Source organism: Thermobia domestica, chromosome 5 (assembly GCF_964235325.1).
Source record: "Thermobia domestica chromosome 5, izTheDome1.hap1.1, whole genome shotgun sequence".
NCBI lineage: Eukaryota > Metazoa > Arthropoda > Insecta > Zygentoma > Lepismatidae > Thermobia > Thermobia domestica.
Genome location: NC_137458.1, coordinates 33,825,602 through 33,969,780, shown reverse-complemented (window position 1 = coordinate 33,969,780; position 144,179 = coordinate 33,825,602). Strand labels below are relative to the sequence as shown.

Sequence of the window (144,179 nt, the reverse complement as noted above, 5' to 3'; positions counted from 1 at the left end):
TAACACTGGCTGAATCTGACATGACATTTCCAATTTTAATTTGGTATGTTCTACCAGTGAAATAGCTTTCAAAAAATTTTAGATACAAGGGTGTTACACCTGTATTTGACAGTTTTTTTTAATAGTAATTTATGGTCAACTGAATCAAAAGCTTTACTCATGTCAATGTATATGACATCAGTTTGTGATCTACTTTTCATTGCATAGTAGATAAAATCCGTTATTTCACGGAGATTGGTTACAACTGATTTCCCTTTATAAAAGCCATGCTGTGATTTTTGCAATATATTTTTTACATTAAAAAACAAGTGTTTGTGAATGATGGTTTCAAAAATATTAGAAAATATGTTCAATAAGGTTATCGGCCTGTAGTTGTTCGGATTTAACTTGTCATTATTCTTGTAAACCGGTACCACATGTACATGTTTCCATTTAGATGGGAATGACCCTGTTCTTAATGAGGTATTGTAAATTTTTGACAAGACTGGAGCTATTTGTTTCGAACATGCTTTAAGGATATAATTTGGAAAGCTTCCAGGTCCTGAAGATGCTAATGGCCGAAGTTTAACTATTACTTCAGTAACATCATTTTCACATATTACTGGAATCGTTATATTATTGCTGTTCAGATTACTAACTACAGCACAATCTAGGGTATTAACTTTTAAATTAAAATTATTGTAAAATACATCTTTAAAAACTTCAGCAATTTGCTTTACCCCTGTAATGGTGGTACCATTGAACAAAATTGTGTTTGGTATACTTTTGTCTTCAGACTTTTTAAAGTTATTCCAAAAATACACTTTGTTGGTACAAATACTACTTTTCAACTGCTCAAACTAACATTTTTTAAGTTTATTGTACATTCTTTTAACATTTTTTCTTAAAACCGAAAATTTTTCATAAATGACTAAATTACCAGTTTCCCTAAATTTTACAAAATATTTTGTTTTTTTTATTAATTAATGCTTTTAACTCTTTAATAATCCAAGAAGCTTTGTATTTCTTCTTTTGTATAACATGCTTTTTCGGTACATTTGCTTCCAATATATTTTCCAAACAATCTTGCAATAATACCGTATTGTTATTTACATTTCCTGAAACCCTATCTACTTTCATCTCATTTTTAATGTCCTCGTATAATTGATAGAAGTCTGCTCTTACATAGTCATATAACTCACCTTGAGCTCGAGCTGTATCTGCATTTAAGAAATTTAACTTTTCGTCAACCTGCCATTCGAATACGAAAGGTGGGTGAAACCTATCTACCTTGACTAATGGACTCACATCAAACCATATTGAGCATTCAGTAATATCAGTTAGAACAAAATCCAATATATTATACGGCAACTGAGAGTCGTATGGTTGATTATACTGCTTTAAGCTAAATATAGACGCTAACTCTAACATCTTCTCAGCTTTTGTTTTTAGATAAGAATGCTTATAATAATAATAATAATAATAATAATAATAATAATAATAATAATAATAATAATAATAATAATAATAATAATAATAATAATAATAATAATTATTATTATTATTATTATTATTATTATTATTATTATTATTATTTTGTTGTAGAACGAAGAACTATAGATAACTGCAAGTTGATTCCTGTCGTTCTACGCATTCTATGCTAGACCTAAGAGCCTAACCATGGCATTAGGGGCATGGGTGACTACGCCTTGTCTGCTCCCGCCGAATAGGAAATGGAAAATTGAAATATTATGTTATTCTTCAGAGCTTCATGCAGAGTTAATTCGGCAAGTTTTGTTTCATGACGTTTTATGTGTGAAGTATGCTCTTTGTATATGTAAATCATCATCATCATCATCATTATAGGTATTCTGCCCTTATTGACAGGTCACTTGCCACAGCTGAGAAACTTCCATGCTCCACGGTCCTCCGCTAACTTCTTCGTCTTCGCGTATGATCTTTCTGTTTTTATATAATCCATTAATTGTAGTCTCCTTCGCCCCCTCCCTCTCTTCCCGCTTCCATACCCTCTAGGGCGTCCCTCATGATACAATCTCTTCTTAGGCAATGTCCCAACCAGTTTCTCTTCCTCTTCCTAATAATATCTAAAAGTGTTATTTTCTGACCCACCATTTCTAACACTCTCTCATTCGTTTTCCGCTCGACCCAACTAATTCTTTCCATTCTTCTACACACCCACATTTCGAAGGCTTCCCGTCGATTTTCAACACTTTTACGTAATATCCACCTTTCCGCCCCTTACAGTACAACACTCCACACGAAGCATTTTATGAGTCTTTTCTCAACTCTTTATTCAATGTCCCACAAAACAGACTTTCCTTCCTCTTAAAGGCTGCTTTCGCCATTCTTATCCTTGCTTTTATTTCACGTTCGCACTTCATGTCATGAGTAAGAATACTACCCAGATATCGAAAACTATTCATTTGTTCTATTTTCTCTCTTCCCACTTTTATATTTGACACATACCTAGTGTTGTAAAAAAACGGTTTTTTTTCTGTGAAGTTTTTTTTTCAATAAAAAACATCGTTCTTTTTCATGTTTTTTTTTTAAATGTCTGTTTTTTTTCTGGCGACTATTATTTATTGATTTACGTTGCAGATTATTGAAATAATCAACAGAACTTGAGTTGAAGCCCTCGTAACTTACAAATCTTTTGTTTCTTTGTACCTATATACTAGCAAAATTGTGTGATTATTCCTTTCGGCCCCAGGTCATTTTTGGCGTTTTCCTACATTTCCAGTTAGTGACTTATTGCTCAAAAACCATTTATTCGATTGATATGGTTAAGGCCTTGTTTTTTAGAAAATGGATGTGGCTATTTTTTGGTGTAAGTTGCATTGCAGTGTTGCCAATGGATGGGAAATTATTGAGGGAAATGTAGGGGTGAAAATTTACAAAAAATTCCCTAACCGAATTTCAAAATTTTTTGTATCTAGTACCACTGCTGCTATATACGTTCAAGTCACCTAAAAAAATCTTTGGCGTGTTGGCAAGGTACAGTGAAATCCTGAAGTCGCTGGCTTCCATTCAAAGAGGGAAAGAAAAAATTCTGTCACACACATGAAATTTTGAAACTTTTTACGCCTCACAAGTAAAAATCAAATATGCCGGAGCTACAGCATCTCTAATTATCCTATTGAAACATTTTATGGTGCGTTCTGTAGGGCAAAGAGAAAGATTTCAGGTAGTGGTACGTTTGTTTCAATGTAGCCAGTAAGAGGGTAATTATAGAGGGGAAAAGGGAAATTTTCCGAATTTTTTACATAAAATGGGGAATTAATTGTTTTGGCTGGAAACACTGCCATCAGACGGACGAAAACTATCTGATAATATACCTTAGTACTCCAAGAATATATCCTACAAGTATCATGGCGATATATAACAAAGTAAGCATGAAATTGAAAAAAAAAATCTCATTCTAGCTCAGAAATTCACCATTTCCAGAACATGGTTTATTATAAATCTCAACTGTACTTTCCCTAATTATACTAGTGAAACTTTTTATGGTGCGTTGTGTAGGCTAAAGATGAGGCTGTTAGACACTGGTACGTTTGTTCGAATGTAGCCAACAAGAAGGAAATAATTGAAATAAAAAAGGGATTTTTTTCCAAAATTTGCCCCTAAAATCTGGAATTAAAATTTTCTGTAGCTGGCAATACTACTATCAGACACACACAAATTATCTTAAAATAAGCTTTGGTATCCCTCTAATATATCCTACAAGTATTGTGACGATATCTAATAAAGAAGCATGTCAATAAAAATATATCATTCTACCTTATCTTCCCACAGTTATCTTCCCAATTAGAGAACAAGGTCTACTGTAAACCTCAACTGTACTTCCCCTAATTATCCTATTGGAACTTTCTATAGTGCGTTGTGTAGGGCAAAGAGGAGAATTCCAGATACTGGTACGTTTGGTCTGATATAGCCAACAAGAGGAAAATAATAGAGACAAAACAGATAATTTTTTCAAAATTTCCCCCTAAAATCTGGAATTAAAATTTTCTGTAGCTGGTAACATTGCTACCAGACAGAAGCAAACTATCTTAAATTAAACATTGGTACACCACTAATATACCCTACAATTATTATGACGATATTTAAGGAACAAAACTTCTAATTACCAAAAATATATTACGATAAACATAAAAGTAGGGAAAAACTAGAAAAATCAAGGGTTAGAACCTAAATACGAATTTTTCGTGCGTTCCCTAATTACCCCATTGTAACGATCTGTACCTAAGTTTGTTAAATAAGGACAATTGTTCGATTGGCGTAAGTTGACTTGCACTCGTACGTATAGGTACGGATTTATAAACAAAAATTTCTGATTTTTTGCTTAAATTTAGGAAAATTTTAATTTCCCTAATTGACAACACTGCGTGCAGGCCCGTCCGATTGATGTCAACAGTTAGGTATCCATCCGAGGTATCTACCTGGTAAGTCTTAAGGATGTCTTTCTACAATGAAGGAAGCTACCGGGAACAAAGAAGTAAAGGAAATTCGAAATTAGAAAATTCTCGAATTTTTGACTGGGGTGAAATTTGAGAAGGAAATTCGACACCAGAAGAAAAAAATTAATATGATAAACTATAGTCCAACCATATTTTGCAAGAATAATATCCCGATATCTTAATTTGTGTCCACACAGGAGCGGATTAAACAAATGACACACCCGTGTGTGACACTTTGGCCACCTGGGCCACCGAGTATACATTTGATTACATTTTTTTTGACTACTAACTCGTGTTGTTGTTGTGAGTATAGTCTCGACTAATAATAATATCGTTGTTGTAAACAATAACTTTATAAGGAAAATTTTCTCTCCTTTTTACATCTTAGTTCTAACACTGTTGGTGAGAAATGCAGGGCGTTTCCAAATGAATTTTGGGGTTTTAAGTCTTCGTAGTACTTATTACATTTTACGTACAATTATAAGCAATGCATCAAGTACAAGAGCACCACAGTCTTTGCTACAAGTGTTCAATGTGAGATTCATTGGTCACACGGCACACATCTAGTCGATAGGCGAGAAAGGCCCATAAACTTTCCGCCATATGGCACAAAACACATTCAATTTAGGGGAATCTCTTTTCAAGTGTGCAATCTCCTGAGGATTTGCTGACGGTCAGATACAAACATTATGAGTGTTCACATTAACTCTTAGGTCAAATGTCGATTTATCACTGAATACGACACGATCCAGAAAATCTTCATTGTTATGCAGCAATATTTCACTTGCGAAATTGGCACGTAAACCGTAGTCTGTAGGCTTTAGACCTGTAGCAACTGCAAACGATAAGGACGTAGTTGCAACCGTCTCCTTAATATTCTTCACACAGACCGTTGCACTGTACAGATTCTGTCTTTATTAAAACACAAAAAAACTTCCTGCTCTCTAGTCTCCATCTTTGCTGATTGCTCTTTCTAACGGCAGACAGAAGAAGCAATGCATGTACATGCGTGCGTACAAAACTGTGTGAGTTGCTCTTTCATTTGATATAATATTTATAACGTACGTTAATTGTAATAGATACTACAAAGTTTCAAGACCCTAATATTAATTTTAAAACACCCTGCATTACTTCAAATTGTGTCATCCTATATTCATGTCTTTTATATATATATATATATATATATATATATATATATATATATATATCATCAGGGCCGGTCCTAGTCAATTTGTCGCCCCATGCAATGGCATAATTTGCCGCCTTCCCTTTTCTACAGAAAGAACAAATCTTAAAAGTCGTGATTTTAAGTATGCTACTCCAGCATGAACAACAATGGTGAGGGTAAGTGTAGTTGCACTCAGGAAGGCTTAAATACTTACTAAAAATGCAATCCCGTTGTGTTTTTTTTAAATATTAATCTATTATGTTAGTGAAAGATAAAGCAAACACACCTGCAGGAAAGATGGTAATCCTTTTTATAGAATTCACTATCGAGCTTCAATCTCAATGTATCAGTTTGTAATTTCAGTGCAACTAGCTCTTTTATCTTTATTTCTTGATTTCTCTTCTATATCTGTTAAATTTTTTTTAAAAACTTGTTTCCATCTTCAATGATAAGGAACTTGTTTGTGACAAAAACAAGACTAGTTTCATATCAAAACTGTGATAACTTGCTAAATGGAACAGATATTCACTACTATTCGAGAATTGAATTCTTGCATTTGGCAACAATCAAGCAATTAGTGCTCGGATTTATTCGACCATTTGCTTTAGCATTGTCCATGTGGCCTTAAACTAATGCAACCTAAACATAATTTATGAATGTAGTATTCAAATAGAAGGTCAGCTTAGTAAATGTAACTACCATCATCATGAAGTCTGTTTCCAACAAGAAATATTTAATTTAAATAATATACTTATGACAGATTTTGCTGAGCCATCCAAATTGCCGCTCCACGCAAATGCACGTGTTGCATATATGGTAGAGCCGGCTCTGCATATCATATATATCTAGTCGACAAATTATTTATATATGACATTTAGAAAAATACTATTAATCAAATTAGTATTAGTTTTTACCTTTAGACAAGTTATTTGAATTTTATACTGTTCGTGATATTATTTTCGTACTTATTTAAAGGCCTGCTTTCGCGAAGAAACAAAATTTCAATTCTACTTTTATTTCTTAGTTGATATGGATGAAAACTGCTGAAACCCGAATTGTTAATAGGTATGGTATTCATGTAAATTGTAAAATATTTGTAGCGTATCAGTATCTAGCGTTTAATTTATGTTGCATTTTACGGTGATTATACCTACATAAAAATATTTAATACTTAAATAGACGTAAGATGCATTACAAATGACTATTTGAAAAAAAACGAAATTTAGAAAAAAACGAGAGGCAATGTTTTTTCTTAAAAAAAGTACATTTCTGAAAAAATACGAACGGTTTTTTTCTATTTACACACTACACATACCCCTTTGTTCCAATCACCATTGCTTTTGTTTTTCTATTATTTATTTTCATCCTATATTCTTCAAAGCCCTTCCTAATTTTTCCTAACATTTTATTGATTTTCTTTTCAGATTCGGAAACAAGCGCCATATCGTCTGCAAATTTTATGCATCTAATCACTCTACCTCCTGCCGAAATGCCGTCATCGTCATATTTGCTCTTTTTCACTATCTCTTCTAGATAGGCATTAAATAGTGTTGGCGAGAGGCAGCATCCTTGTCAAACTCCCCTTCCAATTGCACTCTCTTCCGTCAGTTCTTCCCCCATCCTAACACTTACTTGTTGGTTCATGTATAAGTTTCTTATGAGTCTTCGATCTTTCCATTCCAACCCAATCTTCTTTAGAAGTCCCAATAACAATTCCCAATTCACGCGGTCAAAAGCCTTTTCTAGATCAATAAATACAACATACACTTCTTTTCCTTTTTTCTATAAATCTTTCACCGATCACCCTTAATAATCCAATAGCACCTCTTGTGTCCTTGCCTCTTCTGAATCCGAACTGCTCCTCCTCAACTTCTTCATTTGTTCTTCCATATAACCTTCTGGTTCAGTATTCGGATCAGAATATTAGATGCATGAGATATGAGACTAATAGTTCTATTGTCCTCACATCTGTTTGGGTTCGATTTCTTAGCCATCGGAACCATAATTGTCTTCAGAAAGTCTTTCGGTCACTCTCCTGTTTTATATATTTCATTGCAGAGTCGGAACAATTCTTTCTTCCACTTGCCTCCCATATTTTCAATGAGTTCGATTGGTATGTTATCTATTACGGTTGCCTTTCCATTCTTAATCTCGGATATAGCCTTTTCAAACTCATCCCGAAGAATACTAAATCCTTTATCATCCTCACCTACTTCATTTTCTACTTCAACATTTAGGCTACACAGTCTATCCCTACTCACATATAAGTCTTCAACGTATTCTTTCCACCTTCCTATGACCTCATTTCTCTCGCTGCTCATTCTCGCTCCTCACTTCTCTCATTTCTCTACCTTCCCATGCTTATTTTCCACTGCCATCGTAATACCCCGTTGTTTCCTCCGAAATTCCATAGAATTCACCTCCTTGTACATTTCTTCATATTTCCCAACTCTTTCTAATTCTTAAACGCCCTCGCATTTTCTTCTGTAAAACTGCTCCCTCGCTCTGTCTGTTTGTCTTCGTAATTCATTATTTAACTTTCTGTGCATCTTTCTACCCTTTTCTGTATCAGCCTGTTTCCACGTCTTCCTCTCCCCCATTTTCTGCAACATCTGCTCTGTAACCCATGGTTTCTTAGCTGTTCTGTGTGCGGTAACCTACTGCTTCTTTTGCAGCCTGCTGTAAGCAACGTTTAATATGTTCCCACCGTGCGTTATTACCTGCACTTATCCTTTACTCGTTTGAACATTTTTCTTCGAAAAATATTTCAACGAAAATATTTCTTATTTCCTCGTTTTGCAACTTCCCAGTATTCAACACTTTGTTGTCTACTTTTCTTCGGCCTAGATTTTTCAGTTGAATATCTACTTCGGCCAGGACAAGATTATGATCAGAGAACACATCAGCCCCGGGAAGGGTATTCACGTTCTTCAAGCTATTCCGATACCTGTTCTGAATCATAACATAGTCTATCTGATATCTTCCACCGTCTGTTGGTGATTTCCATGTATATCTTCTTCTCTTGTGCTGATTGAACCAAGTGTTCCCAATTATTAGTGAATTCTGTCTACAAAAATTCACCAGTCCCTCTCCCCTTTCATTTCTTTCGCCTAAACTATATTTGCCTACGATACTACCTTCCTGTTTTTCTCCCACAACTGCATTGAAGTCTCCCATTACAATTACGCATGCACCCCTCTTCTCCCCATCTATAATTTCTTCTATTTTCTCATAATTTTCCTCTTCATCTTCAGTTGCATGCGAAGTCGTCGGTGCATATGTCTGTACCATCACTACATCCTTCGTTTTCCCTTCAAGTCTTAACATCATATCTCTATCATCAATAAATTCTAGTTTCACTACCTTCTCCTTTAAGCGCTTTCCAAGAATTATTCCTACGCCATTATGACCGCCCTTTTCATTACCTAAGTAAAACATTCTCCTTCGCTGTTCAACACTCCATTACCTTCCCATCTAAATTCACAAACTCCTACCAAATCTAGATTATTTTGTTTCATTTCTTCTTTAAGATTTTATAATTTTCCTCCCTGTAATATAGTACGTACGTTCCATGTCTGTATCGTAAACCTTTTGCTCTTTCTTGTCATTTTTTGTCTGTCTGTTCTTCCCCCCCATTGTTACTTTCTCGTCCAATAGTCCTTCCCAAGCCATCCACCTCCCGAGACCCGAATGGGGGATATTTTACCTCTGGAGCAATGTTTTGACATGCGAAATACCATTGTACATAAGTTCTCTTTTTGCTGCCAACAAACTAGGGAAAATAGAGTACCCCGAGTCTGACCATGCCTGGAACTAATGTCCAAGTTGCCGTACCAAGCACTATGATTTCCGCCAACTTGGCTACTGGAGAACTGCTGCCTTCTCCCAGAACACTCTTCGTCTTGCTACTCATTTAGACCAATTCAGTATGGGTGGTGAACTACCACCGACATAGCTCTAAATTTCACTGTAGCACGCAATCCTCCGCACCCTACATATAAATGTCTTCGTAAAAGTGGTGTTTATCGGGGAGGGTGTATGTAAATAGATGAGTTTATATCTTTGCTTTTTAATCGAAGACCAGAGAGCTATGGATACTGCAAGTTTGGCTCCAATCGTCCCTGTCCTTCAAGGCTAGACCCAAAAGCTGAAAACCTAACCACAACTATTTTCGCGCTAATAGTTAGGTTTGGGGATGCTGGTGTCCAAATTAGATACGCCAAAATTTCACACACTCTTTCATATACAAACGAGAAATTTTTGTGCAGAAACGTTTACAATGCACAAAATTTTGAGACTATTTCATTGAAATTCTGAAGAAGTGGTGGAACGGGTCTGTTAAACCGGACGTGAAATAAGCTTATCGAAAGCGAATGCATGCGTTTTAGTCAGTCAATGGGAAATGTAACACCACACGTTTCAATTTCACACCATCCAGGCACGTAGCCAAGAGGAGGATCCGGGATGTCCCGACCTTCTCTTCCAAACCAGAAATGAACAAAATATTAAGGAAAGATAAAACAAAAAGAAACGGGAAAAAGGAGAATCAGCTTTAAAAATATAAAGCTACAGCAAGCGGTTGGTTACTCTTCCTTATAAAAAGGTTTGTGTGAAGGAAACGGGGATAGGGATAAAGTTAAAAGTGGATATTATTGGAATGGAGCATTCCGAATTCTACTTAGCTCCATTGTAGTTCTATGGACTACAAATGACGATTGATAAACCGGTTCGATCAGATAGACTCTCAGATAGAACTTAAGAAATGTCCACAATCACCAATAATATGAGCCTGACAACATGGATTCCGGTTACAATTGTTAAATAAATTTTTAATTTTGCAGCAACATTAACTCATTTTATAAAATGTCTACTGCCGAAAGAGATCTCGTTGCTATCCTTAGCGGTATTAAACGAAGATATGAAAAAGAAAAGAAAAGACAAGAAGAACCGAGTTCGAATGACCTCGGAAGATTTTTTCTGTACTCTTTTTATATTCTTTTACTCGAGATTTATTCATACTTTGTTATCAAAACACTAACATATCCTCATTTTATTTCCCTAACAAACCAATATATGTTGCCAGTAAAGTTGTTTAAAATGGTTGAGCCCATGGCGTGTAACCACCAGTGTTCGAAGTGGAAAAAAGCAGAGGCGGTGTGTTTTATTATGATTTTGACTCAACATACCGGCCACTTAAATATTGTCTTCATCACTAAAAAAAACAGAGACGGTATGTCCTCATTACTGAAAAACCAGAGGCGGTATTGCATACCATCGCATATCGTCTCACTTCGACCACTGGGAACCACACAATTTCATGTCACACACCCCCATTACGAAATCCTGACTATAGACCGTTATATCGTTATATATTTTTGAAACAACACTCGTATACAGAAGAGGACTTCTTAGAATCAGTGCGCGCCAGGACAGAATTCTTGGAATTGGAATGCTGCGACGTTTCTCACTCACAAGTTTCTATGTGTGTGTGTGTGGTTGCTTGCCCATTTCTCTCATCGTATTGCTTAATACGGATGAAAAATTCAACTCAGCTTAACCCTCTTCTCCCTCCTCACCAAAAAGCTGAAAGATAGCAGTGGACCATACGTCATAACGTGCGTTTTTAGATAATCATTGATTATTTACATTACTATGTGTTTAAATGTGGTTAATGTATTCCCAATAAGACAATAATCAGTTAATTAACTTTCATCAGTGAAGGAACTACCTAAAAACTAAGTGTTTTTGGGAACTATTTTTTATCCCCATAATGTATCCATGCGCATTCATTGCGAGAGAAAAGAATAGCAATGACTGGACGCGGAAAGTGGAACTTTGGCAACGAAAGATATTAGAGCATACCACCATCCACTCCAATGTTTTATACAATAATAAATGCAATCTCAAAAGTATCAATGAATTTCTTTGCGTTAATTTCATTACTAATGTTTCAACTAGAAAAGTAATTTAAAAAGAAGATTCCAATATGAAAATGCATCTAAGTTTTAATTATCTACAAAAACTACAAAATGATGTAATGGAGTAGGCTGTGCTAGCTAGGAGGAAATCAGCATGTAGAAGGAGTGAACATTCTAACTAATGATGCATTAAATTCTCAACTCCAGTGAACAGTGACCACGCCAACGTCTTCAATGATTCGACTTTCGTTACTGTAAATATGTGCGCGAAAATATTGGTATTCGGTATTCAGCGCTATGCGGGGCCACATTATTACAATTTGAAAAGTATTTTAGTTCTTGTAAAATGTGAAGTGCCACAATAATTAAACAGTTTGAAATATACCGTAGAACGGGGCTACTGCCCCACTCTGGAATCGTCAAAAAAGTGCAGGAGACTTGCATCAATGTTTTTCTTGACCTGTATGCTATCAGGCTCTTTGGGTAACTTTGAGAGGGGAGATTCAACGTTTAGGGAAACCAGATCTGTCGCACGGAATCCTGCCTTCAGGTTTTCGCCTACGGTGGGAGTTAGGGAATCCATGAGTCCGGATAGTAGATCAGGGAATTGTTCCTTGGGGATCGATCCGCTTTGTCGGGTCTCCTTCCGCCATAATTCAGCACGGCTCTCCACTTCTTTAGTTTGTTATACACACGTCCAGAGGCTGGAGCAGATTCGTCAAGATGCAACGACGCTCACAGGAAAGAAGAATCACTCATGTCAAAGTAGCCCCGCTCTATGTCAAAGTAGCCCCATTTTACGGTACGTATCAAATATGTTTTGTGTGTGTTAATTGATATGCAAGTGACGTAAAAGTGTGCATGCTATATAATAATATTTTTTTGTTAGAGATAAGTATTGTGCATGTATTTTATTTATTATATTTATAGTTTTAGCAGCGCAAGAGGTTGGTATTGTTTTTAGCGGAATACATGGAGAAGGAATACATATCGTACCCAACGTTTCCCGAACACTGACCGTACACTGGGTAACCACGAATGGAACAATCAGCTGATTCAGCTTAGGTGGAAACAGGGAATAATCACGAACACGGTATATACCAAAAGTCTATGGTTCGAATCCTGAATTTCACCAGTTTTGTTCTCAGTTGGTTAATGTTTACTTGTGGGTTGGTATCACTTAGTCCAAGAGTCTGTTTTCTTTCATGAATCAGTACAAGGACATTCAGGGATTAAACCCGATGCCATTAAATCTGTTTATACAAACGGTAGCCCACAGGAAACGAACCCAAATACCCTCTAATATATGGCTTATCCCAAACAGGGACACACGGTAATCGAAGCCTCATACTCTAATAACTAAAGGAACTAATATGTGTTGCCAATAAAATTGTTTTGAATGATTGAGCCCCTGGTGTGATAACCACAGTATTTCGTCACGGACCGACCTCCCCTATTACGAAATCCTGGCTACGTGTCTGGACCATCACAAAGTAAGTTAATTTGCATGACAAATTGTCTTCTGTATATAGTTCGAACACAGTTCAGAATTACATGAAAAATGACTATGTTCCTTTGGAAGATAAAGAGCACCCTTCAGTTTTGATAATTAACAAATGAGAGTGATTTTTTCTGTTATTGTCATGCTACAACTAACATTATTCATTTTAAAACAATTTTAATAATGCTCTTTTATTTTCTCATCCATAATTTCAAAGTAAAAAAATAAATATTCTATGTATTCATAAACAAAAAGAGAAAAAGTCATGTGTGTTTAAGAAGAAACGCGCCTTCGTACTGCTATATGGTCCTGTGGAGGATGAAACGTTTCATACTTTTCTTGCGTATGGTTATCGCGGTTAGTGAGTCTGGCAACGCTGCTTGCTATGTACTTATGTGGAAGATTAAGATGAATTGGTTGCGATATCTGACAGTGTGTGATAAGATTTGCAAAGACCATCAGGAGAGTAAATATAATTATCGTTATAATGATAATTATGAACACTTTTGAGATTGAACGGCAAGTATTCTTGTCCTGCTGTTACAAAGCGTTGACTCCGGAAGTCATGTATTCTTGTTGAGGAGGTTTCTACCCCAGTTCCCGGAGTTCTACACGCAGTTGAGGAAAGAAAACCATATAGCAGCATAAAGGTACGCAATACTTTCTGTTTACTTTTCAGGAAATGTTACCACCTTCGTGCAGAAAGATTAGGTACTGAATAGTTTAAAATTAGATGCAGTGTCAAGTTTATTTTCCCTAAAAAGATATGGAGATAAAAAGAAACTCCAGTTTGTGTATGGCAGTGGAAGTGCGTGGTTATTACATTTCCAAATTATGTTGGAAGTCTTAGAGAACGGCTTTGTCCAACCGTCCGTCAACAAGTATCAGGGCAAAAACAGTAAAAGAGATCAAAAAGAGGTTTTTTGCAATCGATTCAGCATTCCAACAATAGATTGTATATCTTTCGTTACCTCTCTATTTGAAACGAAAAGTGGTCCAAATTATCAGTTTCAAGCTTTTATTTCTATACAACGAAAACGGTAACAGATAGGGGTGAGGATATTTTTTTGGCTACAATTCAGAGTTTAAAGAAGACACACTATAAAACAAAAACAGGAAGTGCTTCAAATTAACTATTACTTCCGGTTTCAACAATTTTCGCTATAGAACCTAATATTTTAGCGAAAAGCGATTTTTCGCAAACTATTCAGCGTCTCAAGACATATCGTGACTATCCACAACATTCTACCTAAACCGGAAATTTTTCAAATTTATTATTCCAGTCTCAATACTGATTTCCAGAGATCCAAAACAGTAAATCTTATAAAGACGAGGTGATAGCCAATCGATTCACGGTTCCAAAAATAGATTGCATTCCCTCTGGTTAACACTTTATTCCAACCTAAGTGGTTTATTTCCAGTTCAGCGTTTATCTCCATAGAACGGAAACGGTAGCAGCAACAAGCGGTTTCTATCCGCCTGCGATCCAGTAGCTCAAAACAACATATCATGTCTATCGACAATACTCTGCTAAAATCGGGAGTGCTTTACATTTACTGTTATTTTAGGTTCTAATATGATTTCCGTAGAACAAAAACGGTAAATGCTATCAAGATGCCCTTTTCTACAATCGATTGAAGGTTTGAAGAATGTGTTCTGTTTCCTCCGTTGAAGCTGTATTCAAACCGAAAGTGGGTAAAATTAGCGATTTCCGGTTCCAAGGTTTATCGTCACAGAAAGAACATAGTAATAGTGAGAAGCGTTTGTTTTTTCAAACATTTTAGTGTCCGAAGACATCATGATTATTTACAGCACTACTAAACCGGAAGTGGTTTATATTTTCTATTACTTCCAGTTTCAATGCTGATATGTATAGAGCAAAAATTGTAAAACAAATCAAGAAGTAATCGATTCAGTGTCCCAAGGATAAGTCTCACATTTTCCTTTGAAGCTCTATTTAAAGTGGAAACGGTTAAAAGTAGACATTTCCGTAGTTGTTTTCGCCACCGAGTGAAAACGGTAACAGACAGCGAAAAGCATTTTTTTTAACAAACGATACAGCGTCTCAACACAAGACGACTTATAGACAACATTCCGACAAAATAGGAGATGATTGAAATTTACTAATACTTCCGGTTTCAATACACCTAATGAGCAAATACATTAGGAGATATCAAGATGTAATATTTGCAATCGATTCAGCTTGAGAAGAAAAGGCTCCATCTTCTCCATTAACCTTCTCTTTAAACCAGAAGTGGGTAAAACTAACGATTTCTGGTTTCAAAATTTGTCAACATGGAACAGAAATGATATAGTAGATAGCGATAAACGTTTTCAAATCGATAATCTTCCAATTTTCTGTAACTTGCCTGTTACGGTTTTTAAAAGTACTAGGTTAAAAATAAAATACCACTTCTGCCTTCTCTTCATTTGAGGATGTTAAGAGGGAAGTAAGTGGTAACAATAAATGTCATCAATGTTATTAGGAGAAACATATTTAAGGCACGTAAAGTTCTTTAAATTTGACACTACTTGTTTGGAAAATAGCGAATTTGCAAATATACGGGTGGAAACGCATTAACAAACTCAATATGAAGTCACAGCACAAGACGTGACATGTGTAACTTCATGCTACCATACCAAAATGTCTACGTGTGAGTCCCTTCTATGGTTATTGTGAAAGCATGCTGGAGTTTAGTTCTCACTTGCAGGTAAATTGATATTCACGTGTCCGGCACTGCTCTGCAATAGAAACAAGTTCATAAATATTACAGTTTCTCCCGATACCAAAAAAAAAAAAAAAAAAAAAAACTCTCGGTGGCCGGTATGCTTGGACTTCCAAACTAATATACGAGTAAACTATTATTTTACAAAACGTATTCTAAACGTATTCTTGAATGTCGTTCGAATTTAATAATAAACGGGTTGTTCTAAAATGAGCTCTCACCAGTGACTATCATTTGAAACAATTCAAGGATTAATAAGAAACCTCTCCAGTAGTAAGATTATTCATAAGTGAGTAATTCTAAAGTTTGGTGCAAGTTACATTTTCGAATTCCTGTAATCGAAAACCATTGTAATCTCTCCTTCCTGTATATTACATCACTCTTAGGAAGAATGTAGAAAAATATTATTAATATTTTCCCAATAGGGGAAAAATTTAAGAAAAGAAAAAAGGAATAGAACCAGCTATAATTTCTAAACTTAAACTGAAATATTTGAAGAATATTTTATTTTGTAGTCAGGGCTGCCAACTTTTCAAACCTGCTCAACTGTACATTCACAGCTTGAGTCCTCCAAATTTAATTTCATTAAATTAGAACCTTATTTCAGTTAAACAAATCAATGTATGTTTCTTTTTTTAAAAAAATCGGTTTAGCAATATTTGTTAGATAAACAAATTAAGGTTGATTTGAAACTGTAACTAACAGTTCTTTCTGAATAGACTTACACTTGTTTTCATCTCTAGCACTTTTCAATACAGCAGGATTCTTTATTACATAAAAGTAAAATTCTTTGCCGGTCATGTGAAAGTTACTTTGTACAACTAAGTCCGACTGTAGTAAATTTTCAGACGTATACCGCCTTATTCAGAGTCGTTCTGACGGGTTATTAGTGCCATACTAGAGTTCGATCAACATATTTCGTGCAGTGGTCAGGATTTTAGTATGACGCTAATCATACGTCGAAACAACTCTGCATAAGGCCCATAGTTTCTTGCATCAGTCCAAGCATTTCCGATCATACTAAACACTCTTTCATAAAATGCACTGCTTTCAGGTATTGGTAATACAAATGCAGCTAAATTAAACAACTCTGTTAAGTCAGGTATAGCTTGAAAAACTTTTAACCATTCACAAGTAACAGATGACTGATCAATTTCGTTTTGCACATTTTTAAGGTAGTGAATTTTGAATACAGCTGTCAATGTTTACGTTAACTTCAACATGATTCAAATTATCAGTAAATCAGACCAATTGAGAGGTTCTTCCGAATTCAATGGTTTACAATATTTGTATACGGAATTTTCTTAATCATACCATTCCTTTAAGTACGACAATACCTTAACAAAGAAAGCGTCAAAACCAATGTCAAAATTATTATTTCACCCGTACATTTTGAGTAGAAACCCGTACACCCGTATCTGAGCTTTAAACCCGTACAATACAGGTAATACCCGTACAGTTGGCAGCCCTGATGGAGTGTTGCTTTTGATTTGTAACAATACCTAGTGCTTCTGATGAAACGTCTAGTGGTTTATACACCAAAAGCAGACTCAAATAACAAAGTTGAAACAAATATTTTAAATGGTATGGCATGTATGTATTACATATCTGACGAGTTTATGGGTTTATTTTGTAAAGTCGCTTTTTTGTGTTTAAATGCTGTTATTGATTGAAGTAGTTGTCAAGAGGTAAGGTATGTGTTAGGAACAGAATTAAACTACCCGTTTAATCTTCCTCTAAAAGCTGTTACATTTTTGCCTCCTTTATTCTCTACTAAAACCACAGACTACTACACAGACAAGTTTTTCACCTGTTGCTACAACAGTTTCTCACCTCTTGCTACAAACTTAACATTCTCCCACCTTTGATTAATACATTAATCAAACAAAAAATATATATTACACAAGGTACAGTCTTAATCTAAAAATTTCTTAGGGAATTTCACTTGCCTACCACTCCTTGTGGTTACAGTCTTTTCAACTTTAGGTACACTTGCAATCCTTTTAACTTTCTCTGCAGGTAATTTCTCACCGGAAGTTATTTCCAAAGGAAACACACGTTGAATGGGTCGAATCATCTCACCTGATGAAGTTTTCAAACGAACAACTCTGTACGGTCCGTCTCTACCAGGATACACATCAATGACTCTAGCCAAGGGCCAAGCCACTCTCTTCTTATCGTCTAGCTCCAACAGAACTACATCACCTTTCTTGATGTTTTGATAAGTATCTGTCTTCCCAGGCCGTTGTATTAATTGGCTTAAATATTCATTCCGGAAGCGTTTCCTTAAAGTATCTCTCAAATTCTGTTGATGTCGAAATTTCTTGTCAAAAAAGAAACGATCCAAATTATCTAAATCTGGTACACCTACATTAGAAATATCTTGCAAGAACATTGCAGGTGTAATAGGAATGGGATCATGTGGATCATGAGAAACATAAGTCAGAAGACTTGAATTTACTGTAGCCTCACAATCACATACAATAGTCAGTAACTCCTCATACTGTAGAGATGCACGTCCCAATACTCTCCTTAGAAGCCTTTTGACAATCTGTATAAGTCTCTCCCAGAAACCACCCCACCATACCGCTGTAGACGGATTGAATTTCCATTCGATTCTTCTTACTGAGGCTTCTCTTTGTATTTCATTCCAATCCACTTCATTGAGCAAATTACTTGCGCCTACGAAATTTGTCCCATTGTCACTAAACATAATTTTCGGACGTCCTCGCCGAGCAATGAACCTTCTAAATCCAAGCAGAAAACTCTTAGTGGACAAAGATGTGGTGAGTTCAAGGTGGACAGCTCTTATCACAGCACACGTAAATAGGATAATCCAAGCCTTTGTACCATCTTTCAAAATAAGAGGGCCACTTAAATCAACACCGGTCACTTCAAATGGAGAAGCATCTCGTATTCGGCTTCAGGTAGCGGAGCGGGCATGCACTGAATCCCTTTTGTTCCATGTCGTTTACATCTAACACACTGAGCAAGAATCCTTTTTACCGTTCTTCTACCTTTGAGAATCCAAAATCTTTCTCTGAGAGAAGTCAATACTACACTTACACCAGCATGATTCACACTGACATGTTGCTCAAAAATCAGCAATTCCACCAATTTATGTTTACTAGGTAGAATCATAGGGAACTTAAAATCTTCTTCATCCTGACGTTCTATTAACTTCGTCTTTACTCGGTAAATACCTTCCTTATCCTGGAAAATATCAAGAGACTTCAAGTCGGACTTCCTGTCAGTTGAAAAACTTTCGTCTTGTACGTTCCTGATTAAAATACGTTCTGCTGAATTAAGCTCAATAGCTGTCAGCTCTCCGCAAACTCGCTCGTTTGATTTCTTTGCATTGTGACAAAATCGAATAATCCAAGCAACCATTCTTACTATCTTTGAATACTTCGAAAAATAGGTACAGTACCACGGATCTACTTTACTCTCAACGTACATGCTCATCACCAATCCTTTTTTCTTTCAGCACTTACTTCTTCTTTATTTGTCATGACAGTAGATCGAAGCCAATCTGTTTCTTCTTGCTTGAGCCACTGGGGACCCTCCCACCATTGCGATTCTAAAAGTTTACTAACTGAATATCCTCGTGAAGGCAGGTCAGCCGGGTTGTGCTGCCCTGAAATATGACGCCAATCTTCTACATTTGTTAAATTGCGTATTTCCTTCACTCTATTATTAACAAATGTTGCCCATGGTCCTTCACTCTGTATCCAACACAAAGCTGTAGATGAATCCGTCCAAAAATATTCTTTGATCTTTTCAAAACCCATTGCTATTTTCACAAAATTCGCTAAACGAGCTCCTATGAAACATGCCAGTAATTCTAATCTAGGTATAGTGATACCCTTCAGTGGCGCGATTCTCGATTTAGCTTGCAATAATTGTACTGAAACAGTGCCATTAATCTCAGTTCTCAAAAACACTACTGCAGCATAGGGCATTTTAGATGAATGACAGAATATGTGTAAACTAGAAGATTCTATGTCTACAAACGAAACACACCTGGGTATTTTCACAGTCTAATATATATATTGTGTAATATATATATTACACAGTTCTTCTAACCATTTAAGAAACTGTTTGCTTGTTTCTTCCGGTAATTCAGTATCCCAACTCAACTTTTCTTTCCACGTTTCCTGTAACCAGAGTTTTGGAAAAAGAGTAACAGGACAACTGAAACCAATTGGATCAAACACTCGTTGCGCAAAGGACAAAACAACTCTTCTCGTTACTTGTTCAGGAGGTTTCTCACTTAATTTTAGATCACAAAATAAAACATCATCTTTCTTGTCCCACAATAAACCTAGAACAGATATTGGTACACATTTCTGTTCTTCCTTGCACAACGTAGTATGCTTTCACCCTCTTAACTCAAATTTCCTTTAGCCATAATGTTCGTTGCTTGTTCAATAAACTCTTTCAATTCATTTCAAAATCAACGGATGCTACACAATTATCAACATACATGGAAGTTTTAAGCTTTTCAGTTACAGTACTATAAGGATAATTGTATTGTTTCATATGGTGGTCTATTACAGCATGTAAAAGAAAGGGACTACAGTTAACTCCAAAAACTACCCGACGGTGTCGAAACACTTTAATCACCTGTTCATTATAATCTTGCCACCACAAAAAATATAAGTGATCGCGATCTGCTGGATTAATAGAGATTTGTAAAAAAAAGCTCTTCTTATGTCCGAAACAACACCTATTCCTTTCTTTCTGAAATTCATGAGAATGGCAGGAATAAGTTCCAACATGTTAAGTCCCTTTGCTAGACAATCATTTAAGGAACGAGATCCCTTTTCTTTACACGAAGCGTCAAAAACAGGTCTAACATTTGTCGTGGAATTTGCTTTAAAGACTCCCCGATGAGGTCAATAATGCCCTCGATTACCTAACTCTTCTTCTGGAACTTCTTCTATAATTCCCTCATTTTTCCAGTCTTCGAAAATTGCGCTATACTCATCAAACTTTCCATCCGCTATTAATTTCTTAGTTGCTTTTCTTAGTCGTTTATCCGATAGATCTCGGTTATCGGGAATATCACTGTTGCCATCTAGCCAAGGTAAACAAGTCTCATATCTTCCCTCTTCGTTAACAGTTACAGTTTTCTCAAAATGATCTAAAACCGCTGCGTCTATTTCACTTTTTCTCAAGGTTTCACAGGAGTCAGAAATTCCTATGGCTTCTAAATTCCACAAATCTGCTAAACGTGTATTTTGATTCAAAAGAGTAAGAGCCACCAAAGAATGAACATTTTCACTCATATGCTCGACCAATTTTCCGACTACTACCCAACCTAGCACAGTTTGAATAGCAGTTAGACCACAATCTAAGTGATGCAAAGTTCCGGTATAAAGTTTACCCATAACATCAGCACCTAGCAATATTTCGATTTTTGGAGAACCGACACCAATATCTGAGACAATTATATTATTTGCCTTCAACTCTTCAAGCCAAGGACCTGGTTTTAGTTTTGGTATGAGATTACAAATAACAGTTTGATCCAAAACTTGTATTTCAACTGCACCATTACCTACCTTACTTTTCAACATTATATTGTAACATTTATGTTCTGTTTTCTTCGAAGAACCACCTCCGAATAACGCATGTATTACTTGTTTAGTTTTCACTGGTGTGTAACACATCTCTTTAGCAGTACTAGACAAAATGTAGGACCGTTGAGAACTTGAATCAATGAGCGCCCTTACAATGCGTCTTTTACCGTTAGCTTCCAACACTACACGTAAAGTTTGTAACACAACATCTTGGGTGCAACACTGATTAGACAGGGTAGCTTTAGGTTTCTCTCCCTCCTTTTCCGATTCGCTAGTATCCTTACGTTCGGACGGTAACTCCGCGCAAATAATCACCCAATGTTTTTGTTTACAAATAACACACTGCACTTTTGCTTTGCACGCCTTTGAAAAATGCCCAACTTTTAAGCAAACAAAACACGCTTTTTTCTTTTTTACGAGTTCTTGCTTCTTGTTTAAAGAAAGCTTTGAAGCATGAAAACATTCCTTACTTTCATGATGCTTATCACAAAAAATACAACTAACAGAATTTTTATTTCGTTCACCCACAAACAATTCACTCGCGGTCATAACGTGCTCCTCTTCTCTCTTCTTTTTCTCCCTCTTATTAGAAGCTTCCATTAACTTGAATCCCGTTTTTGCAAGTGATATTCTTTCCTTACCTTCAACTTCCGCTCTCAAGAACGCCAACAACTGGTTTAACTTGGCACCATATGTTCTTTCTTGCCCATCCTCGCTACTTATTGTGACACTAGCATTTCTCAACCACACTCTTAAAATGTCCTCTGGCATGCACGATTCAACCAATGGAAATAACATCGCAGCATACTTATCAGTAGTCATTCCTATGGATTCTAGTGCTCTCAAGTACGATTCAAGTTTATCATACAACTGTGACCAGTAGCGTACCCAGGAATTTATTTCGGGGGGGGGGTTCAAACTAAATATGAAGCTATTTTATATTAAAATTGCTAAAATTGCCCCTAAAATTAGGCTAAATTTTTAAAAAGTCGAAATTTCGGGGGGGGGGTCCGGACCCCCGTGTCCCCCCCCCCTTCCGTACGTCCCTGACTGTGACGTATCAACCTTGCACTTTGTACTTGTAGCGTTTTTAATAACTAATCCAAGCAGTTCCCTCACATAAAATTCTATTAATAACTCTTCCCTACCAAACCTATTTTTCAAACATTCAATGGCCTTAGAATAATTCTCTGCTGTAGGCGGGAAACTATCCACTATTTCACGAGCTCTGGATCCTTCCACCGTGGCTTGGATCAAGTACTGAAACTTGTCTTCTTCTTCCATCTCTCTATCCTCATGAATTCTTTTAAACTGGCTCCAGAAACTCAACCAGTTTTTAACTTCACCACCGTATTTTATTAGTTCAATTTTTGGCAGCTTCAACTTCGTCCTTGAAGTAGGCGAAGACACAACTGACACTTCACTCCCTTTGTTTGACACTGCACGAGCACTAAAAAACATTTCAACCTCGATACGAGCAGCGTTCATCTTTTCTCTATACTCTTCTGCCTTACCGAATTCCTGTTCAAAGTCTTCCTCTGTTTTCGTAGAATCTTGCAAAATCAATTCAGTCACTTTCCCGGTTAACTCTTCTAGTTCACCGGATAATCTTTCTAACGTAGCGAACTTTGTCCTTACAGATTTTTCTGAAACAGTTTCTTCTTTGAGCACTACTAACAAGGCATTGTGTGCACGGGATAAAGACGCCCGTACTACTTTTCGTTTTTGTACCAAGGATTCCATACTTTCTTTCTTTGTATTCACACAAAATTACTGAGACAATAATTTGTACTTTCTTGCAAGTTTCTATCACCTCGAGGTCACCAAAATGTTAGGAACAGAATTAAACTACCCGTTTAATCTTCCTCTAAAACCTGTTACATTTTTGCCTCCTTTATTCTCTACTAAAACCACAGACTACTACACAGACAAGTTTTTCACCTCTTGCTACAAACTTAACAGTATGAGTACTTTTCTGTTCTACTTCACACTGTGGCCAGAATATACGAGCACTAAAAGTCAATACCCACTGTCCATTTCTTGGTTTGTTGTGTTATGGTATTGTTAAATAGATTGTTGTGATTTGAAGTGGAAAATGGAAACGAAAAGGAAAAATCTCCACTCGAAGTAACGCATTTCGATATTAAAGGTACTATATATACCATAAAGTGTTATAGTACCTTTGTAGAAAAGAATGGAAAAACCGGACTATATTGCAATTAGTAAAACAACAGAAAGAGCTGTCTTTACGGTAGATACAAGGTCTTTTATTAAAATTGGTACGTTTTATTTAACCATACTATTTAAAGTAGATTATATGCTTAAAGCCATACTAGACCAGTGGCGTAGAGAAGAGTCAGACGCGCTGAAGATTACTCCCTGTTAGTATAGTGATATAAATTGATAGTGCTAATATGCAGCACATTCTATTTGTGATCACCGATTAATACGACTTCTCTTATAATTTGTCATAAGTATTGTGCAGCCAGTGATGAAAATTTTCCGATTCATAAAAACATACCCCACTTATTCTTACATCGTTGTTTAGCCGTGATGTGTGGTGGAAAATTTTCTTCTATATCTTTCCGGAAAATTTTCCGTTCTTAACAAACATCAGTGATCAAGTAACAATTCCTCAGTATTCATAAAATTGATTGAATTCATGTGTAGAAATGTTAAAAAGTGAAAGATCGTTTAAAGAATCGGAAAATTTTCATGGCTCAGACAATTTTCAGTACTATGTAGGAACAAGTGAAACAATTTTTCATGAATCGAAAAATTGTCTGTCTTGTACAGTGATGAAAATTTTCCGGAAAATTTTGAAACGGAAAATTTTCCGATTCATAAAAAAACACCACTTATTCCTACATTGTTGTTTAGCTAAGATGTGAGTTGGTAAATTTTCTTTTACATTTTCCCGAAAAAAATTCCGTTCTTAGCAAATATCAGTGATCAAGAAACAGTTCCTCAGTATTCATAAAATTGATTGAAATCATGTATAGAAATTTTAAAAAGTGAATGATCGGTTAAAGAATCTGAAACTTTTGATGGCTCAGACAATTTTCAGTACTATGTAGGAACAAGTGAAACAATTTTTCATGAATCGAAATATTTTCTGTCTTGCATGGAAAAATTGAAGAACTTTTTATGAGTTGGAAAATTTTCATCATTTTGAAGCAAAAAGTAAAACAACTTTTTGTGAATCGGAAAGTTTTATTGCTCTGTAGAAACAAGTGAAAGGAATTTTCATGAATCGGAAAATTTTCATCAGGATGAAGAAACAAGTTAAAAAAAAAAAAACTTTTCATAAGCCGGACATTTTGGATATTATGTATAGTGATGTTAGGTGGAAAATTTTCCTCTATATTTAACTGCACATTCACCTATAAAATTCAATTCCTGTAGAGAAAAGTTAGACAGCAACAAATTATCATTTTCCAATTAGCTTCCGGAAAGCGGAAAATTTTCTAATATTTCAAGTTGGGAAGTAAAAATATATAGTCTCTCTCTCTCTCTCTCTCTCTCTCTCTGTGTGTGTGTGTGTGGGGGTGGGGTGTGTGTGTGTGTGTGTGTGTGTGTGTGTGTGTGTGTGTGTGTGTGTGTGTGTGTGTAAAGTGCAGAGAACATACATCGATTTCGTAGAGAACAAATATCCCATTCCAATATTTAAAATGTAACAAGAAATTGAAAAGAAACCTTTATGAATTTATCAATTTCAGAAACAGGAAATTCCACTATTTCTTCACTTGTAGGTCTGCCTATGTAATGAAATAACTACATAAAAGTTCCTTATGAAGATTATTTTTGTAATAGAAAATAAGAAAAAAATGATTTTATTGTGTTTAATACTGGTAAAGCATAATTTCAATATTGGAATTTTGTATAATCAACATCTTAGAGCAGATATTTGTATTGTAAAACTACCATTATTATGTATAAAAATGTATTAGAAATATTGACGATTCTAAAGAACAAAAAAAATATGAAATAAAATTTTTGAGTTTTACGTCCCACGCTTATGCTGGTTAGGCTAAAGGAGACGGTGATGATGAGAAATGAATGAAATGGTGGAATGAAGAAAGTGGGAGGAAACGGGAGAACCCCGAGAAAACCCACGCACACGGTGTTTGCCACCACAAAGTTCACTTGGCGGGAGCAGGGTTTGAACCCGAGACCCCTAGCACCAGAGGTGAACGCTCTACCACTGAGCCACCGCGGCCCCTCTAAAGAACAAATATATATTATGTTTCTTATTTTGTAAATTAAGATGAAATTACTTGTTGCTTTTAGAACGCAGCGCTAATGGTGCGGCTTTTTATGTTTCTTTTATTGGAAGAAGAACTACACAAATCAGCTTCCTTATTAGTTATATTTCACTTTCTCTTCTGAATGAATATATGAATAAATAAATGCTTATTTCCAAAAATGGTCAGTATTTGCTTTCATGAGTTACTTAAACTCGAATTTTTGATAGTCACAAATTTACAGTAGGCACTTTATATTATATCTACTTATTTATAAATGTTGCAGTAGATCTCTGTAAATTTATAAAAGTAGTAAAGCTATGCGAAAACCGTCTTATGCTTATTAACCTGACGAAATCTAATATTGTAAGATCAAAAGTGGATTCTGCGGGAAGAACGCATTGAAGTTTTTGAAACATTTTTTAAATGAAAATTCGTTAGATTTTAACTTCATGAAACTTTTTTAAGACAATATTTATTACCAATAAATTTTACGGTTAAACAACGATGTAGGAATAACTGGAGTATGTTTTTATGAATCGGAAAATATTCATGAATTTTAATAAATTGAAATTTTAAATAATAGAATTGGATATTTGTACTCTAAGAACTGGATGTATGTTCTCTGCACTTTGCATACACAGAGAGAGAGAGAGGGGGGGGAGAGAGGGAAGAGTTGAATTGGGTTTATTGTGAGTTTAATGTCCCTTTCAGCAGTGAGACTATATAAGACGGGACCAACTGATTAACGTGGAATCCGAACTACATGAGCTTTCGCTGGGAATCGAAGCCAGGTTTTCTATGCCAAAGGCTCGTATGCTAACCGCTTAGCAACGTAGGAGCTCGTAGAGGAAGAGAGAGAGAGAAACACTGTGTAAAATTTTACTTCCCAACTTGAAATATTAGAAAATTTTCCGGTTCCCGAGAACTAATTGGAAAATTAGGCCCTATAATTTGTTGTTGACTAACTTTCTTCTACAGAAATTCAATTTTGTAGCTCTATGTGCAGTTAAATATAGTGGAAAATTTTCCACTTAATATCACTATACATAATACCCAAAATTGTCCGGATTATGAAAAGTTTTTTCCACTTGTTTCTACATCGTGATGAAAATTTTCCAATCTATGAAAATTCCTTTCACTTGTTTCTACAGAGCAATAGGGGAGACCGGGGCTATTTGAGTATAGTAAGGGAAAACTCAACATTTCCAAAAAATGACGCACTTTAGACTTTAGATAATTAGACCATAATCAACATACTTTACTATAGTACATCATATTAAAGAATAAAGAACCTGTTAAATCATGGAAATTCAGGAAACGAAATTAAAATAAAAATGGCAGAATTCGAGATTAGCAAAAATCACGAGGCTATTTGGGTTTCTCAGGGGGCTATTTGGGTATTTCACTGTATCAACATTGTTTACATTAATCACATTAGCATTCATATATATTATTAAATTATACCCTTTTATATATAACTTGTAAAAACATGTCAAAAGGAAAAGAAAATAAGTAGAGCAAATGTTTAAGAAAGGGTGTTAAGAATAAGTTAAGAATAAACTTATTCAGCGTCCTAATAATATAAGGCTATTTATTTTCTTATCTGTTACATAATACCGTACACGTACAGGTTCGTCTGCGAGTAGTTTGACTTATCCTTTTTGAAATAAACATTTGTAAAAGCAAAGAAAGAAAAAAGGCAACTCTGAGAAAATAACATAAAAAGAAACTTCGCATACTTCTACATTTTCTGCATTAAGTTTCAGTAAATAAAAATAACACACATTAATAATGAAAACTTTAGTTCAAATTTAACTTTTAAAATAAAAACTGAACTGACAATAACACATGTGTTCCCGTTTAACTAGTAGTCCTATACATTAAAATCAAATGTATAGTACGAGAAATCCAAACCTTGTGCTAGAGAAACCTAAGAGAATTATAATTATTTTTTATACGAACATCAGAGAAATCACTGTTTCTCAAACTTCTGAAATACGCGACAATGAAAGTTATCGCGAAATGTGAAACTCAGAGACATTTGCCACATACAAACTGTTTTCTCCCATAAGCTCCAACACATATCTCATGGCACCATTGTTTACAATATTGGCAGCGAATCCACTCCCCTTTACCGACTGATTCTTTAGAGTAACATTTCACATTGCAGAATCCGCATGGTAGGCCTACATTGTCCTCGGATTTATTCTGATCACTGCCATTATCACGTGCAGCATACGTAACACTTGAGGTCATAGGTCTGTTTAATATTTTCTTCTTAATGCTTATCGTTTTCGAGCCAGTTTTGCCAAATCCCTTCACTGATAACTTCCGTTTCATACGAAGTTGTTGGACATTTTCGGAAGAAGTGAGTAGGCGAGTAGTTCGCTTCTTTTTCGTGGAGATACTTTTGACATTTTTTTGTAGGAGTGCGAAGAATTTGGAAGAACGTCGATGTTGAGCATGATGGTGTTGCTGATGGACGTTCTTCAGATTCTGATGCTGAGGTTGAAGAGGGAATCTCTGCTGTTGTTTTAACTTCTGTAGTTGAACTTAAACTTGTATCTTCCGGTGAGGTGAGAGTTGTACAAGTGATATCGGTTCTTTTGCTTGCAAATTCAGTAGTGTTGAATAAACTGGCGGGAAGAAACTTATCTTCAGGAATGGATCTGGGTTGTATGTATATATGCCTGTAGAGCTGAAATGAAATGAAATGAAATCTTTGAGTTTTACGTCCCACGGTTATGCCGGTTAGGCTAAAGGAGACGGTGATTATGAGAAATGAGTAAACCTGTAGAGCTGAATCCATGTATATGATGGAATTGCTGCTCTATCCCATGTATTCTTAAATATATTTCCAAAACTGGCTTTCGTAATTCGATTATTACCTGAACTTTCGGGCTGTGATGGACTGATGTTATAAAAGTACTTCGTAGCTTCTTGATGGTAAAAAGTCTTCATAGGTTTAAATAGTGCTTTATTTAGAGGCTGTAATACATGAGGTGGCAAGCGCAAAAGTTCAATGTCATGTTGCTCACAAAATTCCAGAGCTTGTAGCGAACAATGAGAAATATGTAAATCCAAAATTAATAAACATTTTCCTCAACCCTGTTTGAAAAAAAACTCCAGCCACCTAACAAACAGTTCTTCATTAACGTAACCACTATCTGATAATGAAACATGAGAACCAGGTGGTAGATTGTTTATGAATTCTTCTCTCATGCGCTGACCTTTAAAAATAAAAAATGGTGAGATGTATTGTCCAACTGCGTTGCAAGCAACTATTACAGTGACATTCTCGCCTCTTTCGACGTCAGTGAGAGCAACCACCTCTTTCTTTCCCCTTCTTGGCAATGACCTTGTTTGGGTTGTTGTTAAGAGGAAAACCTGTTTCATCCACGTTGTATATACGTTGTGGCTTAGTGTTGACGCCAATCGTCGAATAAACAGATTTCAACAGTTGAAAAAAGGCACTCACTGCTTCCTTATTAACGCCCTCAGCATGGGCTCTTGAAAGTCCCTCAGTCTTTCGTAATAAGTTCTGATGTCTTTTCATGAAACTTGAAAACCAATCCTCACCAGCTAATCCTTTGTATTTCCAGGGATGCGGAATTTGATTTATCGTTACATATCGATGCACAGCTTTTCGAATCGTTTCAGGGGTGCAACCTAGTCCCTTTTCCGCAAGAGTCATAATTCGCAACACCAACTCTTCCTCCTGTTCGTTTGTCAGTACTGCGTGGTGTCCTATGACTTTTGGTTTTACATTTTGAACTATTTCGTTATTATCACCCAAAGTTAGTCTCAACTTTTCGATCTGCACTTTTCTTCGCAAAGTTTCAAAAGGAACATTGCAGAGCTGTAAAGCTCCACGCAAACTCAAATCACCTTTTGTTACACTTTGCACTGCCTTTTCCATGTCTTCATTACTCCACTTGTTGTATTTATGTTTTGATTTGTATGTCCGTACCATCTAAAAAGAAAATAAAGTGTTTTGTTTTACATACATGACCATATAGGAGGCTGAATCATAATACAAAATTAAAATTCATAAATTAAATATATTCACATAAGTTTACACCTGACTCAAATAGCCCCCATTGACTCAAATAGCCCCATTTTTTCGACTCAAATAACTCCATTTTGCTAAAGTTTACGTAGGAACGTATTACTTTCACACGAAACACAGGAGAGCACCAAAACTTGCAGTTATAACATATGGACGTTCTGTTTTACGCGTACGGTAATAACTTTACAAATATTTGCATTTACACATATTCAGCACCTTATGTCATAGAAACACAATTTTATATCAGAGCAAAATATGAAGTATTGCAACTCACCTTGCTCAGAATAGTCGCACATTCACAGCAAGCGATAAGAAACTAGAAGATCAAAGATATATACAACCTTCCCTTAGCCAACGAACTTACAATTGAACGTAGGTTCAGCGTACTGGTGCGCATATTAAATGCGCAGTGACCTTTTTTCTTAAGTTTGACCCAAATAGCCCCTTGACTCAAATAGCCCCGGTCTCCCCTAAAACTTTCCAATTCACAAAAAGTTGTTTTACTGTTTGCTTCAAAATGATGAAAATTTTCCGACTGATAAAAAGTTCTTCAATTTTTCCATATAAGAAAGAAAATATTTCGATTCATGAAAAATTGTTTACCTTGTTTCTACATAGTACTGAAAATTGTCTGAGCCATGAAAATTTTCAGGTTCTTTAAACGATCTTTCACTCTTTAACATTTCTATATATGAATTCAATCAGTTTTATGATTGCTGAGGAATTGTTACTTGATTACTGATATTTTTTTTTAGAACAGAAAATTTTCCGGAAAAATATAGCGGAAAATTTTCCACCTCACATCAGTATGTGCAGCCATGTTAAAAACAGGACCTACTTTCTAAATGTTCCCGATAACCCTACATAAGATTTTAACAAATTGGTTATGTACTGAATTCTACTCTTAGAGAAATATGCTCTGTCTCGTCAGCATAAGCATAAAATTGTAACGTCTGCAGCTGCGAGTAAGAGCGTGAAAAAAGAAACAATTTGCTTTATTATTTAATGTACCGGTATTGATTTGCTTAGTAGAATTATTAGTGCATGTGACTTCGTAGTACGTAGTCCTGGTTCTACTCTCAATTGGACCACTAACATTTTGTGGTGTTAGCTCATCATAATAAAGGGCCGCGCTAGGTCAGTGGTAGAGTATTTCTCTCTGGTGCGTGAAATTCCTGGTTTAATTCCAGCTCATGCCAAGTAGGCGTTTTGCTGAACAAACACTATTTCGAAGGTTTTCTCACGTTCTTCTGTTTCCTTCCGCTTTCTTCATTCCACCATCTCGGTCATTATCATCACCTTCCTTAGCCTCAAAGGCATAACTCTGAGTCGTAAAACTAAAAGATTTTATTTTTTCATATCATAAGGCAATTCGGGGATTACGTGAATTAAGAAGTAAGGAACTCATATCCAGAAACTTAGAAATCGGTTGCACTAAGATCTGTTGCACTAACCAGGCATCATCACGTTGAACGTGCTACATCTGGGTAGCCATAACCGTTCATGAAGTGTAATGGCAGCTAATTGGGTACCTGTTCATTATGTCTGTTAACTAATTTCATCAGTACCGTATATCAAGCTCATATGACTATAAAGAAAACTTTGAGACTTGTTTGTTATTTCTCTCTACTGCAATTCGACTTGCCTCTGATACTTAACGTAGTAAATAAAATATTTAACGTGGTATCTAAAGAGCATATTGACAGGGCGGCCTAAAAGCAAAATGCTGTGTGTGTGTGGAAGAATGAGTTTTGGTGGATCTTACACTGAAAATGGATATAGAAGACACTCTAAAACTTGTGTGGGTGATCTATAACTGAAAATTTCTAGAAACTTAATACCTAAAGTCATTTTAAAGGAATTAGAAACCAAAAACTGAAACTAATAAATACACAATAGTAAATATGTATATAATAAATAGTAAATATGAAAGCATTTAGTACTTTTTCGTTATTTTTGTTTTTTTAAGATATCTCCTAATGCTTATTCCTTTAACTGGCTTTCTCAAACTTGAGAGCCGTGTTTACTGTAGTGCAAAGAGCAAACTCCTAACAAATGCTTTTATTTAGTTCATTGTTTTGTCAGGTGGAAAATAACAGACACATTTTTTAACAAAAGTTTTATTTGATTTAATATTCATGAAAAGTGCATTTCAGTCTAAATATATTAATATTAGAAAAAGTTACGTCACTGCATTAGAAAAAATACGGAAAAATTCAGAAATATAAACCTTGATATCCACTTTTCTAGAAAAGGTACATCAATATAACTGTAAATTGACGGTAGTAGTGCAAAAAACCAAGAAAAAATATTACAGAAAATTGATTAAAATAATCTGTATTATATACTTAGCAGTGGATCTTGCTAGCTTAGTAGCCAAAGATGTTTTATTAGTCATCACAATCTAATGACAATGAAATATCATTTTGAATGGAAAAATTGCAACCCCGTAGAGCTTTTCTTGCGAAAGAGTAGACCTTAGGTAGATTTTTTATTAATTTTAATTTAAAGAGCTTCGCTCCGCCTACGCTACAGACATTGGTATTAGTAGAATCGACTGTAATACTAAACAAGTCCCATTAGATAAGATGATATGTTGTTTTTGGTTTCTAAATAACTTTCACTTGTAGGTACATGATGTCCTGTTAGGAGAGGGGGTGAGGATATGGGAATGAGTTTCAGCAAGTTGTTTAAGTGAATGATCTTTCTTGCTTTAAGAAGTACATATGTTATGTGATATTTTTTTATTTTTATACCTTTGATCATCACATACATGTACTATTACTAAAATTGGATTATTAGAGGAATCTATGATTCTGAAAGATTAAAAATAAAAGTTGTGAGCTGAGAAATTTAATTGGCGGGAATTTCTTTTTACCTTGCTACGTACACATACATGTGTCGTCATTTCTTGTTAGTACGTATATTATACGATATACTATTACTATTGTTATTATTATGGTGAAAGTGGTTTTTGCAGAAGAAGAAGGATGGTCCACAATGTCCTTGGAATTTTATTATTACGGTTAAATATAGTCCCTATAGAATTTTTATTATTAAGTACATTAGGCTGTATAATATTTTTAATACTACCCGTCAGAAAGACAATTTTAAAATTTAAAATTTGTCTGAAAACGGTAAAACTGTTATAAGTAAATCTCATTAGCCATTTTAAATATGTATTGTTTTTCTAAAGGTTGGCATTGCAAGATAATGATGCAGCAGTAATCATATTATATGGCTAGATCCACTCTTTCCACAACATAATGCCGTTACATACGAATGTCCTAATCATCTAAGGCGCTTTACTGCCTTCTAAATTTTGATTTTTCAAATTTCGGTATTCTTATGGATCTTTTCCGATTGCTCCAGATATACATATTTAATTAAGAAGGAAGCATAGTGTTACAGAAGTGATAACTGGTTTAATCAGCATATAGGTATAAGCATCACTGGTAATTTTGTGTCTTGATAACTGCATAAATATTCTACAATTGCATATTGTTGCTGCTTATCCTCAATTTAAGAAATATCATACAATGTTTATGTTACCTCTCCTCCTCCATATCAAAATTATTTTTAATAATACATTAATTATCCTAGGTGGCGATTGCAACTAGTGATTATGGAGATTCTGTAATAATTATAATTATAATTAATATTTATGTGCTGCACATCGCAGTATTTGTGATCGTTGTGAAGAATAAGACGATGCTATTGGTAGAGTATTTACAACATGGTTGATGGAGTCAAATCAGCTACAATTTGTATTAGGAAACTGTAAAGAAAAGGCAAATACATCACTTAGCAAGTTTCTAAAAAGAATCAATATGCAAATACAAAATACGTATCCTTTCTATATTCAGTACTGCTTTATAAAGGTTATCAAGCACCTCTTTCTTTTCTCTGAAACCTAGCCTAACTTTGCAAAGAACATTATTTGAATACTGATTAATATTCTTAACGTTATATTATTATTTTTACTTCCTACTGTATGGGAATATAAATGAAATACAAGACCCTGCCTTCTGGAGAAAGGAAAATAACCTGTCCTAAACCTATTTTCAAATTGCCATTTAATGTTTAATTTACAATATAACTCTATGTCAATCTAATTTATCATTACTACTATTATTGTCGACACTACTAAGTTTAAGCTATTCTAATCTATTAACTACATTCTACTAAAAAACTATTTGAGGAAATAGCTGTTTGGAATACTTTGGAATGCTTACCAAAATTGATGAATCGCTAGACATGGAATCTCTATGTAAAGGAAAAAGAATGTGATTAATTTGTTGTATCAATGTGCTATTTCTAAATTGTATTCTTAGAATATATATATATATATATATATATATATATATATATATATATATATATATATATATATACCTAATTCTATTGTAGTAATTGATATATAGTAAATTATTTATGTCATCTACTGAAGTACGTAATATACAATATGCTATAGGCCCTATATTATGTTAAATTGCTACCTACCTGAAGTGTATAACTCAATTCTTCTTTCGGGGATTTGTCATTCGAATGTATACTTGAGAACAACTTCTGACATTTTCCTTAAGTAGAATCGATATCAAAAAAATCTATGTTCATCATCTTTTTCGCGAACGATATCACGAAAGGTGGTACTATGTCTTACTTAAATTTTTTCCGATAGGCCATGTTGCGCGTCAATGAAGGGAACTGACACCATAGTTACGAATCCTTGAAAACTAATATCCGCATAACACTGCTCACAGAGAAGGTTGTGAAATATGTATGTCAGAAAGCTATCAAACCCATACAAGTACTTTACGCGAGTTCCCAGACAACATAACAGATTTTATCCGTTCTAAATGTGAATTCAAATAGCATTTCTGTCTATGCTGACTAGATATCATGTCTGAAATTAACAATGATACCATCAAAATGCTCTCTGTACAACTATACTCATCGTACCGAGAGTCGTTAACAAAAATAATTTCCAGTCATTTCCTCTATCCGAGTTCACGACCTGTGTGTTTTCAACCTTGCTTATCCCATTTCTGTCGCTCTGCTTGGGTTCACGACCTCTCTGTATACGTTTTCGCCCTCATCCAGTGGGCGCTGTACAAACTCTCGCTTCTGATTCGCAGAACGTTAAGGGAGAAAGTCACACCTCCCCAACTTTCTTACGGGGTTTGCACACATCTCTAATTCTTTAGCCAGATTCTAACGTGAACATTTCGAAGCGTGATTGGAAAAGTCCGTTCTTCCACCATATAGTATGGAACTACAAAACTAAACCAGTTGAGAATGCTCCAAGAGCATTGCCAGAACGAACATGAAAATAATGAAGAGATGTAGTGGGAAGGATAACTGTCATTGCTCCTGGATGTAAAACTAAATCATTTTATTCGCACCTTCTTCAATTTCTCACAAAAATTAGCAAATTATCATCTCTCTATGAATTACAGTTCTCGAGATATGGCTACCTAAATATCTAGAGATTCGAACTTTTTTGCCCAATATCTGGGGAACGGTGGTCAGTTGGCCAGTAGACACTTAATCAGTGGTCACCAGTTACCATTTGGTACGAAATGTTTACCAGCCTCGTAGGTATTGATCGGCACCAATCTGATCTCTGTGTGATTTATGGTCCCCGAGATTTGGCTCCTTAACCCTTTCGGAATCCTATGGTACAATTTGTACCATATGCACTTTTCATGGTACATTGCGTTATTTCTCTTCTATTTGAGCTTTTTCGTCCGGGTTTTTTTGTTTTCCAAGTCCAGAGGCCTTGTAGAAGACATTACGTATGGTTTCAGACCGTCCTGCATCCAGACATAGGAAGTGATGACGTCATAAGTCAAAAATTTCTCTTCAAGCTTATGTTCAATATTTTTTGGCGGGCTTATTTTTCTACGTAGAAGATTGAAATTTTGCACAAACATTCAGTCCACCGAGTAGTATTTACCAGATTTTTTGTTCCGATGTCAGTGCTAAAACAGGGGGGGAACCAGAGGGGAAAAGGGGTAAAAAAAAGGGATTTTTTACCCCCAAAATCCCGTTTCTCGTCATTTTCCCGCCTCACATACATGATAGGACCACGTGAGTCATACCGCCTAAAAGGCCGTTCCATTCTGAAGAGAATGACGGTCGAATTATTATTCTAGGGTAATTAGGGAAGTCTCAGGGATTTTTTGAAAAATATACTTCTATATAGGGAAATATGGGGCATTGTCGGTATATATATATATATATTTTGGCGGGCTTATTTTTGAACGTAGAAGATTGAAATTTTGCACAAACATTCAGTCCACCGAGTACTATTTACCAGATTTTTTGTTCCGATGTCATTGCTAAAACAGGGGGGGGGGGAACCAGAGGGGCAAAGGGGTAAAAATAGGGATTTTTTACCCCAAAAATTCCGTATTTCGTTATTTTCCTGCCAAAATAAACATGATAGGACCACGTGAGTCATACCGTCTGAAAGGCCGTTCCATTCTGAAGAGAACGACGTCGAATTATTATTCTAGAGTAATTAGGGCCATCTCAGTGAATTTTTATCCAAATATACTTCTGTATAGGGTAAAAGTGGGGCATGGTAGGGAAATTTTTTCTGGCGGGCCTATTTCTTCACGTAGAAGATTGAAATTTTGCACAAACATTCAGTCCACCGAGTAGTATTTACCAGAAGTTTTTTTTTCGATTTCTGCGTAAAAACAGGGGGGTCCAGAGGGGCAAAAGTTGAAAAAAAGGAAATTTTGCCCCAAAAAATCCCGTATTTCGTCATTTTCCCGCCTTACATACATGATGGAGACATATGAATGGTACCGCCTGAAAGACAGTTCTATTCTGAAGAGAATGATTGGCGGATTATAGTCCTAGGGTAATTAGGGATGTCTCAGGATTTTTTCCCTGAGATCATAGTGTTTTATGGTACTTTGGGGCACTGTGGGAATTTTTGATAAAAATTCTCCCGCCCTTACTATTCAAGATAGAAACTTGAAATTTGGCACACACATTCAGTATACCAAGTACTATTTATCAGATTTTTTTAGATGGCTACGATCACACAGGGGGGCCAGGGGGGCCAAAGTTCGAGAAAAATTTTTTCCCTCCGAAATTTTCACTTTGACATTTTTCCCCGCTGCTGGTATACGGTATGAGCACGCAAGTGGTACCATTTGAAAGCCAACTCTATTCTGAAGAGAATGAAGTATGAACCATGATCCTAGGATAAATAGTGACGATACAGTAGCTGCTTGACTGAAAATCTAAAAAAATAGCCCCAAAAGCCAGGATCCGGAAAAGGTTAAATCTGCCGAAATCGGAACTATCTTATGGCCAATATCGCGGAAAGAGAAGTCATAGAGAGAGATGATATCGGTGTTAAACAATCTCTAATAGAATGTTAAACATTCTCGTACCGATATTAATTGATGGCAACTTTACAACTGGCGAGTGGCAAACTAGTGGCCAGTTGGACAGTGGCGACCGGTTATTATTTGGTACCAAAATATTTACCATCCTCTTAGGTATTGATCAACATCAATATGATCTCTCTACAGCTTATGGTTCTCGAGCTATGACTCCTTAAATATCAAGAAATTGGCCATTTTTGGCCAATATAACGGGAACGGTAGGTCACAGAGAGATTATATTAGTGGTAATCAATCCCTAAGAGAACGTTAAACATTTTCGTACCGATATTAAGACATGACTACTATACAATTGGCTAGTAACCAGTGGACAGTTGGACAGTGGCCACCTGTTACTATTTGGTACTAAAATTTTTACCATCGACTTAGGTATTGATCAACATCAATATCATCTCTCTACAATTTATGGTTCCAGAGGTATGGCTCTTTAAACATCTAGAAATTGGCCATTTTTTGGCCAATATCACTTGAACGGTAACTCATAGGGATATGATATTGGTGTTGCTCAATACCTAAGAGAATATTAAACATTTTGGTACCAATATTCATTGGTGGCCACTGGCCAACTGGACATTGGCCAAACCAGTGGCCACCGGTCACTATTTGGTACAAAAATATTTACCATCCTTTTAGATATTGATCAACACCAAAATGACTTACGGTTCCCGAGATATGGCTCCTTGACTCTCTGGGAGTCGGTCATTTTTTGGCCAATATCTCGGGAACGGTAAAAGTGACGCGAAAAAATTTAATCACTTTCTCTGATAGTTTTGATGCTTTATCGAATGCAGTGTTCAAAATTGAACAAATCGCAAATAACAGACAGACAGACATAGAGAATTCAGTAACGAACTTTCTAAGTTCGTTGAATATGTGAATAAATAATAATACCTTTATTCCTCACATTTTTCTCCTACTATAAAATTAATCAGTATTAAGCAATCGTTTTTATACTGTTCTTTTATATAGTTAGGTTTCTCCGTTAAGTGTACAATCCAACTGCTCGCGGAAGTTTTAACAATTATTTTATTAGCTCACAGTCAATTTTAGTACTTCCAAATGAAGTTTGAAATTTTAAACAATGAACTTCTGCAATAAACATTTATCATTTCGTAACAAGGTTGTTCATTTTTAAATCATGTAATTACCAGAGAAATAATTTTCACGAATATCGAATCTAACCTCGTGAAAACAATCTTTGTGAATATTTTCCATCCAATTACGAACGTTCTGAGTTTGAAACGTACAAACCAAAAATAATTAAACTACCTAAGTATATATGTAATAATTTTTTTAAATCTTGGGGACCCATCCAATAGTCAAAACCTCTTTTTAATATGTGTAGTGGTGCATTTTTAAACCCTGGAACGCATCCAATAGTCAAAACCTCATTTTAATGTGCGTAATAATAATAACGTTAAGCTCTTCAGGACCATAATAATATCAATGACCCCTGAGGGTGCATCGCATGATCCATACAATGATCCAATCCTCTTATTAATATGTGTAATAACTTTAAAACTGTTCAAAAGTCGCAATGGTCCAAACAAATACCTTCCGCGCTGAGCAAACAAAGCTTTCATGGTCCCTTGCCCATGTGGCCTCCCAAGGGTCGTTCCTACGATGAACGGCACGATTCAAAAGACCACGATACAAGTGTCATTTACCTCAAGAAAGGTCATTCAAGCTTGCCAACAAGCTATAAAATTTTCAACATCCGTCAAAGAGCATTAACGCCGTGAGATGTAGGCTCTAATGGGAGGGAGCAATACACACCCATTAAGAAGCCAAAAACTACTCATCATCTCACATAACGGGACTTATTTGCAGAAGCGCCTGCAGATCCAGTTTCCAATAGAAAGTTCATCAGGTTTAGAGGTGTTTTTCCGCCTAAAATCAAACAAAAAGGAATTAAAATAATGCTCTTTAATTTTGAAAATTAAAAAATGAAAAATAATAACATTGTTTAAATCCATAAAAATTTTGAATTAACTGACCAAACAATGAATCTGGATGATAAATTTTGAATAGATAAACCTAAAAGTAAAACATACCTTTATTTGGTATGAGGTGCTTGATAGAGATCGGCTTCTCGAATAACTGAGCTAATTTTATGTCACTGTCGTCCCTAGCTGAAAGGAGGTCTTCTGGGTCGTTGTATTTAGCAAACGAGTCCTCTCCGTTGAGCAATTCGTCCAATTTAGAAAGAAACTCAACTTTTGATATTTTGACCTTAAGCTGTTCTAACCTCTCTTGTACAGCCATTTAGACAGTTTCAACAAATGGTATAAAAATCAACTCTAAAACGTTTTTGGGGACCAATCAGTGTTTCATCATTAGCCTTATAATCAAACTCCATCTTCTTTGTTTCAATCCGTTGTGTTCCGAATTTTCCTTCGACTTCTAAATCTTCAGTTCACTCTTTGGCTTTCACTAAAAACTAACAAATCCATTTTCGCGAAAGCCCGTCAAAAAGTGCCCAATGGCCTTCAAAATAGCTACAGCTTGAAGTAAGTTGACGATCTTTGATTCCAATATCTCACTAGCAATGTTTATTTGAAACAGGACATCATATCATGAAGTCAAAGACACTAAGAAACCAAAATCTTGAATTGTTTCGAACAAGGAATTTGCCTCACTTCTAACCTCGTCTTCAAGTGATGCATCTTCGTGCAAGTTTCAAACTGCTTGTCGGATTTGCAAATCTGGTGTCTTACTGTTTTCAGTGATTCAATACGTGTTTTCCAGCGAGATACACACAGTTCTTTTAATATGAAAGAAAGTCCAAATACTGATGATACCTCATGTGATTGTGACAGACTCTCTAACAATTTTCTCCAACATTTTGTTGTTGAGCTAACTAACACAAACAATCGCTAAAGGATAACTGTTGACACTGAGGGTTTTGGGGCATCCTTAGTTTGAAGTTTAGGCTGTGACAGCCACATGGTACAAAATAAGCTCTTGTTTTTCCTAAATTTCCTTTTGTAGCCCTTATCCCCTGGCTCTCCAATTAGGAATGTTCCAATAGTATTTTTGCATTTTTTAAAGAGTGTTTCTGACATCCCCTTCCTGAAGTGTCTGTTATTTCAAAGAAATATAGGAAACTTCTTTAAATTTCAACTTTTTTACCTTTTGTTTCATAAACATACGGTACCTCAAAATAACAGAGAGCTCTTCTTTCGTACTTAAATCGCGTGTTCATTCGAGGATCAAAGCATAGTATTTGTCTTCTTTAGTTCTACTTAGTATATATCCTCTTACTTTGTCTTTCATCAGAGTCAATAATTTGTTTTGTATGTTTTTCTCCGAGTATGACAGACATCTTTGCTTTTCATTTGCCAATACTGTATGTATATGCTCTTTCATTGCAGGATCAAATTGGGCTATTAGTTCAACAAGCCTTAAATAATTTTCACTGTCCCTTTTGTGTAGGATTTGTTCCTCTGAAAGTCATCTGGTGTTGGTCGAGAAGTCATTTAAGAACATTTTGTTATCGTTCTTTTTGTTGGGAAATTATTTTCTAGTTTTCATCATCAATTATTTTACCTGTCCTCAGTCTCAGATATCAACATAGCCATTAAAAGGCCCATTAGTTCGCAACACGAATAATCAAAAAAGAAAAAGAGTGAAGATTATCTCTGCTACCGTATTACTTTTCATCGGCAGCTTGTATGGCAAATTCAGCAGAACACTTGCTAGACATGGTATAAAAGTTATTCATAAATCTCAGCCCATATCAAATCATTACTCAAAACTGTGAAAAATGACCTTCACCTGCGCGTTCCTGGTGTATACCATATACGATGTGAATGTTGCAGAGCACACAGGGCAAACTGGCCGTACAATAGAACAACGATGCAAAACACAACTGCTACACAAGCCTTCAGCAACACGAAAAGTCAGGACCAGCAGAACACAGCGTAGAGATTGGACACAAAATTGAGTTTTCAAATATCGCCATAATAGTCAAGTGCAACGACTTTTGATACAGAACAATAAACAAAGCCACCATAGCTATCTCACGAGAAAGGAAGAGTCTCAACAAGGACAATGGGTTTCAACTTAGCCCTTTATGATCGGCCCTTTTCAAAAACAAAAAAGAAGACATTCAACAAAGCCGTTTCTCGTAGCCACAAAAACAGGCAATCAGGAGCTAGCATCCCTTGGTCAATCAGAAGCCAACTTTTCTCTCAGCCAATCACAAGCCCTCATTCAAAGTTCTGCCCCTAAATAGTCACCATATATACATACCCATATCTCCTGTCTCTTCAATACAATCCCTGAATATGAATGCAAAATTTGCATTCGAAACATCGGATATCAATACCTTCATCTGACTGATAACCCGAGAAGTCTTATAAAAATCACGTCGCTAGGAAAAATTAATTTTTTTCGACAATTGTCATGTTTCGTGTTTGTTTCACATTTGAAAATATACTTCTCGTCTCGATTTTGAGACGAGAATAGAGATATGAAAAATTTCTCGTCTTGCAGGGATCAGTACACAGAACCATTGAGAAAGTCTTCACGTATGTATTGCTATTGAGGATGACGTAACAGAAATTAGAGATGTAGCATTATGGATCTTAGGGGCAGGTGAATGAGCACTCTTGATATAATCATCCGTTTTTATTAAACGTACATTCCCTTTAACCTACACGATATATTTAGAAACTCTGAATTAAATATTTCACTGCGTAACCTTAAAGATTTCTCCATATTTAAATCATTCTAATTTTTTTTTAAAGTTTCGCATACTAGAAGTAATTGAGAAGTTACGTTCGCTGCATTATATTTATTATTATAATTCCCATCCATCGTTTTTATAGGCTATAAGATGCAGAAAGATATTTAGTATTAACAATATGACAACGCTTTTTTTTAACATGTGATTGTTTTGCATTCCCTCCTTTGAAGTAAACTTAAATTTTCTTATATTTTATAACTTTGCCGAATTTACTTTCCCTACAAACTTGCTTCAGACGTACAGTCGTCACAACCCACCTCTCCTTGAAAAGCTTCGTATTCTTGCGCACAATTGGAATTAAATCAAACAAACGTATGTGTACTTTGATTAATTTGAGGTATATATTTAGAGTTAAAGTATTAGAATGTCCCACATATAGTTGTCTGAATATGGCCATCTCAAGAAACGTGAGTAGGTAAGATGTTTTAAACTAAAATTTATGGTAATATTATAAATGTGTGTTCATGACAAACTTATATATTTATCAAGAAATTTGCTATACTTTCCTACCATTTGTAGCGTAAGGAAATACTGTAAAATAATAAAAAAAATGTCAAGATATTTTAACCATACATCACACAAAATGGGTCAAAGCATCTAAATGCGTCGTAGAAGATAAATTACATAGCGTGTATTTATACTTAAGCAGAGTAACATATCACTGCAGTAAATAAGTGTGCGTAAGATAAACAATACATTCATCTTTTAAAGTAGATAGCATTCCCCTCATTTCCGTTGGCTTTGAAAATTCAAATAAGGCAGTGCGAAGGTGTGCAATTCCACTATTGTATGTTTTGTTTAAACAGTTAGCAACATGCTACGAAAGTGTTAATAATTCTAAATATTTTTACGAGATTATAACGAGATCAAGAAAATTATGTTGTTTATTTTTATTTCGAATGTAACTACGGATAAACGCTCTAAGTTAAGTTGTGAATTGCGTTCCAAGGCTACTACTCCCACTGAAAAACACGCTCATTCTAGTCCAAATAATTGTAGTACAAACTTCGGAGTCTAATATAAAGATAAATGACAGATTTAGATGTATACTCATATATTTGTCCTTGCGACCGAATTTTCAAAACAAGAATTATTTTGTGAATTTATAAGAAAAATCATTGATATACTTTTTTTTTTTTTTTTTTTTTTGCAGCATTTGGTTATCTAACTACTTCCTTGACTATTCATCGTGACTTGCAAGTTTTCGTTTTGTAATGCTACGAACAACTACTAAAATGTTTCCTTATTCTTTCATCTAGAGCGCAACAGCGTTCCAAAGTTGTAGGAAAATCAAATAAAATTAAAACCTGTATTCGAAGTTTATGAAATACTTATCATTAGCTGCAATGCCCACGTACAAGCTTTGCCACAATTGCCAAAAGTATATCGAAGGAGACCTAGAAAACCACCAATTATATTGTATACGTGGCGAAACTCAATCACAGCAAACTGATACGACTGTCAATACTGATAACAACTACACTGGCGAGATATTGAAATGTGAATTCTGTTCACAAGAATTTAACACTCAGCAACTACATAGTAATCATATTGAACAATGTAAAGCAGAACTTATACAATGTACAAAATGTTCTTTGAAAACACAACGTTTCGACATGTCTAAACATGAAAAGAAACATTCTCAAGAAGCTTATTCTAATTGTAATTATTGTGGAAAGAAAACGTCAGAAGTGAATTTAGAACTACACATCCAAATCTGCGAATTTGCTTTAATTAGATGTGAGAAATGTGCTGTAATGGTCCAAAAGTTATATAAGAAACATCATATGGAGAATGTTTGCAGTAAGAGAATTGTGAAGTGTGAATATTGTGTTTCTGAAATAGTGGCTGATATACTTCAAGATCATTTCAATGTATGTGATCTAATTCATGTTTACTGCGAAAATAAATGTGGAAGAGAAATGCCGCGTAAAGATATGAAGAAACATTTGTTGGAGGAATGTCCTAAAAGACTGGTCATTTGTGAATATTGTAGTGAGGAAATGGAGGCCAAAAATTTGGAAGATCATCATTCGAAGTGCGTGAAATTCCTAGTAGATTGTCCAGAGAATTGTGGCATAAGTGTTGAAAGAGGGGCTATGGCTACACATCTTGATGAAGAGTGTATTAAACTCTTTACGAAATGTAGCTTTGAAAGTGTTGGTTGCAGTTACGAAGGTTTTCCCATTGCATTACGTAACCACATGCAAACATTTATTATTCGCCATTCAGAACTTACGAAAGGTATGGTAGAGCAACATTCAAAAAAGTTGGAAGCCAAAGATATTGCAATCGTAAACTTAGAAGAGAAGCTTAAAGAAATGAAAATGAAATTGATTGAAGCAAGAGCTAGGAGTGATTGCACATTTTTGTGGAGAATTTCAAATATTTCGGAGAAGTTTAAATTACATGGAATATTTAATCCTTTATACAGTGACTACTTTTATGACTCTCAGTACGGGTATAAGTTAAGAGTAATGTTGTACTCTTGTAAATATTTGCTTTCTACTACTAGTATTTTTTGGTTGTGTATTGTAATATGTTCTGGAGAATACGACGCTCTTTTGGAGTGGCCTTTCAGGAAGAAAGTAACTTTTAAACTGATTAATTTAAAAGACAGAAGTAAGGATTTCGTTCGTCGTCGTGTAGGTGATTACAGTGAATACTTTCGAAAACCTTTGAATGGTGAAGATAATAAAGGAGTGGAAATCATGTCAGTGGCATTTCAAAAACTAGAAGATAAATGTCATGTTTCCGATAATGATGAAATATTTTTGGAAGTAACTGTAAGTCGAAACATTTTGTAAAGTGTGTTCAAGATAGTAAAACCACAATGTTATTTTTATTTAAAAAAGCAGGTTAAACATTTTTATGAATGTAAATAAATGCTAGTCTTTAAGTATATAGCAGTATAATAATGGTACTAGTAATTTCACATTTTACTTGTCCATCCACTATTAATTTTTTACTTCAAGAATTAGTTTAACTTAGTTTTTCTTACATCATTATTATTATTATTTCATAACCAAAATTAGTACAATGCTGTGTTGAAAATCCATTTTGTAGTGACACACCGAGTATGTGTTTTCATCTAAGGGTTTCGCTTAGTACATAACTTGAAGATTTTCCTTTATATGTGATGTTAACCCTTGCTTCAAAAATGTCAGTGTCACAGACTGAAATTTCAGATGTACAAAGACAAATTCAACGGGCATAGCTGCAGGAAGTGTATAATTTTAATGAGTAAAAGAGGATTTCGATTATTGTCATCGAATTGTGAAGTGAGAAACCTCAGAGGATTCATATAGTCTAAAAATGGAATAAAAGTAACACTGCTTAAACAACGAAAAAAGCGAAACTATAAAGTGCTGTACGTTGTACCTTTTCAATCCAATAGATAACGTACAGTAAAAAACTCTAAAAATCTTATTTGTCATTTAATGAACGGTGACACATACAATCAATGCAGAATATAAGTTTGGGCTTCTTTTTAAATAAATTAGTACTAAATGTCCTCTGACCGCATAGATGCACTTTTGGAGTTCACTTGAGAATGAACTTGTGAAGGGGGCTTCTTCCTGTAAAATCGTGTGCACTTCACGAGAAATTAAGATTTTCAATTCCTCGAGGTTTTTTCTAATTAAGGGGAGTCTCGGCTTCAAGAACAACCAATGAAATCAGTGCGAGTCTGATAAATCTGGAGATGAGGTGGTCAATTCAAATACCGAAACAGAAGATTATATAACTTAGAAATGAAGTCAAACGTATGCATGTATGTTTGTGCCTACGTCGCCTTGTTGAAACTCAATGAGTTACCTTTGTTTTGTTACAATGAGAAAATTTCGTACTTCCCCTTGGCGCGTCTCAAAGAAAACGAACTTGGCGATCATCTCCATACGATCTCGAAATTAAAGAAATTTATTTGTTGTAAGATACGCGCTATTACACGAAATTTAGTGCCGGTCCTTATTAATCACTTCCCTCACGATTTTTATCCAACATCACTACCGACTCATATGGGCCCAAGACACTTAAAAGACGTCATTTTGGTCGAAGCTGGTTCATGTTTCCTGTATTAAATACGATTGTAACGTTTCACGCCTTTGTCTGACAAACTCGTTTTCACTAGCCTTTAACGATAATATATAGAAGGTGGCAGAAAAGACAGTTTCCTCTAGAGAGAACAATATTATATTTTTAATAAATAAATATTTTCTGCTGAAGAAAGGCCAGAGAAGCACAATATATACCATGCATGCATCTTATGTTTCCTAACATTTGAATTACATTCTAAATAACGATGATAGGACTTATATATCTTTGGTAACATTTTTGTGATAAATTTAATCAGAAAGGTTTTCAATGCTATGTCGTAAATCCTTCAAATTTTGTAATTTCTCAGCATAGATGGTATCCTTAATTAAAGCCATAAACCGGTCCCACAGTATAAGATAACATGAGCAAGGAGGTCAGTCAAGTATCCTACGGTGCGCATTCCATTCAAGTAAGAGTTCATTCAAGAAATAAGAAACAGGAACCGCGTAGTGCTATATGGCATCTTCTTGCTACGAGATGATGGATTGGACGTATCGGTACATAGGATTGTTTTCACAATATAGCAGTTTGTACAGACGGCTTTACTACTTAGCTTAGTTTTCCCGAAGACGTTCTTAACACCATTTTATTTTTGAGTTACATATGCAGTTTTTCGGTGTGGAAACTGACTTTTGAGTCACGTGAATATAATGATCGAATGCGAATATGCTAGTGACCTTTTACTGATTTGTTGTTAAGGCGACTGATTTAAAAATTTTTGCTTAATGCTTGCATTTTAAAATTCTAAATGGATTATGCGAACAAGTGTATTTATAGTTGTAATGCTCAATTGCTGATAATCAATAGTGTATTTAATGAAAATAACAACCATAGAGTTTTCTGACTATTTTGTTAATTGGATTTATGGATGCTTGTAATATTTCAAGGTACAGTCTTGGTTGTATTTTATATTAAGATTTATTTTATTCAGTTCATGGGAAACTCTAATTTATTCATTTAAACGATAAGATGTTTACCACCCGTTTCACTCATTTGCTAGATAGATTAAAGACTTTAACTAATAAGTCTTAAAATTTCAAGACTTGTTTAGCTAAATGAATGATTCGATTATGTTTGATGGTAACAGATGTTGATGCTAATTTTACAGGAGCTTGTTGAAATAAATACTTATGGTTTAAGATAGTACTTTTCTTAGATTAATGGTGTGCTTTGGTTTAAAAAATAATAATAAAATAAAATAAAACAAAATAAAAAGTAATAATAAGGTCATTCATTAGCATTGCACACATGAAGAAGAAATAAGAATAATAAAAATGAAAGCAATTATTTGCTGTGAAAAAGTTGTTAGAAATACAGAACCGTTGAGAATATTGATAATTGTATGTTTATTCATTATGTATTTATCTCTTCAGATAAGTGAAAAACAGATAAATTGATACACATTATAACTTGCTCATCGTATATATTTCAGTGTACAAACGAAATGGCAAGATTATAGCTGTTTCATCTATTAGGTCTGGAAGAAATGAAGAAATGGGGAACAATACAAAATAGTCTCCAAGCAACATTTTATAAAAGCAACTCAAAATACATTTAATAAAATTAATATTAGCGTTTACCATATATATATATATATATATATATATATATATATATATATATATATATAGATAGATAGATAGATAGATAGATAGATAGATATGGCAAACCCTAATATTAATTTTATTTTTATTGAATTAATAGAAGGAAACTGAAGCAGAGAGAAAAAAGAATTCTTTTACACGTAAATATATAATTATCTACGAAATCACTCGACCTACTAAGGCGAAACTGATATTAAAGTAAACTCTATTCAATCTTGTTTTTATGATAAGATTATAAGTACACAGTATGGTTAATAAAATATGTGCGAAAATTAAAATTGATCAATTGAGATCAAAAACAGTACCTGGAATGACTTAATTAACTATAAATGTATTGCAAATAATAAGTGACGTATCCTTATAACGCTGTGGTACATAATTAGTCTAGTACGTGTAAATATAGAAACCGGAACGTTCCCAGAAGGTAATCATGTAATTTTTGTGTTTATGGAATAAGGTGCACCTCATGGAGAAATTATAAGTAATAAAATAATTATTGATAATTAACTTAATTGGAAAGTTTAAAGTTCAGTAAAAAAATATATCGTCAGGGATTTGTCAAGAATCAATGTGTAAATTACAAAGTAGCTGTCACCAAAGGACACTATTAAAGTACATTTAGTTAGTATCTGCTTCAGGAAGCAAGCATATTCATTCCGAAAAATTACAGTAAAGTAATACTGACAGGACCGCTTTGTATTTGTGTAATTATGTTGTGTAGTTAAAAAATAATAAACAGCGCGGACGACGTAGGTTCAAAGACAGATACTACGAATGACTAAAAAATATTACTTATATTGATCTTTGAATTATGTGTTTAACATGTCCGCTACATTATTTGTATTTTGTAGTTTAATATACTTATTTATTGTTTCTGTATGAATTTAATTATTGCTCAAAGTATGTCTATTTTTATAAATAACTTTATAATAGTCGAGAAAGTGCAAAATAACTGTAGTTTTAAGACATTTTTCGAAATATAGTATTTTAAATTGTAAAATAGCATTAAATTATGACGAAATCATGGTTTAGTTCCAATTCAGAGTGAGAAATTAGGTCGCGATACGTATTTCCTAGGGGAAATCGTGGGTTGTTACTCACGCTGAAACGAAAAAAAAAAGATATGTAAACGGGTTATCATCACAATAACTGTAGGTCCAATCGTGACTCGTTCCTAACAGTCATTATTCAAATTTTCCTAAGTTTCAATAATTATTCGGAATGCATGATACATTATCGTAGTGCGAGAGGTGATTGGGAGTACTCGGTTAATTTTTTCTCTCGTTATAAGATTGCAATTTGTTCGAGGTACTATTACGTTGGTAGGAAATGGATGGAATTTTAAAACTAAAATTCAAAGATATCATTCTTCTCGAACCAGCGGTCACAGACTCATTTTTCACAATATTGGTTTTATTTTAAGAAATACAAACCACTAATGCAGCAGAGGAGATTCTAGTTTTGAGTTTAATGTGTTTTATCCTTATGCAGCGCCAAATATTCGAACTTCATTTAGAAAATATAATTAAAATAAAGAACCAAGAATTACATTCTCACAAAATGCAATTGCGTATGCAAGATAAAACACAGAAAGGATAATATAGAAGATAGATTAGGTACCTGTTTTAACAAGAGAAAAAAATGAAGAAAAAACATTAAGGTATTGATCGATATTTCTGTATTTCACTGTGGTTCGGTATTTCGGTATGCTTCGATATTTTTTACTGTCCTAATTTATATTAGCAAGCAAACCGGCGGTAGATAGCTAGCGGACCTCAAGCGATAAAATAATAATTGATAAACGCAACGCGAATATGGCTGACCAAAAGTTTAGGAACAATTCGGCCAACCAAGTTACAGTCTAGTCGTAGTACCCCCTCCTAGTTGGAATAGGTAATGACTCGATCCGGCTTCGGTCCAAATACGACATCGAGCCACATCAGCGCCAACAACCGCTTGAAATATCCGGACTGATCCAAGTGTGCTTAAACATTCGAGCCGTTCTGCCGCCGTTGTGGATGAAGAACTGTAAGCACGTAGAGCATTTGCTAATGGGGTATATACAGGGTATTTCAAAACAACACAGAGAACGTTTGGAAGGTGATTCCTGACACAAAAATAAGACAAACAGTATAGACCATCCTGGGTGCACAAATGCTTCCTTTCAGAGTTATGTGCTGCCAAAAGCATGAAAGAAATGAACTTTTAAGGTCTATAGGTCCAAAACTATGGGACCAACCGTAGTAGGGTCAAGACTTCACTTAGGAACTAATATGTGCGGTATCCAAAAATACATGTTTCAGAATCTTAAGGTACTCACACAACACTTTTTACAGAGGGGTTTGGCTACGGAGATATAATTTGAAGTACTCACCAAATATTGACTTACTCTAGACACATAAATATTGACTTTCAACGGGAAACAGAAAGGGAACGTGTCACTAATTTCACTAACGTGTCCATCAGTGATTGGTTTCAATCACTTCGTTATGTCATCTTTGCATAAATTTGACCAATCTTTAACCATTTACGGACTCTCTTTGCACTCTCCCATACCTCCTGCATATGCCACAACAACGTTTCCCGAATACGTTCGTGTATTGGCTCCCAATCACAAATCATTAACAACCACACATTTGTATGGGATTTAAGTCTGGAGGCTAGAAGGAAACGGTTAACAATATTTGTGGATGTTGTTCAATCAAACTACGAAGTGGTATGATGTGCTTTAGACACTGCTGTTGTATTCTAGTAGTGTTATTTTTTCTCTTTTATCTTAAGACGAACTGATTAGAGAAAAACGTCTTCCAAAAATTCAACAAATTCATCTGCGTTCATTCTAGACATGCTTTCTAATACCGACATGACTCATTCATCTCTAAATATAATTCATTGCACCAGCCCTTACCAGGCGCAATCGGTGATCATGCATTGTTTGGTAGCAACACAGTTATCATACCACTTTCTGACGAAAATATTTTCCTCTTTGTCCACATTACTGTATCCTAGAACTCTTGTGTATTATTTAAATATTGGCTTTTGAACATAAGACAATGGGTTTCTTTACATTTAGCAGCATTTTAAAAGATGATTTGTTCGTTTTACAACTCACTTTTACTAGACAAATTAAATGTTATTTTATAATTTTAGTTATATAAACAATACAATGTTTGGTTTAAAATGAGCATTAAGATGCATATGTTGAGATCCTTACCAGTTTTGATCATAGAATTTGCTTGTCAAATGACTTGGAAACTTCCAAGTTGCAGATTGAAACATTTATGATAATGATATTTGCAATTAGTCTCTGAGACAATGTAGAGTACAGATTTATTTTTGCTTTTATGTATTTTCTCTTTGTTACTAGTTATATTAAGTCTCGTTCCTGTAATCCTGACACCTTCTACATTGGGAGTATACTGCCTGAATGAAGATACTGTACCTTGCAATTTGTCTGTCGGATTTTCGAAACTCAGTCATAACTGCATATTGTAATATTTTTAACATTTCATTTAATAAAGGCCATTCATACAAAATTACTTTGTATGTCTTCTCTTATGGTAATTAAAAATGTATATTTGATTTAGGGTTATGCTCATTTCAAGTTTAATCCATCTCTTTTCAGTTCTTGAAGTTCCGATACTTCATCTGCCAATATTTTAATATTTGGTAGAAGAAACTGTACTCGGGTGTTTTGTTTCTCACCATTTATTATGAAAACTATGAAAATATTTTGTACATTATATAACACAATGGGTCAGAAATAAGTGATTTCTATAAGTCTCTCAGAATTCCTAAAGGTAAAGTACAAGAAAACCTTCTACCCATTTCACCATGGAGGATGAGATAGAAGATTAAGAATGACTGCGTGTAGCAACTGGGTCTAGGATTTGTCCTGCCCATTGCAGCACAGAGGTACGGTTAAGAGTCTCCCACCCGTTGCAGCTTGGAGAGAAAGGAGTATCTCTTGCCCGTTGCTGCTAGAAATATTGGGTGGGAAATACCCAGTTGAAAACTGATGTATTCTGCCTTTGAACGTCCTCTTATATAGCTAGTCTTCAGAGGCGGAGCTCGTGGAAGAGTGTCGAATGGAGTCCTCTTCGTGTTCCGTTGATGTCGATGATATTCGTCGTCTGTTTGCTGGCAATGGTATTGAGGTACGTGGCTTTATCAATATGAGTCATGTAGTACTCACTGTCAATATTTAATAGGAGTCAATGAGGAGATATTCCATCCCAGATGGGGAAAAATAATGTTGGGAATTATTTTCTGGATGGAGTCGAGAACACATAATAATGCACTGGCAACACCGATCACTAGTCACTAATCACTGAAAACACTAATAATTCTGAATATTAAACGGAGACTTGGAGGACCCATTGTATAACACTATATAATCAACACAGTATCAATGTTTTGAGGAACGTATGTAGTTAATTAACCCTAGGAACACCAAGGTATTTTTGGGTTACATGGAACATCAACGAAGAAGGAGGGGGGCTTTGAGGCCCACAGCATTAGGTCACTATTCCTCACGGAAAATAAGATATCCCAAGTTCATATCAGACGATAAATAAGAAATCATATATTTTTATTCTTTATTATTACTAGGTTCCTAAGTACAGTGTTGCCAAATATATGTGTGTGTAATTGTTTAAGTTACATTTTTTGTATTTATGTCAGTAATTATGACGTATTTATTTTATTTGTTTCTGTAGAAAAACTATCAAACAGGTCAATCGCAACTTAGCACAGTGTAGTATGTGTACAAAGGCTGATTCTAAAAGCATTTTGGTGGTGCTGCAGTAAACTGGGGTAGAATGGGGAAGACTGGGGTATACTTCCGTACTTCAATGACTTCAGGAGTAATCTTTTATAATTCCATCCCGATTGTCCTTGGAATGGGGAAATTCTTTCAGATTTTGTTTCCACAAAAAGATAAATAGTATGAGGGACGTTCATTGGACACTATAGGGGATGTCACCAGAGAAGCAGTGTTGCCAACACAAGAGAAGTTATAATTTTTCTAGTAGCACAACGTCAGGTTTTTGCACCTATGGATTGAACATGTAAAACGTAAGCAAACAAGCTACGACTTGTCTGTCAGTTTTGTAAACTAGCACTACTACAACATCTTGAATATTACAAGGGGTTAATTCCAAGAAACGTACCATTGCTTCCATTTGTTCCATTATCAATATCAAATAAAATGTTGAAATCACTGTCTTTTGTATCAAAATCTGACAGAGTTATTTCCACCTTGCTATATTCGAGTTATGTCAGATTCATTCAAAAGCTCTTTAAGTTCTTTCTCTATTGAACTCTGGCGAATAGCATTTGCCATCGTTCCCATGTTGCTGCAGATTCCCACATACAGTCACAGTCACAGAATAACGAACTTACAATTTCCTACGAAATATTCGTTTTCAGTCAGTGTTAAAGACTGCTGCTTGTAGATTCTATGATTAAAAATACTTGATAACAAAAGAGGTGGAGCAGCATAGTTCTTTCCAATCACTAATAGAAAATAAAATATTTAGGTACCCAAAAAAATATTTAAAAAAGTATATTCTAAATTTTGTAATATGCAGTTGGCAACACTGCATCAGAATAACAGCTGAGTGCCACTGCATGTTGTAATACCAAATTTGTATCAAAGGAAAATGAAATAAATAGGCAAAACACTGGAATATAACAGTTAGTGTATGCGGTGAATAGCCCCTTAGTACTACCAGGGGGGGGGGCTCTGAGGCCCACAACACTTTCTTTATTTATAAATAAAAAAAAACACTAAAAACTAAGCAAGTACGTTTTATGATAAATGGGGTCAAGCTTGACAATATCAATTTTTTTCAGATTTTTTATGCAATTAGAAATGTTATAAAATGTAACAGAAATAATTTGTGGGCCCCGAGCTCCCCCTCCCTTGGTGTTCCTAGAGTTAATATGTGGTAATACATTTTGTCCCCATTAACTAAGCAGGATCAACGCTAGGAATCACTTGCATCAAAGATAGGGTTTTGTTGTTACTCATGCTATTTAATAGATATATTAAAATTTCCATTTATTGTTGGAATTTCATTAAAATGTTCAGTTTCTAATTAAAGGCGGTTGAATCTAATACTGTGCTTTTGAGGAACATTGATATCTTGATTTTGGAGTGCTATTTATTTTGTTGAGGGTGTATTCTATATATAAGGCACATATGTATTAAAAGAGTGATTGTTTCAATGGCTATGATAATAGGCCTACTCAATATCACTATTACAATCATGCTGGAAAGAAGAAAATGTCACTGTCGTGTTCACGCACTACGCGTTAAGCGTTTGTATAGAAAATGTAGGGAAATGCTAATTTACAATAAGGAGTAGAAAGATTAAAACGCTTATGGTTATGACGGTCCGGTTATAAGTGATCTGGTAAGTTGTATTGTTCTCGTTTCAAGAGAGACTGCATTGAATTTGTAGATAGCCTGATGTTTTGAAGACCGAGGATAAAGTTGAAATCAAAATTCTCAGGCAGAGTTTTGTGCTCTATCGTAAAATTCATTGAGTGACTGGTTGGGAAAAATCTTTGAGTTTTACGTCCCACAATTATGCCAGCTACACTAAAGGAGACGGTGATAATGAGAAATGAATGAAATGGTGGAATGAAGAAAGTGGGAGGAAACGGGAGAACCCACGCACACTGTATTTCTCCATCACAAAGTTCACTTGGCAGGGGTCGAGATCAAACCCGGGACCCCAAGCACCAGAGATGAACGTGCTACCACTGAGCCACCGCGGCCCCTGACTGGCTGGAAGTTTTAAAGCATCAGTGTAAGGAGTACCAGCAAATTAAGGAAAATGGTGAGGTGAACGTTAAATACATGAAGTGGATTCTTGAAATTAGCGAGCGTGATGATATTTTCAGCATTTGTTACTGGTAAGTATCCTGTTATTTTCCTTCTTGTTTGCTAAGTAATTAAAATGTTTGATTTCTTTCCCTCCCCCTTCTTGCGTAGCGTCTGTGAGGTTATAATTATCCTATAGTTTCTCGTTTTTTCTCTTTATTCTTGAAAGAATGATTTAATTCGATCGGCAGAGATATCTTGAAGTCATGTTTTACATTTTTTAAGGCATTGGACCTTGTTTAAGTTAGAATTCAGTTTTCAAATAACCTTCGTTGATCCGTGGAAGGACTTGAAACATACTTTGCGTGGCCTTTTGTTTTCTAATTGGGAAGTAAATAAGGACCTCTTCACCTGGGGAAAATGTTTGTTTATGGCTCCTATCGTAATTTTTCTTCTGCTGTTCGGAGGACACTCTAGCTTCCTTGTCAAAACTTGAAATGACGTCACTATCTTAGAGTTTTATCTAATGCTGTTAATTTATAGTTTATCATTTGTTGCATCAAACGAAATAGAATTGAATTCCGAATTTAACGTCCCATAGTTAGCCTTAGGTTAGAGGAGACGGATGGTTAATGGAAGTGAATGGTTTGGAAACATTGGTAGAATGAGAATGTGGGAGAAAATGGACGACGTAGAGAAAACCACGGACACGATGTAGTCCACCTCAAACCCATATATTCTAAGATGACGCCACTAGGGATGGGCACGAGGGAGCTCGAGCGAATTTTCTTTGAAACTCGACTCGATTCGGAACAGAGATCTTTGAGTTCGACTCGAGAATTGGACTCGAAAAATTTCCTGCAACTCGACTCGAATTTGGCTCGAGTTTCGAGTCAAGTCAAGTATAAACGAGCCAAATCGAGCTAAAATCCTATGTATAGTTCCAAGTACTCTCTTCAAGTGTCCTATATACACAATATAATTATCAATGATACTACTACAACTCTATTATTATTATTATTATTATTATTATTATTATTATTATTATTATTATTATTATTATTATTATTATTATAACAACACCGTGTATAATCGTGAAAGATAGGCGGTTTGTACCTGAATACTAAAATCTAGTTGACTCTCTATCTCGTTCGTGGAGAAGTCTTTAGGAGGCAAGGACATCGGTTACGAGGTTCTGGGTTTAAATTCCGGAGGAGCAAGTATTCGGACTCAAGCGAAAAATTGTTAAAAGTTATAGGGCTCCGGCCAAACATGTTCAAAACAGCTCGGGCCGGGTTTGCGGTTGTCAACGGCTCGAACGGCTCTGCTCACAGCTCACTCAGTATCGAGATGAACCGAGAAGTGAGCCGAGCCAACAGCTCACCCAATCGAGCCGGCTCTAGCCGATGGCTCACCCTAGCAGAACCGAACCGAGCTGATTGCTCTTTCCAGCCGACTCGGTTAGAGCCATCGGCTCATTGAGCTGAGCCGAATCGAGCCGATAGACTCGTTTCAACGAAGTTGGCTTGAACCGATGGCTCACATGAGCCGAGTCGGTGGCTAATTCCAACGAACCAGTTTGAGTCCAGCTGAATTGAGCCGAGTCAATGGCTCGTCCCAACCGAGCCGGCTCAAATCATCGACTCAATTGACGGAGTCGATGGCTCATCCCAAGCAAACCGGCTCGAGCCATTCGCTCAATTGAACATAGCCGAGCCGGTTGACATCACTACCGAGTTGGGCTTCTGCTTGGGTTCAAAAATTCGACTGCAGATCTCAGCTATAGTGGTAAAACTATAGCCTATATACTTGATGTTACCAGCCTTGATGGTTCTTATATTGGTGTTCACGACATTTGAGGCTGTCTCGTAATAAAAATCTATTGTCGTCTCGTTATCGAGATGAGACGAGTTGCACTAAAAGTACGAGACGAGATGGATCCCTGCCGTGAGCAACACTAAAACTATTCCACATTACTGTTAACCTTTCTCATGACTTTCACTTTTCAGTCTAGTCAGGTCATGTTTTCAAAACGAGTTAAAACAAGCTGAACGAGCGAGCCATTTATTAAACTCGACTTGACTCGAAACTCGACCTCAAACACAGTGACTCGGCTCGGATCTCGACTCAAGAAAATTATCTTTGACTCGACACGTGCCCGTCCGTAGACGCCACTGATTCTTCTCACCAGAGGCGACAGCTTTACCATTGAGCTACCGTCCCCTATTTGTTGGTTCAAATCAATTTCCTTTCGTTTTATCTATTTCTACTTAATTTCAGTGGCGGTTTTAGGGGGTAGACCGGGTAGGCATGGGCCTACCCAAAAATATATAAACGCTAGTAGATACAATAAAGAGTAAATATTTTTTTTAACTATTTACGTTAAGTTTTTCGTCACACGCTTATGCTGGTTAGGCTACAGAAGACGGTGATTATGAGAAATGATTGAAATGGTGCAATGAAGAAAGTAAGAGGAAACGGGAGAACCCCGAGAAAACCCACGAGCACGGTCTTTGTCCACCATAAAGTCCACACGGCGCGAGCTGGGATCGAATCAGGGACCCCAAGCACTGCAGGTGAACGCTCAACCACTGAGCCACCGAGCCCGATATTAATGGTAGATAATTATTTAACAAATAGCATCAACCACTACTGTAAAAGTAATTTCCCACTGTCATTAAATAATCAAATGCGTATATATATGCATAACCGAGGGAGCGGGCCTACCCAAGATTAAAATCTTAAAACCGCCCCTGCTTAATTTATTCGATTGAAGCTTGATTTGGGCCAATTTTACACAGATTGTTCATGTCATATTTTCATTTCTCTCGAGCCCCTTTGCCAGTCTCACATACTATATGTGAATCAACGTTGTGACCAGCGCCCTCAATTCTGATCAAAGGAAGGACCTCAGATGCTGATGTCTAAGGCCCGGATTATTATGGAAAAACATATTTTTTTCCTCAAACACATACCTGCCCAAAAAGTTTATTATCCCAATTAAGAGTCTGCAAATGTAAATTACAAATTTATTTCGCATAAAAATACATATTTTCTGAAAAAAAGTTATGTAAATAAATATTTTGAATATTTTTGTTATAAATACATATTTTTAATAATTTTCCGTTATTGTTTTCTAAATTACACAACGATTTTTTTTATTTCGCTCGAAAGAAATTAACATAGAGAAAAGAATAAGCTACATAAATCGTATTTACAAGCAATTTCTCACCTGTAGAATCGGCGTCGGCATAAATACTGCTTATCGGCGCTGTGGTAACTTGTGCCAAACAACGAGCTTCTAAAGGAGCGCTTTGTTCTGTGAAGCCAAATTTCGGGGGAGGACGAGTGACCGTAGCTGAAGGGGAAGTAATCGTAGACACAGCACTACTAGCCTTTAAAGAACTTTCAGTTACGAATCACGTAGAAATTGCCAGGCTGTTCGATGAATCTTTGCACATTTTGTGGCCGAATGGTGTGAAATACGACAATGGTTTGCTTTTTCTGACTGATGGTGCTTCTTATATGAGGAAAGCTGGTGAAGCCCTTTTTATATGCTACCCTAATATGATTCACGTGACATATATCGATTGTTTGAGAAAAATCCGAACCCTTTATCCTCAAGTGGCCAAGTTAATGTCAAATGGGAAAACATTTTCATAAAAACACGTGCTACAGTTGAGCTTTTCAAAGAAACAAATCTCGATCTTTCACTTCCTCCAACACTCGTGATCACGTGGTGGGATACCTGGCTTAATGCAGTACTATACAGGGTGAGTCAAAAGTCTTTGGACACCTGCATAAGTTTGAAAATCGACGGGAAAAGTAAAAAGTGATGATGGGAACAGAGGTCGCAACTTTTGATGAGAGGCCGCTACTTTTGGAGTGTATGTCATTCATGACCGCCATCTTGAAATCCGCCATTTTGGATTCAAGTCATTTTTTTTAATGAGATGGGAGTGTATGACACATCAAATAACACTAGCTTGAGCTCAGGAATCTTGTACAGTTTAGAAGTTATTAATGTTCAAAGGTCGGAAATTACCTTGATACTGAATGCTACAACACATGTTATACGTGTTGTCCATCCCGTGCAATGCACAACTGTAGTCGCCACAACCACTCTGACTGCACTCGGACGAGAATGTTTCCTGAAATTTGGTCACAGACTTGTTGGATGCGTTCCTCCAGGTGTCTCAAATCACGGATTGTCTCAGCATACACTATCTGCTTAAGATTTCCCCATAGATAAAAATCAAGGGGCGTTAAGTCAGGGGATCTGGGCAGCCACTCCACGGGACCACGGAGACCAATCCACTTCACTGGCAGTTGTTCATCCAACCATTCACGCACACCAAGTCCATAGTGTGGAGGGGCTCCATCGTGCTGAAAATAAGATGGGAAAATGCCGTCAGCGTTCATTGTGGCAGGGAACACAAGGTCCTGCAGCAGCATCAGATACTCTGGTGCAGTTAAGGTGTTGTAAATGAAAAATGGCCCAATGATGCGGGTGTCCCATATGCCACACCACACCATCACCTTCGCTGGAATATGTTCTCGACTCGGGTCAACCCAGTTCGGATTTGCGTCACACCAGTATCGACAATTTTGTCGATTAACCTCCCCGTTGAAAGTGAAATACGCCTCGTCGCTGAACAGTATGCCCTTGGCAAACGCAGGATCCAGTTCGTGTTGTTCAGTAGCCCACATGCAGAACTCCAAACGGCGATCAGGGTCATCCTCGTTCAGTTTATGTTGCAAGTGCAGCTTGTAAGGATGCCACTGATTGGCGTGCAATATCCGGACAACGGAGAATTGGCTTATTGCACAGGCTAGGGACACACGACGGGTATTTCGTTTAGGACTTTTCACAAACGACGCAACAACCGCTGTTGCAGTTTCCTCATTGGTGGCAGTCTTTCCCGCCCACTACGTGCGCTATCTTGAACAGAGCCCGTCTCCCGGAATTTGGTGATCACGTGAGCCACCGTGCGGTGCGATACCGGTTCTCTGTCTGGCTGTCGTCTGTTGTGGTCAGCTGCTATTGTTCGGTAGCTGCGTTCCCCTGATATAAGAATGATTTCGATCTTCTGTTCACGTGCCAGACCCAATTTTAGATCACATGGAACAAAGAGAGAACTGGGTCAGTATCAAGGTAATTTCCCACATTTGAATATTAATAACTTGTAAACGGTACAAGATAAAAAAAATACATCACTAAATTCCAGAGCTAAAGCTAGTGCTATTTGATGTGTCATACACCCGCTTCTTATTTAAAAAATTGACTTGAATCCAAAATGGCGGATTTCAAGATGCCAGCCATGAATGACATACACTCCAAAAGTTGCGGCCCTTCATCAAACCTCTGTTCCCATCATCCCTTTTTAATTTTCCCATCGATTTTCAAACTTATTCAGGTGTCCAAGGACTTTTGACTCACCCTGTATTATGGGGATCATTTTGAAGCATTTGTATCTGTAGTAACTAAACTAAACCCAAACGATAGTTCATCCTTTTAGTAAGAGACAATAGCTTGAAATGTGACTTGGCTTTCATATCTCCCAATTTCGGTTTCTTTTGACTCAGTCCAGTGGCGGCGGTTGGACGTTATAAGTGGGGGGGCAAGACATGATCTTAACAATTGTATATCAATGTTAGATTTCCTGATTGTTTCTAACATTGTTTGAAGAAAGGTTGTATAACTAATATAGGATATTATCTTTTTTTACTTAAAATGCCGTATATCGTATTTCTATTTTATAAAGTAAATTCGTAAGAGCAATACAGGAAGGTACTAGCCCTTTATACTCTTAAACAACGAAAGTGTAAGAAGAGGTTTGAGTTCTTGCTCATGAACATCTTAAAATTCTGTCTGGAAAATTGTGTGATCAGATTATTTAATAAATTTGCTAAACAAATAAATAGAAGGGACAATATTAATCATAGTAATGAATAATGACGCTTGTTTTGCAGAAGTTATATTGAAACTAGGAATTAATGAACAACTTATACTTTTAATTCCACGCATGCCATTAAATGAATGTTTTTACTCTTAGAAAATGAAATACAGTAAGTACTGCAAGCATATGCTATGGCATTTAAGGAAATATGCAATTGCAATATTAATTGCTTTGAATTGCAATTAAAACGAAATTCCTGTAGCTTTCTTAACTCCACGGAAAGACAAATACCCAATACGTACTCACGCAACGGCAAATGTCATATGACAACATTTTTTCTATGAAACAGTAATACATACAAAACCTTCACCAGGGTGTCCACATTCTGGAAAATAAGTAAAAGTCAGGGAAAGGTCAGGGAAGTAAAAATGTATCAGGCGAAGTCAGGGAAATGGCAGATTGGTCAGAGAAAAATCGATTTTGGTCCATTGTTCAATTACTGAATTTATGAAATAGGGTTGATTTCTTTACTGTTACTGGATGCAAAATGTAGTGTCCTCAATGATGAGATTGAGAGAGACAGTGTTCTTTGATATAGTTGTTGAAACTAATTTTCTGCGAAAAACACATATCTAATTGCATCCTGGCATATTTGCTCAAAAGAGTAGATGCTGTTCTAGAAGAATTACATGGTGCCAAGAGAATATCTGGACAAGTGGTTGAGAACGCGAAGAAATAGTATCTCCAGCTCACAGTGAAAGCTCAGACTGAAGAATTTAAAGAACACTCGAATGAATTCATAGCCAATAATAGAGATGGTATTGGACTTGATGAGTTTTTCTTTTTTTTTTACTTGTCTTAGGAAATGGGAAGAACTTCGTTCACTTATGGTCAGTTATGAAATTGTGTTTTATCTTCTTTCACGGAAACGAATTTTTTGAAAGTGGTTTCACAATAAATAAAATTCTCATTGTTGATAACTTACAAGAATCTCTGATGGCTCAACGGATCATATATGATTATGTGATGCATAGGCGTGCTAACCAAAAATTTTCTGGGGGGGGGGGACAGTACTCTTCACTCAACATTGTGGGCCAAATTTAAAGAAAGGCTGATGTCATTGCACTCCCCCCAATTTTCAAAATGTCACATAACATGAATTAAAGTGCTGCAATTTAGGATAAATAAATCCTATCAATGGTGATAACAGAATCTATTCCAGAGACACGAAAAATCCTATTCATGGTACTATTGACAATATTTATTAAAATTAATTGGTTTCCCGGAGCAATGATTTATTTGTAGGTTTCATGAGAGTACAATGAACTTATGATCAGTGACTAAGCATCAAGTTCATGTTTTCATTTAAGTTCATGTTTTCATTTAAGATTTGTATTGTTTCCCATTTTGACACTGAAATTGGGTCTTTAAGAAGCTTCAACCTCTGATAATAGGGTCTATCTCTAGCCATATAAGCCCAAGAAACGTAGATCCTTTTTCAAAAAGCCGCAAAAGCCCAGCTGCTGATCCTAAAAATGTGTTGACAATTCCGTCAGTCTTCATCTTTTCCATCGTAAAGAGAATTTCTTCATAATGTTCAACAACTCCCATTATTAGACTGAGTCAACAAATTCACCTAATGGGACACAAGGGTTTAATGTTTACAATGTTTGAGACGAGACCACCAGCATTAGCCTCGATCAGGGCAGAAAATCTTGACCTTACTGAAAGTGACTGTGAAAACAGTACTCCTAGTTCATGCACCCATTGCAAAGAGTTTCTCACTACTTCTGACGCACTACAGGCACCCTCAATCGCAAGATTAGTATTGTGAGCTCCACAATGTACGTACAAGGCAAGAAGTTGCTGTTTAAATATAGATGGAACACTAATGTTTGCACCACTCGTATTTCCAGAGCCATAAACTTGTCCTCTGAGTTGAGCAATGGGAAGCTGGAGTCTCACCATCTCATCCAGAATAACTGAAGCTATAAACTCACCAGTAGTTTTTTTTTTTTTTTTTTAATACTGTAGAACACAAGAAAACTTTCATGAGGACAGAGATCTTCATCAACTCACCTGGCACAAATACTTAATTGTTCTCCACCATTCACATCACGGGAACCATCATACACGATAGAGAACATAGGATGGTTTTGAGATTTGATTTTGTTACATATATGAAAAGTAATTTCTTGGCCCATGGTTTCGAGATTTCGTTCTGGATTTTAACATACATGAAACTACAAATCTCTTCGTGTTTTCCTTTATCCAGCTCTTCAATTGTGGAAAATCTTCAGAGCGAAGGCTCATCAACTTGAAGAAATTTGTGAACTGGGAATCATGTCCTCTAAATGCAAGTCCTTGTCTTGCAAGATAACGTATACTTGAGATTACATTTTTTTCCAGGAATTTCCTGGCTTTCAGCTGTACATCTAAAATTTGTCTGTTTAGTTGGTTTTCTATTGGATTTTTTCTCTGCATGTAGCGCAGTACAGCCAGTTTGTTGCCTTCTGAAGTTTTGTGTATACGGAATTTCCCTTTATCCTTCTTCCAGTCGCAAAATCCTACAGTATAGAAAGCATATTCCATGGTTTTAGTAAGAACTTTTTTAATTTTTTTTTTTTCAAGATGTCCATACAGTAGAAACAGAAAATGACGTTAATTTTGTTTTGATCGACGTGCAACCACGGAAGGAATCAAGTTGGCACAAATTTCAATGTTCGATCTTTCAAAGACTGTTATGGAAAATTTGTATGTAACACTAAAGTTTAATTGGGCTTTGAAAATTTAGAATGGTGGGGAGAATCTGAACCACTTGCTAGACGTGGAGATAAGAGAGGTTTCTTCAATAGATATTGATGGTGACCGATACGAGATTTGAATTTCCATTGTCACTTTCAGGTTGTAATTCATGAGCAAAACTATCATTTGAATTAATTTTTATCTTCTTATCTTCAATAATGGCACTGCTTTGACCCACGTACTGTCTTTTCATTTTCTTATTACAGATTAATCCATTTCCAAAAATAAAACAACACTAAACAGAAACAAGAGATGAAAAACTTCATATCAACGTTATATTCACAGTAACACACATAAACACAGCTGTCTAAATAACGTTACTGTTGGAGAAAACACGCTGCAAAACATGTCCTTTCAAAAACAGTGGCGCACTTGCGCACAGCCCAGTTGACGAAGTTCAACAGTACATTAGAAAGAACGCAAAGAGATCTACGTTACCCGCACACGAAGAAAAAGGTCCTTTTCAGGCAGGTTTTGAGTTATATTTCCGAAACTAAACACAGTGTTGTAAGTCTTCCATCGATTGTCAAGGTTGACGCAATAATGGTGGTATTTTTACACGAAGCCGATACATCAAGTGTCGGTATATTAAATAAATAAATAAATAAATAAAAACTCCACGTTTTCTCTTTTCGCTTTGTAATGCTATAAGTGTAGAGGGAAAGGAATCTTTTTAGATACTTAGAAAGCGACATTCTTTTCTACCAGCTACCCCTTTCGTGGAAGACTAAAGATAAAATCTCAAGGTAGAAATATTTGAAACTGAGCATGAAACTTTTGATAAGTACTAATTCAAATTCGAAATATTTTTGCCTTGGAAGCAAGTTGTAAATCTTTCACAAAGCGGTAGCTGTTCAAAATAAAAAGAGACACTAAGAACTGTGTATTTTCAATTAGAATCTACTATTTTCATAAAGATACTAGCTCAGCCTGCGCTCACTACACAGAGCATCATTCACATATGAGCATGAATCTCCTTGTCATTCCTCACAACATTTGTACTTGTCCCTCTACAGACACAAGTGAAGGACGTCTTGATAAAAATCGGCAAGTGGTATATTAAAGGGGAGAGTCTTTCGATTATTTTTTTCAATATCTTGTACCGTTTGCAAGATTTGAGCCTGGTGTTTCTAATTCATGTATGATCAGTGTTTTCTTTCTTCTTGCATGCAGTATACAATGAGCAATCACATTACACACACAATGAATTATATTCTAATGTCAGTGATAAGCTATATGGTATTCACTGGGCCAAACACTCTAAACAATAAAGATTCATCTTATACTGGAGAAATAGTTATGCTTCGTTTTTCATTATCATTTGACCATGAAACAAATGCCGGAGATATATACTAACCTCGTATAAAAATGTGCGGTGTTGGAATGTATAACTCGTAGGATATGATGCTTTACTTTTTAAATTTTCAATACTTCCGTGTACTCCTAAAAATGCAATAAAGAAATAACGTCAATTTAAAAAGAATATTAAATTAGAACTCAATCTTCACAAAATTTGCAATCGATCAGTGAAAACGGCATCTTTCCAGAGTTTGTAGTTTCCGACATACCATTGTTAAAACAATTTGCCACAAACATATAAACTTTTCTTGATTATAAACGTAAACGTAGCATTTCAATATATAGATATTTCAAAATTTTCTTTTTGCTGCAAATGAATGTGTGCACGTTTTATGGTAGTTTTCGACGTAGCCAATACAGTGTCCCTATGTTCTGTACTTCATTTGTACCCTGGTAATTGTTACAGAACTTCCTTCAATGAAACTGTAATTCCTTTCAATTCCAGAAATTATTAATTGACAATCGACGTTCCCATTCCAGTATTTCATCATTTTTGCCGAGATATTTGGGGAAGAATTCCTGCTATACAATTTTCTGGGGGAGACAATCCCCTCCTAGAAAATTTCGGGGGGGGCGCGTCCCCCTCATCCCCCTCGGCTGGCACGCTCATGTGTGATGAGAATAGGTGGATCATCAGGATTTATAATTACTAGAGGTATGATAAATTCAGTGAGAAATTCAATGAGACAATATCAGGTGTATTTGGAAAAGAAAAGAGAAATAAATGCTGGAGACGAGAAGAGGAGAGAGAAACGGAAGATTCAGCAACAACTAAAGGAGCTGGAGGAAGAAGAGAAGAAAATTAAACTGCGGAGACAACAAGAAGGATATTCAGATCAATGAGAAGAAAACTATGCGAGAAAGGATGAAAACACATTTCCAAATGGGTTGCATTTAACAACTGCACCAGCAAAAGTATGTGTTACAGAATGTGTGTGTGTGTTATTTCTTTAATTTTTTTTAATAATCAGTAAAATCATGTATGAACTGTTTATTACTATAGGCAATATTATAATGCTGTGTAATTGGTATTATAATGTGTATTTTTTCATATCTTAAGTACTCTGTATACTGCACTGTCGCGCCCACGAACGGTCTTAAGGGGCGCTAGACCTTCGTTGTCGACTGGTAGGATTTTCAGTGTTAGAAAATTGTAAAAAAAACACCGCTTCTATCATTTGCATTCAAAGAACAACGAATAGTTTGTTCACGCTCCCAAGTAAGCTCTGGTAGAATTCAAAATATTGGTTTTATATACACGAGCGCTTAACTAATTTATGGGCGTACTGACAGGGTGTGAAGACACCGACAGAGAACGATAGCCAAGAACAACAAGTATTTATATACCGCCAGAGGATAATTATAGCACAACAAGAATAATTCACATCAGGGCCACCATTTATGTGGGCCAGGGTTCGAATCTCAATGTAGCCACCAAATTATGTAAGCTGGTACATATCCCAACGATTCAGTCATCAAATTATGTGTGTGACGCGGGGTATCGCATGTCACAGGCCGACAACAATTATGTCGCGCGTGCACATTCCACCAATCTGTCACCAAAGTATGTCTTGGTGAAGGAGGTTGTTATTAGCACAATAATAATGAATAATAGCAAGAGGTAGCCTTGAAAAAGGCTGTTTATATTGGGACTTTAAATTAGTCCGTGTCAAAGAGAAGCTATGCAGCTCGGATAATAGATGGTTAAATAACATACAATTTCAATTAACAACCGAGTGAGGGCGCAAAGGCGCAGATGTCCATCTCAAGCAAATAGGCTATCGAATGACCACTCGTCAAGGGGACAGCTTTAGGGTCCCGTAACAATACAAATAACAAAAGCAAGGCGGTTTTCGTCAGAATGCGGACGAGAGGTGGTCAGTACGCAAGAGAACAATGATTACGAGTATTAGGATATTAGTGAGTAGGCGTCAGCGAGTTGGAATACCACTGCTATCAGCCAGTTCGGAATACTTAGCAAGTTAGCATATCAAAACATATTATATCATTACAATTAAACACGAGATTACTGCTCGAATTAAAAGAGATCTTGGAAATCAAAAGCAATTAGCAATTCATACAAACGATATTAAGCAACAAAAGGTTTCAAAGTAATTTTGAAACTACTTGGGAGGTGATCCCCTTTACAGTTAAGCGACTTGATGAAAAGATAATGCAAATGACAGGTACATGAAAATATTAAATAAACAGTGGTAACCCACCTGAGGTCCGTGGTCCTATCTCCAGGCACTCCAAGTCGAGATGGGAAGACTCTGGGTTACCTCGACGTTGCTGTAGCCATTTCGTACGCACCAGGTAGCACAATCACTTAAAAGCACTAAAAACACTATTACGATAAACTTACTCACTTGTACTTCGAGCGGCTGAAATACAAGAGCAGGATAGACGGACGATGGTCAGGACTTCATGTAAGACGATGTCGTCACTGAGCTTCGTACGGGATTAGAAGTCTTCGGAAAATTGGGACTTCGCACAAGCTGGTCTTCTCCTGGATGGATGATGGAATAGAGGTGAGTCGAATGGAAAATGCAGTTCCCAGGTTAGAACGAGGTCCAACAGGATTTCATTCCAAAGGTCATCTGCTGTCTCCAGTAGACTACAACATGGGCACGTCGATACGAGGCGTTAATATAGATATTGAGAAAAATTATGAAACGTTCACCAAAAGGAAGTATTGAGAATGTTTTTGAATGACGTAAACAACGCAAGTTCGAGTTAGGAAGAATTTTATTAGCTGGCTCGAATAAGTCCGTGGACTTGATACATTAAAGGTGACTTCCTACATGAGGTCTTCTATAGATACGTAACTCAGCGTTAGCACAGGTTAACTAATATTGTTTTAGGAAGCATTTAGGTACACAAGAGTTAAGGTTAATGAGAGATCTTGAGGAGATCCGTGTAGAGCCAGTGCTCAGATTAGGTAAGCAGAATCTGAGTAGTAGTAACTAAGTTTGTAGGTTGACTGTATCTCACAGTGAGAACAGAGGTACTGTCCAGTTGAGCACTTAGGATTGAATTAGTGATAACACACACTGCTCGTCTCCAATGATGAATCTTTATGAATCGACCGTGGTGAAAGGAATACCGTCCACGCCGTATGATGGAAGTTAACAGTCACTGCCGACACAATAGCACAAGTCGGTGAGGGATGTAACAAAGTTTCTCCCGACCGAAGAACGGGCTAGAATAAGAGTGTCAACGTTCCGGCGTAGTTCAAAGTTAGACTGTGGACGATAAGTCCATGTCTTGAAGTTATCGGAATTCCCCCGAAGGGGGCAACGGGCGGAAGCCCGCGCCTCTTCGAAAAACTGTGTAGTTATTCCCGATTAGAATCCCCCAATCTTCTCTAAAAGAGAGATGTACTCACTTTTTGTTTGCCCTTATCATTTTCACACGGCACTAGGGTAGGGACGTGTGAATGCAGGGGTACGCCAGGGTTTTACCTGATTGGATTTCTAATTATTTATGAAACGAATTTGAGTATTTGCGGCTGCGCAAGCAGTCGGAGGGCCTATCCTAAAAGCTTCCTTTACATGGGAAAATTTCTTGATACAAAAACCCTGATAACCTGAGGAGGTTGACATTTGACCTGATGTGTACAAAGAGTCACTTTTGGTTACAGATAGTACAATTTACTAAGACAAATTTAATTATACCATGACTCTACGCACACATTATATTTCCAATAAAATTTCAAGAGTTCAAAAGTTCAAACTTTGCAAGTGTGCTGTAAAAATAATAACTTAGGTCTGTGACAATTTATATTACTAAAACGTCCAAAAACAGAGTGAATAATCAAATTTATAATCGAACACTTGTGTCTGTATTACGGGAAAATGAGACTCTGTGTCAGAGTTATTGAATATATTACTGGCTAGCAAAATAACCTTTTTAACCTTTAAGTTAACTAAATGAAATTCGGATTAATTCTGTCGTCTCTATTTATTTAAGATTGTGATAACCGAAAGTAGGAATCTATTACTTTCCTTTAGGAGGAAATATTATCTTCTCCAGACGAGAAAGGTTATGGTTTAACTGCTTCTTGAGGCAGATAGTCAGCTGGCTGGGAGGGGATGAAGCAGACAGAATATTTCATCCAAAAAAAATAAAGACAGCTGGAGGGGACCGAATGAGCGCGAAGAGAATGAGTAACATTTCCCTGTTCTCTCGCTTTTCCTTCTTTTAAGATTAAAAAAAAATAAACTTGTCTATGCAATTAGAAAAATAATTGTCGTTAATTGTTTGAGTAATTGTGGAGTGTGGCAAAAATTTTGGCGCCAATTGAGATGGCGCGTGTGGCACACTACAGCACACTTTCGTTTGTAACTTTACATTTTGTGTAATATGTAGGCCTAATCAATATCGGCCTAATGCATATGTTTGTAAATTTGCATTCCTTTAGAAAGAAAACTAAAAAAAAGAAAGAAACAGAAGCGGAAGAGAACAAGGCCAATTATGGGGAGTGTGGAGGCTGGAGCTTCTTTCTTTTTTCTATATTTTTAAGTTGTTCAGGGGTCAGGGAAATCTGGAACTTTCGTCATGCAATGTCAGGGAAAAGTCAGAGATCTTTTCTCCAAATAGTGTGGACACCCTGTTTACATTTCCAAATGAAATTATATAAGTTGGGGCGTCACTTCAAAAAAGTGAGGGGGCAACTGCCCCCTCTTGCTCCCCCTAATCGCCGCCCATGACTCAGTCTATAATGAAACTAGAAACTACGGGAGATTTATTGAGTACTTCGTTTAAAGAAGTAGAGTGTGTTGAAAGAAAGCTAAATGTTTTTTCAGCTTCGAAAGCTGAAATCGTAAGAAAAATAATTTAAGGGTTTGTTTAAGAAAAACATTGGCTATATAACCCTATGTATAATATCTAAAGTATGGGAAGGCCAAAGCACAAGGAAAGTTGTTGGCATGAATATTCGTGATATGTCCCTTTTCAAATACGCTAGGTTATCATCATGTGATGTAGAACGTTCCTTTTCTCAATATAAGCTATTATTCTGTGACAATAGACACGGCTTTACGATGGACATTTTGGAAAAGACGTTAGTTATTCACACTGGCTTCTCTGGCGTGTAGAATTTGGGGAGGGGACATCAAAAAAAGTTATTTAAATTGTAATACCCAGCCCCAGTAATCTATTTACTATCTTCGATTCCATTTGTTTCTTTTCTGCTTACCTTCACGGACCCCTGAGACATATCAAGAACTCGGTTATACACAGCCTGAATATTATATTCCGAATAATTATAATTATTATTATTTATATGTTATTCTGTCGTTAGTAAATAAATTAGAATACAATATTGAATATTTCGTACTTCAAAATATTGGGGGGACGCGTCCCCCTCGTCCCCTGCCAGAGACGCCCGTGGTTATTCACTGCAATGCCCATTGAATTTTGACATCTGGTAAATAGGAGCTATTGGTGAGTACCAGTATTTATTTTTTTATGTTGGGCGTTTTTCCATACTTTTCCTTATTTTTTGTTAAATATTTTTTAATTTTTGGCATTTTTTTTATTTTTAGTATATAAAAAATAAATATTTTACAGTTTATAGCAAATAAAAATCCCGGCCCTACTGATGTCTTAATCTTTTCTTTTTCTTTTTTTTTCTTTTTTCTTTCTTTTTCTTTCTTTCCACTGCATATAGTAACTTTCCATCTGCCTTGAATACTTCGGGAATTTCCCGAACGTAAAAACTGGTCAGCTTATTTACGTGGGCTGTTATATCCCTCTCCCCTCGCTGCGTGTGTTGATTTAATCCGGCGTTGCCACATATTGCAACACGCGTTCCACAACGTGACTGCGAAGTAGCAAACAGGAAAGACGGAATAAAAAATAAGTAGACTGCAATACAATTGAAAGAACAGGAAAGTGCAATCAAACCGTGCCCCGCCTTGTTAGGCAAAGTGCTACAGCGTTTTTTTACTACAATATTTCTAGACCGTGAAAATTTATATAATATCTTCATAAGAATAACAACGAATCTGCATATGATTTTTATTAGTGCAGAGGTTCTCAATCGGTGTCGCGCAGTCCTATAGGGTGTTTCGCTAAATTTAAAAATTTCAAAATTATGAAGCACTTAATAATTAGTTAAAAATCAACATTGAGACATAGTGTAACAGTCAACACCTCCAGCGGCATCAGCAATGCTCAGTACTATATACAGGCATTACTTTATAGAAACCTATAGTCTTACACAATTATAATAATAATAATAATAATAATAAATAATTATTATTATTATTATTATTATTATTATTATTATTATTATTAATATTATTATTATTATTATTATTATTATTATTATTATTATTATTATTATTATTATTATTATTATTAAAAATTAACCTTTAGATGCCCGCCGGGATTTTAACAAAATCGTAGACTGTCACGTTGGGGACTCTGGTGACCCCCCTAATTATCATAGAGTCACGATTTATACACCGTTGGAAAGCTTACAAGACAAAGATTCCAACGAGATTCCCGCCATATTCGTAGAAGAAGAAGAAGCAACAAAAATCATTTAAAAATTAAGAAAAATTATTTTGTGGGGTTCTGGCAACTCGAGCAATCACCTTACACTGACAAAATGATGCTAATGTGTAGGCCAGACACTAGTGACAATAATGTAAAGAAAAACACCTGTAGCCGTTGCTGCAATACAATACCAATATTTATGGGTGCTGGCATAGCTATGTGCATGAAATTACTATGTAAGATAGGGACACACATAATTTAATTATAGCAAAAATATTAATTTTTTATTTACATTTTATGACTACTTATTTTAGTGGAATATTTACAGAGTCGGGTAACTCATGTTACAGTAACTCACGTTACATTTGTCAACGATCTTTTATCATTAAGTATAAGCAACGTACATTTATAATAACTTGAAATAAGCACAGTTTAATTAAGTTGAACATTGAACTTTACTTTAAGAAAAGGTTTCATCAGTTATATGAAATTTTACTTGGGATACCGACAGAAAAAAATAAGACCTATGTATTAATAAATAAAGCTTGTATATCATAATCAACATTAAAACTTAGTAGATTAAAGGTAATCTACGGAAAAAATAAGAAACTAGTTATTCTCTGAAAAACAATTAATGATGCCAGCTACATACAACTATATTTTTATCAAAAGAACAACTTGACTAAAAATTATGACTATATTTCTCTCATGAATTTTTGTCCCTGTTTCCGTGGACATGCCCAAAATTGTTGCTTTAGAATTAGAGGACAGATCGACGGAAAGAGGAATATTTTTGTTCTGAGAGGATATCCTAGCGGTTTTGAAGGTCGATGCCTGTAATATTTCAATTGCTTAAGACCTTGTTCTCTGCTGAAGAGAACCAAACTTATTATATACATTTAAACTAAGGTATGAATATTTTCAAGGTCATGCTAATGTTAAAACGTAACTGAGCAATACAGATCCTCTTAATTGAAAAAAAAAACCTCTTAATGATTTTATTGAATTATATTTGGATTTTTGTTTTATTTCTTTTTTAACTTTTGACACGTCGTGCGCGATTTTTTCTGTCCCTACTCGGAGTGAAGAGGTTCCTTATCCATACTTACACCCATTGATGTTTCTAATGAAGTGATTTAAATAAAGAATGTCATCAAGAAAATATCATGAAGTGCTTTTAGACTACAGAACAGAAGTATATATAGGCCTAATTAATACATGCGTTGTACATTGTTCATTAAAAATGCCTTTTATGTCTTTTAGGACAATCATAGATGATCACAGAACAGCGTGTACTCTCTGAAAATTTTAGGACTACAGCACTGAATACAAATGATAAACTTATTCTTAACAGTGAATGCATATGCTTTAGCCAGACAGTATGCATTGTAATGCACGGGCGTCTCTGGCGGGAGGACAGGGGGGACGTGTCCCTCTAATATTTTGTTGAGAAGAAATTAACCAATGCTGATCTATATGGAGCAAGTTAATCAAAACAAACGAATTTGTATATGTTATTAAAAATTAGGTTGACATTTTAGCCACTTTCAAGGAAATAAAGCTACATTTCTTTGTTAGTCAAAGTAGTCTCGGATTCAGTCATACACTTTTGTCATTACGCTACTTAAGAGGCCTTACCACTACGAAATTAAAATACCGCTAATTTTACAGTCATTATGTGATATCTTCAAATAGATAAAAGATTATCGAAATGTGGAATAAGCCCGCTGTAGACAATATTATTTTGCATGAGGTACCGCTATCACGAGTCTCTTAGTAGCAGTACGTTTAGAAATGAAATGAAATGAAATATTTTTGAGTTTTACGTCCCACGTTTATGTCCGTTAGGCTAAAGGAGACGGTAATGATGAGGAATGAATGAAATGGTGGAATGAAGAAAGTGGAAGGAAACCGGAGAACCCCGAGAAAACCCACGAGACGGTGTTTGTCCACCACAAAGTTCACACGGTGCGAGCTGGGATCGAACCAGTTACGGCAAGGACCGGAGGTGAACACTCTACCACTGAGCCCTCGCGTCCCCGCAGCCATTTAGAAACGCGAAAATAAATACCGATTTTCTAAATGGCTGGAAATCGAAAGCAGATTGAGTCGTGATAACGGTATCTCATGTAAAATACTGTAATGTAATATTGTCTATTGTCTAAGGCAAGGGCGCCCATCAGGAGGAGCAAGGAAGGGCGCTCGCTCCTCTCTATAGGAAATTGTACTTCGGAAGATCGAAAACCCAATAGAATTTTTAGAATAGTTACCGCAAAATTTGAGACTACATTTGAAATGTCGCTTATACTTGCCCCCCTCTGGAAACCACAACATGGGCGCCCTTGGTCTAGGGCGCTCTTGTTCCACACTTCGATCATCTTTTATCTATTCGAAGATATCACATAATTACTGTAAAATTAGCGGTATTTTAATTTCGCCATGATGGGGCCTCTTAACCAGCAACAATTGAATTTCATGACGAAAGAAGACCAGAGAAGGGAGAAAATGTATAGAAAGTTCATCTGCGAATTAAAAAAGGAAATCTACAAAGATAGAGGAATCTGCAATAGAAGTAAAAATGACAAGAAGAATTAGAAAGGCTAGAGAAATTATAATAACGTATATGAAGGTTAATTTCATGGGAATAGAAGATAGCAAGGGAAAATGACAATATAGAAACTAAAGATAGAAATGCACTTTTAATGAAAGAATTGCAGCTTAACAAAGATGGAAAGAACACACTGTGAAAGCGGATGATAGCAACAATAAATTTTATATCTTAGGCATTAAAACGGAAAGTGAAGTAAATGATGGTAGCAAAGGAATTGGATGCTAAGGGATAAGTTCAAAAAAATATAACAAAATTAAGGATGAAAAGATCGACAATATACACCACTTCATTAAGAATACAGGAGAAGAAGGAAAAAGAAATACTGTATTCGAAATGTGTAAACAAATCAAGAATGTGATTGCAAGACTTCTTTCAGGGAGTCAAAATTTTGTAGATTACCATTTACTCATAATTTTGACGTAAATTCAGTTGGGTCTAGTAGCATTCTAGTGCCCCCCCCCCCCCCGATTTTAACTTACCAGAGACGCCTATTTTGTAATGGAACCAAATGTGGCAATATCACATCACCTAACAATACAGCAGTGGCCCCGAGTAGCGTAGTCGCTAACGCTCTCGCCTTCGGCGCGAGCATTCCCGGGTTCAATTACCGGTGGGGACACATGGTCGAAGAAGTACTAAAAAGCTTTTTCAGGCCATGCACCCTGAATGAGGTTTTCCTCATTCACACCAGGCAAATGCCGGGGTGGTACCTAGCTTATAGGTCCCAGACCGCTTCCTTCCTTCCCCAATCCTTTCTTCCTTCCCTTTCCCGGATAGCGTGCTCGCCGAGGGACGTCATCCTTCAAACGTGACGGGCTATATGTCCTTAGATGCCGAAATCCCACAAATCTAAATTTTATTGTCAAAAAGTATTGCATTACAAGCTGCCGTCTGTACACACCCAAGAACTGAGTCACGACTTTACATGACTGAGTATGTCCTCTTTGGTCACGCCAAGTAGAAAAATCAAAAAATGAAGTATTATGTTAGTTTTCAGAGCTTTATGGAGAGCAAGTTCGGCAATAGTATTTCTAAACTAGACCCAAAGGCCGAAAACCTAACCGAAACCATTTTCGTGCGAATCGGTTAATTTTGTGAAGCTGATGCCCAAATTGAGATACGCCAAACTTCCGCACACCCTTTCCTACATTCAGTAAAACATTTTTTTTTGTGGACAAACGTTTACAAACAATGCATTAACGATTGAGAACTTTTTGGTGCCAATCAGAGTAGATGTTGAACCCGGTGCCTAAACTAGTGTTTCAACTCTTAGTCAGTCTAGAGAGTTATGTGTTGATTAGTAGAAATATTAGATTCTCAATTATAATGACCTCAAATGAGCGATTGAATATTTAAGCTTAAACTCTAGTTTGACTTCAGTAGTAATGATAGTGCTAGTATCTTTTCATATTTAATGCAAACTGAGGTTAATTATTGTCAAAGAATTAAATTCCAATCAATATGTATTTATTACATTATAAATATTTCTTAATCTAACAATAGCTTACAAATTACAGCAAACATATTCTAAATGAATATGTATGAAGTGCACCTTTAAAACGCCTATTTGTGAATATTAAATTTGACGGTTTAAATTACTTTATGAAGTATTAAAGGTAATAATTAATTGATTATAGATAGGCCTGCCATAAGACCTCCATGGGAAGTATACAAAATTCATTTTCATTTACAAGACAAATTCAATTAAAACAAAAGGTAAACTTACATGAAAAGTTCGAAGCTGAGATACTCTCATTTCTCGAAAGTTCTGTATAGTCTGCTTCGACCTGTATTCGTAGGTTTCCTTAAGAAAATTTCCCTCAACTAACTCAAACTTGTCCCTATTCCTATCAAACTTTCCCTAGTTTCTTGAGTACCCAATTCCTATGACAGAAGATAATGTGATAAGATTAATGTAGCTATATTAAAAGAAGTACCAAAGACATTTGTGTTATTAATTTGCTTTTGGCTCCTAACCTTTATACTTTCTCGTTCACTTTTTTTTTTTTTTTTTTTTTTTTACAAAATAATACAGCCAGCGAACAATGGGTGCAAATTATGTTACTTTGAACACACACACACACACACACACACACAAACTATTGCTATTGATTGGTTTATTTCTGAAGAACAAAGAAAAATCTAAGCATTTATGTTGGTCAGTCAGTCAGAGCAAGAATTTCCCTGGATTTTTCACGTTTTATCAAAAAGTTCCCTTTTCATTTTTTTGGTAACTTTACCTCCGAAATTTCCCTAGATTAGGGAAAAATCCCTCAAACTACGAACACTGGCTTCGACGTGAGTACTGTAATTTGTCTCTTAGTGAATAGTCTTTACCTTCTTCTACTTACTGACATTTTTGGAAAGTATTTATATGCAATTTTTAAACTCTTTTACTGACATGAAATTCATAAACAACTAATACGTCATACAACCTTATAGACTATTTTGAAATTGTTTACTTTGCTAGTTCCTATATCATTTTAAAATAAATACTGTTTGTAGGTCTTGAAAGTACCTTGAATTAGAGTACAATCATGAACAAAAGTTTATAATATTTCAAAGTTGCAATAAAAGATTTTAATATTTCAAAGATATGGTAAACGATGTTAACAATAGTTAATACACTAGCTACACCATTATCTTACATTTCCTGTTCTACATAAATATTTTGCATGCGCAGATGTGCACAAACGATGCACACTAATGATTGAGATCATATTTGTGCCAATCGGCGTTGATGGAGGACTGTTGCCTATACTAGATACGCCAATATCTCACAACTTCCTTTTGTACACAAACGAAAATTCTACGTAGACAAATGATGAAATAATGATTAAGAACATTTCAGCGCCAATTGGCATTGATGGAGCCCTAGGACCAGGGCCGGATTAATCCATCTGGAAGCCCGGGGCTAGAAAAAATATGTGGCCCCTGCTGACTTCGCCTAATGAATTTCTGTGAAAGTATACAGTAGGAACATTAAGGGACTATGTTTCATTTTTTTTTTTTTTTTTTTTTGCATATTTATGATTGCAATCTTATGATGATGATTGTATCTTGTATGATTCTTTTTAGATTGCCAGGTGAGATTTTGATTAGAGTGAAGGTCGCCATCTACCTGGAGGCCCGGGGCCATAGTTCCCTTAAGACCCTGCCTTAATCCCGCACTGCCTGGGACCTATAGTAGATACGCCAATATCTCACACTTCCTGTTGTATATAAACGAAATTTTTGCTTGCACAACTACAAACATGCACTAATGATTGAGAGAATGTGTGCGTGTGGAGGGTAGATGGTCTGTTTAACTCCATATGAAATAAACTTATCGATAGCGAATGCATGCGTTTTAGTCAGTCAGTGCGAAACATAATGTCATAACACTTCACTCGAATCAATTTCACACCATCACAAAATATAAGTTAAACTGCATGACTGTGGCGGTTTTAGCGGGTAGACCGGGTAGGCCTCCCCAAAAATTTTGAAAAAATTATAAACATTAAAAGATACAATAAAGAGTATATTTTCCAGATTTATATTAATGGTAAACAATTATTTGATACACAGCATCAACCACTATTATAAAAGTAATTTCCTATTGTCATTAATCAATCAAATATGCGTATGTACGCGATTGAGCGGGCCTACCCAAAATTAAAATCGTAAAGCCGCCCCTGCTGCGACAAGTTGTCTTCTGAATAGTTCAAACACAAAACAGAGTTTCATGGGAAATGACGACGATAATCCTTTGGGTGATAAAGAAAATCGGTGATTTTATTGTGTTATTGACATGCTGCAAATAGCATTATTAATTTTAAAATAATTGTCATAATGCTCGATTACTTTATTTTATTTTTGTTCATAATTTCAAAGCAAAACATTAAACATGTATGCATAAGAAAAAAGAGGGAAAAAAAGAAAAGAAAAGGAAAATAAATATGCATACTTAAGAAAGTAACTGTATCTCTTGACGAAGCCATGAACGCTAAGTTCTTACGGCGGAACATGAAATAAATAAAAAGAAGTGCTTTTTTGTTGCTGTACTTTCCTCTGGAGAATAAAACGATCCGTTCTTTTCTTGGTTACGGTTTTCACAGTTTCTTAGTCTGGCAACGCTGCTTGCATTGGCTGTCCATGGAGGATTGCAGACGGTGGAGGACGAAGTTCTGGAAGCATTTGGATGATAACATATTAGTGGATGACATGTGATAATCGTGCGATATCTATTGATGTGTGATGAGATTTGTAATGACGTAGCAGGTGAGTTAATATAATTATCTTTATAATGATGCTAATCAACACTTCAAGATTAAACGACAAGTATTCTTGTCCTGTTGTTACAAAGCGTTGAGCTCCGAAGACATGACTTCCTCTCGCGCACCTTCCATCTATCGAAGGTCAGTTCCCAGAGTTCAACACTCAGAAAACAACTGCAGCAGTCATATCTGTTTACTTTTAAGCAATTATTATGGGTATCTTGCTAAAAGATGAGATAAGCCTATTGGGTAGCAGGATAAAAGTGAGGGGGATCGCGGGAGGACGTCGTACCTCCGCTTCCAGAAAATATCCGTGACGTCCTCACTTTCTAAAAAGTTACAATGGACAAAAATAGTCATGGGGACAGTGTAACGTCATGCGTCCCCATACCTTGTCAGAACCACTTTTAACCCTGCTGAGTAGTTTCAAATGAAATGCTGTATCATGTTAATATTTCCTAAAAGATATGAGCACTCTCACACACACACACACAAATTTGTGCTCCAGTTTGTGTAAGTCATCGTAGCTGTTCAATTTCTAAACGATGCACAGTGGTCCAGAAACCCTCAAAACCTGGCCAAAATTACCTTTTCGTGCTAAAAGTTGAAATCTTGTGTTTTTCGTTGCAGAAATGTTATATTATGCTAAAAATAAGACAAAATGATGGAAGAACATGTATAATAATGTATTTGCACATATTTGTACAGCGAGAATAATATTTTTTCCACATGAAATAAAGCATAACAGCTTATTATTTTTACACATAAAGGCTATTCTGATTCATCCTGAGATGAAAGCTGTTAATGAATGCGAAACAAGAAAACAAAATGTTTTACTAACAATTTTAATAATATATTTGCACATATTTGCACAATGAGAATAATATTTTTGCACGTGAAATAAAGAATAACTGAACAGTTTATGATTTGTACACATTAAGCCTATTCTGATTCATCATCAGATGACAGCTGCTCTGGAGTCTCCATCTCTTTCAAAAGGTTCAGTACGGCTGAAGATAAGTTTGTTTTCTTGTGCTTCTGTGCCATGGGATTCCAAAGCGTGGGTATCTTTGGATCGCTTGTTACGAGGAGCCGCACAACACATCCTTCATTGTTTCACTGCGTAAGCACTTTCAGGAATGATGCTCCCGATAATGTTTAATATGCTTATGTCGGGTTTCTTGGGCCTCCTCCGACATTTCCCAATGGGTAATAGGCCGTGCGAGATTATTGAGGACCCATAAGCGAGAATTATGTGAATGGAGGCTGGCATGTAGAACCACGAATAATGCTTGATGTAGAGATCCCTGATATCGTTTGCCCAAGCTTCAAATTTGTTTGGATCGATAGCCAGTCTACAAGCAAGGCCTGCAGTAAGACGCCACACTGCTCAACAAGCTTTTCATTCAGACCTGTTATTGCTGCCACTTGTTGATAATTTCCAAAAAATCGTCTGGCTGTATTGCCGTCGTTGGAAGTACCACTGCCGTCTTGCCTCGGTTCGTCAATATTGAGGCCTAACTCAGCTTTCATGGCCTCTTGAATCTCTTTTTTCTTCTTCGTCATGGTCAGCTGGTCGCCTTTCCGCACCTACCATTTCTTAATATCCAAACGGTATGCCACATGCAGCAACCACTCCATAAATCTAATCCAGGCATGTAGCGTGGACAATCCGAATCGGAAAGTTTCCGGTTTTTCAGCCTGGATCCCTTCTAGAAGGAATTCATTTCTTTTGGATTAGTGCCGCATACGTAGCAAGTTTGTGCCGATTTTGTTTGTGTCACGGCGTTACATACTTTGCCATCCACCACTGTGAACTGCAGATTGTGTGTAACCTCGAATTCAATTGTTTCTATACTACGATCTCGTAACAGCGGAATACTGATGCAGTTTGAAGTCAGGCACCTAATTTGCTTTTCCATTAGGCTAGCTTCTTGCCTTGCAAGTTCTTCAGTTTCTTTCCTGAATTGTAACTTTATCGGCCGACAATATCTTGTGGATGAGGGACGTTGATTTTGCCACACTACATCTCTAACCCCTTTTTTTCTCATAATAAAGTTGCAGAGGCATAGCTGACGTGAAAAAAATGTCGCTGTCTTGAAAGCCCTCCTCCCGAGCTGTCTGTTTGTATTGGGCTTGCTCGGAGGTTCCGTCGCATCCCCATTTGGTAATCAGCTGCATAGATTTCTGATACTTTTCTGGGGTGGTTTCGAGCACAGGTTCCTGTACTTGCAGAATTCTTGCAGTTGTATAGTCGAGGAGAGATTGTAGAGACTTCAGCTACAGATTCTGTGACGTTAATGACTTCAAGATAGCAGTCTTTCTCTGCGTCCAGAACATGGTTGTAGGCAGGATATATATTGTGATCCAAGTCCTTCGCCCAGTTTCTTAGCAGCTGGTACTAGTGACGTGTCAGATCCCCCTCGAGTATCAGTGCTAAAACCTCCTCTGGGTTGCAACATTTGGGATTCTATTTTTGGGTATGTGCCCATGACTTTCGAATCTCGCCAGCCCTAGTAGGCGATTCTTCCATTTCCTGAAGAAGTTTCGCTGTTTTCAATTCTCTCTCCTCTCTATATTTCATTTGAGTAACATAAGCAAGAGTAGTACCGCTGAATGAGGAGCTCAATGTTTTTGTTTTTCTCTTCTTCGAGCGCTCGCTGCTCACAGAGAAAGGTACCTGTGGTCGTCCAGGTCCAGCTACACCTGCTGAAGTCGATAGCCCCCATTCGTCTTCACTGACAGGTTCAGTCATCGTTAATAACACCGTCCAGCCAATCCGCATTCTCCTCTTCCAATTTTTGGTAATTCCTGTTGCACTTGTCAAGCATGTGAAACAATTTCGAGCAAAACACGTGCACACACTGCTTGGCTTTCTTTGACAATTCAGCAGATGCTTTATCTTTGAGGTACGTGAACAGGTGCTTCTTTTTCACATCTCTGTCTCCTTTTGCCCTCCGAAGAACCTCCAATAGCTGTCTTCTTGTCGTTTGATAGGACATGGTTGAAAATTAAAAAAAAAAAAAAAAAACAGCACAAAATAATTTTGCACTTTGTACAATGAGTCTTATCTTCAACAAAAATATTTCACAGATGAGCAAAAATGAGCAAGTTTGGTTTAAGGTTTCTGAAAGAGGAAGAGTTGAACTACTTCCAGAGTGCGATACCAAAGTGGAAGTACGTGGAAGTCAAAAGATAACTCTACGAGAACAAAAAAATACACATAACATTTCTTGCTTCAACTTACTTGCATTTCATCCCCTGTAAATCGATAAATTTAATAGCTACACACTAATTTAAGCTCATCAACATAAATAATAATCTTTATAGATGTGACAAAAGTACTTCATTCCATCTGGCTACAGGAAGGCTAGGTAGAAAACATTCTCACACTTTGTTGGCGCTCACTTGGAAATCTTCAGTAATTAATGCACAAGGTCAACCTCTAACTTCCGAAGTCAATTTCTGATTAAGGGGTGACAATTTCTTTAAGACTCAGGTAGGTTTGAGTACCCCAAGTCATTGACTTTCAAACAAATTTGGTTGTTTGCTATTTTTAAAGAGTTGGTTTTTGGCCAGGTTTTGGGGGTTTCTGGACCACTGTGCGATGCCATGGATAAGTTTCGGAATAGAACGGCTTTGTCCGTCCATCCGTCCGGTCATAGTATGAGAGCAAAAATAGTAAGAAATCGAGAAGCAGTTTTTTAAAAATCGATTCAGCATTTGAAGCAAGGGCGTCGATTAGGGGGGGCAAAGGGGGGCAGTTGCCCCCACTTTTTTGAAGTAACCCCTTAATGTATATAGTTTCATTTGGAAATGTGAAGTTTTTGTATTTATTACTGTTTCATAGAAAAAAGCGGTACCATATATTTGCCGTTGCATGAGTACATACTGGTTGTCTTCCCGTGGAGTTAAGGAAGCTACAGGAAAAAATGAAATGAAATTTTTAAGTTTTACGTCCCACGGTTATGCCGGTTAGGCTAAAGGAGATGGTGATAATGAGAGATGAGTGAAATGGTGGAATGAAGAAAGTGGGAGGAAACGGAAAACCCCGAGAAAACCCACGAGCACGGTGTTTGTCCACCACAAAGTTCACTTGGCGGAGGCTGGGATCGAACCCGGGACCCCAAGCACCAGAGGTGAACGCTCTACCACTGAGCCACCGCGCCCCCAGGAAGCTACAGGAATTGCGTTTTAATTGCCACGGAGGGACCGCGATGGCTCAGTGGTAGAGCGTTCACCTCTGGTGCTAGGGGTCCCGAGTTCGATCCTAGGCCCCGCTAAGTGAGTTTTGTGGTGGACAAACACCATGTGCTTGGGTTTCCTCGGGGTTCTCCCGTTTCCTCCCACTTTCTTCATTCCACCATTTCATTCATTACTCATCATCACCGTCTCCTTTAGCCTAACCAGCATAACCTTGGGACGTAAAACTCAAAGATTTCATTTCATTTTTTAATTGCCACGGAAAAGAACCCAAAAATTAACCTATTGGAGCATAACAATTCCAGCATACTTTCACTTCTTCTTACAAGGGGTTGATATGTAAGTCAGCCGCTTTGAAACTAATTGAGAGAACGTTTCGAAGAAAAAAAAGTCTTTCACAAATTATTCTTTAATTGCACAAAAATTGACAGTTCCTAAAATATATTTTCTTCTATCTAGTAATAAAGAATATTGATTAAAAAAAGAGTAATAAGAAACAACTTCTACTTTTTTCATTGTTTTGCACTGTAATATTCGTTGAAGTGATGTGTTTAGGGGTGTGCGAGCACGGGCGTCTCTGGTGGGGGGACGAGGGGGACGCGTCCCCCCAAATATTTTGAAGTACAAAATATCCAATATTTTATTCTAATTTAATTAGAATATCCCCCTCAAATTTTACATGCCAGAGACGCCAGTGTGTGCGAATGTATATACAATTAAATTTAGTGAATTCAACATAACTCTAGGTTTTGGGATTATTTTGTATAACTTGAATGTGGAGTGATTCTAAGTATTGTTGTGTTTTGAGTGTTCCAAAAAAGGGAAAACTGCGCCTAATGGGAATGAACATGTTTCGGGAAGCTGCAAAAGCAAATATTGCTTTAAAGTCGTAGCATATGCTTGTCGTATTTACTGTCTTTCATTTTCTAAGAGTAATAACATGCATTTAATAGCATGTATGGAATTAAAAATATGAGTTATTCATTAATCCCTAGTTTCAATATAACTTGTACAAAACAAGCCTCATTATTCATTAGTATGATTAATAATATCCTTTCTATTTATTTGTTTTGCAAATTTGTTATCAAATAATCTGGTCACACAATTTTCCAGACAGAATTTTAAGATGTTCAAGAGCAAGGAATCAAATCTTTCTTACATCTTCGTTGTTTAAGAGTAGGCCCTACAAAGGGCTTACTTACGTTGCTCTTGTCAATTTACTTAATAGAATATGAAATACGATATACGGCATTTTAACCGAAAAAGATAGTATCCTATTAGTTATACAACCTTTCGTCAAACAAAGTGTTAGAAATAACCAGAGAAACTAAGATTGAAATACAAATATTCAGATCATGTCTTGCCCCCCCCACTTTTAACGTCCAATCGCCGCCACTGATTTGAAGAATAGGTTTCATTGACTCTCTATTCAAACCGGAAGTGATTCAAATTAGCAATTTTCGGTTTCAAGGTTTATCTTCATACAACGAAAAGGGTAACAGCGAGAAGCGGTTTTCTGCCTGCGATTCAGTCTGTAGATAGCATACCATGACTATCTATAACACTCTACCAAAACCGGAAGTGGTGAAAATATACTATTACTTCCGGTTTTAGTACCAGTGTCAACACTTATTGGCAGAGAACGAAAATGATAACACAACGGGAAACATTCAGAGTCTCATGACAATATGTCACGACTATCCACAGTGTTCTACCAAAACCGGAAGTTGTTCAAACTTATTATCAGGGTTAGCTGGTTTAAACCAAGGTGGTTTAAACCAAGGTTTAAACCAGCTGTTTTTTTCACAAAAAAAGAAAAGAAAAGAAAACAACTGGTTTAAACCAAAAAACTAAAAATGTTCGTAAAAGTGTAAGTGTTTGTAAAATCTTGATGAACACACATTTGTGGGTTATCACGTTTCACTCCCGTATATTATTCGTGTTATATTCAGACCTAAATTCCCCATTCATTACTCAAAAAGATTATACTACAAAAGCAACTTTTCTTTTAAGTTTATAAATGTTTGTTTTGTGATTCTTTTGTAGTTGTTATTATTGTTATGTAATTGCAATCAAAGAAAAATTCTAAATATTGTTTCGTTTCAATGTTTACTATTGATAAAATACTTCGAAATGCCGTACTTTGTGTGTGTGTGTGGGGGGGGGAGTATTTCGCTTGCTGTAAGCTTGAATTGAAAATCGGCAAAGCTTTCATCTAGTTTGATTCGAAATCGTGCAAGCATGCCGCAATCTGGATTCCAGTAACGAAGTTACATGGGGCCAACATTGCATTGAGTGTTCCATTCGAACTTGACGCCAACTGTTTTACAAGTTAAGTCAATAACCAATGAACGGCCAGTGATGCTATGACGCTCTTCGAAGGGTCTAAAGCATCGCTTGCAAGTACAACAAAAGGCAGATTATATGAAAGCATGCGTTTCAAGTGCAAGTGTAGAAAGCCTAAAGCCAAGCACGCGCCAATTGGCCGAAAGCATCCTTGTTATTGGGGGAGTAATTCTTATAATGTGATGTGATTTAGATTTTTCTTTTCATATCTAAACCATAAAAGAATAAAATTTACGTACCTATTAACACAAAAGTCATACTACGGTACTGTAGCTAGAAACATACAATTTGAACATGAAATTTTGTTGCCACGAAAACAAATGATAAGAAAGCCTTTTTAAGAATGTGTATCCCAACGATTCCATGTCAGAAGGGCCCGGCCAAAAGGGCGAGGACAGAAAGGCCCGAGTCAAAACGGCCCTGCGTCAAAAGGGCCCGAGTGAAAAGGGCCCGGTCAAAAGGGCCCCGCGTCAAAAGGGCCCGGTCAAAACGACCCCGCGTCAAAAGGGCCCCGGTCAAAACGGCCCCGCGACAAAAGGGCCCGAGTCAAAAGGGCCCCGCGTCAAAAGGGCCCGATCAAAAGGGTCCGGCGTCAAAAGGGCCCGAGTCAAAAGGGGCCCGGTCAAAAGGGCCCGGCGTCAAAACGGCCCGGGTCAAAAGGGCCTGGTTAAAAGGGCCCGGCGTCAAAAGGGCCCCGCGAGAAAGGGTCCGAGTCAAAAGAGCCCTGCGAAAAAGGGGTTGAGTGGAAAGAGCCCGGGTAGAAATAGTCCCACGGTCAGAAAGCCTGAAATCAAAACAGAAGTGGAAATCAAACATGCACGAGGGGATAGTGCCACCTTAGTAAGTAGAAGTGATTGTCCAATAGAAGGAAGAATATCAGTGGTTATTAGAGACAAAAAGGAAACTTGAATGGTGATCTTAATTTTGTTTGGTTGCTGTTTGTTCTGGAACAATCCCTATCGCTTAAGTTGGTTCTCGATGAAAGTTTGCTTTCAACCGCGTCTCTCTGAGTTTGTAGACGTAGGAGACCCGGGTTCGATTCCCTGCGGGATTTCATGTGGTTCGAATTCCACGTTAATCAGTAGGTCCACATCTCATATTGCCTCGCTGCTGAAAGGGACGCTAAAGTGAAAATTATATATCATATCTATGAGTTTGTATTCTCGAGACACAGCCCAGTCAGACTTTATCTATTAATGACTGTTCCCTTAGTTCTAAAATTCCATTTCTGCCCCTGAATCAAAGTACAAAAGCACGTATTATATGAATAATATTATCTTGAAAACGTTTCTTTAATTTTGGTGTAAGAACATACATGTGGATTTCCATACAGGGTTAGTCAAAAGTATTGGGACAGAACAATAATAACGACACGCGTGACCGGAGAGATATCAAATGTTGCAATTGGTATTACTGCAAAAGCTGCATTGGTTTGGAGTGTGGTCACCGTGAAAGCCATTTTGAATTACACTATATTGCGGATGCACATTTTTAATGGAAAAGGCTATGATTTTACATTTCAGTTTAGGCATTATATTTCCGCAAATGAGAATGTGAATTCATTTTTGACACATTACCATTTGTTTTTAAGACAGGGTGTTTGACATGTGTATCTAATAGAAAGAAGTATCATGACAGGGTCGTAACAAAGAGACAAATGGACAAAGGAAAAGTAAATGTTACAGGTTGGTATTGATGTTCAAACTGCGTTAAATGATCATGGCACCCAACTTGAATTCCGCATATTATATACCATAAAATATTTTCAAATAGACAGGGGTACTTTGTTCACATAAATTTAGGCTAGAATCTTGCTACAAACGATAATCTGAATTAGAGATACGCACGAGACAAGATTTGAGGCTGTCTCGTCTCCAAAATGTACTGTAAAATTGATGTCTCGACTAGAAAAATGTATATTTTTCTATTGGAAGAGCTGTGTCTGGAATCGAATTTTCTCAGAAAAATTCAGTCTCGACTCGTCTCGTGCGCATTGCTAACTGAATCGACTTTTGACCGACCTCTATTCATTTACGCGATAGTGTGTGCTACGTTTGATATTTGTTTCTGGTAGAAGAAAGTATATAGACAGGCAACTAATAAATAGTACTTCATTGTGTTCTTAACGTTTCTGTTCGTTTGCTTGCGTTTGTAAAATATTGTGAAGTTACCACATATGTTAATAGTAAGTATAGGAAATTACAAAACATGTGAGCCTCCTCTCACACCACTACTAAAGGGCAATCCACCCCTTGTTAAGACGGTGGTTGGTGGTTGTTGCCAGATGTCCGATGTCATTAGGTAGAAGAAACAAGAAAGAAAAAAGGAACGAAAACGAGTGAAAAGTAGACATAATGTTATTACTTTTTGTGATAGATTTAATATAGCATTATTATTGTAATTATTATTATTATTATTCAGGAGTGTCCACAGGCGGGTTTTAGGTGCTGGTTGTATCCATAAGATTATTTATTTATTTACTTATTTATTTATTTTCTTTTTTTGAAAGACAAAATATTTCATTGAAAGTAGCACAGTCGGTTTAATTATACCTTAACCCTTTGGGGATCTTGGCGTTTTGGGCTATTTTTGAGACTTTCAGTCAAGCAGCTACTGTATCGTCACTATTTATCCTAGGATCATGGCTCATACCTTGTTCTCTTCAGAATAGAGCTGGCTTTCAAATGGTACCACTTGCGTGCTCATACCATATACCAGAAGCGGGAAAAATGTCAAAGTGAAAATTTCGGAGGGAAAATTTTTTTGTCCAACTTTGCCCCCCCCCCCTGTGTGATCGTAGCCATCTAAAAAAAATCTGAGAAATAGTACTTGGTATACTGAATGTGCGTGCCAAATTTCAAGTTTCTATCTTGAATAGTAAGGGCAGGAGAATTTTTATCAAAAATTCCCACAGTGCCCCAAAGTACCATAAAACACTATGATCTCAGGGAAAAAAAATCCTGAGACATCCCTAATAACCCTAAGACTATAATCCGCCAATCATTCTCTTCAGAATAGAACTGTCTTTCAGGCGGTACCATTCATGTCTCCATCATGTATCTAAGGCGGGAAATTCCTGAAAAAGGGATTTTTGGGGGCAAAATTTCCCTTTTTCAACTTTTGCCCCTTTTGACCCCCCTGTTTTTACGCAGAAATCGGAAAAAAACTTCTGGTAAATACTACTCGGTGGACTGAATGTTTGTGCAAAATTTTAATCTTCTACGTGAAAAAATAGGCCCGCCAGAAAAAATTTCCCTCCAATGCCCCACTTTTACCCTATACAGAAGTATATTTGGATAAAAATTCACTGAGACGGCCCTAATTACCCTAGAGAAATAATTCGACCGTCGTTTTCTTCAGAATGGAACGGCCGTTCAGACGGTATGACTCGCGTGGTCCTATCATGTTTTTTGGCGGGAAAATGACGAGAAACGGGATTTTGGGGGTAAAAAATCCCTATTTTTACCCCTTTTCCCTCTATTTCCTCCCCTGTTTTAGCACTGACATCGGAACAAAACATCTGGTAAATAGTACTCGGAGGACTGAATGTTTGTGCAAAATTTCAATCTTCTACGTTCAAAAATAAGCCCGCCAAAAAATATATATACCGACAATGCCCCATATTTCCCTATATAGAAGTATATTTTTCAAAAAATCCCTTGGACGTCCCTAATTACCCTATAGAAATAATTCGACCGTCATTCTCTTCAGAATGGAACTGCCTTTCAGACGGTATGACTCGCGTGGTCCTATCATGTTTTTTTGGCGGGAAAATGACGAGAAACGGGATTTTGGGGGTAAAAAAATCCCTATTTTTACCCCTTTTCCCTCTATTTCCCCCCTATTTTAGCACTGACATCCGAACAAAAAATCTGGTAAATAGTACTCGGTGGACTAAATGTTTGTGCAAAATTTCAATCTTCTACGTAGAAAACTAAGCCCGCCAAAAAATATTGAACATAGGCTTAAAAAATGAGAAGAGAAATTTTTGACTTGTGACGTCATCACCACCCATGTCTGGACGCAGGACGGTCTGAAACCATATGTAATGTCTTCTACAAGGACTCTGGAGTTGGAAAACAAAAAAAAACCGGACGAAAAAGCTCAAATAGAAGAGAAATAACGCAATGTACCATGAAAAGTGCATATGGTACAAATTGTACCATGAGATCCCCAAAGGGTTAATGATGGCTTTAAGAACGTTTCTTATAAAGGAAAATTTAGCATTTTAAAATAATTAATTGTCATAGCCAAAAATGCATTCTCTTTTAATTGAAAGAGCAAAATTGTGGAAGGAGGCATAAGGAAATCTAGATTGATTTTGTATAGATAGAAATTAGCACTACCTGCCACGTTAAATAGCCTCCTATTATTTGGAATGTAAATTAGTATGGATACTTTTATCCTTATTTTTCATTTTTCTCGGGGGGGGGGGAATCCTTTACGCTATTTTGGATGTAACGATAAATTTGGGGAATGATTGCGCCCAAGCACTTGGAGAATGGGTACCACTGTTATTAGTATTAGTGACTGAAAGTTACTACAAACTCCCTAGTGATACAGCCTATGAATGTTTATCGCCAGCTAGCCAACTTTTAGTGGGTGATGTCAGTACATGACTTCCATCGTCTTTATTTCAGGATCTCTAGACCAGGCTCATTATCTTTTAATTTAAAAATAAAAAGCCCTCCACTTGTCTCAAAATGTGAAGTGAATAACGAAAATTTTACCTGGAAATCAGTCAGAACCACGAATATGATAAGCGTGTGCAATAGCCATTTTACTGTTACTACTATTGTCGTTACTACCTTCACAACTATTACTAATAATTATAATTATTATTTCAACATTAATATATGTGTGTGATCAAAATGTAGTAAACTCTTATCTTTCTTGTTTATGAGGTATCATCATCATCACTCTCATCTTCTGAAGAATCTGTTACTTGCACAAAATTTCAATCCTTTAATCAAAAATAGATTGAGAGTTTTCGTAGCTTCCCTCAATGCTTTCTACATGTTTGATATTATTTATCCACTTTTCGGGCGTCACATGATTGCACGACTTCTTAAGAAGTTGTATTACTTCCCTCACTGGTCGTTTCCTTAAATTTTGAGACGACACCCTACCCTTCAGTTTACCACAAAATTTCGATGGAGTTGAGGGTGCAATGGTAAGGTGGTAAACGTAGCACAATATGCCCATATTTTGCAGCTAATTCGTCCACCGCATATTTCGTTTTTCTGTCGGTAACAGAAGTGTTCTCTTCTATAACTTCAAGGAGAACGGGAATCATAGCAACAGGATTAGGAATGGGTATTAAGAATTTGACTTTTCTTCCAGGAAGAGATTGATTTTTGGTTGAGAACACGACTGTGATACGGGGCATTGTCCATAACAATTACACATAGTGTCTCAAGGCGTTTCAATAGTTTCCCTTCAAACCAATTCTCAAAGATATCTGCATTCATGCTACCATGGTAATCTGCTGGAGCATCAGCCATTGTTTTGTGAGTTACTAGAAGCGCATCGTCAATAATATCTGAACGTCCCCCGCAATGTAGAATAACAATTCTATCACCTTTATTCCCAGGACTCGTTATAGCACAATTGTCTGAATCGTCTGTCCACATCCATCATCCGACAGGAGTTACTATCAAACCACGTGTCGTCGAGGTACACATCTGCACAACCCTGAGCACGAAGATTATTGATACTATGCAGGTATCTATATCGCCATGCTATTACATGTGATGATTCACTACGAATACATTTTTTCACCGAGGTTTTATATTTAAAACCCATACTTCGTAGCAGGCGATAAACTGTAGTGCGTTGGTATGGAAACTTGTATTCGGTGTCAGCTGTCTTAAGCTTCATTGCTTTAGCGCTTCCATTGTGGGAGATTTGCCTTCCTTATAAAATTCTAAAACTGTGCTGCGCAATAAATCACGAGTGAAATCGTCAATTTTGTCGAATTGAAGCTTTTGTTTTACAACTTTCTTTTTTGTTGATGTCGAATAGTTTTACACATCAATTTTCCCACATTTTTATAGTATTAATTCTAACACCAGTCGCCTGCGTTAATAACTTATTTAAGTTTTTGGAAGTTAAGACACCACCATTATCGATGACACTTCGTAAAATAAAAATTCACTTTTTTCACTAACATCATCGTTTGCTTACGCAACTTAGCTCCCCTCTCAACTACAACATTATCTTCTTTCGTCCGGGCTCCAGATTTTCGTCCAAATATTGCTCGTTACGAGTGTTATTGTTTAACCAAGGTGGGAAAAACATTGGCATTGTAGCGAAATATAACCGAACACACTAACACAAAGAGTGATTCAAGACTGAAAGAAATCTTGAGAAAAGGAAACATTTGGCAATCTCTTTTTCTGTTTCTCGTTTCTTGTTTTCTTAGATTTATGGCGAGTTGACAAGGGTCAGAGCCATGTGGGTGATCTGTGAATTCCTGGAACCAGGGTTCTCTTGATCTGAAACCATGTATATAACATATTTTAATAGTGAGTATATTTGTGATTAATTGTTACTTTACGACTATAAAGCAATAGAATGCTTTTAATGTACAGTTTCGAATATTTGGTAGAGCTTAACAACTTCGTTCAAATAGTAATGGGTGATAACGATGTTTCTTCTGGTCAGTGTATTGTACCATGTAGAGTTAATACGAGAAGGATATAATGGTAGAATTGCTAGAAAGAAACCATGTATTACCCAAATTAAGAAATATAAGATACTTAAATTTCCTAGATCTTTTGAAAATAAACCCAAAAACTGGTGGGAATGTGTTAAATATTAAATACAGAAATAAATGTCAAGAACTTCCAGCCTACTGTAAAATACAGAGGAGGAAGTGTAATGGTTTGGGTTATATATGCTCACCAGATGCTGGAGAGTTAGTGTGTACTGATGGGATTCTGATAAAAGAAATATATCTTAACGTTCTTAGAAGGACTTTTAATTTTATCAAGATATTGATCCCAAACAAAGTATATGTTGTAAAGAAATGATTGCTTTAAAACTGCCCAAAAGTGCGCGAAACCCCACCCCATAGTACCGGCTTTAATCCCATTGAGAATCTTTGGAACGAATTGAAACTTAAGATCAATATATACGAGTTACGGTGAAAGGTTTGAAAAAAAGCATTACGTACAGCGTGAAACAATATTTCCCCACACTATACCAGAAAGATTGTAACAGCGATGCCGAAATGCTTAAAGAAAGTTATAAATCGTTGTGTGTTTGCTATTAAATACTAACTGTATTAACTTGGAGGCATAAAATAATTTTAGAGGACATTTTATAGTAGTTTGTTTAATAATATCTGAATATTTATGTGATCAACAGTGTCCACATTCCCATTCAATGTAGTTTTTGCAACAACACACACTTGCAACATTTGCTTTACCTCCGCCACATTATTATTTTATTGTCCTGATACTTTTGTCTACTACACACTAATGTCAAACATAGCACACTTTCCTCGTAAAAGAATGAGGATTGGTAAAGAATGAATCATATTCTCGTTTGTGGGAAAATTCAATCCTAAATTGATGTGCGAAACATACTCTTTTCCATTTAAAAATATTATATGATATCCAATATGACAGAATCCAAAGTATTTGCCATGAAATCCATACCCCGTTCAATGTAGTTTTCGCATCAATACCCATCTGCAATATTTACTTTTCCTCCGTCCACGCGTATCGTTATTGCTGGTCTGTCGTAATATTTTTACTAACCCTATATTTTTTCCACCTGTATGTTCTCTCAACACAAATAAATCAGATATGTCCACGTAATATTTTTCATCTAATAAGTATTTTATACTTCTGAAGTTTTCAGGCTATATCTCAGATTTCTTGACGTGGGGACTTTTTGTCACGGGGCCCTTCTGACCAGGGTCCTTTCTACTCAGGCCCTTATGACTAGGGCCCTTTTGACTACGGCCTTTCTGTCCTCGCCCTTTTGTCCGGGCCCTTCTAACGTGACATCGGCTATAGGATAGGAAGAGATCATATACAGAGGTACAACAGTTATTTAATGCTACACTTTCCGAACGTAACCAAATTTCGAAGTCATCTGCCTAAGAGACAATTCGATGTTTTGCAGAAAGGAACCGTATGCGATCAGGAAGGCCGAAATAATGTAGCAATTTGGCAGTTTCTTTGAATTTACAACGTTTTGTGGAAATTCTGCATTCATTGACAACCAGAGTTGCTAACAAGCTAGGTGTTTCCTAGAGTTCAGCGCAACGAATTTTTGTGCGCTATGGGTCTCATGTAAAGTCATTCTGATGTATGATTAGTACCATACTAAAGAGTTCGACTAACATATGTTTCCTGCAGTAGTCAAACCTTTAGTATTACGCTAATCATACGTCAAAACGACTCTGCATAAGGCGGTATAAGTTTAAACCCTAGGAGAATGCGTTTAATGCATGAAATAACGGAAGACGATTTTGATCACCGCATTGAATTTTGCGAAGTAATGATATGAAATATCGATGGCACCAATATTGTCGTAAATAACATGGTATTCTCTGGAAACTTTCAGACTTACAGTTTAACGTCCCACATTATGCCCTTTAGGATAATTATGATTAAAGCAAGTGAATGATGATGAAAGAACGGGTGAAATCAAAAGGAAACGAGGGTATCCCGGGAAAACTCACGAATACAATATTGTCCACCACAAATTTACTTGGCCGGGAATCGAACCAGTAGTCCTACACAACAGAGCTAAGCGTTCTACCACTGAACCACTGTGCCCCTCCCTCCGGTATTCTTTGATGAAGCGATATTTATTTTATATGGTCTGGTGAACCGAAAAAAATATCGCTATTGGAGCGACGAAAACCCACATTGAAAGCTTTGAGTTTTACGTCCCACGGTTATGCCGGTTAGGCTAAAGGAGACGGTGAAGATGAGAAATGAATGAAATGGTGGAATGAAGAAAGTGGGAGGAAACGGGAGAACCCCGAGAAAACCCACGCACACGGTGTTTGTCCACCACAAAGTTCACTTGGCGGGGGAAAACCCACATTGATGGGATGTTACTCTTTAGGAAGGATCTTAAAAGCCTTAGTGGGTGGTATAGAAAATTGACCTATTAGCCTTCTCCAAGTACATGGTAGTGAAACAGATATTTTCTCCGAAATTCGGTGTTGCCAACAAAATTCTAACTGGACGACAGCTCTCGGCGAAAATAGAGGGTGAGCAAAAGCTGATCTCCGTCACATGTATAAGGAATGGAATGTCTCAAATGTTTTGGCGAAGAAGAAAGTAGTCTAGAAACTCCCAGTGCTTAATGTTCCTTTGTTATTTGACACTTTCAACCTGCTTTCAGCAGAATATTTCTTCTTCCACTGAGAAGGAATGATCTATATATGCAGGCAAGTTGATCAGTGTTTGTTTGTTTCCCCCTTCTCTATATAGAAAGAAAAAACCCACATGTGTAAATCATTAATCACAGGGTAATGGGGACCAAAGCTATGGCAATGTCGTTGAACATAAGTTACAATGTCAGTAGTAAGAGGATATGACTGTTCGGACAGTCCGATTACCACCAAGTAAGGTTTTTAAGATTCTGCCAGTGCTGTATTTCCAAGAACCGAAGTGCAAAAGCTACTGACAGAAATAAACTACATTCTTAGTTAGAAATATTACGAAAGATATAACAAAAAGATGTTAAATTAAAAGTACAAATACAATATATTTTTGAATACGAACTGTGGTTTAATTAGGAATAAAGCTGGTAAATAATAATATTGGACTACAAAGGTATTCAGAAGTCTTGCTGGAGAAAATATAAATATATTCATATTCATATTCATATTCATATTCATATTATTATTATTATTATTATTATTATTATTATTATTATTATTATTATTATTATTATTATTATTATTGAATTGAAAATTCAATGGTGCATCTGAAATCAGGTAAAAGATCAGAAAAAAGTACGTATAGCCAAAAAGCGGTAAGAAATGTATAAACTATTAAGAGCTTGCGAAGAGGGTGCCAGGTAAACATGATTGGGAGCCACTGATATACGATATTGCATTGAGGACGACTCCTTCTGTACACGTCGCCCTTTGTCTGGGCCTTTTTGACATGGAATCAAATAAAAAATAATGAAACAAGAAGTATGTCATAAACAGAAAATCCTTACTGAAAAGTTATTATATATATTTTCTCCATTAAATCTTATCAAATGATATATATATATCCTTATTATATATATAATATTAACTACTTGACTTCAGTGAACATTACAGTATTCTTATTATATACTAACGGTGCTAACCTAACACGAAACCTTATAATAAGGTTTTAAAAACGGCTGAAAAGCAAATGGCAAACATTACAAACAAATAGCATTTGTTTATATTTTCTGTTACATCTGATCAGATTTTATACTGTACATATATAATTATTTTACATTAGAGTATATTTCTTCAACAACTTGACTTTGATTAACATTACATTATGATCATTATATTTTAGAAGTACCAATGTTGCATAAAGCCTTACAATAAGATGAAAAGAGTGAAAAACAAAAGGCAAACATTACTAACAAAAAGTATTTCTGAGATAAACAATATATTATACTTTTACATTACATTAGAGTATATTTTTTGAACAACTTGACTTTGATTAACATTACATTATGATCATTATATTTTAGAAGTACCAATGTTGCATAAAGCCTTACAATAAGATAAAAAGAGTGAAAAACAAAAGGCAAACATTACTAACAAAAAGTATTTCTGAGATAAACAATATAATATATTTTTACATTACATTAGAATATATTTTTTGAACAACTTGACTTTGATTAACATCACATTATGATCATTATATTTTAGAAGTACCAATGTTGCACAAAGCCTTACAATAAGATAAAGAGAGTGAAAAACAAAAGGCAAACATTACTAACAAAAAGTATATATATATATATATAGATAGATAGATAATATGTGATTTAGGTCTAAAAGGGCCAATGTCACTTTTTGTCAAAAAATGAGATGTTCGTCAAATTTTAACGCCTATAAATGGATATTTTCTTTTGCAAGAAAAGCAATTGTTAATATGAATAGTATATATATTCCAAACTATTTCGTGTTGACATTGGCCCTTTTAGTCCCAAGTCACAGATATATAAAGTATGTGAACTTACATTGAAAAATTCTGGCTACTTTCATCTGTTTTTAAATTCTTCCAACTTATATTGGACATAAGTTTATTATCATTTTTGCTTAACTTTCCAAATGCCAAATACGATTGACATTTGTCTCAAACTGCTTACGTCGATTGCAAATTAAAATTGTGAGCCAAGCCACGAAGATAGTTCTCTAAAGGTCTTTGAGCATACTCCTGTACAATAGTACGTACTAGACTTGCAGTTACTCTGTATTTTTTTCTGTCGGTGGCCAATACTTTTCTAGCAACTTCTATTAATTTGATCAACAGAGTGCTCCATTAACCGTGTATATTCGATGATAACCGTTTGCAATAAGATAAAATTCGTTGCGCCATATAATTTTATGATAAAATTACGCGCATCTCTTTACTTTATTTAATTATTCTACCATATTCACTTTTTATTATTCTGCGACAGTTGCCATCGAAATTCATTCAGTTATACGCATAATAATAATAATAATAATAATAATAATAATAATAATAATAATAATAATAATAATAATAATAATAATAATAATAACAGAATTACTGTCACGCTGGGATTCGAACCCGGGTCACTGAAATGGTAGTTCTCTGCTTTCACACTTGACACAAAGATAAAAAATAAACTAGTAGCTATGTTACATAAACATAGCACACAATATTCCTACACGTGTTGATGCAATTCAAAGAATGCGAAAATAATGTCTGCCGGCTTTTCTTCTTTAGAAATTACAAGTTACGCTGAGGAAGAATTGCAGGAATATAAATCGGGATCAGTTAAAAACAATGAGGTAGCCTCATCTTGAAGAATGCTTCCCGATATTTTCCTCATTGACGAAGGTCTATATCACTTGTTTTTGAGTTAAAGAAGGAAACCTCGAGTAAGTCATTGTGACACTCATAAGGAACGTCTCCTTATACGAGTATTAGTACGAGTATTTTGTGTATAGTCTTACATGCAATGCTTTTAACTAACTAATAGTTTAGGCGGAAGATGAAGTGACGAGGTGGGTAAGTGTTTAGCGCATTGAACTTATATTTGGCGGACCCGCGTTCAAATCCCGGTCAGGTTCTAACTTTTTCAAATGTTTCAATTTCAATTTCAATACGTACTCAGTGTGACAAGCAAGATTTTCCCTCCTCCAGAAAAAAAAACATGTTGGAATGAGGAGAATTAGAGAAGGTCTCTCAATGAAGGCAATCATGAGATTTTCGTCTACTTTCAAGCATTTTCTGATTCATGTGTGATCAGTGTTTTTATTTCTTTGAATATACAGTATATAGTGAAATAATACATTACATACACAACAATATTGAGATTAACATATGATGTTCATTTGACAACACGCTCTGAACCAGAGAGGTTCGTCTCAGAATTTAGAAATGTTTCGTGCGTCATCTACTCACAATTTTACTTGCATAAAGACTGGATTCAGTGCTACCAACTGTTGTCAGTGCCGAGAAGAGTTACGTGTAAATCGGGTTGCATCTGTCCAGGCGTTCTCACAACTTCAAATTACCTGGACCCCAAGTTATGGAATTAGAGCACTTAGGGGGAGAGACTTTTCTGGTTGGGTGTACATAGATTTTCCTAATACGAGTAACACTATCTGCTATTGATCTAAAATATTCCAAGTAATTTTTCCTCTTTCTTTTTCTTTCCTTCTTTCCTTTTATTTCTTACTCCCAAATTTTGCGGGGCCGCGGTGGCTCAGTGGTAGAGCGTTCACCTCTGGTGCTTAGGGTCCCGGGTTCGATCCCAGCTCCCGCCAAGTGAACTTTGTGGTGGACAAACAGCGTGTGCGTGGGTTTACTCGGGGTTCTCCCGTTTCCTCCCACTTTCTTCATTCCACCATTTCATTCCTTACTCATCATCACCGTCTCCTTTAGCCTAACCGGCATAACCGTGGGATGTAAAATTCAAAGATTTCATTTTCCCGAATTTTGCGCCACCATACTTCGGCAGCCAGGGCCGTTGCCCCTCTCACCCGCACCATGACACGGCACTGATCAATACCTACCTGGAACACTTTTCTCTGTTCACATGAATCGTAACTGGGCTGTCGTAATAACTTTGACTAACACTGCATACAGATCCACATGTACTTTCTTTCAACACAAATCAGGTGGTGTCCACTGAATACTTTTAATCTAATAAGCATTTTTATATTTCTCATGCTTTTCAGGCTATATCTCAGGTTTTTTTGACGTGAGGCTCTTTTATTGCGGGGTCCCTTTGACTCGGGGCCCCTTTTGACGCAGTGCCTTTTTGACTCGCGCCTTTTTCCCGGGGCCCTTTTGACCTGGCATCTTTTGACGCAGGGTCCTTTTGACTCGGGCCCTTATGACCGGGCCTTTTTGACTCGAGCTCTTTTGTCGCGGGGCCCTTTTGATTCTGGCCCTTATGACTGGGCCCTTTTGACTCGGGCCCTTATGGCCCGGGCCCTTTTGACGCGGGGCCCTTTTGACTCGTGCCCTTATGACCGAGGCCCTTTTGACGCGGGGCCCTTTTGTCTCGGGCCTTTTTGTCGTGGGGCCCTTTTGACGCGGGGCCCTTATGACCGGGGTCCTTTTGACCCGGGCCCTTTTGACGCGGGGCCCTTTTGACGTGGGGCCTTTTTGACGTGGGGCCTTTTTGACGTGGGGCCTTTTTGACTCGGGCCCTTATGACCGGGGCCCTTTTGACCCGGGCCCTTTTGACGCGGGACCCTTTTGACTCGGGCCCTTATGACCGGGGCCCTTTTGACGCGGGACCGTTTTGACTCGGGCCTTTTTGTCCTCGCCCTTTTATCCGGGCCCTTCTGACGTGACACCATCCCAACGGAGGTTCAAAAGGTACACATCTTTACTTTTTCTCGATAATAGAATACCTGTGTCACCTTAGGAAGATGAAACTCCACATATGAGCTTCCCATTCAAAATAAGTGGGCACGTGTTGTAGCATTTTTAGACAAATTCCTCCCTTAAAAGAATGGAAGAAGCAATTTCTGTATTAAAAATGTGAAATAATGTAAGACTACTAAATGAGATGATTCATTCAAGGCAGGAGTGCGGGATTTAATCAAAAATTTACTTCTAGGCCATATATCTGGAGAACTATTTTCAGTGTAACCAAACCCAAACTATCACTTAACTCAGTGTGATGTGCTTATTTCGTAGAAAATGTTAAAATTCCATTTATAGGCCGTTCAAAAATTTTGTAGCCTCTGATCCAAAAACTAATTATGGGCCAAGATCGCAATCTTTTGATCGTCTTTTTTTAATCATTTCTAAAATTATTGTTAATTTAAAACAAGAATATACATGTTTAGACGTTTTGGATAATTCCGCTTCTAATGGAGGATTTAATTTGATTTTATTGTTCTCTTCAGCAACAAGGCTATAGGGAACGCAGACCTACAGCTTAGCGTGGAATTCGAACCATATGACTTGCCGGGAATTTAACCTGGTTTTACCACGCCAAACGCTCGTACGTTAACCACTTAGCCACGAGGGAGCTTTTCTAATTTAGGAAAGAAAAAAATTGTATATACCTAATATCCAAATTTTCAGTGCCTTATACAGAAAAGCAATTGAGTGTTCATTTAAATTCGAGGTATAAATTTCGATATATATAAATTTCTCATTGAAATTAATTGAAAATGTGTTTCAACCTTTTTAAAATTCGACTCCTAGTGTTAACATTTTCGATTCTTTATTTAAGAAATTCTCAATGTAAGAATTCGCTTAACCTGGAGGTGTAAAATTCGATATATAATCTAATATTTAAAAAAAATAGTAATCAGTGAACATGTGTTGAAGCGTTTTCGAAAAATTATAATTAGAAATGAGGAGCAAACTTCTACAATTATATTTCCGGTTTTATATTCGTTAAACTTTATTCTTCCCGTTCGAAGGACGGACACTTCTATTGGTTGTATTATGAAATGAACATTTTTCATTTACTGTATTAAAACCTGTTTAACTATGCAAGGCGCACCTTGCTGGTTTTTTATATTTTATATTAATGTATAGATTTTTAATTGTAATTAATAATATGCAAATAGAACTAGTATATAATACCAGGCCTGGTCTTAGTATATTTGTAAATAATTAATATATATATATTTAGTAGTAGTATTTTTAGTTAACTTGTGTATTGAATTTGTAAATGACTTGTATATTATGTATGTTTAATAACTTTTCTTTAGGGTGGAAATTCTTCTCGCTGAGGTTGCAGAAGCGAAAAATCATTTTTTCTTTCTTTTTTTCAAAAAGGAACCTCTGGTTCCCCGCACTCAGCAGACGGTCCCTTAGCTAGTCTTCGTGCATTGCTATAAATCAGTGGCGGCTAATGTTAGTGTTGCAGCGTTGCGCAACGACCAAAGTATTTCAAGAAAAAAATATTATTATCAATAGTAGTACAGAACAGAAAAAATACTTTTTAATACTTGCATATATATACTTTAAATAACATATTTTTTACTTCTGTAACTGTCCGTTCCGTTAATGCGTTTTAAAAAGCGAAAAATAATCCGTCACAGAGTCTTTAATTTATATTGTGTTGCAGCGAGCGTACAACGACCAGATTCCTTCAGCGCGGCAATTGGGGCAAATGTTAAGTCTCCTTTCCCCTATCTCAGAAGTTAAAGGTACTGGTCGTTGCAGTGCTTCTGCAACACAGCACGGTTTCCAGTGAACGAGAAGGTTTTTCACGCTAAATAAGATTTCAAAATTTTCCTTCACTAGCAATTAACAAATGGAATTTGTTTTTATGCATTCATGTTTTTAAATTACGGGACCATACTGAAGCAAATCAATATAATGACAATTTTAAAAAGTTATTACAAAATTACAAAATAAGAAAGAAAATATCTAGTAGAGGAGAAAACAAATGAAACTAGACCCGCATTTACAAGTTAATTCTTAGCTTATATTGATAATGAAGGCTTCTTCTACAGTAATTTGTAAATCAAATATTAATAAGTGAGTATGTAGAATCGTTCCCCCCCCCCCTTAAAAATAGTATTTTAGTATAAACATATTTATTTTGTAAAATAAGTATATTTTATACTCTTGATAATTTCCACATAAAACTGTATGATGGGGAACGCCACATTGAATTTGGGACTAGTTAGCAATGCTCAGGGGCATAGCCACGAGGGGGCTCACCGGGTCCTGACCTCCCAAAAATTTCGAAACTTGACTAACATTTGTAGACTTTCTCAACGAACTATACTTGTTCAACAGAGAAACGATTGATGTAGGCTAAATATTTTATTTTACCCCTCATCATGTACTTTTCTTATAAAAATAATCGTTCTATCATTTTTTTCTAAAAATATAGATGACAGTAAGTAAGAATTACTTATCGTCTTTTCGGGTGCAGTATAAGACAGGTTCCATATTATGTAGACATATTGGACCACCCTCAAATACTTTGGACCCCTCCCAGTTAACATTTCTGGGTGTAGAACTGGCAGTGCTGTTTGTTTTGATGTTCTTTTATTTTTGGCTTCTGTTACATGCTGATCCTTCATATGAAGGGTTTCGAGGTTTCCTTTCCAGAACATATCACATTGGTAAGCATTGTTTCGCCTCATGTGGAAGTATATTGTGTTCATCGTGCATTGCGTAACAACCAAGACGGATGATTTGGAATGTAGTTTTTTCTTTTACACACTTGTGTGTGTGTTGACGTATGAATATGTGACATTCGGAACGCATATACCAGTGCCTATTTTGTATCAGCTGTTTTGGTTTTTAATTATTAGGTTTAATTTTATTGTGTGTGCTTTAATTCTGTAAATAACCTACAAATTCTGAATGAATTGTGTACCATGACTTCTGTAAATAACTTACAAAAAACATTGACCAGCTTTCAACTGAGAAAAAAATTTGCAATTAAGGCTTAGACAAACAAGCAAAGGGCAATTCAGGAGAGTATTCGAAAACAAAATCCAGTTTAAATTTACAGGATATCTTATAGCAGTAGTGTTGTTTGCACCAGATACATTTCCTCAATTTATTTTTAAATTTTCCTGGATAAACTGTAAATAAAGTGTGTTCAATGTACATTTTTTTAATAACACTAATCTCTGTTACGAACTCTCTTCAGTCAACGCTGAAGAGGAATTCGGATCACTGTCAGGGACTGAGTTTGCTAGAATGAATCGTTCGCAATAATCTAGAAAAAATATTTCGTGAATCTACAAAGCTTCTAAAATTAATATTAACTGTACTTATGGCGTTAGCAAAAGAGGAAAAGTTTTTTTCCACATGAGAAAGAATTGACACTTTCAAGGAATTGAATGTCCCAAGAAAGGTTATCACCATTGGTTATGCTTTCCATCGAAAAAGACCTGACAAGAATACCAGAGTTCAACCAGCATGTATTAGGCAGATTTGCTCCAATCAAAGAGAGAAGAATGAACTTACTAATTAAATAAGGTGATTAATCGGATAAAATGTTCTGCATTTTTTATTTTTTAAAAACAGGATTTTATTTAATTTAACATGTCACATAGCATTTGCATCTAAAGTTATACTGATTAGTCAATGAGTCAACTTTATATCTTCTGTCTCTTATCGTTCGTACTGCAACACCCGAAACCACAATCCACCGGCCGCCACTGCTATAAATACGAACAAAAACTGGGTAACAGTGCTTCACTTTCTGGAGACAGCCACTGAATGATGTGCTTTTTGTAGGTTGGAGGTTCTGAATGAGAACCTGCTTAGGCTGAAATGAATTTGATCCTAGCCCTGAACAATTTGGCATGTATAGCATGGGTTATTCCTTGAGAATTAGTTAGTTAGTTTAGTAAGGTTGAGTTTCATAATAATTGATTTGTTCGGATTAGGTTTGGAAATTTTGAGAAGTGTTTAGATGGAATTTAGCTAGAAAGTAATTAAATTTCAATTTCTCGATTCCCAAAAAAAGGGGATTAGGGAAGGAATATAGGAGATTGGACATAAGTGATGTTTCATAGAGCACACAGCGAGTGCTTGTTTTGTATCATCTTTCGTATCATCATTTTACTAATTTGTAGGTTTTTACATATGAATCATGTAACACTAAAACAGTGTTCGAGATTAAAACTTGGGTGAATCAGTGCAGCCCACGGGACTCGAGAAATTTCTCGTCTCGAAAACGAGAAGATAATTGTTGTATTTCTTGCGCCGTCTCGAATTTAAAAAGATACTTCTCGTGTGGTTCTCGAGATTATAATCGATGAATTTCTGGTCTCGTGGCCTACTAACGTTCAGAATGGGATTAACTGGTGGACTTGCGCGGGGGTGCGTATGTAGGGAGCAGGTGCGTTAGCAACGGTGGGTATGCGCGTAAACTAGAAGTTTATCCAATCATTATGTGAATAGAAATAAAGAAAATACATACGTTTCGAATTGCTAAAATTTAAATACATCACAAATATCGACCAATATCCTGTTTTTGTTTTTCTTACGCCATAGTGAAATATTAACCAGTATAAACTGCCAAAGCGCTTGTAGAGATGTACCTATAATATCGATTCAAATGTTATCATAACCAGTGGCGTATTTAGGATCTTGTTTCGGAGGGGGAGGCTTGAGAACCAGTAAGAAGCATTTGTGTTGTACGTATAATGTGAAAAAATAATAATGAAATTATTTCGAGGAGCTCTTGAGCCCGATAGCCTCCTAAATGCTCCACTAACCAAAACATATTTGTTATCATTATTCAGTGGTGCCCACAAGGAGAGGCTATGACGCAAACTGCGTCATTGAAATATTGGGGGGGGGGTTAAAAATCTATATAAATATGTTTGAGGGGAAATTAATCGAAAAGTTTTTTTTTTCATGGAAGAACACCCTTACGGATAGACAATTGAGGGGGGTGCGTCATGGACATGAGGGGGGAGCACCACTGCATTATTAGAGCATAAATGTAAATTATCCTTCATAATATTAATAATGGAGCAAACTTTTCAGTGCTGTATCTCAGTTACATAAGTTACATATTATCCAGGTATTCGCCAGGCGAAATTGTAGGCCGCGAGATTTTGATTGAGATGTTTCACCCGTAAATCATCATCAGATCAAGTATTAACTCTCTTCTAATGGATGGTCAACTACAAAATAGAAGTAGGCCTATGCACGAATGTGGATATATGGACTAATATAGCTTTCTGTGGATATACTTTTATTGATTCAGCGCGATTTGTGATCATTCCAATTTGCGACAAGGTTCATGTATCGGCCAAATTTGATTGAAAATTTGATATTCCTCAGCTGAAAATAATAATTCTAGTTTGCGACCAACCAGTACTTCGTTCTTTAAATGAATCAGGAAAGTAGAAATAATACACGTTGCCAGATATTTTTTCCAAAAATTATGAAGTGTTATGTACTACATAGGGGAAACAACGATAAACATCGCTTTGTTCAAAAGTGACGTAATTGTAGATTCATAAGATGTAACGTAACTTTGATCAGGAAACTGAGTCCAAATATACTATATAACACAACACACACACATATTATAAATATATATACATGTAATTCTGTAAATCAAGTTTTCAGTCAAAATCAAGTGAAAAATATTTCACTTGCTTATCTTTGGAATACCACTATCGGATCCAAATTATCTAGACCCTCAGAAATATTGTAATATTTATTTATTTATTTATTTCGTATATGCCTATTACTGTTATGCACACGTGTGAAATGCCATGATTTGTTCTTTCATCTTCCCAGATATTTCTTTCAAAGTTTTATTTTTTAAAGTTGTATTCCTTATTTTGGAAAGCAAAATATTGATGATAATGCTTTTAGTTTTGCGATTCCTCTGACATGTCTCCTTTCTTCTCCACGCAAGAATCAAATTTTGGATCAAAAATATTTGAAATATGAAAATAGGGAAAGCGCTCGCTGTTTGACAAGAAGGCTTGTTACAAAATACAACTAAAAAGATACATAGATAGATAAGATTGTCTCATTTCTGACAGCAGCCAGTCTTGCCTCTCGCAACCTTATATTCTTCCGACCATATGATCAGGTTGTCAACGAACATAACTTCGAAGATATGCACTCTCCGCATTTTTAGATAAACGATCGTATCTCATTTCGTAACTTTGTTTCCCTCCCCTACCAACTTTTTGAAGATCACTGAGGAACAATGGTGTGAATTGATCAGGTATCTGCACCTCCACGAACGGGAAAAGAAATCCTGCTTATATGCTTTCCAACGTTGTCATATTTATTTGTAAAAAGTAATATTAATGAACAATAAGAGCTAGATTAAAAATAAAAAAGTGAACATGTATTATTGGGGTAGGCTAACATCTGGAGAAATTTTGAATTGCATAAGACAAATAGTTTTCATAATATTTTGGAAAGAAGTTCACCATGTTATTATATAGGGATTGATGATCTCAGCTGAAAACGTTAGACACGGCCTTAAGAATAAGAATTTTATAGTCGGGATTCTATAATATTGAGGCCTAGTCTTGAAACATAGACGAAGCTGATAGAGAATTTCCTTAGTTAAGAATTTTACCTGGGATTCAACGTACGAATCCAAAATGTACCTTTTCCTAACCTACACCTAACCTGAATAAATTAGCTAGTTTCCTTAAGTGGAACGGAATCTGAGTCCGATAAGTTCCACGACAGGGCTTTAGGCGACGCACTCTATAAGTGACTAGCAGTGCAGATAGAAACTAATTAAGGAGTAGGCTATACAAACAGCTTGTAAGTGAACGCGAGTTAGTAACTCCACAGACCCACCCCAATTAGTGTTGTATAAGTAAATTAGAGAACACACTAAATTAAGAATTCTAGTCAGGAACAATTAAGAGTATCTTAGAATTCCATAAACCAAAACACTTTTATTTAGTAAATAAACTGATAAAATTTAAAGGTGTTCTATGATTTCTATATCTAAAAAATCGTATCCTAGAGATTAAGATAATTTAGAGATAAATTCCCCTAGACATTTTATTATAACTTATAATAAGCGAGTCTAATTGCATAACCTGCTTCTCGATGAGTTGAAAAGAGAAGGAAGTCCACAAGAGAAAAGGGTAAGACGATAAATCCATTTATAATTCATCGTGAGGACTATTGGGATAGTACGATGGAAGGTCAAGGAGGGAGAAGAAGAGGAATTGAAATATTTCATGAGAATAGTAAATTCTAGATACTGGGTATAGTTCAATTAAATCTTTTCCTTCATTTCGTTATGGATTTAATTGTAATGTGGATTATGTTACAATTCATCTTATTGAACGTTAAGCACAACATTTAAACTTCGCACCTTATACTAAAATTTTATTTATCACAATTCCTAAATTTAAAGGAGGTACCTTTCCAAATTACAGTGTGTTTGAAAAAGAACTCCCTAGTTTTAATGTGTCCTAGAACCTGTACAAAGTGTCATACACTCTTCTAGTTTGTGGTGTTTGATTCATCAACTCTCCAAGTTTGGCAGGTCTGCTTGACCTTGAGACGGCACCATTGCGCTGTTTTTTCTCTGTTTCCTTAGTTCAGTCCAGGCAGGCGTGCAGTGCAGAGGAACTTCTTAGCCACCACGAAGCCCAGACTTAACCCAACTGGATTTTTTCTTTTGGGGCCACATTAAAAATGTTGAGTACGGTGAAAAGATCAGAGACATCAATCATTTACGGGAAAGAATCGTTGCGCCGGTTGCGATCAGTGTTTCTTCCAGACACGTTTTTTGGGGGGCACTGCCCCCCGGCGTTCTGAGAGTGCCCCTCGGAGAAAACAAAAAAATACTTATTTAATATAATAATAAATAGAATAGTATCAGCAGTGCCCCCGGAATACTAAATGTGCCCCCCGGAACATTGTCTCTGAAAGAAACACTGGTTGGGACAGTTACACCTGAAATGTTGGTGAATAACTGGCGAGATGTGGAATATCGTTTCGACGTGTGCAGGGCCAGAAATTGATCCCACGTTTAAGTCTACCAACATTAAACAAAATTTAAAGGTATTCTCTTTCATGATATGAACTCTTTGATGTAGTAAATTTTCATTCATTTCCCAATTAAATTTATACTTAAAAGTAGGGAGTTCTTTTTCAAACACCCTGTATATCTGTCTTAGAATTAACCCTGTACTTAACCATATAATCATAAGTTGTAGTTAGGTCTCATTCCATGAAGATTAATTAGGTCAATAACCTCAAGCAATTGTTTATCCTTAGAAGGAAATAAGCAGAACTATCTTGGGAGTAGAAACGTGTTATTTGGTAACATCCAAATTTAAGAAGTAGTCCTATGTACCGTAACAAAATTTGGAAAGGGAGCATTAAAGTGAACATGTCGTATAGAAAAACTAAATCCCTGTACACAACCATATATTCACATAACGTGTTAAACCTCATCAAGATCAATAACATGCATCGAACACCTTCCACTTGCTACTACTTATTGCTTACGTTTATAAGTTGGTATTTTTTCCCCATAGGCAGAGATAATCAAGACCAATGAAATGTACAGAAATATATATTTGGGTCCTAAAAAATATTTATCAATTATTGTTTTTAATCATTCTCAAATTAAAGAGTGGTCCTAAGTAAATCTCCAAAACTTTCAAAGGGAAAAAATCAATATGCCCATGTCTTATAAAAGAGAATAGACCCCTTTAGACAACCATATAATCATATAACGTAATAAGAACTTATCAAAGGGAATAAATTGAGTCAATAACCTCCGAATCTTATTTTTTGGTAATTTTTTATTCCCAAATTAAAATTTAGGGTCAATGTTCGACTCCGAATTTTTCAAAGGGGGCACTAATGTACCCAGATCTTAAGAAGGAGAATAGGAGTAGTATTGGCCTGACCTGAGGAAACTTTTTGGCCCCTGGGTCCCTGCCTCAGGACCCATGGTCCCTGGCCGAGGTCAATGACCTAGGGGTACATAGGACCACCCCCTCTAAATTTTGGCAGGGGTACCTAGGACCACCCCCCTTTAATTTTGGAAATTGCCAAATCTAAAAATTTGGTATGTACCTCTATCAGTATTGGGTGTCTATGTCGTTTCCTTTCATGGGTAAAAAGTTGCCAAAAATTCAAATTTCGGGGGTTTTTGACCTAATTTATCCCCTTTGATGAGGTGTTATTACCTTATATAGTTATATGGGCGTATACAGGGGTCCATTAGCTTTTTTATAACATATGGGTATATTAATGCACCCCTTGAAAAATTTGGGAGGGGTACCTTGGCCCACCCCTTAAATTTTGGAAATTGACCAATTTAAACATTGGGTATTATAGTATAGGACCCTAATATGTAATATGATAAATTTGTGTGGTCCATCTCATTCCCTTCTAGGGGTACAAAATTGCCAAAAATATAAACGTAAGCAATACGTTGTATCACGTGTTTGTTCTTTTGACCCATTTTATTTCCTTGGATGAGGCCCTGTTACCTTATATGGTTATATGGTTATGTATAGGGGTCTATTTCCTATCATAAGACATAGGTACATTTGTGCACCCCTTAAAAATTTGGGAGGGGTACCTTGGCCCACCCCTTAAATTTTAGAAATTGCCCATTTTACACATTTGGTATAATAGTATAGGACCCTAATATATATTACTATAAATTTGGGTGGTCCACCTCGTTCCCTTTCATGGGTACGAAATTGCCAAACTTTTAGAACAACCACGTGTTTCGTTTTTGACCTAATTTATTCCCTTGGATGAGGTCCTATTACCTTATATGGTTGTATGGTCATGTATAGGGGTCCATTACCTATCATAAGACATAGGTAGATTTGTGCACCCATTTAAATTTTAGGAGGGGTACCTTGGCCCACCTTTAAATTTTGGAAATTACGCATTTTATATATTTGGTATTATAGTATAGGACCCTGATATATATTACTATAAATTTGGTTGGTTCACGTTCCCTTTCACGGGTACGAAATTGCCAAATTTTAATACATTCACGTGTTTGGGTTTTGGCTCAATTTATCCCCTTGGATGAGGCCCTATTACCTTATATGGTTATATGGTCATGTATACTGGTCCATTTCCTATCATAAGACATAGGTACATTTTTGCACCCCGGGAGGGGTACCTTGGCACACCCCTTTAATTTTGGAAATTGCCCAATTTAAACATTTATTATTATAGTATAGGACCCTAATATATATATATATTACTATAAATTTGCGTGGTCCACCTCGTTCCGTTGTAGGGGTACGAAATTGCCAAATATTAGTACAACCACGTGTTTCGTTTTTGACCTAATTTATTCCCTTGGATGAGGTCCTATTACCTTATATGATTATATGGTCATGTATAGGGGTCCATTTCCTATCATAAGACATAGGTACATTGATGCATCCCGGGAGGGGTACCATAGCCAATCCCTTAAATTTTGGAAATTTTCCAATTTAAGCATTCGGTATTATAGTACATGACCTCAATATGTATCATGATAAATTTGGGTGGTCCACCTTATTCCCTTTCATGGGTAAAAAAAAATGCCAAAATATAAACATAAGCAATATGTTGTACCACGTGTTTGGTTTTTGGCCCAATTTCTCCCCTTTGATGAGGTTTTATTACCTTATATGGTTATATGGTCATGTATATAGGTTCATTTCCTATCATAAGACATGGGTACATTGATGCACCCTTTAAAAATTTGGGACGGGTATCTTGGCTCATCCACTCAGTTTTAGAAATTGTTTAATATAAGCATTTGGTATCTTCGTACAGGTCTTCAATATGTACCACTATAAATTTGGATGGTCCACCTCGTTCCCTTTCATGGGTAAAGAACTACCAAAAATCTAATTTCGGAGGTTATTGACCCCTATTTAACACGTTATATGGTTTATTACCTTCATATGTTTATGTTCCCTTTTAAATTTGGGAATTATCAAATAACAAAATTTGGTAAACGTTTTCTAGGACCCATTGGTATTCCTCTTATGGCCAAATATTCAAAATTTAAAGGTTATTGACCGGCTTTATTATTGAATAAGTACAGGATTTATTACTTTTTTCATAAGAGACAGGTGTGTTTGTGTACCAATCTTAAATTTTGGGAGGGGTACATTTCTTATTGTCATATCAATAATTGGTATTTGTTCTTAGAATTGGGTAGTATCTCTTTCTTTGGGTAAATCATTGTCAAATATGAGTATGATCACGTGATCGGTTATTGACCTATGATGGGATTAGGAGTCCAGGACATTGGTACGTTTAACCTTTGTAGGATAATTTGAGAATGCGTCATGGGTTTTGATTATTACAGCCTATGGACCAAATATAAACGTAAGCAATACAATGTACCACGTCATTGACCTTGATGAGGTAGTGTACAGGGATTCATTTCCTTTGTTGTGGTACTTCTTAAGTTTGAGTACACACACTTCTAGAAAACAGTTGGTTCTACTCAGGTAAACAATTGACGGACATTATCGACCTTATTGAACATATAATGATATGATTAACTCTAAGACTTAGGTATATCAAGAGAAGTATTCTTTAAATTTGGGAATGGTGATAAACAGAATTTTAACATAAGGCGCGAAATTTGAAACAATATATTGAACTTTAGTCACAGCTCATAGTCTAAGATCATTGGTGGTGATTGATTTGACCTTGAGCTTTAGAAATCTGATAGCTAACCTTATTGAATCTTATGACTCATAGACGAAAGGCAATACATGCTACAACAGTTTGAAATTTAATCATAAGGTGATGTAATCTGACACTAGCAAAGTTATTGTTAATGCAATTTGATTGGATGATCACTATCTTTCCTGCAATCTGATTGGTTGATCACTATCCTTCGTGCAATCTGATTGGTTGATGATTTTCAAATCTTTGCTGTATTCAGTTTTAAGTTTTGTTTAACATTTAAAAACCTTGGTTTCGTTCAACATTTTGCACTCACTGATAAATATGATCAAAACCGTTTATTTGTTAATCGAATAGTTAAAAACCGGATAAAGTTTGACGGTTAACCGTGAAACGTAAAATTTTTAGTTTGAAATTTTTTGTTTGAAACTTTTTGTTTGAAAATTCTTGCTTTCAAATTTTTGTTTGAATTTTTTGTTTCAGAATTTTGTTTGAAATTTTTTTGACAACTTTTGTTTCAAAATTTTTTTGTTTAAAAATTTTTCGTTTGAAATTTTTTTAAATTTTTTCGTTTCAAAATTTTGTTTAAAATTTTTGTTTGAAATTTTTCGTTTCCAAATTTTTTTGTTTGACATTTTTTCGTTTCAAAATTTTGTTTAAAATTTTTGTTTGAAATTTTTCGTTTCCAAATTTTTTTGTTTGAATTTTTTTTGTTTCAAAATTTTGTTTGAAATTTTTTTCGTTTCAAAATTTTGTTTGAATTTTTTTCGTTTGAAATTTTTTGTTTGAATTTTTTTCGTTTCAAAATTTTGTTTCAAAGATTTTTGTTTGAAATTTTTGTTTCAAAGTTTGGTTTGACATTTTTAAAGTTTTTGCACTCATTAGTAAAGAACCGGAACTATTTAGAACTAAAACCTTTGGCAACATTGTGGTGCAATAGTACACGTCAGAACATGATAATGCACCGTCATCAGTTTTTCATCATATATAAGTATCGTTCGAGTTAGTATTCATGATAACATCATCATGGCTATTTGTCTGCAGTTTCTAAACACACGTGATGTGATGAAATCATTTACCAAGATTACTGATTTACAACAAAATTTACCTTATAGAATCTTAGCTAGCCAAATGATCCCTACAAAGTTTGGATTAAGAATCGTAGTGAAGCTTCAAAATGATAAGAATATAATTTTACCAGCAAGATATTTACCCATGGAAGCATCAAAACAAGAAGAACTGCTGCGTTTCTTAAATACTGGATCTTTATCTTTATGTTACAAAGGATTCTTGGGTCGAAGTCATCAATTTGAATTTAGTACACAGCCGGTTTCGTCAGCAATTGTGATGAAATCATGAATTCAAACGTCAGCACATTCCTTTGACGTCAGACGTAGTTGTATGAATTTGGTTGGTCAGCATGACGTCAGTAACTGTGATGAAATCATGAATTCAAATGTCAGCACATTCCTTTCCTATGACGTTAGCCGTAGTTCTATAAATCAACCAATACACTGCCATCCCACGAAATCATTTGAGCAAGTGCTTTTCAGGAGGAAAGATGTGTACTTCTAACGATAAAGAGTTCATCTTCGCAAGCTATTATCCAATAAATATATTTCAAACAAAACATGTGATGATTGGTATCAGTGCTAGAACATTTGAACCAGTGATTCGATTGGGCAAAGCAGAACAATTTGGTGTACAACTGACTTGTGAAGAATGGCAAATATTATGTTCACGAATCGACCAAATGAACGATTATTTTCATGATGAGCTAAATGTGACCATAGTCAAATCATTAGGCTCAAATCATGAAGTGGTGCTGCGTACAGTCCTCGAAGAGAAGATGGTGCTGTTACGTAAAAAGAGTACATTCCGTGTCCCTCGCAACATGGTGTATCTAACGCAAACGGAATGGAACAAATTCATCAGCGTATTTCAGTGTGTGAAACATGCAGTGGAAGTGTGCAACAAAACAAGTATATTCCTGAAAAAGTACTATTTTGAAAAATGTGTTATGCATATTGTACATGTATCTAGATATTGTGATGGTTGTCAACATCGTTCGTGGGTGCATACCTGTATTGATAAACAGTTTATTTGTGATCAAATGGACATTGAGTTTTCACCAATTGATATTGCAATAGACCTTAAAAGACTTCAATTGGAATTAAAATTATATGCTAAAGACAAACTAGTGCAAGAAGTTCAAAATACATTGTATCGACAATATCCAGAACCACTATCTGGTATGGATGTATGTGGAGTGTAGTAAAATGATCCATTTCAATGAATTGTGTTTTTTCATTTCAAGTACAACCCCATGCTCTGACGTGTACTATTGCACCACAATGTTGCCAAAGGTTTTAGTTCTAAATAGTTCCGGCTCTTTACTAATGAGTGCACAAACTTTAAAAATGTCAAACCAAACTTTGAAACAAAAATTTCAAACAAAAATCTTTGAAACAAAATTTTGAAACGAAAAAAAATCAAACAAAAAATTTCAAACGAAAAAAATTCAAACAATATTTTGAAACGAAAAAAATTTCAAACAAAATTTTGAAACAAAAAAATGTAAAACAAAAAAATTTGGAAACGAAAAATTTCAAACAAAAATTTTAAACAAAATTTTGAAACGAAAAAATTTAAAAAAATTTCAAACGAAAAATTTTTAAACAAAAAAATTTTGAAACAAAAGTTGTCAAAAAAAATTTCAAACAAAATTCTGAAACAAAATATTCAAACAAAAATTTGAAAGCAAGAATTTTCAAACAAAAAGTTTCAAACAAAAAATTTCAAACTAAAAATTTTACGTTTCACGGTTAACCGTCAAACTTTATCCGGTTTTTAACTATTCGATTAACAAATAAACGGTTTTGATCATATTTATCAGTGAGTGCAAAATGTTGAACGAAACCAAGATTTTTAAATGTTAAACAAAATTTAAAACTGAATACAGCAAAGATTTGAAAATCATCAACCAATCAGATTGCACGAAAGATAGTGATCAACCAATCAGATTGCAGGAAAGATAGTGATCATCCAATCAAATTGCATTAACAATAACTTTGCTAGTGTCAGATTACATCACCTTATGATTAAATTTCAAACTGTTGTAGCATGTATTGCCTTTCGTCTATGAGTCATAAGATTCAATAAGGTTAGCTATCAGATTTCTAAAGCTCAAGGTCAAATCAATCACCACCAATGATCTTAGACTATGAGCTGTGACTAAAGTTCAATGTGTTGTTTCAAATTTCGCGCCTTATGTTAAAATTCTGTTTATCACCATTCCCAAATTTAAAGAATACTTCTCTTGATATACCTAAGTCTTAGAGTTAATCATATCATTATATGTTCAATAAGGTCAATAATGTCCGTCAATTGTTTACCTGAGTAGAACCAACTGTTTTCTAAAAGTGTGTGTACTCATACTTAAGAAGTACCACAACAAAGGAAATGAATCCCTGTACACTACCTCATCAAGGACAATCACGTGGTACAAAGTCTTGCTTACGTTTATATTTGGCGGGAATAATCAAAACAAATGACGTAATTTCATTTGACAATTCTCAAATTATCCTACAAAGTTTCAATGTACCAATGTCCTGGACTCCTAATCCCATCATAGGTCAATAACCGATCACGTGATCATACTCATATTTGACAATGATTTACCCAATGAATGAGATACTATCCAATTTTAAGAACAATTACCAATTATTGATACGACAATAAGAAATGTTCCCCTTCCAAAATTTAAGATTGGTACACAAATACACCTGTGTCTTATGAAAAAGGTAATAAATCCTGTACTTATTCAATAATAAAGCCGGTCAATAACATTTAAATTTTGAATATTTGGCCATAAGAGGAACATCAACATCTACAATGGGTCCTAGAAAACGTTTACCGAATTTTGTTATTTGATAATTCCCAAATTTAAATGGGAACATAAACATATAAAGGTAATAAACCTCTGTACATACCCATATAACGTGCTAAATAGGGGTCAATAACCTCCGAAATTTGATTTTTGGTAGTTCTTTACCTATGAAAAGGGAACGATGTGGACCATCCAAATTTATAGTGGTACATATTGAAGACCTGTACTATGATACCAAATGCGTATATTCAACAATTTCTAAAACCGAGTGGATAAGCCAAGATACCCCTCCCAAATTTTTAAAGGATGCATCAATGTACCCATATCTTATGATAGGAAATGAACCTATATACATGACCATATAACCATATAAGGTAATAAAACCTCATCAAAGGGGAGAAATTGGGCCAAAAACCAAACACATGGTACAGCGGTGGACACTTCTAAATGGTACACCTTAGCCGTAAATCTCCATATGGCTGTACCATTTAGAAGTGTCCACCGCTGTACAACATATTGCTTATGTTTATATTTTAGCAATTTTGTACCCCTAAAAGAGAACGATGTGGACCACCCAAATTTATCATGATACATGTTGAGGCATGTACTATGATACCGAATCCCCTCCCGGGGTGCATCAATGTACCTATGTCTTATGATAGGGAATGAACACCTATACATTACCATATAACCATATAAGGTAATAGGACCTCATCCAAAGGAATAAATTAGGTCAAAAACCAAACACGTGGTACAACGTAATGCTTACGTTTATATTTTGTCAATTATGTACCCCTAAAAGGGAACGAGGTGGACCACCCAAATTTATAGTGATCCATATTAGGGTCTTATACTATAATACCAAATGTTTAATTGAGCAATTTCCAAATTAAAGGGGTAAGCCATTGTACCCCTCCCGGGGGTGCACAAATGTACCTATGTCTTATGATAGGGAATGGACCCCTATACATGACCATATAACTATATAAGGTAATAGGACCTCATCCAAAGGAATAAATTAGGTCAAAACCAAACACGTGGTATAACGTATTGCTTACGTTTATATTTTGGCAATTTTGTACCCATAAAAGAGAACGAGGTGGACCACCCAAATTTATCATGATACATATTAGGATCCAGTACTATGACACCACATGTTGAAATTAAGCAATTTCCAAAATTAAAGGGTTGGGCCAAGGTACCCCTCCTGGGGTGCATCAATATACCCATGTCTTATGAAAGGTAATAAACTCCTGTATACGCTCATGTAAACATATAAGGTAATAACACCTCATCAAAGGGAATAAAATCGACCAAAAACCAAACACGTGGTATAACGTATTGCTTACGTTTATATTTTTGGCAATTTTGTACCCCTAGAAGGGAACGAGGTGAACCACCCAAATTAATCATAATACATATTACGGTCTTGTACTATAATACCAAATGTTTAAATTGGTCAATTTCCAAAATTTAAGGGGTGGGCCAAGGTACCCCCTCCCGGGGTGCACAAATGTGTCTATGTCTTATGATAGGTAATAGACCCCTATACATAATCATATAACTATATAAGGTAATAGGACCTCATCCAAGCACATAAATTAGGCCGAAAACCAAACACGTGGTATAACGTATTGCTTACGTTTATATTTTTGGCAATTTTTGTACCCCTAGAAGGGAATGAGGTGGACCACCCAAATTTATCATAATACATATTAGGGTCCTATACTATAATACCCAATGTTGAAATTGGGCAATTTCCAAAATTTAAGGGGTGGGCCGAGGTACCCCTCCCAAATTTTTCAAGGGGTGCATTAATATACCCATGTCTTATGAAATGTAATGGACCCCTGTATACGCCCATATAACTATATAAGGTAATAACACCTTACCAAAGGGGATAAATTAGGTCAAAAACCCCCGAAATTTGAATTTTTGGCAATTTTTTACCCATAAAAGGGAACGACATAGACACCCAATACTAATAGAGCTACATACTATGGTCCTAGGCTACCATACCAAATTTTTAGATTTGGCAATTTCCAAAATTGAAGGGGGGTGGTCCTATGTACCCCTGCCAAAATTTAGGGGGTGGGCCATGGTACCCCTGCCAAAATTTAGAGGGGGTGGTCCTATGTACCCCTAGGTCATTGACCTCGGCCAGGGACCATGGGTCCTGAGGCAGGGACCCAGGGGCCAAAAAGTTTCCTCAGGTCAGGCCAATACTACTATAGGCACCTGTACACGTCAATATAACCATATAATGTAATAAGACCTCATCAAAGGCAATAAATTGGGTCAATCCAACACCATCCACGTGGTGCAACGTATTGCTTACGTTTATATTTTGGCAATGTTTTAAGCACGAAAGGGACAGAGATGGACCACCGAAACTTACCGCGATACATATTAGGGCTCTGTACTGTTATACGAAAATTTTGATTTTGGCAATTTCCAAAATTTAATGGGATTGGTCCTATGGCAATGTTTAATGGGATCGGTTAAGGTTCCCCTGCCAAAATGTAGAGAGTATGGTCCTAGGTACCCCTAGGTCATTGACCCGGGGCAGTGAGGATAGGTCCTGAGGCAGGGGCAATGGGAACAATATTGGACCAACACGATTCCGTACTAATATTCCCTTCTATTGGTAAAATATTGTCAGATTATTTGGTAATTTGCCATGACATCATGCGGTCAGTTATAGGCCTTTTCAACCTTTATAACTTTTTCAACCAGGCTGTATTGCGTTGTATGGTTGAGGGAAGGGATTTATCCTCTTTCATCATACATGAATATATTGATGATTCCTTCTCAAAATTTGGAAAGAGAGTTCGTCCGCTTGGTAAATTTGCAACATGTAAATAAGAAATTGGTCTTAGGTAGTGTTCGAATATATAAATGTAAATTTAAATCGTTCATCTGGCATCCTATGACAGAAAGTCATACCTATACGTAAGTAATACTTTATACTTTGGTATACTTTGAATTTTGACAGGGAATTTTAATTAACATAAGGTCTGATGAATGTAGTGCTCCCAAATTCATTACAGTGTGGTTTTCTTGCAAGATATATTAATTTGAATGAGTACATTTTCTTCTCTTGAATAGAACATGGGTACTATGATACACCCTTGAACTTTTGTGAGAAACCTACTCTGAAAATTTTGAGATCTTCAAAACTAGACCTTTGGCCACCCTTTTAAAATCTGAAGTATATTCTCTTAAATTTTGGAAGAGTATATAGAATCACCCCTTTAAGAAATTGCCAGAACTAAATTTGGAATCATATTACAGCATTGGGGTATGTACCTCAGTAAGTTTGGTTAGTCCATCTCGTTCCATTTCATAGGTAAAATATGACCAAAAACTCAAATTTTGAATTTTAAATTTCTGAATTTACACCTATTTTATTCTCTGTAATAAACTTTTGTCACATTGTATAATCACATGGATGAGTATGATGGTCCATTTAATTTTATTAGCTATGGGTACAGTTACACACTCCTGTTAAATTTTACAAGGATTACACTGCTTCATCCCTTAAATTTTGGAATTGTCTAAACCCAAATTTGTTAATTGTTATCTAGGTCTCAAATATGAAACTGTATTTAGATGGTCTTACTTATCCCCTTCTATTGGTAAAATATTGTCAGAATGTTTGATTTCCCATGTCCTCACGCGGTCAGTTATAGGCCTAATTTAACTTTTTTCTATCAGACTGTATCTCGTTTTATGTTTGAATACAGGGATCTATCTCCTTTTATAATACATGAATATATTCGCGATTCCTACTCAAAATTTGGGACGAGTGTTGGCCCACCTGGTAAATTTGGAAAATTTAAAAAATAAATTGTACAATGGAACAGTAGTGTCACGTTCTGTTCTCGGATGAGTCGCGATTCAGCTTGCAGTCAGATTCTCGACGATCACTGATATGGAGAGAAGAGGGACGCGCTACAACCCATAGAACATCAGCGAAAGGGTCCAATTTGGTAGTGTGGGTGTGATGGTTTGGGTGGGCATCATGCTGAATGGCCGTACTGACCTACACGTCTTTCAGAGCGGGGCTTTGACTGGCCAGAGGTACCGTGATGAGGTGCTGGAGCCGTATGTGAGACTGTTTCTGGGTGCAGTTGGAGCATCATTCATATTCATGGATGACAACACACGTTGACATCGGGCAGGTGTGGTGGATGATTTTTTGGAAGAGGAAGATATTCGACGCTTGCCGTGGCCTGCACGGTCCCCTGACAAAATTTCAATAGAACATGTCTGGGATGAATTGGGAAGGCGGATTGCAGCCCGACAGCCCCCACTACGAACGATTCCGGACCTGTGTACTACCCTTCGGGCAGAGTGGCCAAGGAATACCGATGGACCTCATCAATGAAGTGTTCGGAAGCATGGAACGACGTTGTGCATCCTGTGTAGCCGGGCGGGGTGAACACACGCCTTACTGATGCCCTTGATCATCACAAACTCATTTGTCTTCTCGCCACACACATTGGGTTATTTTCAACTATGGCGAGTTTCGTCAAATAAAGGTGTTGGGACTGTGTGTTGTGTGTTTTCTTCTTCCCTTGCACACTCTATTCATGCAGGTTCCACGTTTTAGATGCCTAGGATCAGTCAGGTATGTTTGGTCCATGTGGTCTAGGATCATGCTATCTTTTTGGCTGTCGCTAGGATTATGCTATCTTTTTGGACACCATTCCCATGTCCATGGATATGTATTTTGACAATTCCAAAATGTAAGCGTTCCCCTGCCAAATTTTAAAAAAATGAATAATGTACACATATCGTACAAGAAAGTTTTAACCGCTACCCATTAAGTTCATAATACACTAAAAATTCACCAAAGAGGAAATAATAGGTGAAAAACTTCCAAAATTCTTATCCAATAAAGGGAACGAGCAGTACCAAACAAATTTACAAAATTATATATTTGCGTAGTAGAGAACATTTACCGAACTTTGTTTTATTCCCAAATTAAAGAGGTGTGCCAATCCCAAAATTTTAAGAGTACCTAAATTCTGTGAAAAAGAAAATTGATCCTGTACATATCCATATATACATATGATGTAGTAAAGCTTCATTTAAAAAGATAAATTAGATCGATAACGTCCAATTTTCAATTTTTTGACAGGAGATAAGAAGAGTCAGAGTCCTAGAGAACGTTTACCGAATGTTGTTTCTAGAAAATATCTAATTTTGTGGAGTGGACTTATGTACCAATTTAAGAAACCATCAATGTAGACATGTCCTATGAAAAGAGAATGGACATCTGTGTAATATGTTAAAGACTCATCAAAGAATATAAATTAGGTCAATAACCGATCACGTGGGAATACTAATATTTGGCAATGTTTACTCACAAAAAGAAATAAGTACTACCACTCAAATTTAGTGTAATTTTTTCGAGTCCTACAGAACATTTTTAAAATTCCAAAGTTAAATAGTGTACCTCTCTTAAAAATTAAAGAAATCTTCAATGTACTTAGGTCTTTTAAAAGAGTGTGGGTCACTGTATTCATCCATATAACAATATAAGATAATAAAGCCTCTTCAAAGGTGATAAATTAGGTCAAAATCTCCACATTTTAAACCTCGGCAGTTTTATACCCATGATAGGGAATGAAATGGTCAACCTAAATTTATAGTGATATATATTAGCGTCATGGAGAACATTTATCAATTACTGTTGTTTGACAATTCCGAAATTTAAAGATGGTCCTAGGTACTCCTCCCAAAAGTTAAGAGGGGAGCATCTATGTACTTGTATGTTATGAAAGGAAATGAGTCATATAATCATGTAAGTTAATAATGCCTTATGAAATATTATAAATTAGTTTAAGAATCACCAATTTTTTATTTTTGACAATTTTATACGCATAAAATAGAACGAAATAGACTACCTAAACTTACAGTGGTACATATTAGGCCCTAGAAAACTTTTGCCGATTACTATTTTTTTACAGCTCCACAAAATATAAGGGGTAGTGCTTGATACCCATCCCAAAATTCAAGAGGGAGAACCAATGTACCCATGCCCTACGAACAGGAATGGACCCCTATACTTACCCATATAACCATATAACGTAATAAATGCTCATGAAACAGGATAAAATAAATCAAAAACCTCCGAAATTTACATTTTTGGCAGTTTTTTTACCCATGAAAGGGAACGAGATGCGCCACTTAAGCTTGCAGAGGTATATACGTTTTTTCTATACTAGCGTACCAAATGTTTATTTTCGGCCATTTTCAAAATTTAAGAAAGATGGTCATAGGTACCCCTCCCGGAATTTAAGGGATGTGCCAAGGTATTCCTCCCAAACTTTAAAGGGGTGGTCCTATTTACCCGTGGCCATGACCCCTCAGGGTCCATGACCCCTGGAACAGGGATTCAGAGACAAAATTTCGATGGGGTGCCGCACTTACTACTGCTATTTCCCACACTTCGTCACTAGTCTATAATAATTGTAATAAGAACTCATTGTCCTCAGGATTAAAAGCACACTTTTCGAAGGTCAATGGGTACAGACGTGAAGTCATGCTGTTCATCTATATGTAGCGGTTTAAAGTATTGCTAGATGTGCTTGAAGATACTAGACTGACTTGTTAGGGTAAAATCATCACTCGTCATCCGTTTGTAAGTGCGAGATTAATCTAGCACTACGTCGTTGTTGATTTTTTTTATGGTATGAAAGAAGCTTTTTATTTTAATCGGAAACATGGTAGACTGTGGACGCGACTCTTGATATTTGAACATCTACTTGCGTTGCAATTGGAGAATACGTGGTTTGTAATATTGGATTTAAGAATAGGGCAGTCGGTGGCCACTCAGCGTGTCAACAACTGTCCGTATGGTCATTGCAGCATGTGGTGTTTTTGCTTTTCAGCGTCAGAAATGGAAGCAACTAGTTTAGCGTTAATCAGATATAATGGAATCGTTACTCTCGAGCATCGAGCAAACTATACAGTCTTCACGGCAACCTCTTGTGTTCACATTGCAAAGTCCACTACGAAGTAGGAACTGCATACCTTTTTCTTTAGTTCATTGCTCAATTGCATCAGTACTGCGGCGACATTTCTGCGAGCGGCATACTAAGTTAGGAAAACTATCGCAAGATGACCATGAGGTCACATTGGGACGCAGTTGTGTGTTTATATTGTTCATTTTGATATCGATAAAACACAATGACGTTTTCGCACTCGTTTCTCTTCTATTTGCTTAATATTCACAACGTGAGTAGAGTCTAAATCCGCCTTGTACAGGCCTTGCACTGCTGTGCCTCCAGTGCCATCAACAATTTTAAAGTAAAGGTTGTGCTACTTCACATTTAAGCTGTTAAAATCATGCTATGAAAGTGTTATTAATGTGAAATACTTTACGAGATTATAACGAGAACAGTAACATTGTGTGTCTTCATTGGGAATGAAACTCGGGATAAACGCACTAATTTAAGTTGTGAACTGTGTTCTAAGGGTACTCTCACAGAAGAAACCCAGACTCACTCTAGTCAAAATAATGTAAAACTAAACTTAGGAGTCTAATATAAAGACAAATGACAAATTTAGATATATACGCATATCTTTATGGGATATAGTATACGTAAAGCCGCGTCAGTTCCCGAATGAGCTGGACGCTCATACTTTTAGGGATTATTCATTGAGTATCTACGAACTTACCAAGGGGGTAACAAAGCGACTTTGATTTACTTATCGACTGATACGAAAATAAAAAAATAACGTACCTGTACTTTATAACTGCATGTAGTGCCCTTGTACTTTATCTATGACTATGTGTGTGTGTGGGGGGGGTATTTAACGCATATCGCATGTCTTGTGCACATGGATACTTCTTACTATTGCACTACGTAAAAAATTTACGGTATTTCATGTAGAAGTGGTAATAGAATACAGAAGAAACGCAGATCATGGCGTTCTCATGTATACTATTACCTCTTTATGTTCTTCTAATGTAATAATTAAACATAATAATTCTTAAAATCTAATCTTATGTAATCTTTAAATATAATGTAATAAATCTTATTATGTGAATCTACAAGCAAGATAATTGAAATTTTTCTCTTTTTCTTGTAGGTGAGAACAAAAAGAAGAAGAAGAAGAAGAAAGAAAAATTAAATCCAACTCTTCAATAGACTACTCGTTCTGACTTGCAAGTTTCCATTTCGTAATCTTCTAAACATCTACTACAGTGCTTCCATAGAAAGTTTTTTGTTATCTAGAACGTAAGATTGGAAGAAAATTAAATGAAGTTAAAACTTATATTAGAAGTTTATAAAATAACTATCATTAGCGACAATGCCCACGCACAAGCTGTGCCACAATTGCCAAAAGTATATCGAAGGAGACTTCGAAAATCACCGGTTATATTGTGTAGGTGACGAAGCTCAATCGCAACAACCTGATATGGATCCCAATAATGATAATAGCTGCGCTGGCGAGATATTTAAATGCGAATTCTGTTTACAAACATTTGACTCTGAGCAACTACATAGTGATCATGTCGAACAGTGTAGAACAGAACCCATACAATGTACAAAATGTTCTGTAGAAACACAACGTTTCAACATGCCTGAACATGAAGAGAAACATTGTCAACAAACTCACTCTACTTGTAATTATTGTGGAAAGAAAACGTCAGAGGTTGAATTGGAATTACACATTCAAATCTGTGAATTTGCTTTAGTTGGATGTGAGAAATGTGGTGTAATGGTGCAAAGGTTTTCTTTAAAACATCATTTGGAAAATTTTTGTGATAAGAGAATTGTGAAGTGTGAATATTGTGTTTGTGAAGTAGTGGCTGATATACTTCAGGATCATTTTGATGTGTGTGATTTAATTCCTATTTTCTGCGAAAATAAATGTGGAAGAGAAATGCCTCGTAAAGATATGAAGAAACATTTGTTGGAGGAATGTCCTAAAAGAATTCTTATTTGTGAATATTGTAGTGAGGAATTGCTAGCCAAGAATTTGAGAGATCATCATTCAAAGTGCGTTAAATTCCCAGTAGATTGTCCAATGAATTGTGGCGTAAATATTGAAAGGGGGAATATGGATACACATCTCGATGTAGAATGTGTGAAACTCTTTGCTAAATGTAGCTTTAAAAGTGTTGGTTGCAGTTACGAAGGGTTTCCCATTGCGTTACATAACCACATGCAAGAATCTAATATTTATCATTCAGAACTTACAAAATTTATGGTAGAGCAACATTCAAAACAGCTGGAAGCCAAAGATACTGCAATCGCAAAGTTAAAGTTGAATCTTAAAGCAATGAAAATGAAATTGATTGAACAGCTTGAGGCCAAAGACACTGCAATAATAAAGTTAGAAGAGAAGGTTAAAGCAATGGAAACAAAATTGATTGAAGCAAGAGCCAGGAGTGATTGCACATTTTTGTGGAAAATTTCAAACATTTCTGAGAAGTTAAAATTACATAAGATCAATAATCCTTTATATAGTGATTACTTTTATGACTCTCAGTATGGGTATAAGTTAAAATTAATGTTATACGTCAACCAGATTGAACATTTGTTTATACCGAGAACTTTTGATGCTTTATTCATTTCTGTTGCAGTATGTTCTGGAGAATATGATTCTCTTTTGCAGTGGCCTTTCGAGAAGAAAGTAACTATTAAACTGATTAATTTAAAAGACAGGAATGAGGATGTCATTCGTTCTGTTGTGGGTAATGACAGTGAATACTTTCGAAAACCCTTAAATGGTAAAGATAATGTTAGTTCAAACATCCTCAAGAACAAACTTTGTGTGAGTCTAGAAGATGATGGTTATATTTCCGATAATGATGAACTATTTTTGGAAGTAACTGTAAATTAAAATAATTTGTGAACACATTGAAAGTAGTTAAAAACATGTTATTTGAATGAAAGAAAATGTGGGCTAAACATTTTTGTGGATCTAATAGCTATGTACCAAATTCTCTAGGTATACAGCACGTATAATGATGGGATTAGTAAATTTATCTTGTCTATTCACTATTAATTTTTACTTCTAAAATTAACTTAGTTTTTCATTTAAAATATTATCATTATTTCATAAGCGAAATTAGTTTAATATGTTTATCCAACAGGTTAAGAACAGCAAAAATTTTAACAATTTTATTGGTAATGAAATGAAGGTTAACATACACAATGAATACAGAATATTAGTTTGAGCTTCACTTGAAAGAGATGCATGCTAAATGTCCTGTGCCCACATGAATGCACTTTTGGAGTTTTCGTGAGATGGTCATGTGATGGGAGGCATTTTGCCCTGTATAATCTTGTGTATTTCACGAAAAATTAATGTTTTTAATTCCTGGAGCCTTTTAAATTAAGATGAAAGAGTAACGCCTTCAAGAACAACCAAAGAAATCAGTGCGAATCTGTTAAATCCGGAAGTAAGGTAGTCAAGTTAGATAACGAAACGGAAGATCATAACTTAGAAATGAATGTTGAAGTCAAAATATGCATTTGTGTGTGTGTCTACATTGCCTTGTTGGAACTCAATAAGTTGCCTTTATTTGTTGCAATAAGGAGGTTTCGTACTTCCCCTAGGGACATTTCAAGGAAATGAACCTTGTCAACCATCTTCATGCGATCTCGAAATTAAAGAAACCTTTTGTTAAGTGCGTGCGATTCCATGAAATGTGGTGCTGGTCCTTATGGATGACTTCTCCCACGACCTTCATTCAACATCACTACCGAACTATGTGGACTCAGAATACTTACAAGTTAGAAGATGTCATTTTGATAAGAAACTGGATCTTGTACACTGTACTAAATGCAATAGTAATGTTTCCCGTCTTTGTCTGACGAAGTTCCTTTTGATATTCTTTGATAATGACGTGTTCAAGGTGGCAGAAAAGGCAATTTCCCCTAGGAGAGAGCAAGATTAATTTATAATAAATCAAATCTGTATATCCTTCTGAAGAAAAGTAAGAAAATCATAATATACCGTACATGTTTGATGTTTTCTATCATTTGCAATACTTTCTAAAGTCCGCGATGGCTCAGTTCACTTGTGGTTCATGGGGTCCCATGTTTGATTCCATCTACGCCAAGTGAGTTTTGTGGTGAACAAACGCTGTGTGTAAGTTTTCTCAGGGTTCTCCCGTTTCTCCCATTTTCTTGATTTCACAATTTCATTCATTTCTCATCATCGCCGTTTCCTTTAGCCTAACCGGCATAGCTCCGGGACGTAAAACTCAAGGATTTCATTTTTCCAATACGTTCTAATTAACCATAATAACACACACATATCTTTGCTAACCAATCTTGATTGTGTTAAATTCAATCCAAAAATTTTTCAATGCCTTCCAGGAAATCATTCATATATTTGTAATTTCTCAACGATGGCATCTTAAATTATATACTATAAGTATTAGATATTTCTAGCATGAACGGGGTGATCAGTCTGAAATCCTACGGCACGCAATCCATTCAGGTAAGTGCTCATTCAAGAGATGCGAAACAGGAACCACATAGTACGGTGTGGCACCGTCTTGTTGCCATATAATGGATTGGATGTGTTGCTACATACGGTTGTTTTCACAATTCAGCAGTTTATACAGATGGTTTTAATGCTTATCATAGTTTGCCAGAATGAACTCTTAACAACGTTTTATTTTTTAATTATTTGAATTACATATGCAGTTACTTGTAGGGGGAACTGATTTTTGAGCCATGTGAGGATAATGCAAATACGCTAGAAACCTTTTACTGATTTGTTGTTCAGAGGCGGATCTAGCCCGGGGCCGGGGGACTAGGCCCCCAGTTTTTTGAATGGCAGAAATAATTGAAGCTATTACTTATATATTTTTGAAAGTTTATAGTAAACTCATGATCAGGGCCGGATTTAGCATTTTGGCGCCCCTAGGCCCAATATTTTTTTCCGCCCCTAGTCTGGTTAAAGTTACTTTCCTAAAAACCTTTATTAAAAAATTATATCAGGCCTATATGTTAATTGCTTAAACACCACTCCACGATGCAATTTTATCACTGCAAGTTTTTTTTAGGAATTTACTTGGTTCTGGGCTTAACAAAATACCGTTAATGTATTAACAAAAGATCGGTGAATAACTTTGGTTTTGTTCAATTTAGCCATTTGGGCAAATAAATAAAATAAAATAAACTCTGTAGTAAAAAAAATAAGTAAATAAGTAAAAAAAAAAAACCAGCCAGTTCTCCCGTATTTGAGATCAATGTTGTAACGAAGTTGATGCATAATGCTGAAAAATAGTTTAACTTTACCAACAATTATTTGTTCCAATGAACTTCGAAATCAGAATGCTTTATTAGCCTGATCTTTTTAATCAATTCAAAAAATTTGTTAAGTTATGGCTATTTATTTTTAATTCTAGATTTTTTAATTTTTTTCTCTCGGCCGTGCGCCCCCTGGGAGCTTGTGCCCATAGGCCCGGGCCTACCGGGCCTATTGGGAAATCCGGCCCTGCTCATGATTTATCTGGTTGGTCCCCCAGTTTTTATCTTCTAGATCTTCCTTTGTTGTTGTAGCGATTGATTTCAAAATCTTTACATAATGCTAGTATTTAAGGAATTTATTTTAAAAATTCTAAATTGATTAGGTAAACAAGTGTATTTATAGTTCTAGTGCTTAAAATACCCAACTGATGTTAATCAATAGTTTATATAATGAATATTACAATTGTAGAGATTTCTCAATATTTGGTTAATAGTATTTTTTGAATTTAAAGGTGTACCATTTAAAGGTATAGTCTTAGTTATATTTTATATTAACAGTTGTTTTATGTAGTACATGACTAACTCTGTTCATTTCAAACCATTTGATATTTACAACCCGTTTCACTCATTCGTTAAATAGATTAAAGAGTGTTTAATTAATAAGTCATAAAATTTAAAGACTCATGTAGCTAAATGAATGATTCGATTGTGCTCGATGGTAACAGACGTTGATGCTAATTTTAATTGTGTCTTTTTTAAAATGGTATTAAGGTTTAACGTAGTGCTTTCCTTACAATAATGACATACTACAGTTGTAAATAAGACATTAATTTCTAGGGCACACGTGAATATAAATAAGAATAATAAAAATTAAAGGAATTATTTGTTGAGAAAAGGTTGCTCACAAATGCAGAACCGTTAAGAGTAGCGGAAATTGTATTTTTATTCATTATTCTATGCACTTCTCTCCTCAGTTAAGTGAACTAATAGATTCAACTGTTACACATTATAACTGGCTCACTATACTTAACATTAATTTAGTTTCAGCCTACAGAGGAAACTGTAAAATAACAGCTATTGTGTTTAATATAAGGTATGTAAAAAATGAAGAAATGAGGAACAGTACAAAACACTTTCCGAGCAACATTTTTATAAAAGCTATCTGAAACTCATTTGTAACAAAATTAATATTAGCGTTTACCTGGACAACTGTACAACTGGAATTTCCTATGTGCTTTTGTAACTTGTACTATGTAATTTTTCTTTTCTTTCAATAAACTTAAATTTTGGAGTTTGATTTAAATATATTTGTCGAAAGACATTTATATCAATCGATTGATTACATCAAACTTTCTTGCTTTGAAGTGGATTCTCATCCGTTGTATTTGAGAAATTTTTAAAATGAATTATTATGGCATTAAAAAATATGCAGTTTGTTATTTATCTTATACAGTTGATAATTGATGCGCTTGGAGGATAAAGGTGTTATGTAAGAAATTGAATATGACGGGAAAATTGACATTCACAACTTTGTCCCTTAACATACCGCCTTCATCCTTTCTAAATACCTGCACCCAGACGAGGACTAACTAAATAAAGTGTTACGTGGCATGATTAACATATAACACTTGCATGAACCGGCAGAATGCAACCAATTAAAAAAAAAAAAAAAATGTAACATAACACCTTTATCATCCAAGCGCTTCAATTCTTATTTTGATGGATTAGATTATTTATTTATTTATTTTTTAAATATTAAAAGTATCCACTGTTAAGAAGGAGACTGTACCTGTAATTGTTCGATTACTACTAATACACATTCTCCTAACAATGACACTCAATCTCCTAACAGTGACACACAATCTCCTAACAGCTACACTTAATCTCCTAACAGTGACACTCAATCTCCTAACCGACACAATCTCCTAACAGTTACACTCAGACTCCTAACAGTGACACGATTTCCTAACAGTGACACCGATACTCCTAATAGTGGCACTCAATCTCCTAACGGTGACACAATCTCCTAATAGTGACACTCAATCTCCTAACAGGGACACACGATTTCCTAACAGTGACACACGATCTAACAGTGACACTCAATCTCCAGATAGTGACACTCAATCTCCTAATAATGACAATTAATCTCTTAACAGTGACAACCTGATAGTGACACACAATCTCGTAACTCTGACACACAATGTCCTAACAGTCACACCGAATCTCTTAATAGTGGCACTCAATCTCCTAACAGTGACACTCAATCTTTAACAGTTACTCTCAATCTAACAATGACATTCAATCTCTAACAGTAACACTTAATCTCCTAACAGTGACACTCAATCTCCTAATAATGACAATCAATCTCTTAAGAGTGACCTAATCTGACAGTGACACACAATCTCCTAACAGTGATATCGAACCTCGTAACAGTGACACTCAATCTCCTAACAGTGACACACAATGTCCTAACTGTGATTCTCAATCTCCTAACAGTTACTTTCAAAGTCCTAACTCTGATACACAATCTCCTACAGTGATACTTAGTTTTAACAGTGACGTATATATTGTTTGTGAAATAAGTAAATTAATTCTCGCGTAATCTTATTTTCACTTATATAAAATATGACATAGGAAAGGAAATAATGTGTTTGTTTATGGCAAAAGATGGTGATAAAAATTTTGCAGAAGATAAGTCTCCTTTTTCACTCCCTCATAGAATACAGCTTTCTCAACGGTCAATAAGTAGCCTTTCGTTTCTTTCTGACATGAGTAGTTTTTAATTTAGCTTCAAATTTTTAATACAAAGGCTTGTAATTTGTCTTTCCAAAATACTTTTTGACGCAAGTGCAGCCTGTGTGCCTTACATATTGCTTTTAAAATTAATTTATTTTTGGTAAATGCATTGTAGCATTATTTGAAGCAGCTTTAACTAAATAAAACGAGAATTATAACATTTTTAATTGCGTTAAGAAAGTTAGGATTTCAAAAGGCGCACGGAGATATTCTCGGTACGAGAGAACAAAGAAGTGAAAAGTGAAATTCCCTAGTGGACCGGGAGATACTGGTAACCTTAGCTCTACGAGGTCGGCATACACAATAGTAGCATCTCATAAATCTTGTCTCTCCAATTTCCATACTCTTAACCATAAGTTCAATTAACTCTAAGTGAGACAATTTTTCTTCTGCTATAAATATTTGGTAGGGTATTAAATGAAACGAATTAAAATATTTCAGTTACAGCTCCAGTTAGGCTGAGGGAAGCAGTGATGATGAGAATTTATGAAATTCTGAAATGGAGGCACAGGAAATGAAATGAAATCTTTGAGTTTTATGTCCCACGGTTATGCCGGTTAGGCTAAAGGAGACGGTGATGATGAGAGATGAGTGAAATGGTGGAATGAAGAAAGTGGGAGGAAACGGGAGAACCCCGAGAAAACCCACGAGCACGGTGTTTGTCCACCACAAAGTTCACTTGGCGGGGGCTGGGATCGAACCCGGGACCCCAAGCACCAGAGGTGAACGCTCTACCACTGAGCCACCGCGCCCTGGAGGCACAGGAGAATCCCGAGAAAACTGATATACTGTAGGCAGTGTTTGTTCACCACAAAGCCAAATTAACGTGAGCTGAGATTGAACCAAAGACTTCACGCACCAGAGGTGAACGCAGAAGACGTTCTGGAATATTTAGCCTAAGCTATTAATGGAGGAAGAAGATTATTTATGGCAGAATAGCTATGATGGTTATGGTGGTGATATGTTTACCAATATTGGCCAAAAGAGAGAAAAAATTTTTTAAAAAATTATAATCAATCTTCTTAATATTTTAGAATAGTTTCAGTGAAAACTGACAACGATTCAACTACCAAGGCCTTTTAAGTAAACTCAATTCATATAAATACTTTTGACCAGTGGCGTATATAGGGGAATATCGGGCTCAGCTCCCAGAAATAAATTTATTATATGCACAATTTCATTAAAATCTGTACTTATTCTTGTGTTGTGCATAGGCCCCCGGAACAAAATCCTAAATACGCCACTGCTTTTGACCTATATTAGAAATCCAAAGGAACGGCATCAAACTCCAAGTTATTTGAAATAACTGCACAAAATCATTCTCACTTTTGAATATGGATTATTTATTGTTGTATAATGTTATATCGTTCAATCCTCGATGTGCAGTATACCTAAGGAGGCTAAAAGTTATATTGATAAACAATTAGGGTCTATTCAATGTATAAGCATCCGCCCATGAAATCAAACTTGCGGTCACATGCAGTAAGTTCTTTTTTTTTTTTTTTCAATGTCATGAAAATGTTATTTCGATATTAATTTTATGAGCCCACATTAAAAATTTCCAACGGATGCTTGAGCCTCGGAGCCAAGGCTATATCTATGTACTCGGCATTTTTAGTATACGGAATTACCGATGTTCAATATCACATTTCTTTGGAAGGACACCACTAATATGTTTTGAATGAAATGAAATATCTAGTTTAACGTCCCACGTTTATGCATTGAGGCTAAGGGAGACGGCGATGATAAGAAATGAATGAAATTGTGGAATGAAGAAAGTAGAAGGAAACGGGAAAACCCCGAGAATTAAAATAAAAGATGTTAATTTAAAAGAAAAATCAATGCACTTGTTTTGAAGCTAACTGATCAGTGCTGAATAAGGCTCGGTTCAGACGTGCAGAAAAGTCTGTTGCGGGCCCGCAACTGACTCGCAGCAGACTCGTGCGGGCGTCTCAGCACAACCACTTCACATAGACATAGAAAACAGCTCATTTTATTGTCAGCTGCAGTTGAATGAAGATGTAAATTGAAAGAAGAAAACGTGCTGTTTTTGTATACTTAGGCAGTAAAATCCTAAGGATGAAACAGAGACGATACTGGGTTCATTCGTACGTAAGCTCACGACTGCTTAAAGGTGAATTTTCTTCCATGTTTATTGATTTGCGCAATGAAGAAAAGACCTTTCATTATTTCCGCATGAGCATCACTTCATTTGATGAACTCTTATCGAAAATAAGTGATAAAATTAAAGCAGAAGATACTTTCATGAGACTTGCGATACCACCAATTGAAATGTTGGCTGTTACATTAATGAGTTGATTTTAACGTCCCGTTCAGCAGCGAGGTTATATGAGACGTGGACCTACTGATTAACGTGGGATCCGAACCACATGAGCTCCCGACGAGAATCGAACCCGCGCCTCCCACGCCAAAGGCGGGTACGCTAACCGCTTAGTCACGGAGGAGCTCTGGCTGTTACATTAAGGTAAGTTAATTATGTTAACTAATTATCGTTTGTAAGAGCACAGAAAGTTAAACATTCGGAGACTTATTCATAGACATTTTCAGATGTTATTAGCGGCCACTGGCGTAGTTTAACAATTGCGTGACTAATTTCAATTTTTTGACATAGTTGGTGGCTTTAAATTAAAAATGAGACATTTATTTGAGACTTCCCGAATATCCCGCTCTAGAGGGGTCGTTTCAATAATAGTAAAATTTTCCTTTATTTATTCACAAATTACCGAATGTGAGGATTCGCTTCAGTTAGAGATGTAAAATTTGGCATGTAAACTCATATTAAAAATAATGGAGCACAGATTTCAGCGTCTTTGAAAATTTCCTCTTGAAGGGGAGATGGGGGATTTCTATAGTAGTGGGATCCGGTGGCTCAGTGATAGTGTGTTCACCTCTGGTTCGATCCCAGCTTGCGTCAAGTGGGCTTTGTGGTGCGAGAAGCACCGTGTGCGTGAGTTTTCTCGGGATTCTCCCGTTTCCTCCCACTTTATTCATTCCACCATTTCATTCATTTATTATCATCATCATTATTTCCTTTACCCTACCCGGTATAATCGTGCGACGTAAAATTCTAGGATTTCATTTCATTCCTATAGTAGTGACATTTCCCGTTATATATTGAGAAAGTATAGGACTCGCTTAGATTGGAGATGTGAAATTCTTAATGTAAACTCTTAAATAAAAATAATGGATTTAGTGTTTCCGAATAATCCATTTCTAAGGTGAGAAAAAGGAAACATTTTTATAATTGACATTTAACGATAGAAGGTTTTGAGGAAATCTCCAATACGTGTAGCACACCAAAAGGAGGCAACGCAGCAAACGGAAGCAGAAACAGATTATTATGTAAGCGACATTTGTAGGTAGAGTTCCATGGCAAGATAACTTTGTTTAAGTTGTTCTTTATGTAAGAAAACATTCAGTTGTTATCTCTAGAATAGCAACGACGTGCACAATATTATCAATTGCACGAGAAACAAAAATATTTCTGTTACATCTCGAGCATGCTTTTTTAGTTTTTAACCTCATGAGTACCCTGATGTTCAACAATTTTCGTGTTAACTTTATTTTTTTTTAATTTAGTACATTAACAAATAAAGACAACAATTGTCAGCCAAAAAACGATGTTTTTTCTTTCTTTTCTGTTCTGCTATTATGTTGATGGTTGTTTTGGACTTCAGCGTCCCTTTTGAGCACAGAAGCTATATATATAATACGTGACCTCGACCCAAGAGCGCCCATGTTGTGGTTTTCAAGGGGGGGGCAAATATAAGCGACTTTTCAAATATAGTTTCATTTTTTGCTGCAACTAATGTAAAAATTCTATTGGGTTTTCGATATTCCCAAGTACGATTTCCTCTTAGCGGGGGCCGAACGCCCCACCTTTCCTCCCCTGATGGGCGCCTTTGCCTCGACCTAAAGTATAATGCAACGTACGTTATAAACAGTCGGTTCATTCCGGAGTGAGTGACAAGAAATCTCATCAAAGAAACTGCATTAACAATAAAGGCTTTTTCTCCAAGCGTATTTGTTGTATATTGTTATCACAAAAAAGTATTCATAGCCTCTCTGCTGGAAAGGGACACTAAACGAAAATCAAATTTAAACACTACATGAATATTAGATTTTTACATTGAAAGTAATAATAATACATACCAATGCCGTTTTTTTTCTTCTGTTTTTTCATTAAATTTCTCACATAAGGTTTCACACACCTTATTCCATGCATCCCGTTTTTTATTTCTATCTCTATACATTTCGCACTTTAAATTCCATATCTCGTGATATTTTTGTATTTCGTTAATGAATAGTTCTTCATTCAGTTCTTCGCTTTCCATTTCTGCGGGCGCGGGAAAGTGCACGTGTGGCTTGCCTCATTGCCAGCAATGGTTTTCCGACCCGCAACACCTGTGCGGACTCGCTGCGAGCCAGCAGTCCCCGCAACTCAATTTTTGCCCGCTGCGGGTCCGCAGCAGAGTCGTGCGGGAAAGTTTGTACGTGTGGCATGAATGATAAGAACCAATGTATTTCCGGCTCGCGCGGGTCCGCAACAGACTTTTCTGCACGTCTGAACGGAGACTTAGGTGATGAACTATCATATGGTTGGAGCCCCCCCCTACATTTTTGGGCTGGCTACGGGCCTGAACCCTCTTCATGGCTACGTCCCTAGCTAATAGTTAATAATCACAGTTGTATGAGGTTAATACATAATTGAAGGACTGAAAAGATATTTGTTCTGCTATTGGAGCATTTCGTGGACGGAATAGGAATAAAAAATGTTATTGAATTCTACTGAAGTTTCATCAGTTTGTACCAAACTATCACACGGATATGAAGTAAGTACTAGCAGATCTTGTCAGTTTTCCAAGATAAAACCTCTTCTCACAGAGGGCTGGAGAGAGTTTCCGTTGAATAATCCTAGAAGATGTTTTATTTTACCGGTAATTACTTAGCCGTGGTCTGATCATTGTTAAAATATCTGAATTAACATTATTTTAAAAAAAAAATCATTTACTAACATAATCTGAATTCCTTGAATTTTGTTGATTTGTCGTCTTGGCGTCCCCTTGGTCGCGGCGCTCGGGGCAATCGCCCCGGTCGCCCCGCCCACGCGTTGGCCCTGGTGGTAGGAAAGAGAGGGGGCGAAGAAGACCACAATTAGTGGACGATATCAAAACAGAAAAATAGTACGTGAAAACAAAGAAGTTATCGGCAGATCGTGAAGCATGGAAGTGACCAAGAAGTGATCTGCTAATAATGGCGGAATAGCTGATGATGATGACGAAGTGAGCGACATATGTAAGTACAACAGTGGAAATGGAAATGCAATGAAATCTTTCAGTTTAACGCCCCACGAATATGACCCTCAAGTTAAAGGAGATGATGATTAAAGCAAGTGAATGATTATGGGAGAATTGGTGGAATGAGAAAGCGGGAGGAAACGGGAATACCCTGAGAGAATCTACGGACATGATGTTGTCCATTGCAGGCATAGTACAACAATGGAGAATGTGTAAACTAAATCACAGATACCATTTTCTCTCGCGTGCTCTTCCTGTGATCTTGAAAACTCATTTCTGCTTCCAGCTGCAAATCATTTCATTTCACTTATTTACTCCATATAACCAGAGCGTTTGGCGTTCGAAGATTGAGCTCAGAATATATGGATTTGTACAAATCCTATACACGTAATATTATGATTATGCCGTACTGAACACCAACGAAAAGCAAAGTAAAGAAACAAACTGGTAGCCCACCTCACTTTGAAAGGGCATATTCTCGCACGAAGGAAAATTAATTTTTACGCGTATGACTATAAGAAAGAGAGGAAAATCTTAATTTGATTAACATTTCAAAAAATTAGCATTTCTTTCTGATTTAATTTTACATATTTATAGAAAAGAATACGGGAATTTTGTAAGAGAGAATGATGGTAGGTTGTTTTGAACAGATAGATTGATAACAAGATTACCTACTTATTTAGAATTGCGTACATTGGTTTATGCAGTGGTTTTGCTTACTATTCCATTTTATACATTAAGTTTGCAAAGTATTCTGAGTACAAATTTTATATACATGTATACTTTTCTTTTTTCTTTCTTTCCTGTTTTTAAAGTCATTCGGTGATTATCTCAATCCGAAAACAGAAGAAAATTTTGTAAAAGAAGTTTATATCTCGGAGTAAGAAATATTAGCGCTAAGTCACTTTTCATCATACTTTCATACAATTATTGGTCAAATAGTGTGATGCTATATCTGTGATAATCTGGAATTGTGCTTCAAATTATCAGAATTTTAAAATGTATAATTTCGACTGACATATATTATTTAATTTTATTGTCAACATCGCTAAGCAAGTATTGCACGATTCATAAAAAGAAAGAAAAAAACATGAAACATCACATTACAATTACAAGTAGAGAATGGGGCACAAAGAAAAGTAGCCCCACTAACATCAACTGAGAGTCGAAGGTGGGAAATGAGAAGTAAAGAGAGAGAAACGATCCCGTGACTTAGAATATGAGAAAGGAATTCTTACATTAGAGTGTGAGTCCCCTTCTTTTGCTCCGATTTTCCACCACAATGTTCAGTGCGCGAACTTATAATGTTAATGTTCTATTCTGTATGTCATATCTTGACAGGACTACTTTTTCGTAGCCTACTCTGTACTTCTTCACAAAGAACATATACTTTATTACAAGTAGAATATTTCTATCAGCTAATATTTCAATAGATTTCTTAAACCTTTTGTTTCTTCGGAGCCTTCTAGATAGGATAGGGATTGTACTATTTTATTTATTTACATTAGGTTAAATAAATGTGTAGATTGAACTACTCGTATTTGTTATCTTTATGAAATTCTCCGTTTTATTTGACTGTAAAAGTTTAACTCAATCCCTATCTCATCGTAGAAGGATGCAAGAGTAGTAGAGTAATAGGTAAAGCTGTTGAAATACTAACTGAATTGGCCTGTATGGACACTTGAGAAAATATTAACACACCTTAGTATGAAACAGTTTTTACTATAGTTATATACAAAGTTACGAAGAAACATGCAAGATGCAATGCATTTACGCCAGGCAAAAATAAACAAAAAGGGATCTAAAATTCTTACAACTATAAATATTGGTGTTATACACAGATTATACTCATATGGCACTTCCAAATTTACCATGTATAACAATTCTTCAAAACTTTACATTCAAGCTTGAATTTTTGCAAACAATTGTCCAAATACAATTTAGATCTCATGGTATTAAGACACCAACAGAAAATTTGCTAGTATTTACAGTATTTCTGTTATGAACTAATTAGACATTTAGTGTACATTCACTTCAATAAAGATAGCGTCGTCGCAAATATAGCCTCCGCTCTTCAATTGCTCACAGGATAAATCACAAATAAAACTGTAATGAGACGTATCGAGATCTCTGGTTATGTTCCCTGAAGGTTTCATAATTCCAAAACTGTGTGTGTCAATCACAATATCATTTCCTGATGTGTTTGGATTAATGACTTTCAGAGTAATGGCTTTTCCGAAAGGCCACTTTAAAATCGAATCGTATTCTCCGGGTAGGGCTTGAATAAACACGGTAATGTATCTACCATCAGCTAAATAGTGTGAAGTTAATATCAATTGCAATTTATATCCATAATGTTTGCTATAAAATGGTGGACTATGTAAAACTGAGATAGTGTGAAGCAAATTAAAGATACCTTCACATTTCCAAAGAAATGTTGAGATACTTTTACCCTTCAGTTCTTGAATTTCTCGTCGAATAAGCTCCATTTCTTCTGACTTTTTCTGCAGATTTTGTATCACTGTTCTTTGATCTTCTACTGTCTTTTGAAGATTTCTTATTACGTTCTTCAGAACGTCGATTTCCATTATGCATTTATGGTCTCCAGAGCTGCAGAGATTCATTTGGTAAACTTGATGCATCTGGTTGTCTTCGCTAAATTCTTCAAGTATTTTCTCCATATTTTCTGTGCTAATAGTTCTATACAAGTTAACGCACTATTCGAGATTCTTTATATAGACAGTGTTCACCACGTTCTATATATCAAGTTCTGTAGTCTCCGGTGTATATGCAAATTTGCTGACCACACTTAAGAACAACCATTTTACACGTTACAGAGATAATTGTCTATCAAATGGTATTCAGATGGTTGAATGGATGAAATGGAAATTAACAACTTATATTTAACACACTAAGAACACTGACGATCAAATAAAAAGTAACTCTTTATATATTAACACACTAAGAACACTGATAAAATTCTAATTTGATCTCTGTAGGAATGATTTTACATATGAAACTCAGTCCACTTTCGATATCCTGAATGCAAACCACAAAATTCGAATTTTGCAGTCATCTATTTCGTGAACACAGGTCTAAGTCTGTGTAGTTTATTCCAAGTCCCAATCTTCTGTGAGGAATACAACTTCACGAGTCTAAGATTTGCAAATTGTTCACAAATAATAGCCTGCTTAGTTTTCTGGTGGTAGATTTAACCAATTTCTTTACTGTTATTTTTTTCTCAATTATTCGATATCAATGTAGATTATACTTCTTGGAAAAAAGAATTGTGATTTTAAATAGCTCTGAAGTGTTTACATCTTGAATATGGCATCTCTCGTAGATTAGATATTGTTGCAAATCCTTATATTGAACTGTCATTTATATATTGACAACATATTTGTGTTCTTGTACTGTCCTTATCAAAATGACAGTTACTATTCTCTGTTATGTTAAAGTGAAGGATGCTGTAATCTTGAAAGTCAGATATACCATTCACGTGTGAAAGCTTTGTCTTTCTCATGCTAAACTTCATCTGTCACGTTGATATTATTCTTAGATGTTTTGAAGATAAAAAAGATGTCATATGTTCGTGATTGATTTAAGATTCCAATGCTTTTGATTTGCACGTGATTCAAGGAAAATATGAGAGATTCATTTCCGTCAACAAGGATACTCAAAAGTTTATATAAAGACACTAATCTGAGAATTACTTGAAATCTTAAATATACTGTATACGCGTACAGTGTACATACCTATTGATGTACATATCGCTATTGCAATACAACCTTGTAATCAGGGCCACTCTGAAAAGAGACTGCTGAATGATTTGTCAATTCAGAGCATCGTAGTAGTATTGGCTGCACTTTGCCGAACTTTTTGGCCCCTGGGTCCCTGCCTCAGGACCCATGGTCCCTGGCCCGGGGTCAATGACCTAGGGGTACCTAGGACCACCCCCTAAAATTTGGCAGGGGTACATAGGACCACCCCCAGGACCCATGGTCCCTGGCCTGTGTCAATGACCTAGGGGTACTTAGGACCACCCCTCTAGATTTTGGCAGGGGTACATAGGACCACCCCTTAAATTTTGGAAATTGCCAAATCTAAAAATTGGGTGTGGTAGCCTAGGACCACAGTATGTACCTCTATCAGTATTGGGTGTCTATGTCGTTCCCTTTTATGAGTAAAAAATTGCCAAAAATTCAAATTTCGGGGTTTTTTTGACCTAATTTATCCCCTTTGATGAGGTATTATTACCCTATATGGTTATATGTGCATATACAGGGGTTCATTACCTTTCATAAGACATGGGTATATTGCTGCACCCCTTTAAATTTTTGGGAGGTGTACCTTGGCCCACCCCATCAATTTTGGAAATTGCCCAATTTAAACATTTTGGTACAATAGTATAGAACCCTAGTATATATTACTATAAATTTGGGTGGTCCACTTCGTTCCCTTTTAGGGGTACAAAATTGCCAAAATTTTAGTACAACCACATGTTTGGTTTTTTTGGCTCATTTTATTCCATTGGATGAGGTCCTATTACCTTATATGGGTGTATACAGGTGTTTATTTCCTATTGTAAGACATAGGTACATTTGTGCACCCCTTTAAAAATTTGGCAGGAGTGCCTTGGCCCACCCCTTAAATTTTGGAAATTGCCCAATTTAAACATTTGGTATAATAGTATAGAACCCTAATATAGATCACTATAAATTTCGGTGGTCTATCTCGTTCCCTTTTAAGGGTACAAAATTGCCAAAATATAAACGTAAGCAATACGTTGTACCACGTGTTTGGTTTTTGACCTAATTCATTTCCTTGGATGAGATCCTATTACCTTATATGGTTATATGGCCATGTATAGGAGTCCATTCCCTATTATGAAACATAAGTACATATGTGCACCCCCGGGAATGGTACCTTGGCCCGCCCCTTAAGTTTTAGAAATTGCCAAATTTAAACATTTGGTATCATAGTACTGGACCCTAATATATATTACTACAAAATTTGGGTGGTCCACCTCGTTCCCTTTTAGGGGGCATTTTGTTCCGCTTTAGGGGTAAACATGGATACCTTGGAATCGTCCCGAGTTTGATTCTTGGAAATGTTGAATTTAACGTCCCCGCGAAAACGGTGAGAGATGATAGGACGAAACATGAACTTACTTGACTGAGGATTGAAGCAGGGACCTCATACAGTAGAGACAAGCGCTGAGCCATCGTACACGTGTGTTGATTACTATGCAATGGTCCCGAGTTTGATTCTTGGTGCTAGTTTCAGGAAATGTTATCGTCCCACTTGAAACGATGACGAGAAATGAGAAAACATCATAAACTTACTTGCTTGCGGATTGAAGCTGAGACCTCACACATCAGAAATAAGAGCTGAGTCACCATGGCCCATTGAGAAGTTCAGTTTGTTGATTACTATGTCATGGTCCCGAGTTCGATTTTGTGTGTGTTAGTTTAAGAAATGTTGAGTTTAACGTCCCCTTGAAACGATGATGAAAAAATGATAGGAGGAAACATGAACTTACTTCGTTGTGGATTGAAGCAGGAACCTCACTCGTTAGAGATAAGCGCTGAGCCGCCGTACTCCATTCAGTGCGAACAGTTTCGCGTATGAAAAGAAGACGAGCAGATTATGTTACATTACACATTTCAGTGCGAGCAGTTTATACTAGGTTTATGTTTCATATAGAAAGATAGAAGATCTGTGTTGTCATCTTTTTTACTTCGTGTGCAACTTTGACCTTGAAGAAAACATTGCTGACTCAGTGCAAAGCATTGACGTATACACATAATCTTATTGTTTAGTTGGCTGTATTTAGAGATGAATCAGACATTTAAGGTTGTTGGTTCGAATCTAGTTGTGTTCGCTGTAACTCAGTGCCTGAGCGATACTTACCGAAATTTTTCCAGTGTTGCCAACACTATCAGAATGAATCGATTCATTTAGTCGGAGCAGTTTCGTGACGAAAACTGATTTTTGTTTTGCACACAAAAATTTTTTCTGAAACAGAATTTTGTTTGTACATAAAATTTTTTTCTGAAACAGAATTTTGTTTGTACATAAAAATTTTTCTGAAACAGTTTTTGTTTTGTACACACAAAAAAAATTCTGAAACAGAATTTTGTTTTCGTACACAAAAAATTTTTCTGAAAACATTTTTTTTTCGTACACAAAAATTTTCTGAATCAGTTTTTTTTTCGTACACAAAAAATTTTCTGAAACAAAAATTTAGTTTGATTTTTTTTCCGCAAAACATTGATTTATTTTACCGGTAAACTGATTCAGAAAAAAGAAATTGAAATCGCAGTACAGGAAAAAGAATTTGATTTTAGGATGTGAAATAAAAACACAGAATCATGTTTTTGTACATTTATTTTTAGCATGTGAAACAGAATACAGAATTTCTTTTTTCTTCAAAGGAAGACGTGTCCGTGGCGGGTACAAATTCTGTAAAGAGAAAATAAAACATATGAATATACATGGTAATATTTATTTTGTTTCCTGTGAAAGAAGAAAAACAGATTATTAACATCGAACTAACTGATCAAGAGGGAGTGAGGTGAGAAAAGAAACGCAAATGTGACGTACCTGAATTCCTTTTCTTTTCTCCACGGGTTTCTGCAAGGTGATGTCATCTGAGTTTTGTTTCCGCTCGTGCATCGTTGAAGCATGTCCCGTGTTGCGTTGATTCTTTGCCCCGTCTTTGGGAAGTGATGTTGGTGGGATTAGGGAAAAATATGGCTGTTATTCTGTTCTGGCTTTTTTATACCCATAGGGCAATGTCTCGTATGTGTCTGGTATTAATCGGCGTTTTTTATAGTTGAAACTGTACTTCTTTTCTTCAGGTTTTGTGACAAGATGATGATCGTGGGTTCTGTAAATTTTGTGCGGCGTGCTAATGGAGATTTTTTCACTCGATTGATTTATGATCATTTGCTCCAGACTATTAAAATTTAACTTTTGACTTGCAGTATAATTGAGTGTGAATCCACGAATTTTGCATACATAACTGGTTGATTTCGTGTCGGGGTTGTAGATTTCCAAGGCGTACTGTTTTGGGCCACCAGACACGAATTTTTTAATGTATGCTTTTGGTCCAATTGATTCAAGTTCATTTGACATTGAACCAAGAAATACTTCTGGTTCTATTGTGGGCTGTGATGGTCGTTGCGTGAATATCACGGAATCTGTATCGAAATATAATACTCTTTCTTGCAGCAGTTCTAAATATTTGTAGAGTTCCAGACGAGCTTGACACGTTGTAAATGCTCCAAGGACAACATTAGCATTGTTATTTTGTACTGGAACATCATCTTCATACTGCCAATAAAGGTATAACATCGAATCGTTAACAGGTAAAATTTGGTTGACTTTTATGTCTGGAGCAGTTAATTTTTGATACAGTTCTTTGGGGTCGTTAATGATGGTCGTTTGGCTGAAATTGTCTCTTATAGCGAGTCGTCCCCAGAAGGCATTCAAACAGAGCTTTGCAAGACTACGACGTGCTGAATTTGTCATTATATTTGCTGCATCCAAAGTTATGCCTTCCCGTTGTTGTACCACTTGGATATACTGCTGCTTTTCTTCTTCGGTGACGCAATTGGCAGGCCAACCAGAAGCTTCCAGCTTCGATTTCAAAAATGTGTTAATGTATTCGCTGAATAATCCGCCAGTCTTGGTTTCTGGATCATATACGGTGATGTCGTAATCCCAAATTTCGTAAATTTCAATGACTTGATACCCAAGTTCAAAGCTTTTTGAATTTCATAGGACACCCATGTTCCTGTTAGACTTCGTTCACTGTCCGAATGTGTACATTCAGAATCTTGATTTAATGCTGTGGCACAGGCAGCACAAAGTGGAAACAACAACTTCTTATTTGAGCGAAATGGCAGCACTGGATGAAACACATTTCTGCTAGGCAAAATCTTCAACTTGACCAATCCGTTGACATCTTGAATGTCGGGCATTTCTGGATCTCCCTGTAGATATATTCGTGGATGCCCTATTGGATACCGTCCACATTTATTCACATAAGGATACAGGGAGACGATATCCAAGAATTTTATTTCTTCGCCTTCATTTTCATTTGCGACGTGATACAATTTAATGGCATTAACACGGCCACCATAGAAGCTGTCTCTTGGATTTAATGGTGTCTTATTAGTATAAGGATGTGTGCTTAAAGAAGAGGCCAATGCTGGATTGGATTTTAACACTTGACGAAATTCACATTCCCACATTTCATGTACTTTATATCCCATGGATCGTAATAACTTCATTTTACGCTGTGTTCTCTCGTAGCGATAGTTCATTGTGTCTTCGGAGTTCTCATAAATGGGTTGATCACGGCCTGTAGGGACACATAGAGGACATCCATGGAATCTGCACCCTTCAAATTCATACACGTGTTCCTCTTTAGTGTTGGGATCTTGGTAGTAGCCGTCCAGATGAAAACCAGCAACATAAACTTCTTTTCCTCTCGCAGCATGTTGAATTGAATGACCCTCTTTTTCTTCCATGTAGGCAAGCCACTGCAAAGCAATCCGTGACTGATTGTTTCTGTGATGGTATCCTCGTGCAGGAAGAATGCTAATAGTATTGGGTTTTAAGAAATTTCGTCGAAATACTAAATTGCACGCACTCGCCAAAGTGATAGCCTCCAGGAAAGGATTGACGTGAGTTTCTTGTTCAAAAGTGGTCATGAAAGATATACAAGCCATTCGAAGTACGTTGACGTCCTGGACACAATAGTTTACCAATTCTTCTTGGAAAATAAACGTATCGTTCTGGTGTTCGTTGTACCATGTCATGAATTTCTCTCGTTCATCCACTTTCATTTCATCTGCACCATAATAATGGATGTCCGGTAATTTTCCCACATACGTTTGATTTGCAGCAGTATTAAAACAGTGTGGAAAATATCCTTTGGTCGCTGGTAAATGAAATGCCTTGGATAATTTACTTAAAGCCATTGGCATGAAATTTAAGGAGTCAATAAACGATAAGTGATTCACTTTCATGCTTAAAATTTTTGCTCCGTTCAAGATCAAAGTAGGTTTCAATTCATGTTCTTCCACTAAAGATTTAAGAATAAAATGACCATCATAGCCCTTACAGTTATGTGCCAAAGATACAATAAGTTTGATGTTGGGTCGTGGTTGACGTAAATACGCAAGAAAGGTATTGATCGGATCATCTTGAAAAATATGTTCTCGCTGTCCACAAACTTCACACGGATGATGTATATCTTCATCTTGAACACAGTTGTAACATACTTGTTGGGCCACCAGTAAATTGGGCTTATGAATGAACGTGTCTTCATCGAAGAAAGTATCCTGTGTGGCTTCGATATCATAGAAGACAATCATAGCTTTCTTGGCATGTAACACTGATGGAACTCCAGGTTTTAATTGAGTCGTATCAGGCTTCATGTAGCATTGGTGGGTAGACGTAACGTGTTTACGACATACATTACAAAAATAATCTGTACAATCATGTTTTCTTGCCCCTGTATGGACAAACGAATAAATGCGTAGACATTTGGAACACTGTTTCACCATCTTGCATATTGGCTGGCCCTTATGATATGGTAGAGTCAGATGATTTGTATAGCATGTTTCACCATAAAATTCACGATTGCACTCTGGGCACTGTTTCTCCGTATTGGTCTTACTGCATGGCGGTTTCTGCAAACATTTCTCACACATGGCCGAACAGTTCTTGACGTGTCTATTAAGATGATTATATTTTTTGTGGC

The 144,179-nt window shown here is 36.1% G+C and overlaps 7 protein-coding genes across 7 annotated transcripts; 2 read left to right on the top strand and 5 right to left on the bottom strand.

Moving 5' to 3' along the window:
* Positions 1-13,511: 13,511 nt before the first annotated feature.
* LOC145684625 (TNF receptor-associated factor 4-like) lies at positions 13,512-47,514 on the top strand. The gene is made up of 2 exons (XM_081757015.1): positions 13,512-13,694; positions 42,999-47,514. Exon 2 carries the CDS (start codon positions 43,168-43,170, stop codon positions 44,650-44,652), a length of 1,485 nt encoding a protein of 494 aa, XP_081613141.1. The 5' UTR covers positions 13,512-13,694; positions 42,999-43,167; the 3' UTR covers positions 44,653-47,514.
* LOC145685033 (uncharacterized) lies at positions 17,686-18,483 on the bottom strand. Its single transcript, XM_081757376.1, has one exon. It carries the CDS (start codon positions 18,481-18,483, stop codon positions 17,686-17,688), a length of 798 nt encoding a protein of 265 aa, XP_081613502.1.
* On the bottom strand, positions 18,660-19,160 carry LOC145685032 (uncharacterized). The gene has a single exon (XM_081757375.1). The coding sequence runs from the start codon at positions 19,158-19,160 to the stop codon at positions 18,660-18,662; it is 501 nt and encodes a 166-aa protein (XP_081613501.1).
* LOC145685031 (uncharacterized) lies at positions 19,235-19,732 on the bottom strand. The gene has a single exon (XM_081757374.1). The coding sequence runs from the start codon at positions 19,730-19,732 to the stop codon at positions 19,235-19,237; it is 498 nt and encodes a 165-aa protein (XP_081613500.1).
* LOC145685030 (uncharacterized) lies at positions 20,669-23,095 on the bottom strand. The gene is made up of 2 exons (XM_081757373.1): positions 22,395-23,095; positions 20,669-22,193 (listed from the first exon to the last, which is right to left on the bottom strand). The coding sequence occupies exons 1-2, from the start codon at positions 23,093-23,095 to the stop codon at positions 20,669-20,671; spliced, it is 2,226 nt and encodes a 741-aa protein (XP_081613499.1).
* A 30,183-nt stretch (positions 47,515-77,697) lies between the features above and the next one.
* On the top strand, positions 77,698-127,570 carry LOC145685845 (TNF receptor-associated factor 4-like). The gene is made up of 2 exons (XM_081758467.1): positions 77,698-77,818; positions 122,161-127,570. Exon 2 carries the CDS (start codon positions 122,383-122,385, stop codon positions 123,919-123,921), a length of 1,539 nt encoding a protein of 512 aa, XP_081614593.1. The 5' UTR covers positions 77,698-77,818; positions 122,161-122,382; the 3' UTR covers positions 123,922-127,570.
* An 8,849-nt stretch (positions 127,571-136,419) lies between these two features.
* Positions 136,420-137,082, bottom strand: LOC145685029 (TNF receptor-associated factor 4-like). The gene has a single exon (XM_081757371.1). The coding sequence runs from the start codon at positions 137,080-137,082 to the stop codon at positions 136,420-136,422; it is 663 nt and encodes a 220-aa protein (XP_081613497.1).
* Between the last annotated feature and the right edge of the window lie 7,097 nt (positions 137,083-144,179).

Excerpts from the sequence above, each read along its gene's own strand:
- LOC145685031 (XM_081757374.1), bottom strand. The coding sequence starts at position 19,732 with ATGCCCTATGCTGCAGTAGTGTTTTTGAGAACTGAGATTAATGGCACT.
- LOC145685845 (XM_081758467.1), top strand. The coding sequence starts at position 122,383 with ATGCCCACGCACAAGCTGTGCCACAATTGCCAAAAGTATATCGAAGGA.
- LOC145685029 (XM_081757371.1), bottom strand. The coding sequence starts at position 137,082 with ATGGAGAAAATACTTGAAGAATTTAGCGAAGACAACCAGATGCATCAA.
- LOC145685033 (XM_081757376.1), bottom strand. The coding sequence starts at position 18,483 with ATGTTTAGTGACAATGGGACAAATTTCGTAGGCGCAAGTAATTTGCTC.
- LOC145685030 (XM_081757373.1), bottom strand. The coding sequence starts at position 23,095 with ATGGAATCCTTGGTACAAAAACGAAAAGTAGTACGGGCGTCTTTATCC. Across the intron at positions 22,194-22,394 it reads GATACGTCACAGTCAGGGAC|AGCACTAGAATCCATAGGAA; the intron begins GTACGGAAGGGG and ends ATCGTACTTGAG.
- LOC145684625 (XM_081757015.1), top strand. The coding sequence starts at position 43,168 with ATGAAATACTTATCATTAGCTGCAATGCCCACGTACAAGCTTTGCCAC.
- LOC145685032 (XM_081757375.1), bottom strand. The coding sequence starts at position 19,160 with ATGGTTGCTTGGATTATTCGATTTTGTCACAATGCAAAGAAATCAAAC.